Raw genomic sequence first — 144,179 nt, 5'->3', positions numbered from 1 at the left:
CAAATTTCATCTTCCATGTGAGGAGTACACTATTATGTTTGAGGATGTTTCTATAAATTTGGGGCTTCTAGTAGATGGGGATCTTATTTTTGGTGTGACGAATGATGATTGACATTCATTGTGTGAGGAGTATCTTGGAGGTATCCCGTCTAATTTCAACGGTGGTTGAATACAATTATCATGGTTGGCTACAAATTTCGACAGTTGAGCGAAGATTGTTATGAGGAACAGGCTAAACTATTTGCCTGGGCTTGCATATTACAACTCATAGGAGGGATCTTGATTCCTGATAAATCTTGCAACCAAGTTCATTGTATGTGGTTACGTCACCTCGCAGATTTTTGAGTTGTCGGCTCATTCAGTTGGGGCTCTACGGTTTTGGCATCTATATATAGAGAAATATGTCAAGCAACTAATTATCAAAAAAATACTATCGGCGGATGTCTTCATCTTCTGCAGTCCTCGGTGTGGTATCACATGCCTTTTTTATGTCCGGTCGTGAAAAACCAATTAGTTTTTCCATAACTGTTGAGGTAATTTTAATAATGAGTTCATATATAAATATTTTTTAAGTATATAATGAAAAAGAAAATTTTACACTGAATAGGTGGTCATGCATAAGGAGAAAATCATCGTGATATACCACACGAATTGGAAGAAATTCGACTACTCATTGATCAAAAGGCTGGTACATAGGTATGCATTTTAATTTTATTATTTATCTTTAATTATTGTTATATAATTAGAATTTTATTTTGATAAGAATTATATATATTTGTTTTAGTTTTAATGAGCTCCTTATTGTACTGAAGAAATAAGGCATTGTATCCCACCTCACTTGAGTGGCCTATTAGATGCATGGATGACGGCGACCCCTTTGATATGTTATGTTATTGTCGAGTGACATCCTACTAATCGCATGATCTATCAATTTGGTTTCACACAATCTATTCTTGAAGCACTTAAGAATCTCGAAAATATGCATAACGTCGATAGACGGGTCAAAAAAGATGTCAACTGCTTGATGAAGCACATCGAGTGGGTAATGATATGGGATAATCGACGTGGATGCATTCCCCATACGAAGCCAATTTATGTCGATTATTATTCGATTGTGGTTGACTATTATTAATGGTTCAACACCAACGCGAAGTTGTTCTTACTTTTTGAGGAAGTAGAAGGCGGGAGCATTCATCAACGTCTAGAAAAGTGTCTACCGTCACAGTATCATCACCCCCTAACTCATGAAAGGAGAGCAGGTGCTTTCGACTTGTCCTCAGCTGTAGCACCAGAATTATCACAGTAGTCATCGTCTATATCGATTTATATTCTGTAACCGTTTCAGATGCCACTGCAGCCATTTCAACTGGCACCACGACCATTTCTGATGTAACCATAACCATTCAGATGTCACTACCGCAGGGTTTTATGACACCTCCTGGAGGATATACTTCCATGCTTATAGATCCAACATGATATTCATATGCTGCTTATTTGGCGGGTGATGCTTCACCAGAGACACAGACACCTCTGGCTCAGCTTTCGTATTCATCGATATTGATGTTTTCACAGTTTTCTATGAACGGCGGGATAATTAGTCATATACCTCCAGGGTCATTCTTCTATGGAGGTACTTTATCATCATCCGTCCCTCCTCAACAAAATGTAGTTTCTACTGCTGTTGTTGTTGTTGCTACTGATGATGATGAGAGTGAGGAGGAAGAGCAACTTATGCGAAGAAATCCTCATCGAAATAGACAACCACATCCCTGTGGAACACATTCAAGACACAGTCATCGATAGACTTGTTTTAATTTATTTTGTTTCTTAATGTTTTATTTAATTATGGATTTTTTATTTATTTTGTTTCTTAATGTTTTTATTTAATTATGAACTTTTTATTTATTTTGTTTCTTAATGTTTTTATTATTTAATTATTTGAATTGTAACGTTTGTATTTAATGTTTGTATTTAATTATTTTTTATTATTTAGTTTGTATTGTTTTTATTTAATTTTCACTTGAGTAGATCATCACTTGAGTAGCACATTAATTTAAAGTAAATGCAAATGAAATAACACAAACTGAGGCTTCATAAACAACAATTACATCGTCACAACATCAACGATTACATGATGATAAAATATATGAACATTTTTTCGTTTGTGGCTGAGGTTTTTATGATGCCCACATCTTTTGTTTTCTTTGGATGTCTCTCTAATATCTATATCACAATGAATTTGAGTGGATTTTGGACGACCTGTCTCCCTTAATAAGGACGTATCTGGTACAATCAGAAGCCAATTTTGAACCTCATATGGGTCTTTCTCATTACCTATTAGGGGAACTCAAATTTATATACCTTAAATAATTTTGAAAGTCAGTATATGGGATCTAAAAACAATTATAGTCTTGACGGGTATAAGAGTAAGTTGCTATGACATGGGACCGTGGATACTTCAAAGCTTGAAAAAACCCACAGTCACACCACCTATCTTGCAGATTAACTCTGAACGAGTTAGCTTCAATCCCTTAAATAGGTTGTGACATTTCTGTGACATAAAATAATTCATGGGTTCAAGAAAAGCTTGTTATAGACATTCCATTTGACGTTACAATTCTTTTTTATAGATCTACAACTAATCTTGGGTGATAAGTATGATCATTTTGCATCCAAGTTAGAGATTGTTCCTTGAGCTTGAAAAAAGTGATCCCAAACAAAAATAAGTCATTTTAACCAAAACTGTTACTGGTAAATGACACTCCTTTTAAGATCGAATTGACAGCCTTGTATGTGAATTGTGACTACTAATTATGGTCACGAAAATATGTGCAAGTATACACAATCAAACAAGTAATATAGTGATGAGTGAGTATCGTATCCACAGGGATTGGAGGAAATTTATAAGCTCAATCACAGTAATTTACTAGTTTACCTAAGTATAGTTAGTATGGTATATACAAATGAGAATTCTGTGGCAAAATGAAATAGATGTTGGTGGGAATGGAATGACGATGTAATGGAATATGGTAGCAAATGGAAATGTCGTGGCAAAGTGAATGGAAATGTCTTGGCAAAATTAAATTGAGTGTAGTGGAATCAATTGAAAATGCAAACACTGGATTTGATTAAAATGATTTTAGACTCCTCACACAACAAGCTACTATGAGAATGAATGATAGGAGTTGCTTAGGAAACTTAAGTCTATCTTTTAAGGATGGTCTTACTTCTATGCCTTATTTGTTCGACAAAGTTTACTAAGGGTGCCCTACGCTATCTCTAGTCAAGAGACTCGACAGGTTCAGGATGCCATGGCAAACCCTATTGGCATTAGCAAATACAGGGATCCTATTGGTTCAGATAACAAAATATGTCACGACAATACCACTTAGCGGCATCACTATCATCTAACCTCTCAACGGAACACTACTTCTTTTAGTCGATTGAAATCCTAGCCTTATGTCTAAGGTTGAATTAGGCCTAGTTACTATCTAGAACCCCTTGATTATATGGATCCTCCCTAGTTTCTCTTGAACACTAAGTGTATGCTACTTAGTTATTCTTTTGAATACTAAGCAATCTCATAAGGAATGACTACTCTCAAGCTCCTACAACCTTAAGGCATTAAACATCATAAACAAAACAAATAATAGCATAAAAAAATAACCATCTATTAAAATAAAACTTAAATATCCATAAGGAACTCCCACTAATTAAGACTAGTTCATGGTGGGGTTCGAATATTCCAAGCAACAATGCATGAAATTAATTTGTTCCATACAACCCAAATAAGATAAAAGAGAGCAAACAATAAAGGGATGGAGGAAAGACCTTCGAGTGCACTGTCGAAGCTCCCCTAGGCCAACACAAACTGCCCCAGCTCGCTAGCTCATCTCGGACACCTAGCTCGCTACTCCCTTTAGCTTGTCAATGAAGGGATACCACGACAAAAATGATTGACGAAAAAATGAGAAACTTTTTTATCTCTGAAATTAAGCTTAAGTCGGCATGTGTAAAGTCTTATTCTTTTTTTGTGGCTTCATCTCCTATTTATAGGGGGAGAATAAACCTAGGAATTTGTGTTAAAATTCCTAGGATACCCCAATCGGGTTCCTTTCACGCGAGGGGGTGAGTAGCTGTGGCAGTGGTCCCTTCCAAGGTAGCTTGTAGCTGAGCGTGGTCTCGACAGAATCAGTCGACCCAGGTAGTAGATGTTCTCTCCTAGGTGACTAGAGGTTGAGGGTACATGAAGACAAGGACAACTGGTTCTTGAAAATATCATCTTTCATATTTTTCGCTTCCAAAATGCATTCCGATTTGGCATTTGCATTCTGCTTAGCAGTCTCATCATGTCACAACAATTCCCTTTTCTTATCCTTGCTCCCAAATCCTGCACATTATAAAACAAAACACCTTCCCCATAATGTAACACCATTTACAAAATAAAATGCCGCGATAAATTATATTTCCACCACATGCAACTATATGCTCCTAAATGCATCTATATGATCCTATATGAGCTCTTAGAAAGTCAATAACTTAAGTGAAAATGCCCTAAATATGACCTTTTCGCGAAGTTATCAAGGCTCGACCAAGTTGGTCGTCATGTGTCCATATCGATATCCATCATCGCATGCATTTGTCTACATATCATTGTTGATGAGGCTGATGTAATTGTACCTTGCTTTTTTTCCTCGTAAATCTTAAAGTATGGACTCAAATGTTTGAATTAATAGTTCGTAACCTGAGTGTCAAATGTAGTACTTATTGTTAAGTTCTCATAAAAACTGAAAATGATTAAGAAATGAAATTAGACATTGTGACATACCCATGCACACAAGTAATTGGTGCTCATAATTCTTCTTCAACTTTCCATGATAGTTTGAAGCAATATGTCGAATACAATACTAAATTTGGACATAGGGTGGCTGCCACATTGGACCCAAAGACTCCATTGCTGCTTTGATCCTAGCTATATGATATGAAATAATACAAAATTTTCCCTTGTGACAATATGTAAGCATAAGTTTTTGAGGAAAAAAGTCCAAGACTGGAAGAATATTACGATTATCATATTGGACAACTGTCAATAACAAAACTTGCTTGTATTTTCCATACAAGAATGTCTCATCAATTTGAATCACGGGCTTGCAGTATCTCACAACATTAATGCATTGTGGGGAAGTTCAAAAAGTCAGTAAAATTGGCATCGATCACGAAGAACTCGATCATTGTGGTATGCATTACAAGTTTCAAAGTAAAATATTATCCTAGGATTCAGTCTGTGCACTACCCTAAACCAACTTAGTAGTTCGTTGTAAAAGGAATCTCACTTGCCATGAAGTTTTTAATGGCATTTTGCTTTATTGTAGGAGACGATGTACCCATATTGAGACTGTATAGCTAAAATCAGTATCACAATAGCTATATGGGAGCTTGCTTTGACCATGGGCATGATGGTCCTGGTTGATCCCTCTAGCATAGCATGTATGAGAACCTTTGTATACTGTTAGTTCCTATATATTTTTTCATCTTCTTATTCGATACGCAAACCATTCAGTTACATCCGTTATCATGTTAGACATAATAGCAGACATACTTTTTAGTGGTGTATTGGTCGACTCTAGAGTGAACATAATTACGAATGTTGTAATTCTTAATTGCAATCATCTCTTTTTCTTTGGATGAAAACTCCATTCCGATATATAACTCACCATCATTAACTGATGATTTAAATCAATAGTCACCAACATTAGGCATGTCAGCAAATTTTGGCACTTACATTGCACCATATTCATCTTCATACATGTGTGAAGGTTCCATGTATACCATATTTTTTGGAACTTCATCTACATCATCATCAGAGTCCATGTTGAGCTGCGATGATTCTAGCTCAATAAATTGTCCAGTATTAGCATCATCCACGCTTAGCTCACGAAGAGGTTCTTCTGGTGGAGATGAGGGTTCCTATGTGAAGCTGATATTTAGGTCAAACAAGCTGGTAGTTGAATTCCTTTCCCTTAAACTTGAAGGCATCATGTCATATGGGTTTTGAACTGAGTGTTGTGTCGCAAGCATCTTCATATTGAGGTCGAAGAAGCTCGTAGTGAATGTCTCCCCAGACACTTAACGGCATCGTGTTAAATGGGTACTGAACAAATTACTGTGTCAAGGGAATCTCCATATTTAGGTCAAAGAAATTGGAAGATAAATACCTTCCCCTTGAACTAGAATCAATACTTCCATACGAATTATAAGTAGAGCCACCTCGGTAGAGATAATAACAAGTTGTTGATGAATGTTTCTCCATAATGATAACATAATGGCATACCATGAACCGTAAATACTTCAACAAATGTGACATAGATTTGTGTATCAATGTCTGAATTTTGATTCTGAGCATCAACCATCATAGCAACATCGTCATCGTTAGAGAGTTCGAACGGTGTATAAGTTAACGGAAATAACGCTGTTGGAAATCTGTACTGAAGTGAGGACCGCCTTTTAGTATTTCTAACATGAACCTTCCTTGCAATTTTAGTGACCAGCTCCTCAAGAGTGATGTTTCTCTTGAAGGATATTTTGACAAAATGATCTGATGCAAAGACAACGCTGGTTTCATCTTCCCGAATTTCTCCATCATAGTAAATAATAGTTGAACTACGCCTGATTTTGAGAGTTTGAAAGATTGAGAGTCCTATATATGCAAAAACAATAGTTGAAATACACCTAAAATAAATAATATATGAATTAAAATATAAATTAATGCTAAAAAAAAAAAATCACAATAATTTAAATAACACAATTTAATATTGCTACCGTATCGATAAAATGTCTTGAGATATGATTCAACCTTCCATTTTACAACCACAAAAAAATAATAAAAAAAAATTAGTACAATAAAATTTTGTCCAATAATTAAATATAAAATAAATATAATATAATACAAAATAATTTTACCTTTTAAAAAGTATAACAAAATGTACTTAACTTGATAGAAGAAATTGATAGAATGAAGAATGTAAAAGTAATTTTGGTGTGGTTTGATGCTTGCATTTGGGGGTATTTATAGGGGAGAGAGATGGGTGAATAGCCAAGATTTAAGGCTTGGATAATAATGGAGTGCGCAATAATTCAAGGTGAATAATGGAAAGCTCGCCTCATGATTCACACCTTCATGTATGTGTCAGATTTCCTCATGAAGTTGTGTTTAATGATTCAAACCTTCCAACTTGGCGCTAGCTTAGACAGAACCCCATGAAGGCAAACCTCATGATCCATGCCTTTTCACCGTGGCGCCAGCTCGGATAGAACCTTACGAAGGCACACCTTATGATCCACACATTTCCATTGTGGCCCTCTGATAAAACCCCATGAAGGCACGCTTCATGATCCTTTGCCAGAAAAGGTATTAATTTGATAATATTTGGAGAAAGAGTGCATGACAGGTAATATTTCGTTGTCAGGGTGACCTTTTGGGTAAAAACGTCTGAAAAGAATTACTTAAATGTTAAAACAATATAAATTATAAATATAAATATGTTTTTTATTTTGGTAATATTATATTAAAAACCCCCCATTAATTATTTTTTTGAACAATAACCATCTTAGCAGATTTGTCCAACGCTAGAACCTGTCTCTTATTTTATAGGATGTGAGATACTGTGCACTTTTCAAATCACCCAATTTAATATGATTTTTTAGTACCTCACGTTTCCCAGAATGTGAGGTCTCCGAGTTATTGAACAGTCTTGAGAAATTTATCGCAAGAAGTATTCAACATACCTTACGTTTTCCAAAAAATGAGGTATTTTTTTCTACCAAACCACAAGTGCTTATAGGCATGTTCCAGTATTTAATCTCAATTTTTTTTTCATTTATAAGATTCTACTCATAGTATTAGAATTTATCTTTCATTTGAGGCTAATATAAAGATATATGAGATATCACAAGCGGGTTAAAAATCGGGTTGAAAATGGTTCCAAAGTTATTTTGTGCATGAAGGAACTGTTAAAATGATTAGGTAGGCATATTCAAGGGATTTTTTATGGTAGTTAATCTGACTAATTACATAATTTATAAGAGTACATGTGTGGTAATGTAACTTATTTTTCAATTGAGAATAATATCGGCACATACGAGACATTTTAAGTGGTGTAATAATCGTGTTAAAAATTCTTTGAAACAAAAGTATGCAATGAAAAAAAAAATAAGGTTGAGGGAACGAGCGAGGTGTGCCATATGTGGGTTTGATGCCTCAAGTAGAGGATGCCACCGGAAGAGGATGTTTTCTGAGAAACATCGTGAGCTTTTTAGAGAATGGATCGGGTCGGGCATAAAAATGGAATTCATAAGGCATGCCCACTACTTTCAGATCCACATCATGAGCGATAAGATGATAGAGGCACCTGAAGAGATTGCCTTCTTAGAAATGATTAGTTTCCCAAATGATATGACGAGTGGAGGTGTGCCATTTTTCAAAATAGTGTCTCGAGGGGAAAATCATAGAGGATGCTATTAGAAGAGGATGCCTTCGTAGAGTTTCCCAAGAAGGTTGGGTTACTTATGTTTAATCAGCTTTACAAATAGATCGTATAAAATACAAGTAGCAGTGGAAGCCGCCCGAAGAGAATGTCTTTTATAAATATTGTTGTTTTGATAAAGAAGTCAAAATTTATGAAACAAGAATTTTGTCGATAAGCCCATTTCTTTTATAAAAGACATTCTCTTTGGGTGTCATAACTTATAGAACTAATATTGACATAAGTTTAGTTCCAAGTTGTGCCACTAGAAGAAAAACCTCTTATAAGCATAGACCGTGTTAAAATTTACAATATTAGTGCAATGGGGGATATTTACTTATAGTAGGGTAATCTCGCGTTGTGAAAAACATGAGTTTTGCAGAGATTCTTGACGTGGTAGAGATTCCTGATGTGGAAGAAACATTTGATTTGGCATGACAAGTCTCGCATTAAAAGGAGAAAGAAAGTATGTCTATAAAAACAAAATTGATGTCCATTTTGGATGAAATACCTTCGTAAAAAATATTAATGAGGATATTTTATGCAACTGTGTTCCATTCCGGAACTTATTTTTACACTTCATTCAATGCCAAGAATGAAAAAGATGAGTTGTACTATTTGATTTCAACAGAGCTTAAAAAAACTACAACACGACAAATGTGTTCGTTGCAAGCTAAAGTTCCCGTGGGAAATACCAGTACTGAAGCACATTACATGTTGACCTTATCGAATACAAGCGACCTTTTGAAGATGTTTAAGGCTTACATACGTGTTGGTGCTAGGAACATCGAGTTGACTGTAACATTTTAAGAAGAACCATTTTCAACAAGCAATGAAGGAGTAACTCAGTTATCATAAGACTACAAGGATAAAGAACCAGTTCTGCTACGTATTGCCCACGAACGTCGGGAGAGAGAGCTTTAAACAAATTGTATAGTTTATTTTTATTATGTTTTTAAATTAGTATTAAATAAATTTTGTGTGAGTATGATGATTCCCAAGTTGTTTATGCATAAAGTTGAACAACTAATTATCATATTGTTCAAGGATAACTTAAACAAATTAATAATTTAAAGTTGATTAGTAATTTTAACAAATTTTAAAAGAAAACTAGAACATTATATTATATTCGAATACTTTTTTAAGCACAAAAGAAAACGGAGTTTGATTAACTAAAAAGAAATACAATTCAAATAACTAAAAAAATTACAAATTTAAACAACTAATGATGCCAATGTCCACCCGTACTGCACTGTGATGGACGACAAGTCCAATAAGGATTTATACGAATCAATCTATATTCAGAGGCAACACCATCACTTTGATCACCACCACCACCACCACCACCACCACATCACCCTAATCTACTTGGCTAGTACCACCACTACCACTGGGACCAAGACCGGTGTAGAACATGCTCTACAACGGCGTATGCTCAACACTGCCGGATCCGAAGTCTGTTGCCAATGGTCGAACAGATTCACACAGAGGTGATGGATAATATGGTTCAGCTGGTGTAAAAGGGCAATGCGAATGGACAACGACCGTCAGATAAAAATGAAATGTGTCAGCAAAAAAATCTTCTTTCGATGGAGCCATATGCTGAAATGATGACAGAGTCACCATATGATAAAATGACAACTCAGTCGAGTAGGTGAATGTAGGTACTGTCAGCGATGTCTAGTGGTCTGTATATAGCTCTTGTGTCGTTCCCGATGATGAGGGTTAAGCGTGTTTTCGTCTACTCCTACTTGCACCATGTTACATTGAGGGACGTTGCGTGGGTAGACAGTTTTTGGGATGCCTATAAATTTCTCACGCTCACTCCTCCTCGGTTAGTATATGTGGCATCCCATTTTGCTCGTACCATGGCATGTAATCATATGAAATACCGTAGGCCAAGATGGGTTCAGAAACGGCTTCCTAACGATCCTTGTAACATCCCAAACTATGGGTTAGTGACCAAATTGTAAAGTTTCAGAATTTGGTGACTAAAGTAGAAGAATGAATTAGTTTAATGATTTACTTGGAAGTATTTCCTAAAAGTTGTTAGTAATTATTAAAGGAACTAAAGGGTAAAATGGTCATTTGATCATGTAAGGAATTAAAAAAAAATGTGTGATAGTGGGAATATATATATTTTACACGTGGGAATTGGGGGAAACAATGTTTCCAGAATTCTCTTCTCCTCCTTTCTTCTTTGTGCGTGAAGCTCCAGCTCAAAGGTGAGTTTCTTAATTAGTTGGTTATTTGTTGAATTAAAAGTTGGGTTATGATGCTTAGGTGATACTTAAGCTTAAGGAAAGCTTAAGTTATCTTAAAATCAAAAGATAAATGAGTTAGGGAAGATTAAAGATTTGGAGTTCTTAAGTGAATTTCCAGAATGGAGTTGATAAGTTGAACTTGAAGCTAAATTTGACTTGTCATCAGCTTAATTAAGAAGTATTAAGTTAGAATTGGATTTGAAACATGTGGAAAAAGTATGATTCTTGAAATTCCTAAAGAGGAGAGGATATTAAGGTTAAAGATGAGATAAATGAATATTAATGAGTTTAAGTATGTATATGAAAGTTAGGAATATGAAAGGGGTTGAAATATGAAGGATTTAATCCAAAAAGAATGAATTTTCAGGTTCAAAAAGAGGTTCTGGGCAGAGTGCATCGATGCACATTTATAGTGCACCGATGCATCAATGTTAAAACCCAGAAATTTGTTTTGTGTATCGATGCATTGGTAGTGCATCGATGCACTCTTTTAAAATAAATCGAATGCAATTCGTGCATCGATGCATAAGTAGTGCATCGATGCATCCCATTAATAAGGAAACACGAATGCAATTAGTGCATCGATGCATAAGGCATGCATCGATGCATCCCAGTAATAAACAAACATCGAATGTATTTTATGCACCGATGCATCAGTAGTGCATCGATGCATACCTTCATTAAAATATGAAATTGCCTTTTCTCTTAGTCTAAAGAGTGAACCATTAGAGTATATTAGTTATAATACTAATATAGATCTATGTATGATGTAGATATAGAACGTGATCCCGTTCCGGATCAATTGAAGGATTATAATCAAATCAAAGCAAAGCTAAGGTGAGGGCACCTTCTCTAGTATATGAGGTTCAAGGGAAAATAAGACTTGTGATAAGTCTATTTCCAATAGTGAAAAACATGAATTCATAGAAGTATGTATTTGTTATGATTTATATGTGTGCATGAGTATATGTGTTATTGATATGAATATGGTAAGTAAAAGGGATTAATGGTGATGATAAGAATAATAATAAAGATAATGAAATGATAGGTATATGTGAATATAGGTATTGATGTGTTTTGTATGTATTGTAAGATGATGTTTATGTGATAACATGATAAGATGACAATGATTTACATGTCATATAAAACATGAGAAATGTTATGAGCCATATGAAAGAGAAAGTATATGTGATACATGAGGGTGAATCCTGTGTTTATATGAATATGAACTCATATGAGAATTGACATGAACTACGTGATTACATGCATATGTGAATGAAACCATGAGCTTATATGAATATATGACATGGTTACATGAATATGTAAAAGGATATAAAAGATAATGCCCATGTTATGTGTCATGAGAGCTAGGGGTATAGTTGGCATGCCAAGAGTTGAGGGTTTACCTATGTCTTTCGAGACATATGGACAGTTTACCTAGGTTCTTCGAGACCTATGGATAGTTACCGAGGATCTTTATGACCTCTGGACAGTTACCGAGGATCTTTATGACCTCTGGATAGTTATCGGGGTCTTTGTGACCTCTGGATAGGTCCTTCGGGACATTTATATGAGCTGTGGTGACAGCATAGTGGTGCACAACCTCAATAGACTCACATATCTAGTTCTCACAGGTGCACATGGGCTAATAAGAGATAACATGGAATGTACTGTATATGATATATGTGTGTTAGTGATTATTGTATATGCTATAAGATATATGATGAGCTTAATTGATCATATAAACAAGAATAGAATATAAAGGTGATAATATGATAATGATAGGAAAGAAGATAATTATGTATGTGGATATATATATATATGAAAGGTGCATAGTAGATTACATGTATATGGGGTATGATGCTTGTATGTGATATGTTAGTAGAAATTGTTCAAGCATGATTACGAGTTAGAGTTTTATTATATGTTTTATGCCTCACTAAGTCAACGACTTAGCGTGTGATTGTTTCACACGTAGGTTACAGAAGTGAGAAGTGTAAAGAGCTAAGAGGAGCAAGACAGGTCAGTATTTTCCTTATAAAGTTTCAGATCAGAAAATAGATGATTTAAATGTGTATAGTTAATCTGAATATAGTTGGCATGTACTAATTGATTGAGTTGAATATGCTCTGATCGATTTTGGTCAATTTATGTAAATACACAGTTTTTATTTTAATGAAAGTTTTAAATTTTTCTTTGAATTTTTGTCAAGAGTCAAAGTTTGAAAAGTCAATGTGACACCTCAAACTCGTATTCGGGTCGGATATGGGTTGAGCGTGTTACAATCCTCGCCATCCACTGCACCACCCAATCCACATGATACACCTCCCAATTAACATATGTCTTCCCCTATCGCGTTAGGCGATGTAAGGCATTGTCCAAGGTTATTGGTGGTGGCAGAATTGTTTGGACACGACCAAATTACAACAATACACGATTAGTAGGATACCACTCAACGATCTCATGGATTATCAACGGGACCACCGACATCCAAACGTGCGAATTGTGACGTATCTCATCCGGAGTTCACGCTGTAATAGTTTCGTCACTGTATGACGTTCACACAAATTATACAAATATTTTTTAAACAATGTTAGAAAAACTTGAATAAAAAATTATTATTTAATTTACAAATTAAAATTATATAATCAATTACCTCGTCAGTCATCTTATCGATCGACAATCTAAAATCACGCAGACTTTTTGGTAGGTGGGAGTGACTAAGTGCGACGATCCACCTATCATTCATATAATAAAATATAATTATTTGTAAAACTCAAAAAACATGTAGTAATAAATATATAAACGAAGGTTATTTGTAATTACCTCCGAAGTAATGAAAATTGTAATAGGGTCGGTTGTAAAGGAATTGGCACTAAAAAGTGCATTCGAAACCAAATACACGATTGTAAAAACATCAATTAGCCTCCAAGTGCTTGTTTGTTCGGATTAACACCTTTACATAGCTCCCAGTACTAAAGGCCAATACCGTCGATCTCCAACTCTTATTTTTAGAGGCCCGTAAATCACATAAATGATACAACCACATCAGGTGCATTTTGTTTCGAGATTTATCATGCATCAAGACCCCAAATAACTTGTAAAAATTTGAGCACGAGAAAATTGATGTAAAATAAAAATGGTGTGAATACATTAAAAAATTATAATAAAAAATTACAATAACATAAACTAAAACAAAATTTAAATATTATAAATAAATAAATAATAATAAATAAACATAGATTTAAAAAATTACCTGTTTAATTTTTGGAGTAGCATCGACAGAGAGCTGATTAAAATTTTTGTCCAAAAATTTAATGTAGATCTTCCCTCCATCCAAATCGTCCTTTATTAGAGTAACTCCGAGCAGTTCCTCACACTACTTTTCCCAGTCCCCGTGAGACTTATTGATAATAGGATTTCCATCAACATGTAGCCCAAGATGGTATGCGACATCTTCAAGGGTAATACTCGCCTCCCCACAAGAAAATGAAATATGTGCGTCTCCGGTCTCTACTGTTCAATTAACGCATTTATCAATAGAGGGTGTAACTTCGTACCACCAGTTACGGTGCCAGTGTAACCAAAACTGGTTTCGTGCAAGTATGGAATAATATTGTCATTAGGAGACGGGAAACAGTTGAAACTCATCAACGAACGTTCATATCCCTTCAAATATATAAATAAATAACTAAATAAATAAATTCAAATTAAATAAATAAATTCGAGTTGAATAAATAAATAAACAAATAAATTAGAAATAAATAAAAATTACTACCATTTTTCCGCCATTAGGTGCATACATGCGGAAGATCAACACTCAATAGTCCCGCCATAATAATATGAGAGAGAATATATGAGAGATTTTTTTGAATGAAGGTGTGAGGAATTTGGATATAGTGGCCCTCACACAACCATCACTCACCATCGAACCTTACCCACCTCCCCCGCTGTTTCATTCAAGCCATCATTGAAACCTAAACATATAAACTGTGGGGGACATGTATCATTATATTGTTGATGAGAATTACATTACAATGAAAAGTTTTCAGTTTCATGACCAAAGTGAAGACACTCTAAAATTTCAACGACTGTTAATGTAGTTTATCCTGAATACTAATTCATAGTAATCTAAATCAGTTGAACTAAATTACAATTTTTAAAATCATCATACGAACTAATGGTTGTTGTTCGTTACAGTAAGAAATTGGAGCTCAACCAGTGGCTTGTAGCCTTATCCAAATACAGAAACAGAAGGGTTTCATAAAGTACCAAGTCCTTCGAAATTCGTTTTCCATCAATTTCGCCGACAGCCTAGGCCTTGTTTTTCATCTTCTTTCACTTAAAACACATACTAGATTAATTTAGGTTTAAAATTTTACTGGATTTGAATTAAACTGCCACTGCATGGAATATATATGCATACCTAGTAATTATTTAGTAAATAGTCCAGTTATTAACATATAAAAATAGGCTAAAATGTATATTTCAAGAAGAAAATTCAATTTTTTAGTGATGAGAGGACTAAAACCTCATTATTTCTCTTAAATCTATATACTGAAAGCACCTGACCAACCTCTTTACATTGACAAATCCAAGAGCTCAGAAATGAGCATTATGTTCATTTATTATGGCCATATACCATAAATGCATAATTTTTATTTCCTTGTTTTGACTTGCTTGTCGCCATGCACTTGTCTTTACCCTGAAGATGGATATGCAGAGAGATGGTGAAATGATGAAAACCAAACAAATTTCAAAAACTCTCCGGACAAAACCTCAAGAAAAGTGGACATTAATTAAGGCGGTCGTTAGGTCAATTTATGTCCCGAGAAAGTTAATGGGTTTGACCCCACTGTTGTGATTCATTTTCATGACGAAGAAAGATATACGTGCCAATATCATCACAAAGTTTGGATCTTGAGAATCGATGCGAGTGTTTTAAGCTTTTGTTTTTTAAGATCACCTTGAAGATTCGACTCTCATAGTGTTTTTCAGGTCTATTTTTTGGTATGATTTTTTCACTGTGGTTTTTGTTTTCTACGACATTCAAAGCTGGACAAGCCAGAATCGTACAATGATGAATGGGTTATGGCCATACGTACAGTATTTTTTTCCTTTCCCAATTAGAGCATTGGGGGTTTTTTATTTAGCACATTAGATCACCTGGGTTTTTATTTTGGATTCTATGAGTTTTTTACAGTGTTTATGGAACTCGTCATGTCAAAAGCGAGTTTAATAAAAATATTTTTTATTTAAACTCGTTACCTTGAGGTGACGAGTTTCAATAAAATATAATTTCTTTTATTAAAATTTATCACATCGAGAAAAAAGAATAAAAAATATTTTTATTAAAACACATCACCTTGATATGAAAATTTTCATATACTGTAGAAATACTGTATATTCCAAAATAAAAGTATTTGTGCCCTATTTTACAATTTTTTGGGCTGCCTTATTAGGCCATAAAAATCTACGTACAATGGTGAATTGGGTTGGACCCAAATTTAAAGTGGACAGGGCAAAGCCAGCCGAGCAGGTTGAACCCAATGAAGCCTCTGTCCTTCATTTAGAGCCCTTGAGCTAATCAGTCCCTTTAAAGATCCGTCCATTTTTCGTTTGAATTTCAGATCACGATATCAATGAAAATTTTTAAGGGTAAAATATACAAATGATGCCTCGTTATAGAACGTTGTATTGCTGATCTCTCAACTCTTAAAAATTATAAAATGGTCCTTTGATTATCGGAAGTTATTTTGTTGGTTTTCTAACTATTAAAAGTTACAAAATAATCATTCAACTATTCATATGTTCAAACTCATCTTTCTATTAAGATTAACGGTTGCTTGAGCTGACGTTAACATGCTGATTAGAGTATGATAAAATCATATTTAATCATGTCTACTAGCACTGTCGCTGCTTTCAAACACTAGCTGGACAATATAATGTTTTAAGCACTGACTCGAGGGCGTGATGCAAGTGAAGAGTTTAATACACAAAATACAACTCACGATTTTGGGATTATATTTTATCATATCCAAGTTAACAGCTTAACGTCTAATTTAGACGACATCTAATTTTTTAACGAAAAAAGACAAATTTGAAACATATGAATAACTAAGTGGTCATATTATAATTTTTAATAGTCAACGACTCAACAAATAACTTTCTATAATCGAATGATCATTTTATAACTTTTAATAATCGATCAACTCTTAAAAATAGAAAAGGCTGTGGAGTATATATATGGGAGCGATTGTAAATTGGTGGATAATCCTAAATGCTTGGATATGAACCTTCGTTCACCTCCTTCTTATTCCATATCCACCTTCAGCTTCCTTCTGTTTCTTGTTGATTTCCGAGACGATGAGAAATGTAGACGGTGACAGTACCTCCGGTGTCACCTTCCACTCGTGAAGATGCCATGCAAATCTTCCGGGCCTTCAAAGGTAACCTTTTCTTCTTCACTTCTCCATGTTCTTTTCTTCAGGTTAGAATTTCAGCTAGTTGATCCGTGGGATCTAAATGCTTTCTCCGTTCCATTTTAAGGAATAGGATGTGATGCGGGAGCGATCGTGGATATTCTAGGTCACAGAGATGCCACACAACGCCCCTCATCGAACAAGAATACGAATCCAATATGCCAGGAACTTTGAAAACGAATCCATCGTGGATATTCATACAGGTCTTCAGTGAAAGAAGTAGGGCACACCTTTGCGCTGTTATTGACGTCTACAAAAGCCTGTTCAAGAAAACATTGGAGAAGACCATAAGAGATGAAACTCACAGGAACTTTGAATATGCCCTTAAAACAATTTTAAGATGTGCCGAAAGTCAACCAAGGTTCTATGCCAAGGTGAGGCCAAAAACTCCAATTCTTCTATTAGATTCCAATATGTTTAATTATAATATTGTAGATGGAACAAGATGTTTATAATATTGTCGAAGAGAGAGAAATAGAGAGAAAGGGTTCAAAGGGTTCTACATCTCTATTCTACCTCCTCATGAAAGTAAAAGACCAACCAATGATCATTTGACCATTGGTTGTCTAAATTAAAAGGGATAAAACACCTATTATCACCATCATAACCATGTTGTTAAACCAACTAGTATAAAACGAATAATTTATTTTAAAAAAACATTTGTTCTGACAACAGGCGTTGCGGAAGGCAATGAAAGGTCTTGGAACTGATGACACTGCACTAGGAAGGATTGTGGTTACCAGAGCTGGGATTGACATGCAACACATAAAGCTCGAGTATCGTAGGAAGTATGGCAAGACCTTGAATGATGCCGCCCATTACGACACATTAGGACACTACAGAGCTTTCTTGGTAGCCCTTTTAGGTCCCAATAATTAGGTCTATCCTACTACTAGCCGGGATACATATAATGGGTAGGGACTCAAGCTTTAAACGCTGCATTAATTTAGAGTTTGGAGATTGAATATTCATAACTTGTACATTGTTGATAATGCTCATTAAATATTAGAAATATGCTAGTTAGGTTTTCACTAGTATATACTTAAATTAGGTATTTCCATTAGTATTGAAAATGACTATTTTGCCCTCACTATTTAGCCTATAAATAGTGAGCAATTTCATTCATTTCATACATCCAAGCAAACATTTGTTTTGAAATACTCCTATCTTAAGAGTGTTGTTTGAGTTGAGAGAAGAGCAATACCATGTTAACTCCAATTTTCGGGTGTACGAATTCTTGGAGAGCCGTGTTAACCTCGGGGGAACGGTCCGCCTACTGTAGCGATTACATACATCGGGGCAAATTCGTTTCTAAGACAGTGATTTTTACCACGACACGGTTATCATTCTGATTGATTATTTTATTTAATATTTTTCAGTCAGTGCTAACGCCTCGTTTTGCAGCAGTCTATTTTTCCAACAGTTTAGAAACGAATTATACTGCTGTTGAAAGAATATTTGTCATGTTTGATCATTGATACAAGGAGTTCAGTTTGATCTATCTTGTTACTGGAAGTTAAATTGTTTATATGTTTTAATGGCTACAAAATTGCGTAATTGGTATTGCTTGACTAATTTTGAATGATCGCATGTTTAATAAAAAAACGGTTTTTCCTCTAAACCATTTCAACTAAAAGCTTTAAATCTTTGCAAATAAGCTTTTGTTAAGTTATTTAATAGCTATACAAGTTTTTGGGTAATAAAACGTTTACTGTAAAGTAATGTACGTATGGGTAAGAATAACGTTCGAATCCTTGATAGTAGGAGGAAGCATAAAAAATGTTTATTTGTTCAAAGGAAAAATATTTTATCATTAAATTTTATAATAGAACCGTTTTTATTTATTGCTTTTAATGATTTTAATAATGACCATGAAAACATTGGTTTTAATATGGTTATTGAATTGAAGAACAATTTTAATGGTTAGATTAATCAAAGATTAATAACCATTTTTTAATTGTAAAAGGCCAAATGGTTATGGAAAATATTTATTAAAAGCTCATAAATATTTTGGTATATGTTATTCAAAACACTGGAACGATCGAATGACAAAAAGTTTTAATTTGTATGTATGATAGTTGTTATGTGGAGAAGAGTAACTATTTATTTTCATATGGGGTAAGATTATTCAGTTTTGAATATTAAGTTGAAAATAATATCAACTATTTTATCATACTAATAATTTCCTTTGAGAAATTTATAAAGACAACAGGATGGTTGCAATTTTAGAGAATCATGAAGATGATGATGTTGAACGAGAAGATTCTTCAAACCGAATAGTTGTTAAATTCGGGTTTGATTTTCACAATCTACTGAAGATAAGAAACCAAAATCCTAAAGATAAGGATCTTGTCACAATCAAATTATTGTTAGTAAATTAATTTCGTGACTAACCATGTATATTCTTCATTTGACTTCAGAAGATTTAAAAGAGATGATGGTTCAGATAAAGAGATTGTCATGTTAGATTTTGGGATCATGCTATTAAAAATGATGATGCAAAGGCTGAAGTAGCATGCATGGTAAGGATGAATAAGTTTATTTGGAAATTATGACTCTACATGCGAGGTCAGATTATTTAGACTTGTTATCTGTTAATTCATGTTTTTTTAAATACATGAATTAGATTGCATGAGCCTTTAAGATAGTCTTTAAAACTTAGTGGATACTATGAAATGAGATAAAACCACTAGTAAAGACAAAGGCAGTACTACTAAGGATAAGGGAGTAGTGTGTGTAACACCCCAACCCGTACCCGACCCCGATACGAGTCCGAGGTGTCACATTGACTTTTCAAAACGTTTACTTGTATAAAATAGTGAGTAATTTAAAAATTTTATACATGTAACTTATTCAAAAGATTTCCAAAACTATTCAGAGCTTAAATGTTTTTGCAAAACCAATCAGAGTATATACAATTCAAAACATTAATTACATGCCAACTATTTTCAATATACAAAATACATCTAAGTCAAGACATCTTTTCTGATCTGATCTTCGGTAAGAAGTAACTGACCGGTCTTGCTCCTCTTCACTTTTCTTCTAGCTTTCCGAAACCTATGTGTGAAACACTCACACGTTAAGTCGATGACTTAGTGAGGCATAAAGAAAACACATCTAATGGAATTCATACCCACTAATCATGCATGATTGTTTTATGCTATCAAATTATACAACTCATTTACATATACATCAACATATATTCATGTATATTATGTAACAGATACCATAACCCTTATCACACATATATCATATCGTGCAATTCATATCATACATCATATACATAGATCACATATATTGTTCTCATATCACCAACCTGTTTATCCTTACTAATTCCCTTGTCATTACTTCAATTCCGTCATGTGAGCATATAATGAATATAAACATATTATATATATTTTAATATGCCACAATACGTTACTAATTCTATAATCATATAATACATAAACGCATAGCATCTCATATCACCATGACATATATGCATTTCCATGTCAAGAGAAATACACATATCATTATACAAATTATGTTCTCTTTTCAAAGCCCATGTACACATGTGAGAACTATAGATATGTGAGTCTATAGAGGTTGTGCACTATGCTGTCACCACAGCTCGTATAATTGCACCGCTACGTAGAATTGCACCGGAGTGCCACGTAGAATTGCACCATCGTGCTATATAATAATGTCCATAAGGACCACATATCATTCCTTAAGAATCATATACATATACTAGGGATCAAGTATGTGTCCTCACCAGACTTCACACAGTTCCAAAGAATACATATATGTCCCGAAGGACCACATATCATTCCTTAAGAATCATATACATATGCCAAGGATCAAGTATGTGTCACACCAGACTTCACACATGTTCCAAAGAATACATATATGTTCCGAAGGACTGCATATCATTCCTTAAGAATCATATACATATGCCAAGGATCAAGTATGTGTCTCACCAGACTTCACACATGTTCCAAAGAATACATATATGTCCCGAAGGACCGCGTAGACCCTCGAGTCTTGGTATGTCAACTATACCCCTAGCTCTCAAGACACATAACATGGCATTTTCTTTATACTTATCATTTCACATAACACATAGTTCAATTACTCATAGAACATTTCATATGAGTCACATTTACATCACATAGCTTATATACTTTCTCACGTAGTTACATAGATCCATATCATATAACATATATCCCAAAGTGCATATAATCACATATATCATATCATATAGCTTAGATTTCTCAGATATTCATAAAAACATACATATCATATCTTGTTCACATATGATCATATATGCTTCATATAACACATAGAAACACCTAGAACACTTTCTCATAGCTTATATCAATTTTCAGAGTCCTTTCATATTACCTGATGACATATATCATATAGATATATAATAACTGATATCATATTATCTACCTTATGCTCCATTTCTTTGTATTTCCTTAGATTATAAATTATGTCGTATTTCTAAACATATATTTAATAGTATTTTTATTTAGGTACTAATTTAATCTCTTACTTAATTCAATTTCATATATTCATTATAATCTTTTCATATAGCTCCATTATACTAATTCTCATAATAAATCATACCACTATGTACTTGTCCAACTCATGTTTCCATTATGCATATACTGTTACCCATGTTTACCTAGTTCATATCACTTCTCATAAACTCACTTTCATCATATTTTCCTATTATTACATATTTTATCTCATAACCATGTATTCAAATTGTCCTATATTTCATTATCATATTACTTATATTTGTTCTCCTATGACTCTTTATAAACATCTATTTCTATTTCCCTACATCTATTTCTATTTCCCTACATCTCTCGACTTATCTTCTATTCCTATAATTCATAACTTATTTTATATTCTCTCAATAACACTTAATCGTGTTTTTACATAAACCACATCTCACATACAAAACATATCAATTCAGATAATCAAACATACATACACTCATATTCAACTCATGCCTTTAATCATGAATTCATACGTAACACTTCAGGAAATAGACTCATCGCAAGTCTTATTCCCATCACACACCATATACTATTGAATATGCACTCACCTGGTCTCATTAGTCAATCTCAATCTCTAATCTTTCCCCTAATCGATCTTACTCACCAAATGTTCCAGAATTGACTTATGCTCAGATCTACATAAATGTACATTTTAGGCAATTATTAGATACCTACACCTTGTATTGGATACTAGCAACTTAAATGAACTTATTAAACCCATATTCACAATTTTCCTTTAGGGGGAATCGGTTCCCTCCTGTGGGGGAATCGGTTCCCCTATGAGATTCTGGAATTTCTGGTTCGTTTGAGGGGGGTATCGATTCCCCATTGAATGGGTACCGATTCCCTTGAATGGGTACCGATTCCCCTTGCCCAGAAATCAGATTTTCAGCATGAAATTTACTTCATTTCATTAAACACTTCATATTTCAACCTCTTCTATATACTAACTCAACACACATACTTAAGCCATTTGTACTCATTTATCCATCTTAATTCTCAAAATCCTCTTCTCTTAATGAAATTCAAGAATTATACTCAAATTTCAACATGTTCTAAATTCCTTCTATCACTCCAATCTCTTAATTCAACTATTAACAGTCAAATTCAACTTAAAATTCAACTTATCAACTTTATTTCAGATTTCATTCAAAAACTCAAATCTTTAATCTGCTAATTCCACCATCCTTTGTTTTTAAGATGATTTAAGCTTTCCTTAAGCTTAATTATCATCCAATAATCATAACCAAACCTTTAGTTGAACAAATAATCAACTAATGAAGAAACTTACCTTTGTTTATGGCTTCACGGTGGAAAAGAAGAGAATGAAGAAGAGAAGTCTGGAACTCTCTCATATTTCCCACGTTTATAATACTCAAAAAGGGAAGATAAAAATCTTTCCCATGAAAAGACCATTTTGCCCCTTCAGTTCATCCATCTTTGCTATTTAATCCAATATTAAAATTCTATACTTAAATCCCAAGACTTTTAAATTTCATTTCTAAATTGAACACAAAACTTTCAAAATTTGCAATTTAGTCACTGACCATGATTTGGGATGTTACAGTGCGAGCCCAAAAATATATATGCTTAATAAGATACTATTGTGAGTAAAAGTATCAAGCATAATTATTTAAAGAGATCTTATTTAAAGAAAGAGAAAAAATCACAAATAATTTATTGAAAAGTAGTGTGATGAGTATGAAAGTGCATGTCTAGGATTGGTTCTATGAAGACTTGGTACCTAAGCGTGCCTAGTGCATTACCTCTCTTTCATAGAAACCTACCTGGTGCATTGTACATTACTATGCTAACTATTCCAATTTATAAAATACTATGACAAGATAAAAACTCTTAAAACTTAATGCAGAAGTTAAAAGAGTAGAGATTAATTTGGTTTAGTGGAATACCAAATTTAGTCATAGTAAATAAAATATATGATGATCTCTTTAAGGCTAATATGTTCAATATCATGAATAAGAATATGATAGACTCTATAGCTACTAAGAGTGTGTTGTAGCTATTAAATCTCTAAGTGATTTTCCTAAGTAGAGGAAAGAAAAGAGATTATCTATTTCATAATGGTTTATGCATTTTAATCTTAATGGCAACTTCTCAAAACTTTGAGAATATAATTATGTGTAAACAAAACTTGAGTTTGTTAAAATATAGTTTTATGGCTAAAACGCATAACAAACTTTACTCTAGTATGATGGAGTATTTGTTTACACGTTTTACAAGACACTTATGGATATCCTAAAATGTTAAAAATGTGGGGGTGCCTTAAAATGTAGATTAAATGCATAAACTTAAATAGAAAATATTCTATCAACTTATTCTAGTATTTCTGCTAGGTCTTCTCAAGAAATTGATTTCGAGACTAGAAGAAGTAAAGGCTATTTGGACCAAATTTTATCACTTCCTTTATTTCTGAGATAAATGATTTAGACTCTCTTTCTGATCATATAGCTTAAATATGAGGATCCTAAAAAGGCTATAAGATCTATCGATACTAGTTATAGAAAAGCGCTATTAATGATGAACTAGAATCGATAATGTCTAATCATACTTGGGATTAGTTGACTTGCCTAGAGGATTTAAATCAATATGTAGAAAATAAATCTTCCGGAAGAAAATGAGACCAGATGGTTTGATCCAGTGGTACAAGGCAAAGCTAGTTGTCAAAGGGTTCACTCAAAGGTTTGTTTTAGACTACTTTGATTCTTACTCTCCCGTTATAAACATCTCAACGATCCGTGCATTATTTTCACTAGCCTCCATTCATAAGTTGCGAGTACATCAAATGGATGTTAAGAATGCATTTCTAAATGGATCTAGATGAGGAGATCTATATGGAAACAATGGTACAATAAATTTCATAAAACTATACTTAGTTTTGGTTTTGTTGTGAATGGTTCGAATGCTTGCGTATATTCGATGATGTTTGTACTGATTGCATCATCATAAGTTTTGTATGTTGATGACATTTTGATTTTCAGTTCTAACATTGAGTCCATTAACAAAACAAACAGTTTCTTGTCCATTACCAAAATTGAAAAGGGATTTTCTTTAGATCAAACACACTATCTTGAGAAAGTGTTAAAGAAACTTGACAGTTTTTATGTCGTCTCTGTTCGAACCCTTATGACCCTAGCATATATCTCTTTAAGAATAAATGAAGTAGCGTTTCCCAAATATAATATGCTAAATTAATTGGAAGCTTAATGTTCTTAATGAACTATACTCGGCCTGATATTACTTATGTTGTGAGTAGACTAAGTAGATATACTCATAATCCGAGTAGTTAACATTGGATTGCTCTTAGACGCTTACTGAAGTATCTTAAGGGTACGTTGGATTGGAAACTTGAATTTGTTGACTATCATGTAGTACTGGAAGAATATTGTGATACCAATTGGGTTTCTGATAATGATGAGGTAAGCTCTACGAGCGGGTATGTTTTTACTTTAGGTGGAGCAACAATCTCATGGAAATCATCAAAGCATACTTGTATTGCTCTGGAGTCAGAGTTTACAGCTATTGACATAGTTGGGCAAGAAGTCGAGTGGCATAGAAGCTTGTTAGCAGATATTCCGTTGTGGGGAAGATCGACTCCTCCGATTTCTTTGTTGTGTGATTCATAAGCTACGATATGTGTGGCTAAGAATCAAGCTTACAATGGTAAGAAGAGACACATTCGCATAAGACATGAATCAGTGCTCTCTTTAGAGTATGTGAAGTCGAAAAGGAACCTAGCAGATCCTTGGTCCTAGATTCATCGAGGGGGATGGGTCTAAAGCCCATTGGTTGAGGAATTCATGGTGGATACCCAACTTAGTTATCTAAGTTCCATGTGGTCAAACGAAACCATGGAAAGACTCATAGTGCACATTCCTACTACCTATCCCTATGATGAATAATGTGCATGTCCAGGATGAGCTTAATTGCTCTTAATAAACTCATAGCCCAAGATTTGGGTGTCTTAGTGAGAAAGACTTGATGAATTTATCGATTTTGGCTGAATATCTATTCTTAATAAGTTCATAACCCAGAGTTGAGTGGGTAGTTCTAATCGCGAAGGATTATATGAACTTACCACTTGAGAGGATGAGTTTTATTAAACTCTTAATGAATTCAAACCCAAGAGTTTTGGAGTTCCTAGTGAGAATGACATATTGAATGGGAGTTCCTAGTGAGAAGGACATATTGAATTCACCGAATTATGAGGTTGAATATTTATTCTTAATGACTTCTTATCCCAGAGTTTGGATGATTCATTTTTAATGAACTTGAAGAAAGTCACCATACCCTTTATGAGGTTGAGCTATTATAAAAGCTCTTAATTATTTCATAGCTCGGTTTGAGTGGTTTATGTTGAGATAAACTTGATGAAATAACCTATGTAAGTGAGAAGGATTAGCCACCTTCTATGAAAAATGTTGGGCCGTTTTTCTAGTACACTTATTAGAATCCTGAGGAAAGAGGGTTAAACATATATACGCTTTTGTATATATTCTTTGTAGACACATCGAGAACTTTGGTGGATGAAGGGGTTAGTTGTGTGTTATGAGTTTACCCCAATCTTAGAAAGTTCCAGACTAGTTTCATTTATCTAAGAGAAGGATTGCTCATCATCACTATGTACTAGTTTCAGATACGTTCACTAGTGCTTAAGCAACTAATCTCGCTATTGCTCTTCTCATGTTTTAACTTCATTGCTCTCATTTTTATGAAAAAATTCTTTCGCATTAGAGGGGAATGTTGATAATGCTCATTAAATATTAGAAATATGCTAGTTAGGTTTTTCCACTAGTATATGCTCAAATTAGGTATTTCCACTAGTATTGGAAATAACCATTTTGCCCTCCACTAGTATTGGAAATGACCATTTTTCCCTCACTATTTAGCCTATAAATAGTGAGCAATTTCATTCATTTCATACATCCCAAGCAAACATTTGTTTTGAAATACTCATATCTTAAGAGTGTTGTTTGAGTTGAGAGAAGAGCAATACCACCAAGTTCACTCCAGTTTTCGGGTGTACGAATTCTTGGAGAGCCGTGTTAACCTCGGGGAACGGTCCGCCTACTGTAGCGATTACACACATCGGGGCGAATTTGTTTCTAAGGCAGTGGTTTTTACCCACCACGGTTATCATTCTGATTGATTATTTTATTTAATATTTTCCAGTCAGTGCCAACGCCTCGTTTTGCAGCAGTCTATTTTTCCAACATACATGATGCATGGGAAGAATATATATATGCATGGGAAGTATGTTGTACATACTTGCCATTAGAAATGCAAATCCTGTTTGGGATTGAGTGGTGAAGATTTTCTTGAAAAAATTGATATATATCGAGTGAATCTGCTTATTATTAAGTAGACAACTTATATATGACCATGTTTTGAAAAAAGAAAAAAAATATGATTATATGTTACTATGTAGATGTATTTTCGTTAACAACCATAAATTATTTTTGGAAACAATTAAAGAAAAATGTAAAATATAAAATACAAAGTTAAAATACCAGAAAATATTTATGTCTCTAAATTATAATTTTATTTCAAATTAGTCTTTAAAATTTTTAATATTCTAATTTTATCTTTAAATTATGACTCACATTCTAAATTAGTCCATAAGCTTGTGAACATTTTAATCTCATCCCTAAACTATTTCCCTCTTTCTAAATTATTTCCAAACCTTTTGCACATTCCAATTTCATCCCAAAATTCATCCAAATATGTAATTAGTTTCAACCATGGTTTAACCTAAATTTTGTTTGCCTAAATATTTATTAACAAGGGATGTGACTAATATATACGTATAGTTTGGGATGAAATTAGGATGTTTAAAAAGTTTGGGGACAACTTTCTAACTTATTCTCCCAACTATTTCTCATTGGACGCTAGATTACAAGTATTATGGAAAAAATAAGTACAAAATAAGATAGCCTTCACTTTGAATTTCAAGCTATAACTATCTTCAACGATAATGTTATAAATTCAAAAAAGCTTCTCACTACTTAATTTTCATTTTTAGCAAATGGATGAATTGGAGAGATTTAATCTAGTCGGACTGCTTCAGATATATATGTTGAGGAATTCCTAGGTGAAACTCTTGTTTGATAAGATGACAATTAGGGATGTAAAAAAGACGAGACGTATTTCGTCAACACTTGAATTGAATGGACTCGACTCGAGTTCGAGTTCTTAATGAATCGAAACGAGTTCTTAATGAATCGAAACGAGCTACTTGATACCAAACTCAAAAAAAACTAACGAGCAACTCTAAAAATTAATATATTAAATTTCTAGTTTTTAAATTAATTATCGATAATATTAACATTTATTTGTTTTTTAAATGCAATATAGGTTTTCAAGGTTCAAGTTTGAGCTTGAGTTCGAGCTTCGATCAAGTTAAGTCCAAGAATGTTTCGAGTTTAAGGTTTTTTGTCGATTTTAGTTTCAATCTTTGATTTCGAGTTCGTTTCGAGCTTACCGGTTTTAAGCTAGGGATCTTTTGAGTCGAGTCAAGCTTAGTTTTGAACTTTTCAAATGGAATCAAACTCAGTAATATTCGAGCTTCATTTACGGCCCTAAAGATAATTTTTAAAGGACTAGCATTAGATGGAAATTTGATCTCAGCCGGAACTCGTGAGTTGAAAAAGATGGGTAATTTCGGCAAACAATAAAAGTATTAGTTAGACTGGTTTATGAATTGATAAGAAGAAAAATATGATTCAAAATGAATCCTTATATAGATGTTGAAATTTCGTCAACTTTAGCAGCTAAGGGTTAATATTTCTACAATCTTCTTCGTGTAAGTTTATCTTAACTTTTAAGTTTTACTTTGAACAATAGTATTAGGTATGTGGATAATTTGGCTTCACTCATAATCGCTAGTGGAATAATAATATAAAGTGCTGGAGAGATTATCTCGATTCATTCATGACAGTTAATCTAAATAATTTATCTCGGGGGGTTCGAGGTCGCGTTTTCGGAGGACACCGTTATCGTTATATCGCGAGCATAACGAATATTATTGCGGTGATTGCAGGTGTTGCTGTCAAATAATAATGTTTTCGGAGGACACCGCTACCGCTATATCGCGAAACACTATTTAAATCTCTGCCTGATCCTCCACAACTTTGTGAGAGGAGAAAACGGCTAGCTAGAGCCAGTTACAATCTCAGCATATAAATGGCATCAACTCAACCGATTTCTCCATCGCAGTTTTAGCTCTCTTTTTTTTAATAAAATAAATAAATTATTTATCCCAATAATTTGCAAATTCTTTCCTTTTGAAATCCTTTCCGAACAGCCGTGGTGTTAGCAACGGCGGCGGCCGGTTTCCCAACCAAAGCAATGCTCGACCTTTCCCGTTGTTTAACGGTGGCGTTTTGAGCGTTCTTGGTCCCAAGCTTACGACGATCGAACACCCCGTCAAAACGGATGGGTCGCTTAGCTTCCTGGTTGTTGGAGACTGGGGAAGAAGAGGATTTTGCAATCAATCTGAAGTCGCTTGTCAGGTCTAATTTTCGTTTCTTTAAAGAAAATCGATCGATGAGATGGTTTAGAAATTCTCATGAGGAATTCATTCGATTGAACTGAACAGATGGGAAGGATTGGAGAGAAACTAGATATAGATTTCGACATCTCAACGGGTGATAATTTCTACGTACGATAATGGCTTAACAAACGTGTATGATCCAGCATTTATAGAATCCTTCACTAATATTTACAGCGCCCAGAGATTGCAGAAGCAGTGTTATAGCGGTAAGTCTTTAAATTCAAAATTCAAAATTCCTTCTATTTCCCTCTAATCTAGGGTTTCAAATGTGCAGTTTTAGGAAATCATGATTATAGAGGCAATGTCGAGGCACAACTCGGCCTTGTTCTACCCAGTGTCGACAAACGATGGCTTTGCCTGAGATCATTTGTTGTCGAGACAGGTAAGCCAGTTAGTACAACTGATTGAATAATCAACAATATTAAAAGGTAGTAAACAAGAGGAGACAAATAGTAAATTATTCGAGTTCGATTTGATCAAAATACAATCAACACTCTCGATTTGATCAAAATCAAATACAATAATGCGAGTGGATTACACTTTTTTTTTGTAAAAGGGGTACTTTGTATTAAAATCAATGCAAAGTACACCATCTCATGGATCTCATTAACAAACCTCCCTAATCGTAACTGGAGAAAAAAGAGTGTATCAAGAGGTGGAAAAGAATAAAATCAAGGATACCACAGAGCAACAGACAATTCGCAACCCAAACCACACCAAAACTCACACAAACGCCCATACTTATAGAACGTTACATAAGACCTTGACATTCATCGACACTCAAACCAACACACAAAAAACAACCAAAACATCCCAAAAAACCCCGATGGAAGAATAATCAGCGGGTAATCTAAAAGAACACGACCCTGGACTTCACACAATCCCAGACAATCAAGCACCAACCTCAAAAACAAATCTCGAGCAACCCCAAATTGATCGTGTCACTCCTTTTTAACTAACGCAACCCACCTTTTCATCAAATCAGAATCAGATAGCGAACTATAAGATAATTCAGAGGAATTTAGATCAGATTTCAGAAATTTTAATATTTTCAACGTTTGATCTCTTTTATTTTTCTCAGCTTTCGAAAGAACTTTGTCTTGAATATCCAATAGCGAGCCAAATTTCTTCTGTTTCCTATTCAATCCGTTGGTTAACACATGCTCGGAACTCGATCTCTGAAGTAGCCTTAGATTATCGGAATTAGACTTGGGCTGCCAAGGATCTGCATCTGAATTTGGGACCGAGCACAAAAATATTAGCCAAGGCCCTGCTCGGCAGCCCATCGAAAGGCTCACTTGGCAAAACCACCGCCTTGCCTCCTAAAGCAACACTCGAATTCTTGCCTTTCACATGCGCCATATTAAATTTTTCCAAAGCATTGTTATAGCAGCTCCACTGATACAAAAAAAGTGTGTCCTAGCCTCATACCGTATTATCTTGGATTTGGAATTAAAAACACCTATGCTATTATTAAAACCCTTTTCACTAACCCATCAAAAGGAACAAACGGACAAACTTGCGCGTTATCTTCTATGGCAGAAGACAACTCCACCTCAGCGCCCACGAGGCCACTACAAACTGCCTCCAAAGCATTAGAAGCATCACATCTCTGACACCGTAAAACATACTTATCAACCCCATAACGCACTGCCTGGGGTTCTGAATCTTGAGCCCATAACTCTTCACAACGAGGACCAACACCAGCTTCCTCCGTAATTGGACACCTCGAACCACCACCAACGGTCGAGCCATCGAGAAAATCTCGAAAATCTTCATGACCAGTATCCATATGCGTGTTAGCACGAAAAGATTGAGTAGTCATACCAGCACAAACCTCCAACTAGGGAGACTTTTCTGATGAGACCTCAATAATCTCCTCCACCATGGAAGCCGGAGAGGCAACATCCCAAGCCATCGAAGACGAATCTTCCCAAACAGAATCTAGGCTAAAATAAGGTTCAAACCAGAAACAAATACTTACACAATCATTTCCCCAACTACCAAATCAATTGATTCTTCCACTCGAGCTTTGCAGTTCGTTGTGATCTAAAACAGAGCCCTATCAAATGATCTGGGATTAAAGGTCCCTTCCTTAATGGAGATGAGTTATCCCCATTTCTTTGCAATGTTTCTGAAAGTGGAATGACTTCACACAAACGGAGGTATCCCCCTGCAAGATAGTCATGCTCGACGGCTGCAACACTGAAAATTCTCCGACCACACTTCCACTTTGTCAAAGCAATTTTTCAACGCTTCAGACTAGTTAAGTAGAATATGATCCCTACTCTCTTCATCTTCAAAAATGATTAAAATTGCTAAACCGCTTAACCTCATAATTTTCGGGCCTAATATTCTTTCCCTATGCATAATAGCGGCCAACTCTTTCATTTTCATAAATTTTCTACACCACCCTGCCAGACTATCTCTAAGAGTAACTAGCTTATCCTCATCAACAACATCGACAATGGGAGCCTGAGAAAAACTATCCACCACCATTCTATTCTTAACCTTAGCCGATTTTGGACCCGAAGACTTCTTTCTCCAGAAAGCTTCTCGAGGTTGAAATATCGCCATGAAAACTTGAACTTTATTACCTTGAATTGTTGATCTATCGACACAATTGATGGCCTTCCTCGCATCATCCAATCTGGTAAAACGAACAAAACCAAACCTACTACCTCCCTTACTTCTTTTGTTAGGGATGAAAGAATCGACCACCTCGCCATATTTATCGAATATTATCCAAAGACCTTGATGATGAATAAACTCTGGAATATTAAAGATGATCACCGTAACACAATTTCTAACAAACGAACTTCTCACCTTACACGCCATAAAGAATATTATTATAAAAACGCCTTAAAATTTTTTAAAACGCCTGAGTGGATTACGACTTTTAATGGACAGGTGATATGAAAATAATGTTTGCAGAAATAGTGGATATATTCTTCGTGGACACCACTCCATTCGTGGACAAGTACTTCATGGAGCCGGAAGAGCATACGTATGATTGGGAAGGTGAAGAACCTAGCAAGACATGCCTGGCCACTCTCCTTAATGATTTGAAAGTGGAAATGAGGAACTTAACAGCAAAATGGAAGTTTGTTGTTGGCCACCATGGCGACACTACCGAGCTCATCAAGTTCCTACTTCCACTACTCAATGTAATTTTTTTAGATAAACTATTTTATTTATCCAAGATATAGAACAAAACTACTACAAAACAATCAAAACCATAACAGTACATCTAAGAGGGATAAATCCCTCAAGCTATACAAAGATTACGATTAATCACATCATTCCTAACATTCTTCCTAGCTACCTTAACCATAACTATCCCTTTAATACAATCAATAATATCAGCAATGCCTCTGTATACATTTCAAAATTGCCTAAAATTACTCTCTTCCCATATACAATATATGTAAGCATTCCAAGTTAATCTAAGGATATAAAAAAACCAAAGATTTACCTTTGACGCAAGCAACAACCCAATCCAGTTCTTTAACCCAGCATCCCACATTTCTCTCAATCTCACATAAGCTGAGAATGTCCTTCCACACCACACTCGAGACAGAGCACTCAAAAATCAAAGACTCCTTGTTTCAGGAAACATACCACAGTACCTATAACTCCTCTCAACTATCATCTCCATTCGAAGCAGCCTATCAGCAGCAGACAACCTATCTAAAATTGTCATCCAGGCTATCATAGAGTGTTTAGGAACATTCATAGGGAACTATACAAGCCTTTGCCAACTAACGTTCTCAAAAGAAGCCTTTATCTCACTCCAAATCCACCTAGCAGTGACTTTAACCCAATTAGAAATCCCCATTAGCAAGCTATAATATTCATCCCTTAGCTTTATCAACTTTCTCAAACTCCAACTAAAGTAAGGCTTACTAACCACAGACCAAAATTCCATACTTTTAAAAACATACATCCTAATCCAAGCCACCCATATGGATCCCTCACCAGCAAGTATCCTCTTCACCAACAACAACGCACAAGTTTTATTCCAATACTTCATGTTTCTAATGATCAATCCCCCCTCAAACTTAAGGGCACATATCATCTGCCAGCTCACTCTTGCACCCTTAACAGGGGTATCACTTCCCTTCCAAATAAATTTAGGACACAACTGCTCCACTCTTCTTATTACTACAGCAGTCAAAATCAATTGCCTAGACCAGAAATTTGAAATGCTAAATAAAACAGCCTTAACCAGTTGCACACGACTTGCACAACTCAACCACTTATTCGACCAAAGCCCTAACATATCTTTAATATTGTCCACCAAACTGGTACATTCCTTTTCTGTCAACATCCTAGGGACAAGAGGCACCCCAATATATCTTTCAGGGAGTATTCATACCTTAAAACCAAAATTTTCCTACACCAAAGCCACTGATTAGCCTCATACCAGAAGTGAAGATTTCTGACTTAGAAGCATAAAGCCTTAAGCCAGAAATCTCATAGAATTTCTCCAACACACACATCACTCCCATAACATATTCCATTGAGCCTTTATAGAAAATCAAAAGTTCATCTGCAAAACATATGTGTATGAGCCCCAATTTCCTGCACTTTGGATGATACTGAAATATTTTATCCTTAGCTGAAATATCCAACAACCTTGACAGAACAGACATTACCAGGATAAAAAGGTAAGGGGAGAGGGGATCCCTGTAATACCCCAAACATCGGGTCAGTGACTATAGAGAAATGATTTAAAATTTGGTGGGTTAATTTAAATAAATTGAAAAGTACATGGATTTATTTAGGAAATTATGTTTAAGACTTATTAGTAAGAATGGAGGGTCATTATGGTCTTTTAGAACAAAATGAATTTAATATTACTTTTATTTGGGATATTTATTAAGGGTTGAAAAGGGGAATTATGATAAGTTGAAAATTTGGTTCTCTTCTTCTCCTTCTCATCCCCGTGCCTTCCATAACAAAGGTAAGATTTCTTCAAGTTGGTTTTTCCTTTCGTTAATGGGTTGGTTTTGAAGCCTTAAGTGATATAGAGGCATAAAGAAAGTTCAAGGATGATTAAACTAAGAGATTAGTTATTTATTAGTGGTTTAATAAAATGAGTTTTTAAGTAATTTGATAAAATATAGTCAGTTACTGGAGTTTAAAGGCATATTTAACTTGTCAAAGAAGTAAATAAGAGATTTGGAGCCTTAGAAGTGTTTAATAACATGTTTGAAAATTTGGTGTGATTCTTAATTTTGAGTGTTCTTTGGAGATTTTGGATGTTATAAGGAGATTTATGGATGTAAGTTAGTTTAGATAAGTGATAATGAGTTTAATAGTATGGTTGGAGATAATAGTAAGAGATTTGGGTGAAATTTTTGTAAATTTCGAAGTAAAAGAGGTAAAATATGGGCAAGACTATCGGTACTGGAAGAACAATACTGATACTATAGGGTTAAATTAGAGGATCAGATGAATAGTATCGATACCGATTTAAATAAGTATCGATACTGAGGAGTAAGTATCGATACCGTAATCAAAAATGAAATTCCATAATGCTAGAATAGTATCGATACCGAAGTGGGTATCGGTACCATAGAAGAGAAGTATCGATACTGTAGGATGGGTACCGATATTATTCAGTCTGAAATGTTAAGTTAGGATGAATTTTATTAGAATTTGAAAATAATAGTACTTTTGAGTATTATTACTTTGGATAAATGTTAGAAAGTATACTAGTATTTGTATTATATGTGTGATTATGGATGCTTGTGTAGATCGTAATCAAACTCCTAAGTCAAGCAAACATAAAGGCAAGGATAAAGCCGCAGAATAGTCGAACTACATTAAGGCATAATAGTGAGGCAAACCAGGTGAGTGCGTTTATTATGTAGTTATATGTTGTGAGGATGACTTGCGAATGAGGCAACCTTGAATGTTTTTTTATAAAAGCATGTTTTATCGTATTTTGACATATTTTCATAATGAGTTTGTGAATTACCGTATCGTTACTATGTGTGTAACCCACAGAATTCATAATGAGTTTGTGAATTACCGTATCGATACTATGTGTACAACCCACATAATTCATAATGAGTTTATGAATTACCGTATCGGCACTATGTGTGCAACCTACGGAATTCATTGCAATTCATAATGAGTTTGTGAATTTCCATTTCGGTACTTAAGTGCAATTCATGTACCATGCATTCTCATTCAACATACATTGGGAAAATAAAAGAATAATTTAGAGAAAAAAATATATGTTGATAAGTATGTTGGGCATACTAAATATTGTTTCGTATTGTTTCATATTGTTGGGCATACTAAAATGGTCTTCGTTTTACCAAAGATTCGTTTTTAAGAGTTCGGGAGTCGGTTACGTGTGGGGAAGGGTGAGCACCCCTACAATGCCCAAATTTTGGTACCTGAATGATTATACAATGTTTAAATATTAGGAATTACAACCTTCGAAATGTATTTAAATTATGATCCTTTTATTCATTTGAATTTATTCAAAAAAAAATGTGAACAATCTTTGAAAACGTATTTCTTTTATAGTTAGGAGACTTTTTTCATAGATTCCCCTCAAAAAAACGTTATTTCACAATTTTTACAAAAGAAAATAAAATAAAACAAAATAAAATGAAATAAAATAAAATAAAAGTGAAAAGAGTTGAAAAATAATCAAAATAAATAAACGTGGAACAAAGAGACTTATCGAATACAAACATACATTTATGAGAAAAATCCTCGAAAAGATACCTTCCCTTTAGTTGGGAGATGTCTTCATAGATTTCCCTCACAATAAACATTTTCCCATTTATATTTAGAAGACAATGATGATTTATAAAAGAGGGTGTTAATAATTATTTAAATATGCACATAAATAAGGGATCAACATGCAAGCTTTCTAATCTATCCATCGAGATTAAAAATATCATACCAACCAGTGTAAATAAATAAGACTGAAACAAAAATGTAAATATACCACAAGCAAGATCTATGACTAAAATAAAATGAAATAATAAGTTAAGATGCCAAAATGTAAATACTGAAAACTTAATGCTGGAAATAAAAGAGGACTGAAATAAAATGCTGGAAAGTTAAAAGACAGAAAAGTAAAATACTGAAACTAGGGTGCTGAAAAATAAATAATAAACAAAAAATTGCATAAATCTAAAAGTTAGGGGTTAGTTTGAATGAAGTAAATGTTAGAGTATTAACAAATCATTGGCTAAAATAAAAATAACAAAAATTAATGTACCCACATCATAAATAAATAAAACATAAAATATGGAATATTAATGACTAAATTATGAATAACGAAACTTAAGTGTTAAAAATGAAATATATCAAACATAGAGCTTTAGGGACTAGAACAAAAATCACGACAACATCAGAGGTTTTTAAACGCAATTTTACGTATAAATTTGGTGGCCATTTCGTAAAATACGCTAAACATCAAAGGGTGTAATCGTGATTAATCCAACACTTGAAGCGTCCAATGTAAAATATGACAAGAGAAGGAAGGACCCTAGGTGAAATTAACCAGGAAACAAAAGCCAAACTACTGACCACTCAAGCTCAACCCCGGCGAAAGACAACCTCCTTCTCGGTGACCTTGTTACTCCGACGAGCACACTGGCAACCAGGTAAACCGAACTCCCTATTCTAATTTATTATTTCAAAACTAAACATGCATGTAAAAAATGAAAATACCTTTGAAAAAAATTACCTATGAATCTGAAATTGTTTCCTGTGTATTGATTTTTTTCAATGGTTACAAGCTTTTATCTCCCCTTTTACGCCGTCTTGATGGGGTTTTATACCCGGTTTTGGGTTTACAGGAAAGAGGAAAAAAAACTCCTTTCCTCTTCTTTTTGTTGCATGGACGAGAGAGAAAAGGGGGATTTGATTTCGACGAAAATCACGCTAGCAGTCGGTGCATGTGGGAGTGACCGGCGCGAATCTCGCTGGTGACGACGTCAGGCAAGCGTGGAAGTTGAAGTGGTTCCCTTGTTTGTCCCTGGACAAAATTAGGATATTACAGTTGCCCCTCCTTGCTTGTCTTTTGTGTAATCAATGACAAAGCAAAGATAAATAATGGCCTAATTTTGTCTACCTATGATGTTCTCTCTGCATCTGGAGCTCCAATTCTTTGTATGAAAATAGAGGATTTAAAGACTACGATGTTCCTTCATGTTGAGGACTTCGAGTAAATATGGATATAATTTGGCGTTAAAGACGACACTGCTCATCCATGTTGAAGAGGTCTGGCCTTTTGAAGATGACGTTGTTCCTTCTTGTTGAGGGAATCGAGTCAATCTGGAGATAATTTGGTGTTAAAGATGACTCTGCTCATCCGTGTTGAAGAGATCTAGTCACTTTCAAATAAATTATTTGTTGAAGATGATGTTGTTCCTTCTCGTTAAGGAAGTCAGGTCAATCTGGAGATAATTTGGAGACAACACGGTTCCTTCGCGTTGCGGAAGTCTGATTGTTTGAGAATGACACTACTCATTCACGTTGAGGAGATCGGGTCAATCTAGAGATAATTTGATGTTGAAGACGACACTGCTCATCCGTGTTGAAGAGATCTGGTCATTTTTAGGTAAATTATTTATTGAAGATGACGTTGTTCCTTCGCGTTAAGGAAATAAGGTCAATCTGGAGAAAATTTGGAGGCAATACGGTTCCTTCGTGTTGAGGAAGTCTTATTGTCTTAGGATGATGATGCTCATTCGTGTTGAGGAGATCGGGTCAATCTGGAGATAATTTGATGTTGAAGACGACGTTATTCATCCGTGTTGAAGAGATCTGTTCATTTTTAGGTAAATTATTTGTTGAAGATGACGTTGTTCCTTCGCGTTGAGGAAATCAGGTCAATCAGGATATAATTTGGAGACAACACGGTTCCTTCGCGTTGAGGAGATCTGATTGTCTGAGGATGACACTTCTCATTCGCTTTGAGGAGATCGGGTCAACCTGAAGATAATTTGATGTTGAAGATGACGCTGCTCATCCGTGTTGAAGAGATATGGTCGTTTTCAGGTAAATTATTTGTTGTTGGGGATGACACTGCTCATAAGTGATGAAGAGTTCTGGTCGCCGAAGGGTGACATAGCTCCTACGTTATGAGGAGATATGGTCAGGAGATGACATAACTCATACGCGTACGCGATGAAGAGTTATGGCCATCTTTAGGAAGGGTGATAACACGGTTCCTACACGATGAGGATGACTGTTTATCTAGGGGTGACACGGTTCAAACGTGATGAAGATGTATGGTCGGGAGATGACACAATTCCTATGTGATGAGGATGACATACCATCTTTAGGGATAATAACATTGTTTCTTCGTGATGAGGACAACTGGTTATCTAGGGGTGACACGGATCCTACTTGATAAGGAGGTTTGGTCGGGGGATGACACAGTTCCTACGTGATGAGGATGACATGTCATCTTTAGGGACGATAACACGGTTCCTACGTGATGAGGATGGCTGGTTATCTAGGGGTGATACGGATCCTACGTGATGAGGAGGTTTGGTCGGGGGATGACACGGTTCCTACGTGATGAGGATGACAAACCATCTTTAAGGATAATGGTTTCAAGGAAATTAACTCAAAGATGATGTTTCCAAGAGATACAAAATTCATTTTAAATGAAACATACTCATAGATTTGTGTTTCAAAAGACATTGTCTCAAGAGAGACAAAAACTTTGTTTTGAGTAAAAATTGTCTCAATCGTGACAAATTTTGCTTTTAAGAAAACTTGTCTAAAGCGAAATGACACTTTATTTTTATTTAGAAGAAAATCTCAAAGGCTCATAGTCTGTTTATCAGTTTCTGCATGTTGAGGATACATCTTCAGAATATCTAATCGTTGACTCCATTAAGTCAAATATATGGATGACATTTGGTCATCTTCGAACTTTGATTTCCTTAAAGACCAAAATGATGCATTTATGACTGAATATCTTGAATGTTATGATGGATGCCAAGATGAAATTTATTTGATGTGTGTCCGCTGTTTGTGAGTACTAAAATATGATGCGGATATGTGTGCAAGTATACATAATCGAACAAGTAATAAAGTGATAAGTAGAGTATCGTCTCCACAGGGAATTGGGGAAATCAAATAGGTTTGTCAAGGCACTTTACTTTGTCACCTAAGTAAAGTTAGTTATGGTATATACAGATGAGAATGCAGTGGCAAAATGGAATGGACGTAGTGGAAATGGAGTGGTGATAGTGTGGTAGCAGATGGATATATCGTGGCAAATTAAATTGTGATACGTGAAAACAAATGGAAATGTCAAGGCAAAATAAAAATGCAAATACTAGATTTAATATATGTAGGACTTTAGCTTTCTCACAAGACAAGCAGCAATGGAAATGAGTGATGGGAGACACAAGGAAAACTTAAGTTTATTTCTCTGAATGGTGCTTCTTCTATGCTTACCCTGCCCGACAGAGTCTACTGATGTGCCCTATGCTATCTCTAGTAAGGGACTCGACAGACTAAATATGCCCTGGCAAAACCGATTGGCGTAAGCCCAAGCAGTGATCCTATTGACTCAGCTAATAGAATATGTCTCGGCAATACCTTTGTGCGGCAGCATTAACATCTAACCTATCGTTTATACCCAACTCCTTTTAGTCGAATGAAATCCTAGCATTATCTCTAAGGTGGATTAGTCCTAGTTACTACCTAGAACCCGTTGTTTATGTAGTTCCTCCCTAGCTTCTCTCGAAGTCTAAAGATAAATTGCCAAGGCATTCTCTCAAACCTCATGAACCCTCCTAAGGAAAGGCTACTCTCGTAGCTCCTACAACCTTAAGGCTTTAAGTCTCACAAACAAAACAGAATAAAACATGAAATAACAACCATTCATTAAAACAAAAACTTAAACATCCATGCGAACCCCACCAAATATGATTAGTTCATGGTGGGGTTCGAATTCAACAAGCACAAAGCAAGATTCATTCGTTCCTTACAACCCAATCAATGAAATATGAAAACAAGTACTAAGGGGATGAGAAAAAGCCTTCGACGTGCACTGCCTAATGCTTCCCTCTACCACCACGAGCTGCTCTTAGCGGACTGGCTCCTCTCAGATGCTCAGAACGCCACTCCCTTCAACTTGTCAAGGATAAATGCCACGGCAATTGGGATTGACGAGAAAGATGAGACTTTCTCTCTCTAACTTTTTAAGATCAAATGTAGCTGGAACTAAAGTCCTCTTCAATGTGGCTTCATCCTATATTTATAAGGGAGAAGAAATCCTAAGGTTTGGTGTTAACCATCCTAGGAAACCCCAAACCATGTTGAGTTGCTTGGGATCGAGCATACTGGCATAATCCCGCTACAGGCGCCCTAGGACGACAGGATCTGCAGGGTCAGACTAGGCACGTCATCAACAGAACCGGTGGTTGAAGCGCCATGCTGCGGTGGTATCTCGGGCAGGTGCGTAAAATCCGGGATAGTGGCTAGAAATATCTTCTCTCTCCTTGTACGCTCCTGAAATGCCATTTGAACTTGGCATTTTTATTTAGCTCAGCAATATCCTTATGTCACGGCATTTTAAATCCTCTTCTCCTTGCTTTCAACACCTGCACATCATCAGACAAGTACCTTTCCCATAAAGCAGCACCGCTGTAAAAATAAAATGCCACGGCAAACTGAACTCCACCACATGCAACTATATGCTCCTAAATGCATCTAAATGGTTCTAAATGGTCTTTTAGACATTCAATAACTTAAGTAAAAAGGTATAAAAATGTGACCTTTTACGGAGTTATCACACCCCCAAACTTAAGCTATTGCTTATCCTCAAGCAATGGATAGTATTAAGCAAAACAAACATACCATGGCAAGTTCAGAAGTAGAATAGTTTTATGGGATAAAATTTCAGCCCTCAACACATATGACTTCAACATGCTAGACTAGGTTTGAGAGTTCAAGTACTGCCCCTTGAACAGATTCTTTGTGTGGGTGTGCGTTTGTATCCAGTTCATGCTTAACAAACCTAAAAATTTTCTATGCAAACTTTCTTAACTTACCATGACATTTTCATATTACTATTCCCCTTTGTTTTCTGTTATTTACTTCTGCCACGAGGAGAGTCAGCCCATCATTCTACCATTCCATACTCTAGGTGAAAGGGAGTATACCTTTCACCCCCGAGCTAGTCAGGTAGAGTCATCCTGTGACTACTTTCATTCACTCATATGCCAAGACATTTATTTATAATTTATATTTTTTTTCATTATGCGGGGTTTTCATCATTCACAGTTTTAAGCCACGACATTTAAGAATTCTCTTATAAAAAATTTCTAAGTTTCTCAAGCATGGAAAACATACACTCGTGTTCAAGGGTTTCAAAGAAGCAAGTCCTAGAGTTGGTTCTATCATCCTCAACCATCATGTACATTCTATCCTACCAAGAATTCTTCATCATCGGGCATCCTCAATTAATTCCAGAAAATAATTCTATATTTACTAATGTCATGGCATATTCATTTACTAATACTATCATACAATGATGCGAGAACCCTACTTCCCCTAAACTTAAGAGAAGTATTGTCCCCAATGCTTACTAAATCTAAGAAAATTGAAAACTACATGCTATGAATGCAATGCAATGCAAGGTACCTTGGCTTCATGGTGGTGGTGCAGCAGTCGCACGGCGAGTGCGCTTGCGGAGCTTAGCGGGGCTGGAATGCTCGGAGTCAGAAGCTGGTGCAGCTGGAGGAGTGCTAGGGCCTTCTTGAACAGGTGGGCGGGGGCTCCTGATGTTGAGATGCCTTTCGTAGGCGACGTCTGCTCCTACGCAAAGGAGCTTGCCGTGGCATCTCCGATTATGACTCCTCGACCGACTCAATAGGTTGTGATACTTCGGGGTTGTCTGTTTCCATCAGTACAGCAGGTGGTGGCATTGCTGGATGTTCTTCTGCGAATGGGTCAACAAATTGGGCATGCTCTGGGAAATTAGCGAGTTGGAGGTTGGCTTCTCTGTCTACATCAGGCGAGACTGCGTGGATCGGATCAGGGTCCACTGGCTCCTCTGCTTCAGCTCGCTGGGAACTGTCTTTACTCGATGAATATTGAGTAGCAGCTGGGGCGGGTGGAGGTACTTCTGCAGATGCCTCGGCATCTCCATGCGATGGGATGAGCTCATCAGGAAAAGGGGGAATGGTAAAGTTAGTGTGCGGGAGGAACTCCATCAGTGCGCTGGTGAGAAAGGCATCACGTCGTTTGGCATAAGCAAAATAGACCATTAGTTTGTTGGACAGCTGCCTAACATGCTGGTGAGTGCGCTGGACGGCTTGCTCTAGGGCGTTTGAGGATGCCCTGACATGGTGATTATGCAACGTGAGATGTGGTTGCCTCGTGTTCCTTTCTTTTGGCTTCTTTGTAGCCCAGAAACATAGGTATTTTCGCTTTGTTGAGTCCAGCAATGCCCGGTAAAATCTCATCAACCATTTCTTCTCGAACTTTCTTTTTTCGACATAAAGCAGTGATGAGATTTGGGAATACCAAGGCACTTGCTTGTCGCTTTAAGCATAGATGAGCCTGTTCCACGATAATCTTCCCTATATCGATGGTTCGTCCGCGATGATAGAGTGCAGCAGAAGCATCCGCTGGCATGATACAGTTGTATTGTGGAGGTTGGCATAAGCTTGTGCTTCATGAAATGGTTCCACAGTTTACATGGGGGAGCTCGATCCCTATCCACAGTCTTCCGTTTCAGTTGCTGACCATCCACTGAGTACCGGGAAGACACAGTCTTCCAGGATGCCTTGGTAAGTTTCATGGTCGGCCTCTTGGGCAAAGCTCGCATGGTGGTCATCAGCAACCTGTAATTTAAAATAATGGTTAATAGCGGTAGGAGTAAAACGAATAGAAATGCCGTGAACCATCACGACATGTGATTTGGCTCGGTAATGTTAGAATAAAACTCCTTCACTAATGTGGCGTTGACAGGGGCAGGATGTTTGGCAAACTTCTGCCACTTATGCTTAGTGACCACGTCCAGCACCTCGCTGCCCAAATCGATGTTCTCCTCATCGGAGAAGACAAAGCCCAACTCGAAAAAGACTCGCCGGTTCTTTATGGTTTGATAGCATTCCTTGGTAGCCTCGTCAACAAAGCATGGTGGTGAGGGTGGTGGGGCTGGTCGTGAGCGAACCATTATGATAATAAACTAAAAGCACACGGCCGAACCTTGCAACAATGGTGGTAATGGCGGTTTTGTCAAAGTGGTGGGAGAAAAAGATGAAAAGAGGTGAAAGTGAAAAATGGAAAGAGAATAAAAACAAAATGAGGAGTTTTAGTGGGAAAAGTTATAAATAGGTGGGGTCAAGGCGGGAAAGAAACAAAATGAAAGTGAAAAAAAATTTATCTTCTAATTTAAAAGTCAAAAGGTAAAAAATTTCCCTCCTTTTTCATTTTCGTTTGCCGCCCAAACTTTGCACAATCATCTTCCATACTCCTCACGTGTTTGTGCGTGGAAATACGATCACAAAAATAAAATTAATTAGTTAAAGATAGATATTAATAGGCAAATATAAAAAATTTATATACAGAAGCAAATTACCACGACATCTTTAAGACCGACCGGTGTCGACGTCATGCAGAGCAACGCCGACTTGTCACGCTTAGGTGGGATTCCTTGATAAACCTTCAGGCGCTGGCCATTGACTTTAAAGATGGATCCGTCGTCCATGTTCTTAATATCAACAGCGCCATACGGGTAAACATGATAGAATTCGAATGGTCCCGACTAGCGTGACTTTAATTTTCCTGGGAAGAGTTTGAGCCTAGAATTGAACAATAATACTTTCTGACCCACATGAAAATGTCGTGGCAAAAGCATTCTGTCGACCCACTTTTTTGTTTTTTCCTTGTATATCTTGGCATTTTCATATGCTTTCACTCGAAACTCTTCCATCTCATTTAAATCAAGCAATTGTTTCTCCCCAGCTAATTGCTCATCGAAGTTTAGCTTTTTGATTGCCCAGTATGCCTTGTGCTCTAGTTCAACAGGGAGGTGGCAGGCTTTTCCATATACCATCTTAAAGGGCGACATTCCTAAAGGTGTTTTGAATGCTGTCCTATATGCCCACAATGCTTCGTCAAGCTTTGGGGACTAGTCTTTCCTTCGGGGGTTAACCACCTTCTCAAGGATTTGCTTGACTTCTCGATTGGATACTTCATCCTGTCCATTCGTCTGCGGGTGATATGCCTTAGCAATCTTATGTCGCACTCCATATTTTTGTAATGCCTTGGCAATCAGCCTGTTGTCAAAGTGAGTGCCCTCATCGCTGATACTATAGCTCTTGGGACTCCAAAACGAGTGAAGATGTTCTTATGAAGGAACTTGAGCACAGTCTTTGAGTCGTTTCTCGGCGTAGCAATTGCTTCAACCCACTTTGAAACATAATCCACCGCTAGCAAGATGTATAAATCTCCAAAGGAAGATGGAAATGGTCCCATGAAATCAATGCCCCAAACATCGAAGAGCTCAATCTCCAGAATATTTTGCAGCGGTATTTCGTGTCGCCTGGAAATATTTCCAGTGCGCTAGCATCTGTCACTTGCCTTGCAAAATGCGTGGGCATCTTTAAATAACGATGGCCAATAAAAACCTGACTGGAGGACATTTACAGCAGTTCTCGAACCTCCAAAATGTCCTCCATAAGTTGATGTGTGGCAATGGTGTAAGATATCACTTTGTTCTTCTTCGGGGACACACCGTCGAATCATTTGATCAGCACATTGCTTGAATAAGTACGGCTCGTCCCAAAAGTAGAACTTGGCATCATGAAGAAACCTCTTTTTGCCCTGGCTGTTCAGTTCATAAGGAAAAACACCACTAACAAGAAAGTTAACCAGGTCAGCGTACCACGGAATTGCCGTGGCATATAAATTTTCTCGTCAGGAATTCTTCTTTAATAAAAAATGTCATGGCATTCTGAAATATTTCTAGCCTAGATAAGTGATCTGCAACCTGATTCTCAGTACCTTTCCTATCAATTACCTCTAAGTCTTAGAAGTAATATCCACCTGATCAGTCTAGGCTTGGCATCTTTCTTGTTCACTAAATATTTTATAGCTGAATGATCAGTGTGAACTATAACCTTGGTGCCTATCAAGTATGGCCTAAATTTGTCAAATGCAAATACCACGGCATGTAATTCTTTCTCAGTGGTTGTGTAATATAATTGTGCATCATTTAAGGTACGGCTAGCATAATATATGACATGAAAGATTTTACCTTTACGCTGCCCAAGCACAGCTCCCACGGCAAAATCACTTGCATCACACATTAGTTCGAATGGGGCCGTCCAATCTGGGGGACTACAATTGGTGCAGAGATAAGTTTCTGCTTCAGCTCTTTGAATGCGCCATGGCATTTTTGATCGAACACAAAGGGTTGATTCTGTTGCAGCAAGGTGCACAAAGGCTTGGATAGTGTGGAAAAATCCTTGATGAATCGTCTGTAAAAACCAGCGTGGCCAAGGAAACTCCGAATGCCCTTGACAGAATTTAGTGGGGGAAGTTTCTCGATCACCTCGATCTTAGCCTTGTCGACCTCAATGCCCTTTTCAGAAATTTTATGTCCTAGAACAATGCCTTCAGTCACCATGAAGTGGCATTTTTCTCAGTTTAGTACGAGATCAGCCTCCTCGCATCGCTTCAGTACCTTTGCCAAATTGCCGAGGCATTTTTGAAAATCATCTCCGGAAACAGAAAAATCGTCCATAAAAATTTCCAAAAAATCCTCCACCATGTCAGAAAAGATGGCTTGCAAACAACGCTGAAAGGTTGTCGGGGCATTACAGAGTCCAAAAGGCATTCTTCGAAAAGCGTATATGCCATATGGGCACGTGAATGTCAACTTCTCTTGGTCCTCTGGTGCGATGGCAATCTGGTTATAACCCGAGTAACCGTCCAAGAAACAATAATATGCCTTGCCAGCAAGTCGATCCAGCATTTGATCGATGAACGGCAATGGGAAGTGATCCTTCTTGGTGGCCTTGTTAAGCTTGCGGTAGTCCATGCAGATTCGCCACCCAGTGACCGTGCGAGTAGGTATCAACTCGTTGTCTTCACTCGTCACCACAGTCATGCCTCCTTTCTTTGGCACGCATTGAACGGGACTTACCCACGAACTATCCGAAATAGGGTATATTACTCTAGCGTCAAGCCATTTGAGAATCTCTTTCATCACAACTTGTTTCATGATTGGGTTTAATCTTCGTTGTGGCTCTATGGACTTGCCGTGGCATTCTTCCAGCAAAATTTTGTGCATGCAGATTGTTGGACTTATTCCCTTAAGATCTGGGCTAGCTTTGAGGAAGCTAGCCTGCTGTTCCTCGGATGAAAAGTCATTCGGCTCTTCAAGGAGCCTCTCATCAATATCCAGCTGAATGAAATTGTCGTGGCAAAATTTATCTGCCTCTTTTTTAATTTCAGTGTCTACCTCAAAAATGCTCTGACATTCTTCATAATCATCCATGTGTTTAAGAGATCGGAAAACATTAACAGTGATCTGTTAATCAGCCACTCGCATGGTTAGCTCACCCTTCTCGCAATCGATGAGAATACGACCTGTGGTTAGGAAGGGTCTCCCCAATATAATGGGCGCTGTGGCGTCAACCTCACAGTCCAGAATCAGAAAATTGATAGGGAAAATGAACTTGTCAACCCTCACGATGACATCTTCAATTCGCCCTTCTGGACGCACATGTGAACGATCGGTAAGTTGCAAGATGACTGAAGTAGGTCTCGCATTTCCTATCCCCAGTTTTACGAAAATTGACTTAGGCATCAAGTTTACACTTGAGCCAAGGTCACACAGTGCTTTTCCAACAAATTTGTTTCCAATCGAACATGGAATGATAAAGCTGCCCGGATCACGTCTTTTTGGTGGTAGCTTGCTTAAGGAAGAGCAAAATTCTTTTACCGTGGCAATTGTTTCGTACTGCTCAACCTTTCTCTTCTTGGTGACGATTTCTTTTAGAAATTTAGCATATGTGGGCATTTGTTCCATTGCTTCAAGAAAAGGAACATTGATCTGCAGTTGACCCAAAATGTCAACAAATTTTTTAAACTGAATGTCCTCGTTATGTTTCTTCAGTCTTTGCGGAAAAGGAGGCGGGGGTCTGGCTTCTTGTAATGATGGGGTGCGAACAGAAGTTGTCGTGGCATTTCTATTTGCCCCCTCATCTTTGTTACTTAATGAACCCTCAGATTTATCTTCTTTCTTCGGTGCTTCCTCCTGTAGTTCTTTATCTGCTTGACTGGTTGTGGGGGGTGAATCTTCCTTCGGTTTCCCCCCAGACTTATTTTCTATATTAATTTGTGTACCGCTTCAGAGAGTTAGCACATTGCATTGTTCTTTGCTATGAGGTTTGGTGACTTCAGTGTCACTTGGAAAATGTCCGGGTTTGCATTCTTGTAATGTCGCGGCAATCTGACCTACTTGACTCTCTAGTGCCCTTAACGATGCACTATGGCTCTGGAGTAGAGCTCCTTGATTTTTTATAGAGGTCGAGTGGTCTTGCAGCATTGTTTTTGTTGTTGCAATGAATTCTTGCATTGTGGCCTCCAAAGAACTAGTATTTGATGAAGATGGCCCTCCCTTGTTTTGATTATGCCATGGCATATTCGATTGATAGCCCTGGGAATCATTAAAATTCTGCTGTTGAGCAGTGCTATTTCCTTGATTTCCCCAAGAAAAATTTGGATGCTGACGCCATCCAGGATTATAGGTGTTTGAATAGGGGTTGTTATTGCCTCGATTAAAATTGCTAACAAAGTTGATGGATTCTTGATTGGTTGGGCAATTACTTTCATTGTGATTGCCTTGGCATAATAAACAAACTGAACAAGCTGTCTTTGCTTCCCTTACCTCACTTGGCCTTTGTAAATTCTTTAGCATGTTGGTAATGGTAGCAAGTTGGGCTGACACGGCATCATTAGAATCTAGCTCGAGAGCTCCATGTGTCTTACGCCCAAACCCATGCTTAGTTGAGGGAAACTGATAATCATTGGTAGCAATCCTATCCAAGATGTCAAATGCCTCTGCTGGTGATTTATCCAGTAACGTCCCATTTGCCGAGGCATCATCTCTCGTGGGTGTGTTTACTCCATTATAGAACATCACTACTTGTGTCCAATCTTGAAAACCATGGTTTGAACACTTGCAAAGCAATGCTTTGTATATATCCCAGCACTCATGCATCGACTCGTCATCAGCTTGACGGAATGAAGCAATGTCGTTCCTAAGTTGGGTTCATGTTCGGAGGATTATACCGCAGCAAAAATATTTGCACAGATCTGTCCACGACTCCATAGAACCCGCTGGAACTCCACTCAACCATGCCCTTGCTCTGTCTCGTAGGGAATATGGGAATAGCTTTTTCAGAACATCTTCGTGCACCTCTTTTGGCGAAAAGAATCGCACATTTCCAAGAAGTTACGAATATGCTGCCTGGCATCTTCATTTGGCATGCCCCCAAACTGCCCTATAGAGTTTAACATGTTGAACATGACAGGTTTCAGCTCGAAATGGGCTGCCTGAATATCGGGTGCCACAATTCCATGGTTGAGATCCTCTAATTGGATTTAAATGATCACGAATAGCCCGAGGCCTAGCTGCATTCCCAGCATTTGGATTTGCCTCGGCATGTTGATCACCCTCATGGCCAATGCCCTGATTTCCGAGTTGGTACATATTGCACGTTGTGCTCGTCTTCTTTGTCTAAAGAGCCTTTCAATTTCAGGATCAATAGGTTCCAATGGCTCTTCAAGGTTGCTTCTGGTCATAAACTCGAAAAAAAATCTGAAAAATTAAAGAAAATCTAAAATAAAGATAACTAAAAGAGAAAAATTTACACAAGTAATATAAAAATGCTATGACAAATCAATTAACTTCCAGTTGCAAGTTCCCCGGCAACGGTGCCAAAATTTGTCGCTGTTGTGAGTACTAAAAATGATCGGATATGTGCAAGTATACACAATCAAACAAGTAATAAAGTGATAAGTAGAGTATCGTCTCCACAGGGAATTGGGGAAATCAATAGGTTTGTCAAGGCACTTTACTTTGCACCTAAGTAAAGTTAGTTATGGTATATACAGATGAGAATGCAGTGGCAAAATGGAATGGACGTAGTGGAAATGGAGTGGTGATAGTGTGGTAGCAGATGGATATGTCGTGGCAAAGTAAATTGTGATACGTGAAAACAAATGGAAATGTCAAGGCAAAATAAAAATGCAAATACTAGATTTAATATATATAGGACTTTAGCTTTCTCACAAGACAAGCAGCAATGGAAATGAGTGATGGGAGACACAAGGAAAACTTAAGTTTATTTCTCTGAATGGTGCTTCTTCTATGCTTACCCTGCCCGACAGAGTCTACTGATGTGCCCTATGCTATCTATAGTAAGGGACTCGACAGACTAAATATGCCCTGGCAAAACCGATTGGCGTAAGCCCAAGCAGTGATCCTATTGACTCAGCTAATAGAATATGTCTCGGCAATACCTTTGTGCGGCAGCATTAACATCTAACCTATCGTTTATACCCAACTCCTTTTAGTCGAATGAAATCCTAGCCTTATCTCTAAGGTGGATTAGGCCTAGTTACTACCTAGAACCCGTTGTTTATGTAGTTCCTCCCTAGCTTCTCTCGAAGTCTAAAGATAAAAAATTGCCAAGGCATTCTCTCAAACCTCATGAACCCTCCTAAGGAAAGGCTACTCTCGTAGCTCCTACAACCTTAAGGCTTTAAGTCTCACAAACAAAACTGAATAAAGCATGAAATAACAGCCATTCATTAAAACAAAAACTTAAACATCCATGCGAACCCCACCAAATATGATTAGTTCATGGTGGGGTTCGAATTCAATAAGCACAAAGCAAGATTCATTCGTTCCTTACAACCCAATCAACGAAATATGAAAACAAGTACTAAGGGGAGGAGAAAAAGCCTTCGACGTGCACTGCCTAATGCTTCCCTCTACCACCACGAGCTGCTCATAGCAGACTGGCTCCTCTCGGATGCTCAGAACGCCACTCCCTTCAACTTGTCAAGGAGAAATGCCACGGCAATTGGGATTGACGGAGAAAGTTCTCTCTCTAACTTTTTAAGATCAAATGTAGCTGGAACTAAAGTCCTCTTCAATGTGGCTTCATCCTATATTTATAAGGGAGAAGAAATCCTAAGGTTTGGTGTTAACCATCCTAGGAAACCCCAAAACCATGGTTGAGATGCTTGGGAGTCGAGCAGACTGGCATAATCCCGCTACAGGCGCCCTAGGACTGACAGGATCTACAGGGTCAGACTAGGCAACGTCATCAACAGAACCGGTGGTTGAAGCACCATGCTGCGGTGGGTATCTCGGGCAGGGCATGCGTAAAATCCGGGACAGCTGGCTAGAAAATATCTTCTCTCTCCTTGTACGCTCCTGAAATGCCATTTGAACTTGGCATTTTTATTTAGCTCAGCAATATCCTTATGCCACGGCATTTTAAATCCTCTTCTCCTTGCTTTCAACACATGCACATCATCAGACAAGTACATTTCCCATAAAGCAGCACCGCTGTAAAAATAAAATGCCACGGCAAACTGAACTCCACCACATGCAACTATATGCTCTCCTAAATGCATCTAAATGGTTCTAAATGGTCTTTTAGACATTCAATAACTTAAGTAAAAAGGTACAAAAATGTGACCTTTTACGGAGTTATCAATGTGTTTATTGAGTTTGTCCTCAAGAGAGGAGAAAAATATATTTGATGCACATGATAATGAATGTTTGATGCAAAGATGCACATTTCATGTATCCTGTATGTATGTGTTGATGTATGTTTTCTCGATTTGGAAGGAGAATGGTTGCGAGAGCAGTCTTCACTCTATCCTTGATTTTGTTTGTCTTCATTTCTTGCAAACCTCGACCTGAGACAATATTTTTCCCTGCCACATCAAATTTTGCCCCAAAAATTTATCTTCTCTTTTTCCCTAGCTTCGATCTTGAGTTTCAGAGAGATATTTGTTGAATTCCAAGATATGCTTCCAGAGAACTTATCTTGTTTGAAAATGCTTTTCTTCCTTTGAATTTTCAAAATTTGAAAAATATCAAAAGGAATTTTGAAAATATTGTCTCATCCTAAGTTTCACAATTGAAGCAAATCATAAAACAGGAGTTCTACTCTTTTAATCTTTGATAGCTGCGAATCTTTGACAAATATCAAGATCGAAAAGTTGGTTTAGATGTTGGCTACCTAAATCCTAAGGTTTGTTTCCCTAATTTGGTCATCGTGAAGATCATGGCTTGCCCCTCTTTCTTGGCTTGACATTTAATCGGAATGAACAAAATGACACAACTAGCATAATCAATAGCTAGACCTTTTAGAACACTTCTATTTCAGTTCTCTGAAATCTTACATTTGTTCAAGTTTTGTAGACTCACCTAGTCAAGGTAGTGCAGAAATATCGGTCTAAAAATGAGATTTTGAGTGCTCGTGTGAGTTCGATTATAACAGGTGTTCCTCAACTCCTTTAGTCCATATTCACCGAAACTCCTTATTTAGTACACTTGATTTAATTTGTCATTGTTTGGATAGCTGAATTCAGCTTTGATTGTACATATCTTATAATTGTCTTAGTTCAGCTAGCTGAAGGATTCATGTCATCAAAAAGTCTTTGACTTGACAACCACAGTAGAGCAAACACCAAATTGCCAAGTACCCGATCTATGTCATGGTTTGAATGTAACCTATTCATAAAGTCAGGGCTTTCGAGTTTTCTCTATAACCAATTGCTTTAGCGGAATAGCTCAGCTTTATTGTATACATATATATTATCTATTTTTTTGTTAGGTAAACGAATTCTATTTCTTAAGCTCATTGAGGAGAACTTGTTATAGCCCAGGTGTTTGTTGAAGGTCTGAAAATCTCATCGTTAGAGTTCAATTCCCAAGCAACTAACCTAAACTAGATTCACCTACTCGACCATTCCATCTGAGAAGATCATGATCATCATTGAACGTCATCAACAAAAGTAGAAACCAATTAGTTTTGCAATCTCATGTGCTAGTTGCCCCATTTTGTCTGCTCCTAACACATACCTGAATGCCAAATCCTTGATGGACTCTTCATGAGAAGAGAAAACTAGCTAGGTCCCTACATAAGAATGATATGTAATCTGGTGTATATTTAGATTAGGATAAGGGGTCTTTGTTTTGTAGGGGTGGCAATCTTGTCATTTGTCAAAGATTTACAACCTCAATTATTAAAAGCTTTTAATTAAAATGATATTCAAAAAATTTCAAGATTGAAATTTGCTCATTGTTCATTTCCTAAGAAGGAAACATTTTATTTAAAATGTTCGAATGTCAAATGACTTATAAACATTTAAGCATAAGAAGAAAAACAAGTTCAAACAAGATGACATGCATGAGAATGCAACAAAAACCCCTGATGGATGCCCCAGTAGACTCCCGATCAAAATACCCTATCACATATTGAATGTCAATGTCCCATAATCAATCAGATCTTAGACCTTGCGATTCAATGTCCAACAATTCTCAATGGTATGCCCCGAGCTCCCAATATGATAGTTGTATATGGCGTTAACATCGTGGTCTTCAGGATATGAGGCCTCTCTTGGTTTGGATTGAACCGGAGTCACAAGATTCATCTCAATTAGTATTAGGAACAACTCCTCATATGTCATTGGGATTGGATCAATGTGATTCTTTTCACGGAAGACATTATGAGGTCTAGTACCCAGGTTAGTTAGGTATGATCCCACCATGTTAAACTCAGCTCATTCCTCAATGTCAATACTACTAGTTCTTCTTATCTGGCCATTCGTGACAGCTCTTTCAATCATTTCTCCACACATGACGATGTCAGAGAAACTCTTGGTGACAACTCCTATCATGTAGTTGATATATGGAGACTTCAATGTGTCAATGAATAGAGTGATGAACTCTCTTTCAGTCATTGGTGGATGTACTTGAGATGCGACATCCCTCCATCGTTGAGCATGCTGTTGGAAGCTCTCATCACTCTTCATCTCTATATTTTGAAGTGTTGTTCGATCCGGGGCCATATCAGTCATGTGCTGATATTGACTTAGAAAGACACTAGCTAAATCCTTCCAGGGGCGGATTTGAGTACGAATCAGTTGATTGTACCACCTTAAAGCAGGTCCAATCAGACTGTCTTGAAAACAGTGGATCAACATCTGATCATTATTGGTGTATCCAGTCATCATTCGGATAAACTTTGTGAGATGTTCATTGGGGAAACTGGTTCCATTATATTTCTCAAAGTCGGGCATCTTGAATTTGAGTGGGAGTACCAAGTCAGGAACTAAGACTAGTTCTCTTGCATCAATCTCATTGTGAGAGCTTTGTCCTCTCATTCTCTGGAATATCTCTCTGCACCATTATTTCAAATTCTCCAGGATCTCATTGTTGAATCCTTTCATCTTATCGGGATTTAACATGTTGTGATCAGTAGAATGATCCTGAGGATATAACATAGTTGCTCAATTTTTAGTGGCAGAGAAGCTTGTTGGGTGGTTAGGAAGCTTGCAGGGCGAAATGAGTATTGGTGGATTAGCGTGTACCATCACACATTCAGAGGCTTCTTTGGTCGAAGAAATCTTCTCTTTGCATCTCTCTTGGTTAAGCCCATTCAGTTTGGCTACAAGTTGATCAACCAAGTCATTTTGATTTTGCAAGATATGATCTATAGTGGCTTTTACGCCTGCTCCATTTTAGCTTCCCACTATGCTTGCATCTTTTGCAAACTCTCTTCCAGTTCTTTCTTCAGTTTCTCAAATTTTGTTTCCATTCTCAATATTGTGTGAACGAAATTTCATAGTTAGAAGCACTTCCTCATAATCGTCCACGAGATAAACCTATAATTCCATGATTAATGCATGTACAATGCTTAAAAGAGCCATGCAGAATGCAATGATGCGAATGCATATGAAAAAATGTTGATGAAATACAATGCAAATAAAGACGAAAAATGACACAAATAAAAGAAAAGAAATAAGTTAGTACGGTTAAGACAATCAATAAAATTAAAAGATGATATATAAATACAACACCTACTCAATCACGGTATCTACCCAAACATGCTTTATACCCAAATGATTTATTTCAAGAAAATGATCCTAACCGCATGGTATCTAATTCACATGCTTTTATTCAACAAAATTTAAAGCAAAATGAAAAGGTTCAGAAATGCTTCTCCTTTGTGTACACTTATTTTGGATACCTAACAACGGATAGAGGTTCGGTATAACTATACCTAGAGTGACCGTTCTACGGTTCACTACATGCATGGTTTTGGCTTTATGAGGAAAAGGGTACTCGAATTATCCTTGATGTTGGTGCCTCCTTAGGCTGTCAAACCCTCAATCATGGCCCATTACAGCCTCGTGCGATCGAGTTCAATTCGCGAGGATACATTTTCTTATGTCCATACGGAGAAACAATTTATCTCATATAGACATAAAGTATATGAACCCCAAAAGTTACTTACTAAAACCCATGCGGAGAAACAAATTATCTCACGTAGGCTAAGCTTTCACCTCAACTTAAAAGGGACAAAGCTCGTAAGTGAGCTTATTGTATGTAAATGCACGTGTTATGTGTGCGGAGAAACTCACAAACCTTTAAAAACATGACTAAATATGAAACTTTCACAAGCTCTAAAAATCTGTTCAAATCTCTGAAGATCACTAAAAATAAAAATCAATTAGTTAAAAATAAAATAATGTATGATATATTGAAACTCAAAATAAACAAAAGGATCATAAATCAAATATAATTTAAGTTTGTAGTTTCCAACTACAAAACAACGTATAATCGTTTATGGCCTGACTCTCGAAGTCCCCAACGGAGTCGCCAAGTTGTTATAACGTCTCCCTCGGGGATCTGTTAGACTTGAAAAAATTAAATTCAGGGAAGGTGATGAAATGTGATTTGAAAAATAATTTGATCTTGGAGTCGCCACCAACCTTTATGTCTTCGTTTTACCAAAGATTCGTTTTAAGAGTTCGGGAGTTGGTTACGTGTGGGGAAGGGTGAGCACCCCCACAACGCCCAAATTTTGGTACCTGAACGATTATACAATGTTTAAATATTGGGAATTACAAACTTTGAAATGTATTTAAATTATGACCCTTTTATTCATTCGAATTTATTCAAAAAAAGTGAACGATCTTTGAAAACGTATTTGTTTTATAGTTAGGAGACTTTTTTCATAGATTCCCCTCACAAAAACGTTATTTTTCAATTTTTGCAAAAGAAAACAAAACAAAACAAAATGAAATAAAATAAAAGTGAAAAGAGTTGAAAAATAATCAAAATAAATAAACATGGAACAAAGAGACTTATCGAATACAAACATACATTTATGAGAAAAATCCTCGAAAAGATATATTCCTTTTAGTTGGAAGATGTCTTCATAGATTTCCCTCACAATAAACATTTTCTCATTTACATATTTAGAAGACAATGATGATTTATAAAAGAGGGTGTTAATAATTATTTAAATATGCACATAAATAAGGGATCAACATGCAAGCTTTCTAAACTATCCATCGAGATTAAAAATATCATACCAACCAATGTAAATAAATAAGACCGAAACAAAAATGTAAATATACCACAAGCAAGATCTATGACTAAAATAAAATGAAATAATAAATTAAAATGCCAAAATGTAAATACTGAAAACTTAATGCTGGAAATAAAAGAGGACTGAAATAAAATGCTGGAAAGTTAAAAGACAGAAAAGTAAAATACTGAAATTAGGGTGCTGAAAAATAAATAAATAAACAAAAATAAATTGCATAAATCTAAAAGTTAGGGGTTAGTTTGAATGAAGTAAATGTTAGAGTATTAACAAATCATTGGCTAAAATAAAAATAAAAAAAATTAATGTACCCACATCATAAATAAATAAAATGGAAAATATGGAATATTAGTGACTAAATTATGAATAACGAAACTTAAGTGTTAAAAATGAAATATATCAAACATAGAGCTTTAGGGACTGGAATAAAAAAAAACCGGCAACATTAGAGGTTTTTAAACGCAATTTTACATATAAATTTGGTGGCCATTTCGTAAAAATACGCTAAACATCGGAGGGTGTAATCATGATTAATCCAACACTTGAAGCGTCCAATGTAAAATATGACAAGAGAAGAAAGGACTATAGGTGAAATTAACCCAAAAATGATTTTAAAGCAATCTGTTTGTTATTTTGAGTGAAAACCCAAACAGTTTGGCCCCTCCCTCCTCTTCTTCACGCAACATTAACCAGGAAACAAAAGCCAAACTACCGACCACTCAAGCTCAACCCCGGCAAAAGATGACCTCCTTCTCGGCGACCTTGTTACTCCGACGAGCAAATCGACAACCAGGTAAATTGAACTCCTTATTCTAATTTATTATTTCAAAACTAAACATGCATGTAAAAAGTGAAAATACCTTTGAAAAAAAATTGACTATGAATCTGAAAATTTTTCCTGTGTATTGATTTTTTTCAATGGTTACAAGCTTTTTTCTCCCCTTTTACACTGTCTTGATGGGGTTTTATATCCGGTTTTGGGTTTACAGGAAAGAGGAAAAAACAAAACCCCTTTCTTCTACTTTTTATTGCATGGACGAGAGAGAAAAGGGGGATTTGATTTCGACGAAAATCACGCTAGCAGTCGGTGCATGTGGGAGTGACCGGCGCGAATCTCGTTGGTGACGACGTTAGGCGAGCGTGGAAGTTGAAGTGGTCCCTTGTTTGTCCCTGGACAAAATTAGGGTATTACACTTATGTTTTGATTTCACCTCATTATTATTATCCCTCACTAAATTAATACTTAGCATGTGTTGATTTCACGCGTAGGTGTTAGTACAAATGGAGTAAGGAGTGCAGCTGACATCGTCAGTCAAAAGTTAACTTATCAGTAACAGTATGACAACTATGTCTACTTTTGATATACTTAGATGGCATGTAATAGACTTATGATAAATGCTCTGTAAATTATTTGACTTATGATGATTGTAATATTTAATATGTTAGAATTTTAAGACTATTTTACATACTATAAGTTAATGAACGTTTTATTATTATTACATTAAAATGTTTTATATATAGAAACAAAATTTTTACTGGTTTTCAAAAGCGAAAATGTTTTAAAAGTCATGTGACATCTGTGACTTGTGTACGAAACGTATACGGGAAATGGGTGTTACAATCCCCTTGCCTAATGCCTCTTTCTCCTTTAAAATAGCCTACCAAACTTTCATTAAAAGCAATAGAGAATCTAGAGTGTACAACACAAGCTTCAATCAACTTTATAAATTGGACAGGCAATCCCAAGCCCTCCAAAATAGCTAACAAAAAGCTCCAACTCAAGGAATCAAAGGCTTTTTGAAGATCAATTTTTATAGCACACCTAGGAGAAAGTGTACACCTTCCATATCCCTTAACTAATTCTTCGGCAAAAAGTGTATTATCCTCTATACACCTTCTTTTCACAAATACATATTGGTTAAGAGGAACCATCCCAAGAAAGTACCCAGCCAATCTAGCCACCAGGATCTTAGTGATGCACTTGTAAATAATAATACAACATGATATAGGCCTAAATTCTTTGGCTATCATTAAATTAGGAGACTTGGGAAAAGAGTTGCCTTTATTTCCTCTTTAGTACATCACTAATCAAGCCATCTCTTTCTTCAGCAGGAAAATAATACCCTAGAAGACTCCTAACAAAAGCAGCAACAAATCCTTTCACATTACTATCAATAGTATCAAATTGCTTAGTGAAGAACCTGATCATTTCAGAAGACATAAAATCAAAAGTATCTAATTTATTCCCTTCCTCATCCATGATAGCCCTAATTGTGTTCTTTTTCCTCTTAACAACAACTTGTGAGTGAGAAAATTAGTACAATGATCCCCTTCCAAAAGTCAATTCTCCTTAGCTTTTTATTGATAAAACAATCTTTCTGTCTTCTCTAATTCTACCAATTCATAATGTAGTTATTTTTCAACAGCCAGATTATCCATCTCAGGCCTAGCCAAGTTAGCAACCTGATGACTCTCTAAATGCTCTCTTTTCTCAGCAACCCTCCCAGAAATATTAGAGTAATACTCTTTATTTAAGGCTCTCAATTATTTAAGGCTCTCAACACATTCTTAAGCCTTTTCAATTTTCAAAATAGAGCTTTCATTGGATCCCCTTGCACAGGAGCCGCCCAAGATCTCTCAACTACATTCTTGAATTAAGGATGGCTAGCCCAAAAATTGAAATATTTGAAAGGCTTTGGCTTGGAAGCAACATTATCACTAGAAGGCCATAAAACAGCCAAACAGTGATCTCAGTCCCTAGGGGTCTGAAATTCCACATGAGATTCAGCAAAAGGCTCACACCATCTGTCATTAACCAGGAACAATAGTCCTGCTATCGAGAGAGAAAACAATTATTTTCTATGTTATTTTCTAGCCCAAATTTACTAAAATAAAAATTAATCCTGGCAAAAGGGTAACTTTTGTCTCTGTAGTAGACTCAATTTATCATTTTCGCCTCTATCGTATTTTTGCATCAATTTAGCCTTCGAAATTGCTCTACATCATTCTATACCCTACCCAAACTTAAAACCTTAAAATATAAACCCTAAACCCTAACCCAATTACCCTTAAGATGTAAACCCTAAATACTTAGGATTTATAATTTAGTGTTTTAAGTCAAGGCCGAAAAGGGTATAGAATGATACAATTGAATAACTTTGAGGGCTAAATTGATGCGAAAGTACGATAGGGGTGAAAATGATAAATTGAGTCTACTACATGGATAAAGGTAACCCTTAAGCCTTTACTCCTAAACCTAAAATCAACTCGTTTGGATCGATTTAAATTCACCTAAATGTTTCAGGAAAACAATGTTGATGTCTACATGAACGGGCATGACCACTGTTTGGAGCACATCGCGAGCATTGATGGGTAAAGCTTTCCTAATTAATTCCAGATTGATTTGTTCGGAAATCTGAACGAATGAAGTGTTTGGGAACGCAGTTCCATCCAATACTTAACGAGCGGTGGAGGGTCCAAAGCATGGAGCGGTGACCTTAAACCCGAAGACGATGTTGAACGCACCGCCAAGTTCCTGTACGACGGGCAAGGCTTCATGTCAGTGGAGATGAATGAGAATGACGTCATGATTGTGTTCTATGATGTTGATGGCAAGGTTTTGCACCATTGGAACATCTCTAAATTTCTCTGCTCTGCCGTTTAGAAAAAACTTGCATCAATCAGGACCAAAATGAATAAAACAAAAACCAAAACATATATATATATATATATATATATTTGCAGAGTATGTAAATAATGTTATCTTGGAGATTTCATTAGATTTGCCAATTTTTATTTCCAAGTATTTAATTACTATACAAATGAATGTTCATGTATTTGTCAACATGAATTTTTTTTTTGGCAAAGAAGTGGATTTTTTTTTCATTTGTTTTTATGTTTATGTGGGATTTTTTTATTTTAATTGGCATACTTTCAGAAAATCTAAAATTAAATTTTATTTCAGAAATATTTAAAGACATTATTCTTTTGTAAAGTTAAATTAAGTTAAAATATATATAATCCTCTAAATATATTAAAAATAAGTCTCCAAAAATCTTCGTATCCAGTACTTGCATTGTAGGCAACATAAGTTCAAATTAGTTTTCAGGACTCAAATCGTATCCAATACTTACATTGTAGGCAATACAAGTTCAAACTAATTTTGATGGGCACTTACATCTTTCCAACACTCTAAATTTCTTACTTTAAAAATTTAAATTTAAAAATAAATATAAATTAAATAAAAAATAATTAAAAGAATATAATATTAATTAAATATTTAATTAATAATAATTTAATTTTATGATGAATTTTAAATTTAATATTAATTTTATCGGAAGGGGAAAGAAAGGGAATGCTCCCAATGGATCTAGAATAAAAAAATTAGCTGACTCTTATTCCCATATGTAATGGGGTAAGAGGGAGGTAAGATAGTAGGCTGCCCAACGTCAGGTTGAGAGCAGCTTCCGTGGGAGACCTCCATATTATGAAATGTCCTCCGTGGGACTCGATCTCATAACCTCAAGATTAAGAATCTTGTGCTCTACCAACTGAGCTGGATGGTCATTTCAAAAATTAGTTGACCCTTATTCCCATATGTAATGGGATAAGAGGGAGGTAGGATAGTAGGCTGCCCCCAACGCCAGGTTGAGAGCAGTTTCTGTGGGAGACCTCCAAATTTCTTAAAAAATATGAAAGAACAAAAATAAATAACTTGATTAACTAAGCAAATATACGTATCTAACAATTTCGAAATTCTTAAATTTGATGAACTCATATTTTTGTACTTTTCAACTACATTTTCTCATTAACTATACATTATAAATGTACTATTTTCTATTATCATTTCTATAATAAAGGATAAAGTATATCAAATATCAATGAAGCTTAGTACCGTATTGATTTTTTATTAAGTTTTCAATTATTTTAATTATAAGATTATATTTTAATTTTAAATTTAACTATATACCATGGAGTTTATTATCTAACAGTATGATAATAGGGTCAAAATGTCATCATTTTGATGTGGTTATTAATGGCTAAAACGACGTTTTAGAAACTAAATTTTAAAGGTGTATTAATTTTGTCACTAAACTTTCAAACAATTAATTTTTTTACACTGCGCTTTTTCAATTGCTGTGGATCGACAATGAATCGTAGTACATCATTAGTTAGTCTTCACTCATCTATCTTCTTCTAGATTTGACTTTTCACGAAACCCATCTAAAATTAACGAAATTGTACAAAACCAAAAACAAAAAAACCCGTCAATTTAGGGGATTGAGTGTTTTATCATATTTGAGGGATTTGAGGTGTTTGTTTAAAATATTTGAACTGTGAGAATCAGTATTTTGAAAAGACGAACAACATACTTCAAATTAGTTTGATCAGGCAATCCTTAGAGGAGTACAAAGTATTAACACATCAAACATTTAGATGAATTTTTCATCGATTTAATATAAATTTTGTGAAAAACCAATTCAATGAGAAAATCGATACATTTAAGAGTAAATTGTTTAAAAGTTTAATATCAAAAAATGAATTGTTTAAAAGTTTAGTATTAAAAATTTAAGTGTATCGATTCACAAATCAGAGGAGAACAAGGTATTAACGCGTCAAATGTTTAGTGTCAAAAAATGATTTGTTTATAAGTTTAATGACAAAACCAATACACTTAAAATTTAGTGCATAAAACGACATCGTTTTAGATATCAACAACTGTATTGAAATAATATTGTTTCATCCATATCACCACAATAGCAAAAAGATTTGTCCACGTCTAGAGATGGCAATGGGTCGGGTTGAGTCGGATTTTTTGTCAACACAACCCGACCCAATATATATATATATATATATACATTCTAATCAACCCAAAAATATATATATCTTTTACTTGAATCTGACCCAACCCAATTTTTTGTAGTATAAATTCGATCTGACCCGACATAAATTAATGACCTAATTAAAAAAAAACCTATAGAGAGGGGGTATTATAGCAATTATTCATAAATTTATATGAAAATTATTCTATTACCCTCAGGTCGATTCGAAGGTTTTTCACCCTCCACCCGAACCCGACTCGACCTAATCTTGTATAAAACCCGACCCAGACCCAGCCTAATTTTTTTTAAAAAAAAATCAACCCTATCAAGTTGGGATCATGATAGAATGGGGTTAAATTGTAATCCCTATCCACACCATCTTACAATTAAAATTTAGCGAACCAATTATATAATTGATTATAATTGAAGATAAGGCTAAAATTTAATACTATAATCAGCGCAAATGGAAGCCAAAACAATATATATTAGGTGCATAACGTTGAGTGATAATGTAGTTTAAGTATTATATGTGAAATCCAAAATCAAACGGAACACAAATCTGGATAAGAAAAATTGTAAAGCAGAGACCGATTAAGCACATGGCATCTACTTCACGTTATGAGATGACAAAAGGAAACCTCTAAAAGTAACATTAAGGATTACAGAGACTTCCCACCCCTGCTGCTGATATGAAACGTCCAAAAATAGTTTGCCGATCTTTACATTTGCTTTAAAACTCATTGCAGTTTTCAGCCTACCACTTTTCGTTCAATAAATCCGGTCTCGATCTCTCTCGACACTGTTGTCATTACATTGGTGTTCTTCCTTCATCACAGCCCTTCCATTGCTGGTTTCATCTAAGCTTCCATTGCAGCCTTGATTTGGAGATTTTCAATCACCCTTTTCCCTAGGAGAAGTTGCATGATTAATGGGTTTCCCTGAACCATTATCATTTCCCAGAGAGAAAGTTGTCTCCACTGGAACGTTAGCAATAGTTAACTGTTGAGGCCGTGAATTGGAGCCGGGTGGAGGTAGGAAAACTCCGGTTCCAGGAATGGGTAGATGAGGCGCAAAATGCCTTTGAGCTGCAGCAGCTGACCACCCAGTCGAACCAGGCGAAATGGGAACTGGAGAAGGAAATTGAATAGCAGGGGCAACAGGTGCAGGCACAAATAATGGTTGAACAACATTTGGCGGCGGAATTTGTGGCCGAACTCCTGCGGCTGGCAGTACACCAGTTGTTGGTATTGCTGCATAATGCTTGGGGCCAGCGGAATGGTGAAAATGGGTGGGCAATCGACTAGATGGTGGACCCCATTGTGAAGACTGACAAACTGAAGGAGATAGAGGTCTCTGGTTGTCAGCCATGGATTTCTTCGGTTGATACTTGGTAAATGTAACAAGCACACGCTGCTTTCGGACAGAAGGAAGTGCATGTTTGGCGAAATCAAGCGATTTTCCTTCCATCATGAGGAGCGATCTGCACCCAAGTTATGAAATTCACAAGAAGGAATATGAAACAAGAGAAGACAACCCAATTGAACTCAACAAAGAAGTGCTACAAAAGAAGGCAATCCTATGATACTCGGGACTTGAGTGCGTGTGTGAGATATAGGTACTTTTCTAACGCAAATATGTTCAATTCTTAAAAGCTTTTCAATGTATTTGAAGGATCTTTAGAGGATCTTATGCCCATACTCACGTCTGAATGTGTGTCCAGAACAGATACTTATGAAGAGTTGAACAACTCAACTTCTATTACTTAGAAGCATTATTACCATTTTTAGGACTAACTTAATAGTTAAATTTTTAACGCAAAAAAGAATCAAATATAGACATCATTCAATTCTAAACAATCACAGTAAAACATTTACCCAGGGGCAAGAGAAAGCTTTAGAGAGGCTTTGAAGTCCCCCGGATGGTTGATTCCAATAACCCTTCCAAAAGTGATGTCGCACTCGGTCAAGAACAATATGAAAGTAGGGTTTCCGACCCAAGGTGGCCACGTTCGAGGTGATGAATGATCCCCCTGGAAGAACAAGACCGTAACATTAGGCTCAAAGATTAGCTCATTGTATACAAAACCATCACCAGCACCATCTTTTATCAACCTAACTATAGACATCAATGATGCAAGAGTCCGGCTTTGCAGTAATAACTTGCAAGTCAACCAAAAGTTCAATAGCATCTTGCAGCAAGGAAGGAATGGCTTCAATTCTCCGATCTATTAAATCAAAATCAACGTAGAAAGAGATTAAAATATTTTCCTTGAAAAATTAAAAATAAAACTGCATTTATGAGTTGGGTGGGTAGGGGAAGGAATCAAAGAGAAGGCTTGAAACATGCCTTTGCAAGTCCAGGCAGCCATTTCATCATCTAGAGGTGCATCAGCAATTGGAAGGCCCAATTGAACCATCTCTCTGCCACGTCCCTTCATGGGTTTTCTAGAAGCCACATATGACTGGCCAGCTTCTCGTAAATTATCAGGTAATCGATTCAGGTATTACTGATATTTGAATGCAAGGATACTATTCTTATATAAACATCCCAGAAAATACACTACCAGACTTTTTAAGCATGAGCAAAAACATCCATTCCTCGTAATACAGAAATCAGCTAAAGAAGAATAACAAAATCTGAGAATTTACAATAAAATTTAACAATAATTGTTAATTGTTATAAAAGAAACAGTAACACTGTCAACCATCCCTAGGACGATCTGCAGATTCATTATAGGTAGCAGCTTGACCCGAAAGAGAAATGATAGAGAAAACTATAAACAATAGTTATAATACCTAACGACTGGGTTCAACATTGATACGATTCAGCTGAAAGCAAATAAAAGCAGAGGGCAAATGATGTGTATAGAAGAGGACCAGAATATGATTACAGGACCTTACCAGCAACCCAATAATGAAATTTTAGGTGTTAAAATGACCCAAAAAGAGAACGTGTAAGAGAACTTGCCTTGAAATTGTCCTCTCTTACCGGCGGCCCTCAAATCATTTACCAAATAGACAAGGTTTGAAGTTTCCTTCCCATCAAACAGTGTCTCATACAATTTTAACCCATCCACCACGTTAACCTTAAAATAAACAATAGGATCCTACGTATAAATAGAATGGGGGAGAAAGATGCAACAATCTATCAGATTATCCGGAGTTTCACGAAACGTCATCATAAAAATTACAAAGAATTACTGTCTTTCCATCAAACATCTCGTTACCAACAAAAGTTTTTGGATGCAAGACCAGATTCTGCTTTTCATTCTGATTTTGAACAGGATGCGAATCATGCTCTGAAAGATCATAAATATAAATACATAGCTTGCACTTTCATAACCTCCTAGGAGCTAAAAGCTCTTTTACATGGGCTCGGCATTGTAGAGGATAGAAACCGGGCTGAAACGACAGGGATTCAGATGCAAAATCTGGGTCTGGAACAACATTGGTAATTCAGACTCGGCAACAAAGAAAGCGAGCCAAAACAAACACCAAATGAACAAACTGAATAGCATAGAGAGCAATTGATGATTGCTAGGTTGTGTACGACCAAACTGAAACAATAGAATACACAAACTGGCCCAAAAGTTGACAGAAGGAATATAAGCCTCTTTCACTAGCGTTTCTTTTAGTAAAACAAAGACATAAATCACGTGTAAATATAAACCAATTCAATTATAAAACAAAACTAATACATAAGCCTCGTTATCTTTAATGTGTCCAAAAACTCAACTAGATTGTAAAACCAAAATTTAATTATAAAATTACATTAGAAAATAATTCCAAAAGGAGGAAAGCATTTTTGTGAGCCATTAGACTATCCATAAGGTTTTTAGGGACGCTTATTAGCCGAATTCATGGCTGCAAAATTACGGATGAAGGGAGAGTCCGGCATTCAAATAAATGCCCCTAAATCCTAATAGATAATTGTAAACGAAACTAAGACATAAGCCTCATTATCTTTAATGTGTCAAAAAAAGTCGAGAGTATAAAAACCAAAATTTAGTTATAAAATTACATTAGACAATAATTACAAAAAAGAAGAAAGCATTTCTGTGAGCCATTAGACTATCAATATGGTTTATAGGGGCCCTTATTAGCTGACTTCATGACCGCAAAACTTCAGATGAAAGGAGAGTCAGGCATTCAGATACATACACCTAATAGATACTTGTAGCCAAGTCCATGTAACATAAGTTAAAAGCAACCCATCAACAAAGTAAAAGGATGTACCTTTGAAGTTTCGCGTGCATCCATCGTTTACATCCTCACTTCCAGGTTCTGTATTTCCAGGCGTTGCTTATTTTGAACTCTCTGACCTTTTTAAGCTGCTATCAGCATATCATCCAGAACCAGTATCTGGGTTCAAAGCCCAAAAAAGAAATACAAATGTAAGGCCCAAAAGGCAGACCATCGAGTACAACACATTTTTACTATTAATAATGGGTATAGTTAACTTGTTTAAAAACATTAAGAAATTGTCATCCAAAATGGTACGGCTAACAAAAACATCAAGTGCGAAAGCATAATCCCTGGGAGTTATCGGTAAAACCAGGACGGTTGCCTTATGCAATGATACGAATTTCAGTCATCCCAACACAACAAATAATCTATCTTAACTAGCTGAAGAATAGAATGAATCATTCACTCACGTATTATCTGTTTACTGCAATGTATAAGTCATCAATATCAACACCCCAAATCATTTAGAAGTACAAAAACCAATCATCCCCTCACAGTGAATAGCCAAATATAACAAGCTACAAATAGAAGCTAACAATCACTAACGAATTAAGCGTTCACCGGAATGTAAGTAAAAGTCACCAACCCAAAATCATTTAGAAGTACAAGTTTCAATCATCCGATCACAACAAACAAACAAACCTAACACCTATAGAATAAAAGGTATCATTCACTATCGAGGTCAATGTTCACTGGAATGAAAGTGAAAGATATGAAATCAATAAACATGAAACAATCTGTAACCTTTTCTATCCTCTGTCACAGTTGAACCTTCATCCTCATCCTTCCCGAGCTCAAAACATGAATTAAATTCCTCCTCTTGTTTCTCACTCACTTTCTCATTTCTCTCGGAAACTGCAGTAACAGTCGAATTCCCATCACAATCCACCCCAGAGTTCTGCACTTCTTTGAAAACATAGATCATATGTCCCTTAAAGCCAAAGCTAGGCCTTCTAAATTCCTTTCCCCCAACTTTCGTGTGATCGTAGTGCCTTTGCCAACGTCTCCAGGCCACCTGTTGAAGAGCATAGGAAACCTCAGCAATCGAAAAGAACTGCTGCATATGAAGCACGGGGCTCCAATGGCATCTCCGTTGTTGAATGCAGGCTATGAGGGATTCTTACTCCCCAGCTTCCCCAACCTCAAGAAAATGATTACAAAGGGCGTCAATCATAGCATTGGCTGCCGCGAATTCACCACGCAACCAACAGATAAAGCCATCACGCTCATCGGGGAACCAATTCTGGTAATGTTTCTGGTTGAACTCTCCTTCTCCTGCATCACCATCGCCGCCGCCGCATGCTCCTACGACTGAAGGAGCAGGAAACGGCATTTCATCTGATAAAATTACATTTCCCGATGGCACTGCCATTGAGGACAAAAAAAAACACTCAAACTATTAAAACAACATACATAAATAAAAATACCCAAAAACATATCTAATTAGCTTAAATCTCGCATAATCCAGTGTGATCACGTAAAATCAGAAACAAAAATATTCTTAAACTCAAAATAATCCAACTTCAGAACTATGTATAATTCATATAAAAAGATTAAAAACTGGGTCTTTCTCTTTATATATATGGAGTTTAGCCGATCTGACAAAAGATTTGCACTGAAAAAAGGAAGCTGAAGAACAAAAGAAAAACTGGGAAGTGGCGTTGGTTTGGTTTAATCAGTTCTGGAAAAAAAAACGGGGTCCTTGCTTTGCTTTAGTCGTGTTGTAGATGACGTGAAGATTGGGATAATTAAAAACCAAAATCAAAGCGATCAAGGGTTTGGGTTTCTGGTTTTTGGAGTGAAAGAACGGAATGTGTATTACTCATGGATACTAAAATCCAAGCAAACGAATTTCTTCTGGATATCATCAATTCCTTTGATGTTTTCATACTCGAATGTGGACAAGTTTATTTTTGGGTTTTTTATTTTGTATATTTGGGCTCAACTTCTCTGTGTATTGCCGGAAAGTTATACATTGTTGGAGTCTTAATATACAGTTAAGAAAAATGTTATTAATATTGTTATTATTATTTTTAATAAAATTGGTAAAAAAAATTACTTAAAATATTATTATTTTTACTTAAAATATTAATTTTTTTAATATTTTCGGTAAAGTGTCCAATGATAATAAAATCGGTAAAAAATAATATTTTAGGTAGCGTTTTACCGGATATGTTAACAAAACCGGTAAAGCGCCTAATAATAACAAAACCGGTAGAAATAACAATGTTTCAATAATTTTTTACCAGTTTTATTAAAAAATAATAATAAAATCAGTAGCGTTCTCCTTAGTCATATATTAAGACTGACACACGTGAGACTTTTTCGTATTTGAGGTTAACCATGTAGATTAGTTTTATCAAAAATCAAAATTTATTTTTAAATTATTAAATAATTTTAGTAATTAAAGAAAATGTCGATATTAAATTTAAATAATTACATCTTTAACGTGTGTGAGATATTAATGGCTAAAAAATTGTAAACAAACTATTTAAAAAATATATATTTTTAATTTTTTAATTTTGAATTATATAAATAAGATTATATATTTTTACTAAATTTTAATTAATTATCAATCAATTTAATATATAAAATATTAATTTTTCTAGACAAAGTTAAAATTTAAAATTTGAAGCTGCTAATGAAATCAAAAAATTAAAAACAAATCTTTATAATATTTAATAAGAAATTATGGATTAATATTATTATTTTCAAGATTAAACTATACTCATAATTACTCAATTATCAATTAATGGGTAAAGTAGACAAATGATTCATAGATTATAGGGTGTTATTTTGTTGAGTTCTTGACTATTAAAAGTTAAAAAAATGACCTTCTGATATAGAACATTGCTTAGTTAAATCCTTCAATCACTAAAAGTTACAAAATAATCACTCGTTTATTCATATGTTCCTAAACACGTTCTTTTCCGTTAAAAATTGAAGATCGTCTAAGCTAAACTTTAACATGATGATTGAGATATAATAGTCTTTGAGATTCTAAGATCATATTTTATCGCATCATAGTCAACAGGTTAACATTCAACTCAGACTGAAGTTAATTTTTTAAAGAAAAATGATGAGTTTAGAACATATAAAATGTTGAGTAATTATTTTTTAATTTTTAATGGTCGGTACTCAACAAAGCAATGTTTTGGAACTATTTGTAACTTTAATAGTCGAAGAACTTAACAAAATAACATTATATAGTCGGAGATTATTTGTGGACTTTACCCTTAATTAAATAGGTAAGTTTATTCATTGAATTTTGCTCTTTCTTATTTCACTCATTATACTTTCAATTTTTTTAATTTATTCACTGAATATTATAAATTAAAAAAAGTGTCACTTCACCGTTAAATAATTAACAACTTATGACATGTAACCTACACCAAAACGATGTTGTTTTAATTCTTACATAAAATTAAATTTAATTCAAAATGATGTCATTTTGATTCCGAATAAAAATTTATTTATTTTCTCATTCTTCTTCTTCCTTTAGTCTTTTTCTCTTATATAAACTCTTCTAAAATACATCCATTTCAGGTGAAATAAAATACAAAAAGACACATTTTTTCTAAACCCATGTCTATCTAAATCTATTGCTAATAGTTTTTTCCCATTAGGCTAAGCAGAAAAATTAATTGACACAATAGGCTAATTTATAATTTATTTTCTAATTTACAAAAAATGTTACAATATAAGATAAATTCGCCATATCAAGGTGATGAGTTCTAATAAAATATAATTTTTAATATAATTTATTACATCAGGATGAAAAAATTGAATAAAAAATATATTTTATTAAAACTCATCACGTCAACGTGACGAGTTCTAAGTCACTCTAATAAATATTGTAGATCCTAAATAATTTACTTTATGTTATATTTGTTAGTAATGCTCAATCCCACATAGAGTGGGAAATATATTGGGATTAGGTATTTAAGGTTTTTATTTTCCACTCCCTTATTGAGTGATGGAGAATAAGGGGTTTTCTCGCGTATAGCCATTTGTCGTCGTTCGGCTCGGCTCATCCTGTGACAATACGTGTCTTTGACACGTCCACGCGGTTTCTATCTTTTTAGAAAAAAATCGTAAGGAATTTTTTTCTGAAAGAATAAATGAAAAAATGTAAAAGAATTTGTCTGGTATGTACGAATTATTATATTTGCAGAGAGTAACAATTGTTTAATTAGTTGTATTGATTTTTGAAATTTAAGGTATTACAATTCTCCCCTTAAGAAAATTCGTCCTCGAATTTTCACTACACGAAGAGATAAGGAAATTGTCTTCTCATGTCCTTTTCACGCTCTCATGTCGTGTCTTCCACTTTGTGATTTCTCCAAAAAACTTTAACTAACGGAATCATCTTGTTCCTTAGTTGTTCGACTTCATGTGCTAAAATCTGCAATGGTTCTTCCTCATAGGTCATGTCAAATTGGACTTCTATCTCTTCCGGTTCTATGATGCGAGAATGATCTAATCGATATCTTCTTAGCATCAAAACATGAAAAACATTGTGGATTTTCTCCATTTTTGGTGGCAATGCTAACTGATATGCCACTGGTCCCACTCTCTTTATAATCTCATACAGGCCAATGAATCTAGGACTGAGTTTTCCCTTTCAACCAAAATAAAGCACTTTCTTCCAATGAGAGACTTTCAAAAACATTTATCTCCTACTTGATACTCAATCTTCTTTCTTTTCAAATCCATGTAGGACTTTTTTCTGTCTGCTACCACTTTAAGGTTATGTTGGATCACCTGAACCTTTTCTTCTACTTTTTTAATCAAATCAAGACCAAGAACGTCTCGATCTTTTAATTCGTATCAATTAAGCGGTGTTCTGCATTTTCTTCCAAACAACACCTCATACGGTGTTCTGCATATACTTCTCCCAAGATCCATTGAAAGCAATTACATACGCCCTTAGCATATCTTCCAAAACCTAGATAGTCCGCTCAGATTGACCATTGTCTGATGGTGAAAGGATGTGTTATATAAAGTTCAATCGAGTACCTAAGGCTTCATGTAAAGACTTCCAAAACCTTGACGTGAACCTTGGATCTCTGTCAGATGCTATTGAACTCGGATCTCCATGAAGTCAAATAATCTCCTTGGTATATAATTCATCATATTTTCATCGAATAATTAGTTTGAACAGGAATAAAATGTGTTGTCTTCGTCAATCTATCAATATCGCCCAAATAGAATCCTTTTTTCAGTGTTAATAGTAACCCTGTTTTGAAATCCATCGTAACTTTCTCCCATATCAATTGAGTAATTGAGATCGGTTGTAAAAGTCTTGAAGGTACCTGATACTCAGCTTTTACTTGTTGACAAGTTAAGCACTTTGCAACAAACTCTGTGATAGCTTTTTTCATACATGGCCACCAGAATCGGCCTTTTAAATCTTGATACATCTTGTTTCATCCTGGATTCATAGTCAACGGACTACAATGTGCTTCAAAAAGTACATTTTTCTTCAACTCTTCATCACTTGGAACACAAACTCGGTCTATGTAGTATAAACATCTATCATATTTTACTTCAAAGTCTTTGATTTCATATTTTTTCACTTGTTCCATTATTGCTAAACACTTTTCATCTCTCCTTTACAACTCCTTTATTCGCTCTATTAATAAAGGATTTAGCTTTAATTCAACCACCAAAGCACTAATGTCCTTTAAAAATAATCGGGCATCTAACATGTGTAAAGCTGAAAAAGTCTTTCGGCTAAGTGCATCAGCTACAACATTAGCCTTCCGTGGGTAATAGTCTAAGATTGCATCATAATCTTTATGTAACTCGATCCATCTCTTTTGTCTCAAGTTTAGCTCCTTTTGAGTCAGCAAATACTTTAAGTTTTTGTGATCAGTGTAAATATAACATCGCTCACCATATAAATAGTGGTGTCATATCTTCAGTGCAAACACCACCGCTGCTAACTCAAGATCATGTGTCGAATAATTCTTTTCATATGGCTTAAGTTGTCTCAAAGAATAGGCTACCACCTTTCCATCTTGCATCAAAACACATCCCAAAACATTATGAGAAGCGTCACTATAAATTGTATAGTCCTTGCCCGATTCTGGTTGTACTAGCACTAGAGCCTCCTTCAAAACCTTCTCTAAGGATTCAAAACTCTCTTGGAATTTATCCATCCAAATGAGTGGAACATCTTTCCTCAACAACTTTGTCAATGGGGAGGCAATAATTGAAAAGTCCCTTACAAACCTTTGATAATATCCAGTTAATCCCAAGAAACTCCGCACTTCAGAAACATTTCTTGGAACTTCCCAATCTATAATAACTTTAATCTTCTGAAGATCCACTCGAATCCCCTCTGCAGATACTACATGTCCAAGAAATGCAACTTCAGGTAACCAAAACTCACACTTAGACAACTTAGCATAAAACTTTTTATCTCGAAGTGTCTGAAGAATCACTCGAAGATGGACGTCATGTTCTTTATTCGTCTTTGAATAAACCAAAATATCATCAATGAAGACGACAGTGAACTGATTGAGGTACGGTTGGAATACCCTATTCATAAGATCCATAAACATTATCGGTGCATTAATTAATCCAAACGACATTACCACAAACTCATAATGTCCATTCGGGTCCTAAAAGTTGTTTTTGGAATATCCTCTTCTTGTATCTTCAGCTGGTGATAGTCAGAGCGCAAATCAATTTTGGAGAACACTAAAGCTCCCTTGAGTTGATCAAATAAATAGTCGATTCTAAGAAGGGGATACTTATTCTTTATTGTCACCTTGTTGAGCTACCGATAATCAATACATAGACGCATCGAACCATATTTCTTTTTTTACAAATAACACTGGAACCCCAAGGTGATACACTAGGTTTGATGAATCTTTTATCTAATAACTCTTGCAATTGAGCCTTTAACTCTCTCAGTTCCTTCGGGGCCATTCTATAAGGAGCCATCAAAATTGGAGTCGTTTCAGGCATTAGCTCAATTTGAAATTCAATTTCTCTAACTGGAGGTAATTCTGATACACATCTGGAAATTCTCTGACCGTCAGAATGTCCTCTAATCTCATCTTCGGGGCTCGAGTAGCAATCACATTGGCGATAAAAGTTTGACATCCTTGCAATATTAGCTTTTTCTTCAACATTACCATTATCACATTAGATAATGGATTAATTCTCTCGCTGACCACAATTATCTCTGATCCATCATAACTTTTCAAAATTACTCGCTTCAATCGACAGTCAACATTATCATGGTAACGATACAACCAATCCATTCCCAATATAACCTCGAACTCGTCAAAGGGTAATTCTATCATATTAATAGGGAATTCAATTCCTTGAATCCTTATAGGACACTCTCGACAAATCTGGTTCACCCGAGCACTATTCCCTAGCAGGTTAGTCACAATCACATCAGTACTTGTAGCTTCTAACTGGATTCTCAAATCTCTCATCAGTTTACTACTGATATAGGAATAAGTTGATCTCGGGTCAATCAATATCAAAACATGTTTATCAATTAAATGGAAAATACCTGTGATGATCTCCAGATCATCACGATCTTCATCAGTCTTAATGTTATATACCCGAACAGTCGCACACATTTCAGGTTGAGTGGTCGATTCAGACTGATTCATTCCTCTGCCTCATCCTCTACCTCTATGAGATAAAGTAGTGAATCTCTCTGATTATGCAGGCTCTCCGGTCATTAATGGACAATCCCGGATAGAATGCCCAGTGTCCTCACATTTAAAACATGCTCCGAAGACCACTCGATAAACAGCACTATGATTTTTTCCACAACGATGACATTGACTTAGCCTTTTAGCTTCTGATTCAGTTGATTGAGTCTGCCTAGCTTTTACCAGATTTGATCTTCTGCCTGATGATGCAGCTGACTCAGATATAGTTTGAGGTCAAAAACTCAAACCTGGAATTCTCTTCGATTGTGTTGCACTCAACGAGACACCCATTTTCTTGGTCAACTGGGTCTTTTGCTCCCCGAATCTTTTATTCTGTGTTTACTCTAAGGCTTAGATCGATTCACTACCTCTTGAAATATAGAAAGATGCAACGCTATTACCAGCTCCTTCAATCTGGGTCGCAAACCCTCCACGAACTAATCACATGAATTTTTCTCAGTCGAGACCAATTAAGCTGCAAATCTGCTCAATTTATTAAACTCACACTCATACTCATACTCATACTCATTCAAAGTGTGACTCATGCTTCAAATTCATGAACTTCAACTTCATTTTTTTAATGAACTGATCACCAATATATTTGTTCTTGAACTCTTCCAGAAAGAATGACCACGTCACTTGATCACTAGGTACTCTCATCGTCACATTAGTCCACCATACATGTTCTTGACCTTGTAGTAGTGAGACTACTCCATTCAGCTTCTCCATTTCAGAACAATGGAGACCATCAAGCATAATTTTCATATCATTTAACCAAAGATTCATAGAAATGGGAACTTCCTCAGCTTCTCGCTTAAACTCGGGTTCTCCTAAACTTTTTAACTCCTCAACAATATTCATTCTAGGAGCCAGGGGAGTAGATGATTGGAAATGCATCAGAATCGCGTCTAACGTCCAAAAAAAATGATCCCTGATCTTGCACAGGCACTCCCTAAGGCGTTTGTTCTTTACCTTGCCTAGCTGGGGTAGGTGAATTAATACTACCCCTCATTATCTCCATATCCCGCTTTACTTCGGGATCCCTCGTAATTTGACATCTATTAAAATATAATCATTTAACTATATTAGCAAAGACAACATACTCATTGCATTATCAGATCAGAGATTGTTTATATTTCATTGGCATGTACACCTTTTTAAAACATAAATTACTTCGGTTTGAGCCTAAAATCGGTTAAATCGTAGCTCTAATACTAACAAAAGACCTGTATCCGATCCGTATTCGACTCGTACATGAATCTAAGGTGTCACACTGACTATTTAACGCTTTGACTCTTTGAAAATCCTACTAAAATTTGATTTTTTACCTTTATTTTAGTGGCGAAGCCCTCATTAACACGATTTAATATCGAAATTAATATTAGACGGTGAAAACAAATATTTAATATACTTACGTAACTCTAATTAGTATAGTTACAAAACAGATCAGAGCATTTGCGATTTAAACATTTGTAGTGCATGCCGACAAAATTTCAAAATAACAAAATCACATACTGCTCAAATCGGTCTGATCTGATATTCTTCAAAGGATATGTTGTCCTGACCTAGCTTCACTCTGCTTACTTCGTTGAACCTATATGTGAAAACACTCACACGCTAAGTCTTTGACTTAGTGAAACATAAATAAGCATAATAAAACATTTAAACATTTACTTAAATATTTCAGGAGAAACAATGAATACGAAAAACAATATACATTTCATAAAAAATAACATAAACTATTATGCATTGTTCAATTCATATTAATTTGTTTAAATAGTCCAACGTATATCACTGAGAACTCAAGGTATGTGAGTACTTTGAGGTTGTGCATTGTAATTACAGTCAAAATTACCGCGTAGAATTTACACTGAAGTGCCACGTAGATTATGCACCGAAGTGCCACATAGATTTGTCCCAAATGACCACATAGAATTATCTTGAAGGACCACATATAATTTTTCCGAAGGACCACATAAAATTGTCTTGAAGGACCACATAAAATTGCCCTGAATGACTACATAGAATCTCTCAACTCTTTGCATACCAATTATACCTCTAATTCTCATAGCACATACTTTGGGCTTTAACCATATAAGTATTTCACATAGAATTACTCAAATTATCATTTATTCACATAGAACATATACTCATAGTAATGAAATCAAAATAGTGTTTTTGAAATACGATTTAGGTAAAACCATAAAAATTAATATAAAAAACTATTCAAAATTTAATTTTAGTTAAAAATCATTTGAAGTCGACTCATCACAAGTCTTCTTCCCTTGTATTAATACATTAAAGTAGTATGCACTTACCTTTGCCTCACTTAAGCCCTAAGTAAAAATTCTTTTCGCTTTCGCTCAATCTCTTTATTACGTCAATTCGTTCGGTACTTGCTTTCGATCGAAATCTACACGTTAACACGACCAAGATGAATATCGGAGCTCAATTAATTGTTAACCAATCAGTATTTACATAAACTAAATGAAACACCTAATTCACAATTTCAGGTTGAACAATATATGTACTCTACACCAAGTATCGATATTTTCCTTCTATGATACCAATACCTACCTCAGTATCAATACCCAAATTTATTTTTGGAATTTACTCTTCAATTATAGTATTGATACCTTACTATTTGTATCGATACCCTAGTATCGATACTACCCCTTTAGTATCAATATTGTTCTTCCGATTCACACAATTTCCCTTCATTTAACCTCATAGTATCAATATTGTTCTTCCAATACTGATGCACTTGCCCAAAATTCACTTATTTCATTTCAAATTTGACCCAAACCTAAATCTCATACTTCTAACTCCATTCATGCCTTTAAACTCAAAAACACTTATCACAATCAACTTACATCAATTAAATTCCCGTTAACATCCAAAATTTTCACTATAACACTTAAAACAATATGTTCTTCAAACATGTTCTCAATCTTTTCTAATACCTCAAATACCTTATTCAGACATTTGACAAGTCAAATATATCTTTAAAAATCTAAATACTAATCAATTTTCGTCAACGCCCTTAAAAACTATTTTTACCAAATCACCATTTACTCATCAATCCCATAGCTTCTAATTATCTTTAAGCTTTCTTAAGCTTCTATACCACCCAAAAGATCAAAACCAATTAAAAATGCAAGAAACAACCAACTTCAAGATTACTCACCTTAGCAATGATGTTCATGGTGGAAATGAAGAGAGAAGATGAAGAGAGTTATAGGCTTTTCTTTTCCTTTTCTTATTTTCCTCACATGTTATAATAACATTAAAATAAATTTTAAATTCATTTCATGCCAAAAAGTCATTTTGCCCTTCCATCCTTCAATCTTTGATAATATATCCTAAACAAAATTCCAAATTAATCATTGAACATTTCAATTTATCAAAATCTAACCGCTATATTTTGAATTCTTACACTTTAGTCATTGACCTGATATTAAGGTATTACAGATACATTTTTAAATGTTATATAATTTTTTTACTACAGAAAAATAAGTTGGATAATGTCCATCACAGTTGAAAAGTTCATAGGTAAAATTAAATAAAAAATTCTCCTAGAACCAAAGCGATAATGACTTTAGAGTCTAAAATATAATTTAACCATTTAAAAATAAATATAATTTAACCCTTTAAAATTTCTCCTAGAACCAAAGTGATAAGTATTTGTTCTAAATACTCTCTATCATTTGACAATGAACTCTTAATCACCATACTGCAGTCGTTGGTGCTCAAATCTGTGACCTCTAAGAATATTATTTAACAACGATTCCTTTAACCACTGAGGTAAGTTGGTTAGTGCAATACAAAATAAGTACTAATGGAAGAACATCATTTTAAATCATAAACAAATAGAAGAAAATTGTAGCATCCCTAATTTCAATATATGAAATTGATGATAGAAGAATTCGTTAAGCGGATTTAATAGTAGAATAAAGTATTGTTCTCTTTAGAGTAGGGATGGATCGAGAGAGTGTTGGAGGTGCGGCTGTATTCCCTGAACATTTTAAATTCCCGTATATTCTAGATATTTTCTTTATATTTTATATGAATTATTTAATTTCTTATCCCTGATATTTTACAATCTAGCACCCGATAAAGTTTTAATATAATTTTTTTATATTTACACCCATTGACACAAATTCATGCTTCCGTCCCTGCTTTAGAGATTTTAAGTTTCGAGCGGCTACATTTGTAGGATGTATTTTCGTTATAAATAGTTAAGATATATTCTAAAAAGATATTATATTGTAATTGTGTAGATTATTAAAAAAGAGAGATCAATATTAAAAAAAATCACAAAATCAATTATTTCATTTATAAAATTTTAAATTCCATATTCTGTTAAATTTTATCTATATTAACAGATGTAAACACATAAAAATTTTAGAATAGATACAATTATTTAAAAATATAACCAGCTAAAAATTTAGAGTTTAGGATGATATTTGCCCACCTTCCTGCACCTGACTTATTATAGACACGCCAATAAATAATTTGAAATAAAAAATATTTTTTGGTAAACACAGCAAGAAGGCAAATAGCTAACTCCCCAGCCAAATCCTTCTACAAGATAGCTTCCAATTCAACAGGCGGGTTTGCCATTTCAAGTGCACCTGGGGGGCGACCACAGGTCCAACCAGCCAGAGCATCCGCGACTGCATTCTGATCCCGATGAACATGCCGCGTCTCTACAACCCAATCCGACATCTAAGCTCATGAAGAGCACTCACTAGAGCATTTTCAGACAGGGCCTTTGATTGTGTAGACACCCGTTTTATCCAGGATTTTTATTGTTATTATTTTTATTTTTATAATTATTAAATATTAATTTATTATTTTGTTATTTTGTAGGCTATTACAAATTGGACCCAAGCTATGTTACAAGACCTATTATTCCCTGACCCAAATCAGTTGGGGGCCCATCTCAAGCCCAATGGTCATCAGTAGTTGTATGCAAAAAAGAAGAAAAATCGAGGTTGGTTTTAGCAGTTAAACAACCAGATAGTGGAGGGTTAACAAGCGTGAAAGGAGGGGGAGAAAAAACTTCATCAACACACAAGAAACGAAAAAAGAACGAGGGGAGAGATATCAGCAATTCACCAGAAGAACGAGGGACTGGAGACCGTTTTTTTAAAAGCAAGGAAAACACGAAAAACCGACTCTATTCGTCTATTTTGTTTTGACACAATAGAGCAATAAAAAAAAGAACAGTGTGTGTGTAACGATATTATTCCTTCCCTCCATATTCAAAGATCAAACGGTGTAACAAAGGGATTCAATCTTCTTTTCCGAAAAATAGTAGAAGCAATACAAGAGGTTTTTTCTCATTTCTTTTCGACTCACATTTTATTGTTATTTCCAGTATTAATTTCTTTTTCTCTGTTGATATGTTGTTTATAAAAGAATAATGAAATGAGAAGTGAAAAAGTAAGGGTTTTAGAGATATTACCCTGTGTTTTAAAAGGCGCAAGGCGCTCCAAGGTGATTAGCTACCCGAGAGCCTCAATTTTTTGAGGTACTTTGAGGCGAGGGATTCACGTACGCGAGGCGCTTAATTTTACAAAACATTTGTAAATATTTTATAACCATACCTCAATCACAAAATAACTTAATAAACAAAAACACCAAGTAGCATATGTCATATTGTATCTCAAAAAGACAAATTAAAAACATCATCAATAATCAAAATGCCTAAAACTCATCTTCATCATCATCAACATCAATCCCAAACACCTCCTCTTCCCCATCATCTTCGGAAAGTCTATTATCCTATTCTATCTCTTTATCAATCAAATTTAGTATATTTTTAAAATTTAATTAGATTTAATTCAAAACGGAATAAAACAAGTGAGTTTAGTATCCATATTCTAAAAAAGCCCATAAAACTAAAAAGAGACCCATTAAAAAAGAGTTCAAAATTTTGGCCCCAAAATTTTGAACTTCCCATGACTGTCAATGTTAATCAGGCTGTTCACGTGTGAAATAAAGAATCGTGGCCTTCAAGGTCACACTATAAATAGTCAACTTATATTGAAACCCTAGGGTTTTTCTCAATCGGCAATATCGTTCAAAGAGTGCCTCCTCTTCTTCTCTCCTCTTCTTCTCTTTCTCATACAGCTTTTCATTATTCTATTCTCGTCGTTTCTGTTAAGGTTTCTCCTACATCTAATCAGGGATAGGGCTGTTGATCTTTCTTTTACAGTGGCATGTTTACTAAGCAAATAATTGTATGTGAAATGGGTCATTGTACGTGAATCGCTAAAAGCATCGCCTCGTCGCCTCATCGCCTCTCACCGCCTTCAACGACTGAATCGTCGCCTCATGTACTCGCCGCCGCCATGGTGGTCGGAGGCTTTCTTCTAAATGCCTCGCCTAGCGCATCAAAGCGTCTCAGGCGCGCTTTTTAAAACACTGATATTAACTTAGTCATTTAAGGTTATTCGATGGTAGTAGAGAAGGAGCAGGGGTCTCCGATCCTGTTAGGAAAGTGATCTATCAGCAAAAATTGTTGAGAGGATTCGATGAAAAGATAAGGGGAAAAAACCCAAAGCAATCTATCAGCAAAAATTGTTGAGAGGATTCGATGAAAAGATAAGGGAAAAAAAACCCAAACAGACTTCAAAACACCCCACCAACAATGCATTGTTTTATTAAGCCCACAAGAATTCACCACTTCGATTACACAAAAGGCCCTAAACAAATTTTTCGAATTCCCTATACACATGTATCATTTACCCTAAACACATTACCAATCGAAACCCATCGTCATTAGCAACCATTCGGGTACCCAAAATCAGAAGTGGAAAAAAATAGAAATAAGAGGAGTGTCTTGATAGTTTACCTTGCAGTGTTTGGGGCTTCACTGGAGAGAGGAAGCGTCGTCGGAGTAGAGTAATCACGGTGGCTGGCGTGTGAGCGGGTTTGAGTGACCCTTGGTTTCGATCGAGGAATTAGAAAAGAAGGGGAACTTGTTCAATCCACTTCGGATCTTTTGGGGCTTTCTCGGTCTTAGTTAGGTTCGGTAGGAAAGAGAAGGCCACCGATGGTTGGTGGCCGAGACGTCAATGGCCTTAGGTTTCTTTGGGTATGGCGGTCACACGTTGGTAGAGAGGGAAGAGTACTGTTTTTGGTTGATTAAACTTTCCCGTGGCCTTCATCGGCCGTCTTGGTACCGGTTGAGATGGGAACATCGCCGTTAGGCGGTGGCCGAACTCTATTTGGGTTAGAGACGCCGTCGATCGTGTATCTGGGAAGAAAGGGAGAGATAGGAGAGGGAAATACGAGGTGCGGATGAGTGATTTTTTAGTTTAGGTTTGTTTTTAATTAGGTTATATATAAAAATATTGGGTTAATTATTGTTTAGCCACCAAAACTTAGAGGTAAAAATAGGTTTTGGTTCTTCCACTTTTAGCATTTATTTCAATTTAGTCACTAATAAGGACTGTTTTTGAATTTATACCTTTGGATTTGTCCTTATTTTGTCATTTTCCAGATTTAGGTTTCAGTCATATTTTTTGGCTTATTTAGTAAAGGGTTATTCGATTTTTCTGCTTTAATTCATTTTAGTCCACAATTTGAGATTTTCATGTTTTTAATTTCATCTTCATATTTATGTGTTTTTTTATTTTAATCCTTGTTTTAACTCTTGATTTATATATTTAATTTTCATTTTATTTTAATTTAGTCCATTGTTAGATTTGTTTTCTTAAATTAATTTTTTATATTTATTTCGCATAGTGATATGTTTACATATGTATGGATATGTGAATAATTCATTAGTAAATTGCATGACATCTTTTTTGTATGATTTGCATGATATCCTCACGTGCATAACTCGATATCATTACATAATTGGATTAAATGTAATACCATTTTAATTTAAAATTATTTTGAGTGGATTGTCTTAACTAATTAGAGATCCACTTTTGACGATTTTAAATTAAAAATGTATATCATCAGTGTCACTTTAAAAAATGATTCGTCACTTTAAAATTTGGGAACGAAAGAAAAAGAAATGTTCGATTATTTAAATTTTTCGAGAAAAGATTGTTAGAATTTATCTAAGATATGGTTTCGATATTTTTAAATAATCGAATATTCTTTATCTTTCTAAAAGGCTCGGTAATTTTATTTTAATCTATTTTTGGTGCATTTGAATATAATAATGAAATTATAATATTTCTTTATTTCGATTGAAGTAAGAATCAATTACCTCAAGTTATGAGGTATTTGTTTCTTCTTGATAGGAAATAATTTATTATTATATTCATTATAAAATTCACATTTTTGTTGTTTTATTGGATCATGAACTAAATTAAATTCAAATTTATAGATTTCGTTGTAAATACATTAATTAATCGATTAGATACCGATTTAGGGCACTATGGGAGTACTAATCATTCTCCACGTATAACTGACTCCTGAACTCATTTTATGATAATGCATGCCTCAATTTGTTGTTTTAATTAAAATTATTTTTTATTTAAAATGAAAATATTTTTAGGTGTCTAATCACACCATAATTAAGGATTGGTAGCGACTCCTCGAACCGTATTTTTTATCGTAAATGAAATATTAAAATTTTCGAAATGAAAAGTTTTTTAAATCACACATCTTTTAATTAAAAGTAATCATAAAAAGAGATAATTGAAAATTGATATGAATTTTAAAATCACATTTTATGGAAAAAAATCGTTCGATAAATTGACAATGTCATATCTTCGTCACCTCCAAGTTATCCGTTTCCAGTTCAATACACCGAAAGCCAAGGTTCCACGCATACAATAAGATATCATGGGCTGCCCACAACTCCGCAACAAGGACGGAGCATCGACCTACACTCCGAGAAAACCCAGAAAGCCAGGTCCCCTCAGAATCTCGAATCACACCCCCCACAGCTGCCATCAAATCAGAGGTTCGGACTGTCCCGTCAGCATTTGCTTTGACCCATCCCATCTTGGGTTTAGTCCATGCCCACATTTGAGTCCCCGGTGAACATGGTGCATCGCTCAGCAGACGTAGCTGTTGAAAATTCAGCAGCCAACCGATTGCAGCGCGACAGAAGCTCCTCCCTTTGATAATAATTGGGATCAAGGATCAAACTGTAACGATGTTTCCACAGTTGCCAACAAATGACAGCAAATTTCATAGACCAGTTCTCCCCATCGATAGCAAGATTAGCATGCGAAAGAAGATTCTTCTCAAACCAATCAACATAGTTCATCTGAGAAGATCTCATTTAAATGGGAATGCTTTATTACCTTTGTCTAGATACTTCTCGCCGTAGTACAAAGCCGCAAAACATGGTCACTATCTTCATTATCACCACCACAAACGGCGCAGCCCCTCGAGCTCGACAAATGCCGGCGATTCCTTTCAACATTCGTTAGCAAGCAATCCTGGATTGCAAGCCAGATGAAAACTTTAATCCGTTTTGGCATCCTTAAACTCCAAACCTTTTCCAGTTAATGATCGACTCCACCCAGCTATTATTAGTTAGAAATTTGTTGGCCGATTTTGTGGAGAAACGGCGATCATTCTTCCACCTCCAACCAGGGACATCGTTACCAAGCCGAGCTTGGGGAGGTTGAATAGCCGCGATTCGTTCAACAATGAAAACTAATAATTTTTTAACTAATAATTTTTTAAACGATGACATTTACATGAAAACATTAAATAAGTTGGTTTAAATGTCTATTTATTTCACGTGAAACATTAAAAAAATATTTTTTTATCATTTTTCAATGTTTTGATTAACGAAAAATCTTGTTTGTCGATAGAATTCTCTTTGTATTTTGTGTAAAATGATTTATAGTCTGATTTTTTATAAATTATTTTTTAAACTTTTTATTTCAAACCATAAATACTCAAAATAATACTCCGTCCGTCCTATTTATATTTCTATTAATGAGTTTTTACGTAATTTTAGGAAAAAAATTTGTATAAGAAATGTGTTATGAAAAAGCTAAAATAATAATTTTATCATGAAAAAATTAAATTTTACTTTATTGGGAAACTAAAAAAAAGGTAGAAAGAGAAAAATGCATAGTAAAAATTGTAGATTTTATTAGATGAACAATTTAAATGAGATAATTTTAAAATATAAAAAAGGATAAATTTAATGGGACAAAATGAGTATTAATTTATGTATTTAATGCTAATATAATATCTTAATATCATTTTAATAAAATTATTAATTATTAAAATGATTAAAATATATTTACTAATATTTTTAATAATATAATATTATATTTTTAATATTATAACTATATTATAATAATATATGATATTTTATTTTTATTTTAATAATATATATAAAGTATAAACAAATTTATATTATTTATCAATTTCACAAAAAAATATTATTAAATTATTAATAATGAATAATATTATTTATCTATTTAATATTAATATAATATTTTAATAAAAATAATTCAAATATATTTATTAATACTTTTTAAAAAGTAATATAATATTTTTATTTTAATAAATAATTAATATAATATATAATATTTTTATTTTAATAGAATATACTAATTTTAATATTTTGATTTATTAATTTGTGGAAATATTTTTTAATAATAATTTTGACATAAATAATATTGAATAAATTATTCTAATATTTTAAAAATAATAATATTAATTTTTATATAATAAATAATATTTTTATTATATTTGATATTTGTAATAAATAATTTCTATGAAAATTATCAACTAGTGAAAAATGACTTAAACAATATATTCCAAATACCGTAAAATATTATTAAAAAAATGTAATTCATTTTACAGAAAATATTTTAAAAAAATATTTTTAATAAAAAATGAATCCTAAATAATATTTACCATTAATTAATAAAGTATAAAAAACATTAATCATACAGTCAATTATCCATTTAACATGAGACTCTCAAGCGACCTTAAAAGTTAAGAATATATTTTTTTTCTCTAAAATAAATATGAATTCAAATATCTACTGTTGCGTCTATAAAATATATGTATGCTATCGATGATTAAAATATTAAAAAAAAATCTATCTTATAATCAATTTAGACTAAATCAAACCTCATCTTCTTCATTAAACCTCGAAAAAAATGTACATATACCCATGTCATATGCTTTGTTCATAACCAAACCTGGCGTCCACCAGTCCTGATGATTTATAATATATTCAAAAATCTGTTTTACCCATCAAATGATCTATTTTATGATGTAAAAAATTATTTTATATTATTTAAAAAAATAAATTTATGTATTTTTATTGTTTAAATAATATTTCAAATTAAATTGAATCATCTATGAACAAATCTATACAATAATTAGAATTTATGCATGACCGAATATTTTTGTTGAATTAATTTATTTTTATTTATATTTTTTTATACTATCTCAATAACAAATACTAAAAAAATGTAAAAGAAAGTGGAATTATTGGTTAAAATTAGAAACACAAATTGATAAATTGTATCAAATTAGCCGAATAACAGTAAGAACAGACAAACAAATACTAAATCTTATCTGATAAGCTTGTAAAATAACAACTTAAACATCCATTAACATTTTCAATTAGTAATTCTCTACTATTTATATTCGGATTTTACAGAGTAAATTAAAATAAAAAAATAATTTTACTAATTTTTTGAGAAGGAAAACAAAAAAAACAGTGATTACCCAGTTTTTATTACAGGAAGTGAAAAAGGGTAGACTCAACGTGCTTCTAAGAATTCAGCCCGCGTATTTAAGCTGAATAAAGACGCTACTGCCCCATTAAAGCCCTTCATCTTCCTATCAAAATCCAGTCATTCCAGTATTCTTTGTAATCTTTGTATTGGGAATTCTTTATACAATCTTCAAATGTCGGTGAGTTCATTTCTTTTATTTTTTTTCATCTATTTATTGATGAATTTGACCCTTTGCTTAGTTAGATCCAGGATTCTGTGTTCCTTTAGAGAAAAGAAAAGGGTCAACTGAAAGAGAAATGTGGGTTTTGCTCTGTTTGTTTTATGTGAAAATGTAGGAAAAAGGACACCATAAAAGCTAGATTCCTGACTTGATCTCTACTAGACCGAAATGCCACTTTGGATTTCTAAAATTGATCTCACTGTAGTTCTTGGGTTCTGGAAACAACTTCAATCATAAGATTCAGTTGGGATACTTTATTTAGCGTTCTTGGAAACCAAAATGATTTTTAAGTGTTCTTCAAGTTTCATGGTTTGATGGTCAAGTTGTTGTTAATTGTGGCTCTGTCTTACGGTTCATGCTATTTCTAGTCTATGCATTTTATTTTGTGGTTCCTTTTTAATAGTCTTTGAAGTAGTATTTCTATAATCGTTAGTTTTAATTTGTAGGCTCTGATAGGATTGGTGTAAATTATTGGTGAAAGTGTTATATTGATCTTCAAAATAAGATAAAAGGGTGTTTTTCTTTTTTTCTTTTTTTTTTTTAAAAAAAAATTCATTTGGGTAGGAAGCATAAAATGGTTGTGTTTGTGTATAATGTCCTTTCGATACTTAGATAAACCATTTGATTGCAATTGAAGTTATGATTCCAAGCATTTTACATTTAAGCATATCACTGTGAATTTTCATAAAACAAATAAAGAAAAAAAAACCAAATGTGCCACTGATGATTACATGGTGTTTCTGTTTGTGGCAATGAGAATTTTCTTTGGTACTAGGAAAGAAATATTTTCTATTTTAGGCTTTTACTTTTTATGAATCCTGTGGCCTGAGAATGGGATGCATTCTTAGGTCACAATTGAACAGACTGCACGAGTTCAAATTGATGTAACATAAAACTATTAGTCCAAAAGTCTCACGGCAATGAAACAAATGTCCACAGACCATCAATCCGCGCCAATGAATAAAATCTCCTTACACTTTTGGACCCCATAGTAACAGTAAAGAATTGTGGTTTCAAGTTTATTTGTTGTCATGAATCCTGATTTTATTTACTTTCATCTCATTCATTTAGTATATCAGTGTCCTTCTTTCATCCAGTTATGCTTACATAACTTGCAGTTACTTTTCTTGCCTAGTAGAGCTTCTCTTTTTTATATATATATTTTACTCCTTTTTTGTCATTGCATATGCAGCTTTCACTGGACCATACAAATCTTAGTCTTGGAGCAGTACCTCAGACAAAAGCAACAACAAATTGGACGATCAGTGTCTCAACTGTGAGGGAAAAAGTTACTTTTGATGTTATTAACAATATATCTCTGCTGATTATCAGTATGTTTGATGAGTATCATATAAGTGTTATCTTGAAATGCTTGATGAGTATGTTTATTGTGAATATGTGATATCCAGTTGCATTAGAGTCCAAAGACTCCATAAACATCTTTGTATTTGTGCTATATGTTCATTTAATTAAAAACAATGAATCGAAGTTTTAAGTTGAATGCATGTGATTAGATGGACACATGGAAAATGTAAAAGCCTGCTTCTGGTGTTTTCTCAAACTCTACCACTAGTTTATAGGACAATAATCCTAAATACAAATATTTATCCACTCGTTTTCTGTGCACAGATAAAAACAGTTCAGGTCAGTAATATTTCTCTAGCTGCTTCCGAGAGGGATATCAAAGAATTCTTTTCTTTCTCTGGTGATATACAATACGTTGAAATGCGAAGGTGGGTGCTCTCTACCAATGTTGCTCTGGCTTTTCATTTTTCTTGAAATACCCTTGTCCTGACACATTTCCAGACATGGTAGATCCTCTGAGGACCCTTCAAATACATTGAATCTTTAAAGAAACTGAATATACTTGTGTTAGACACATACAAACATGCCCTTGTTCGGCATCCATACTTGAGTTCCAGTAGCATAGCTCTAGTTCAACTGATTTTTTTCGAAAACTCATCCTTATGATTTTTATGAATTTTGCAGGGAGACTGAAAATGCTCAGGTTGCTTACGTTACCTTCAAGGATACACAAGGAGCAGATACAGCAATACTATTGACTGTATGTTAGTGAGATTGTGTTATTTTTTTATGCTTATGTTTCCTTATCAAATTTTCATTTATCGATAGTATCACCGGGCAAAACTCTTATCAGCCTTACTGCTCCCTTAATTCAAAATCGACAGGCAACTTGAAAGTTGAAACTTTTGGAAAAATAATCATATTTTACATGTTATGCCTGTCAAACTTGATTAAAACTTTCCAGGTCTATTTTTAGTGACTTTACCATCATTCATCTCCGTTGCCTGTTTTCATTGGTGTGACTCAGAATTAACCCTCTCCTGTAGCCTTTTTTGACCATCAAAGCCTAACAATAACATCTAGTTATCGAGCTTCAATTACATGGCTTACTTACTTTCTGGCAACTTATTCAATTTGAATGCTCGTTTTGAATTATGTACTTTTTGATAAATTCAGGGAGCCAAAATAGTTGATCTTTCTGTCAATATCACACCTGTTGAGGATTATCAGCTACCCCCTGAAGCTCTCCTATCAAAAACGGTAAAATTCCTCCTTTAAACCATATCCTACAGCCTTTGTTGACATAAATATGATCAGTGGGATATGAAATAGGGTGAAGTAATAATATATCTATGTTGCTCTGGCTCTTCCTTTTTGCTTGAAATATCTATGTCCTAAGTGTACACATGGAGGTTGGTATATAACCTTACACGAATCCTCCAAATACATTAAAAAACTTGGTCATATATTGAATATACCGTGTCAAACACATACTCGTAGTAGTCGCTTACACCTGAGCCAGAGTAACAGAATAATAACATTAGAGTTAGTAGTATTTCAACCGGTTGTTGTCAGCTTATGTTTGTAATTTTCAGATCATACTTTTAGCATCGGAAGAAAAAGACAAGATTGTGTGATAGCTTAATGCTTATATAATTATATCAATATTCATGATTAATCGTTCTTCAAAAATACATGCTTTTATTCCTTCAAATCCTTGAATGCGTCTTTTGTGAAGCCTTTCAATGGAGGACAAGTAAACTGAAATCCAGGATGCAAGGTTTATAATTGTATACTGTTACCACCGAACTTAGAAATTGGTAACATTTATTGTCGGTAGCTTGTTTTCAATCCATTGTAAGAACTTAGAAACTGAATTAGCACCGATTCAGCATCTGGAAATTTTCTGATCTTTTGGGAGTCTTCTAGTGTAACCGTATATATCTATTGCCTGTTTTTCTCTTGGTCCGCAATAGGAAAAGGCATGTTTCTTCCTTATGTCACTCAGACTTGGGGCAAGTTCTGCATACGGATATGTGTCCAACATAATTATGTTCGATTTTTTAAAAGGTCTTTTTCATGCATTTGGAGAGTTTTTGGAGGGTTATATCTCCAAACTCATGTTTGGATATGCGTCTGACCATGGGTGTCAGTCACAATAACTCCAAGAAAAATGAAGAGTAGGAGTGCATTGTTTGTTCGTATGCATTCCTAAGAATATGATTGAAAGAAGTGAATTATTGCATATACACTGTCTTATGTTTTCGTCATCATTGTGTTATCTTCTATTTGAAGGAGAAAAATCCAGTTTTTATTGATTCTACTGTGAAAAAGGCTGAAGATATGGTAAGCACCATGCTTGCCAAGGGCTTTGTCTTGGGAAAGGATGCCATAGCCAAGGCAAAAGCTTTTGATGAACAGCATCAATTGACATTGAATGCCTCTGCTGCCGTAACTTCTTTTGATCAGAAAGTGGGTCTGAGCGAAAAGCTAAGCATCGGAACAACTGTGATAAACGAAAAGATGAGAGAGATGGACGAGCGATACCAAGTATCTGAAAAGACAAAGTTCGCTTTCTCTGTTGCCGAGCAGAAGGCAAGCATTGCAGGAACTGCAATCATGAGCAACCGCTACGTGTCTACAGGAGCTTCATGGCTTTCAAACGCGTTCAATGCAGTTGCGAAGGCAGCGGAGGACGTAGGTGTGTTGACGAAGGAGAAGGTCGAAAAAGCTGAGGAAGAAAAAACTGATTCCATTTACAAGGAGAGAACAAGGATCATCAATGACTTTGCACAGCTCCATCTTGATGAATCTTCCATGATGGAACCAGTTGATTCAACAACTGATAAGAAAGCCTAAAATGATATGAAATGATTGCTTTTGAACATTGATTGTCCTTCAATACCTTGATTGCTTTATTGTCGGACAATATATTGTTACATGGGATTGGAATTCATTGGACTTTCTGCAAAAATATATATGTACACACACTAAAAGAGTTTTACATTGTGTAATATGATTCAATTACTATATATATATATATATTGCTTTTTTCTAAAAAGGTAGATTTCATTCAAATATCCAAAGCATCGAGAATTACATTATCTTTGATACAATCTGTTTCATCGTAACAAAACCAGTATGGATTATTATTCGACAAAGCCCAATTAGTTAAGGAGTGAGCTACTCTATTTGCTTCTCTCTTGGTTTAGTTAACCTTGTAGTTCGGATGATGCGTTAGGATATCATGAGCTTTGTTGAGTAACAATCCGACAACGAAGATGTCTTCTTGCCAGTTAGTGAGGTGGTTGACAATAGAAATTGCGTCTCCTTCGAGAGTGACATGCTCCCAATCATTTTTACTAGCCAGTCGGAGGCCATGCACGAAAGCCATTGCTTCTGTTGTTTCCGGAGTGTGAGGGGACTCAAGCTTTTGTGCCATTCCCTGTACCACCATTCCATGGTGATCGCGGACGACTACACCAATAGCCGCATCCCCCGAGCTATGAATAAAAGCGCCATTGACGTTAATTTTAAAACTACTTGGTGGAGGTCGTTGCCATGAGGATCTTGGAGCAACAGTCGAAGAGAGCCAGAACTTGCCATGACTGGCAGATGCTTCTTTATCCGACGCAAAAAACCAAGCCGCATTTATCACCTACCGATCAGCTTGCAACAGTTTGTCTTGCACCCATTTATTCCTCCTATTCCAGATATTCCAAAGTAAGATCATCATTAAGGAGAAACCAACTGAGTCCAACAAGGAGGATGCTCGTTGTAGCCACTATTTGCACAATGGAGTAGCATTTGGAATGATGTTATTTTGCAGACCTAAAAGGGAAAGGATAGTTCGTGTCTTTGTGCAATCTTTAAGAGCATGCAACACTGTTTCCTTTTCTGTCATGCAAACCATCTTCCAAACTCGCAACAACAACCTTTTCACTAGTATTATTATGGACTAAAGCCAAAATAAACCCAAACAATGTATACAAGTGTAAAATAGATGCACCGAAATGATCAAAACCAATTGTAACAAAAAAAGATCAAAACCAATGAACAGTCAACTTCCTACCTTAATAGCTAATCATCTTAAATTAGGTTCAAGCTGGTATGAAGCAACGATTGACGAAAATAAAGAGGAATAATACTAATGATTACACACAAATCATTCAAGATTAACGGCTATATTAAATTAAATACCGATTTTCTTTAAAGAAGGTAAAGATATAAATGGTAGGACACACGCAATAATGAGGAAAAGGAATAGAATTAAATGTAATGGAGCTAAGTTAGATATAAAAAATAGGGAATGACTAGACTGAAAAAAAATAAAAATAAAGAGAAGAGCAAGATCGAAAATAAAACAAAACATCAAGGGCTCATATGAAAATTTGTTAAATAAATATTAAAGGTTTGAATAGGACTAAAATAAAATTACCAAAAAATGTAAACCAAAATTAAGAGGAAAAGTAAATGAAAGAATGACCCAGGTAAAATGGAAACAAAATAAGAAAGACTTCGGAACAGATTTACCCTTATCCATTAAAAAACACGGGCCCTTAATGGGCACTTTTTGGAAGATATAAAACTCATTTTAGAAACAAACATAGCATATTTTTTCATTTGAAAAAACTTTGGATCAAAACATGGATTTTAAAATCCTTTGAGAACCTTTATGGTGTTCTTCATTTTCCTGGCCGACCACCATAGGCGACGGTGCTAACCTCTGTTTCCGATCATGGAAATTAAGAAATGTTACTTTTTTATAATGCTCTTTGACCCCTCTATCTCGATCTTATTATGGTTTCATCAAAATCCCTCGAGAATGGAGTAGATCTAATATTTTACTTTCGAAATACCCCTTCTCCGATCATCGAGATTTCTATTCTGATTTACCCTCTATTTACCTTTTATTTTATGAAAAGATAACCAAATGGGAATTCTAACCCTAGAGGAGGCTTCAGATCTAAAGAGATCCACTGTAAAGCCTCCGTTTCTCGAGTTATAAAGGAAAACAGGACTCAGACGACGAGACGCTCACACAACCTAGGTAAACGACTTCTTTCTTTACTTTTACTATATTCAATTCCTTCAGAAATGCACATGCATACACACAAGAACTGAAAAAGAGAAACCATGTTAAAAAAACCTTAGAAATGCTCTTTTTTATTTCTCTTCGAATGGTGGAACTACACTGTTATTGTGTTTTCCCCTATTTTTTCTGTTCGAAACCCCTACACCGAATACTCCCCCTATTTTTCTTTCGAATCACCTCCGATTTTATTTTCATTGTCTTCACTTAATCCCATTTGTCCTTTTTCATGTTAATTTCCTTGCATTTGGTGAGATATTGATGTATTTAGGTGGGATTAGGTGAATTTGTTTTTGACTTGGAAATTTGCTTGAACTTTCGGTGGATGAATGATTCTTTGACTTTGATATGATATTTGGCTACTGTTGTAGGTTTCACGTGATATGCTGAAGATAGCATTTGAAATGGTCACGAGTCGGGTCTTTGCTGGACACAGGTCTGGATCGGGTCAAGCTTGAACAGGGTCTCGGGTTGAGCTTGTTGGGTTTTGCACTTGTATTTGTTTTGGGCCTGGGATTTGTAATCTGCAAAAAAATGTAAATAAAAGTATGTAATAATAATAATAATAATATATTATATATTATTATTATTATTATTATTATTATATTTTTATCCCGGTTAAAAAATGGGTGTCTACAACTGTCCCTCTTTGCACATTCTTGTGTTAACAACAATAGGGCAAAGATGAAAAAGACAACCAGTTTTTGTCCAATCTTTTTTTTTTTGTTTTGAGACTTGATATATCGAGGAACAAATGTAATTGGGCTTCCTGGAATTGGGGCTTTGTCTTCTTAAAGATTTAGGCTTACAAATTCTTCCGGAAAGTAATTCGTTGCTTGAACTATGTTGTACTAAGTTGAAAGGCAACCCCCTATTGTTACAGACGACTCATTTGTTGTGAAACTAAGTCAATCCACTCGAACACGATATCCTTCGTCGTGAAGTTGAAATCGTGGATGACTCATTTTCTATGAAGTTGAGCTTTGAATTGGATATCCTTCATTGTGAAGTTGAAATCCAATTTTGTGTAAGTGACGTTATTTCGAGTCCAATATCCTTCACTGTGAAGTTGAAATTGACTCTGAATGACGCTGGTTTTTCATTGTTGTATCACATATGACTCTTACATCGTGAAGTTGGGTCAATATTTTAGGTACGATATCCTTCGTTATAAAGTTGAAATTGTAGTATGGCTCATTCAATGTGAAGTTGAGCTTTAAATTGGATATTCTTCATTGTGAAGTTGAAATCCAATCTTGTATAAGTTGCGTTTTTTGAGTCTAATATCCTTCGTTGTGAAGTTGAAATTGACTCTGAATGAAACTGAAATGTTGTTTGTTGATAGACATTCCTTCTTTAAATTGGATATCCTTCACTGTGAAGTTGAAATCCAATATAGAGAGGGATGCTTCTTATGGCACGATATCCTTCACTGTGAAGTTGAAATCGTGATGGCCCTTCGTTGTGAAGTTGAGCCTTGAATTGGAAATCCTTCGTCGTGAAGTTGAAATCCAAGTATTGTATGTTTCTTGTAGGCACGGTATCATTCGTCGTGAAGTTAAAATCGTGGATGGCCCCTTCATTATGAATTTGAGTTATGAATTGGATATTCTTCGTCGTGAAGTTGAAATCCAATCTAAAGATAAATGTTGCTGGTGAGAACGATATCCTTCGTCGCGAAGTTGAAATCGTGGATGACCCCTTCGTTGTGAAGTTGAGCCTTGAATTTGATATCCTTTTTCGTGAAGTTGAAATCCAATATAAAGATGAATGTGGGCACGATATCCTTCGTCGTGAAGTTGAAATCGTAGATGACCCCTTCGTTGTGAAGTTGAGCATTGAATTGGATATCCTTCGTCGTGAAGTTGAAATCCATTCTTGATTAAATGGTGTCGCTTCGAGTCCAATATCCTTCGCTGCGAAGTTGAAATTGACTCTAGCATGAACATGCAAGATTATGCACATATGCGATGATATGGATGCAATGCTCTTATGTATGCCTAAAATGTATATGTGAGATATGTTATTTTAGGACTTAGAGAGAAATCTCAATCTCTGGATTCTTCAATTCCTATTCTTGATCTTGGATTCTTCAACATGCTTAAATCCGATGTTGATGTTGATCTGTGAGGTGAATGGTTACGTGAACTCTTCATTCTATCCTTGTCTTAGTAGGTCTTCATTTCCACCATGGTGTACTTTTACAAACCTCAACCTGAGACAATTTGTTTTACTTGCTCCACCAAATTTTGCCCCAAAAATTTGGCTTCTCTTGCCCCAGCTTCAATATTGAGCTTCAGAGAGATATTCATTGATTTTCAAGATATGCTTCTAGAGAACTTATCTTGTTTGAAAATGTTTTCCTTCTTCTTATTTTCAAAATTTTGAAAATTATCGAAAGGAATTTTTGAAAATGTTACCTCCTTCTAGGTTTCACAATTGAAGCAAATCATAAAATAGGAGTTCATTGGATATCAAAAGAATCAAATGCTCTTTTAATCTTTGATAGTTGCAAATCTTTGACAAATATCAAGATTGAAAAGTTGTTTTAGAGGTGGGCTACCTAAATCCTAAGGTTTGTTTCTTCAATTCGGTCTTGGCTTTCCCCTCTTTCTTGTTTTGGTATTTTAATCGAAGGCGAACAAAATGACACAACTAGCATAATCAATGGCTAAACCTTTCAGAACACTTCTGTTTCAGTTCTCTGAAATCTTTCATTTGTTCAAGCTTTTTAGACTCACCTAATCAAGGTAGTGCAGAAACATTGGTTTAAAAATACGATTTCTGAGTGCTTGTGTGAGTTTGACTATAACAAGTGTTCCTTAACTCTCTTACTCCATATTCACCGAAACTCCTTATTTAGTAAATCTGATTTAATTTGCCATTTTCTGGCTAGCTGAATCTTATCCACAAAGCCGAGGCGTTTTACCAATTGCTCTAGAAGGATAACTCAAGCTTTATTGTATATATATTAAAATCACCTTTATCAGGCTAGTTGAGGGATTCATATCGTCACAAAGTCTTTGACTTGATAATCACAGTGGAACATACACCAAATTGCCAGGTACCCGATCAATGTCATGGTTTGAATTTAATCTATTCATAAATCCAGGGCTTTTGAGTTTTCTTTAGCGGAATAGCTCAGCTTTATTGTATATATATATATATATATTATATTTTTTGTTGGGTAACCAGATTCTATTTCTTAAGCTCGCCGAGGAGAACCTGTTATAGTCTAGGTGTTTGTCGAAGGTCAGAAAATCTCATCGTTAGATTTCAATTCCCAAGCAACTAACCTAAACTAAATTTATCCACTTGGCCATTCCATCTGAAAAGATCATGATCATCATTGAACGTAATAAACAGAGGTAGAAACCAATTAATTTTGAAATCTCATATGCTAGTTGTCCTATTTTGTTCGCTCTTAACATATACCTGAATACCAAACCTTTGATTGGTTGTACATGCGAGGAGAGAGCTAGATTGGTTCTTGTAAGAGAAGGGTATGTATTCCAGTGTATGTTCTGGATCAAATGGGTCCTTGTTTTGCAGGGATTCCATCTAGTCATTTGTCAAAGATTTACAACCTCAATTATTAAAAGCTTTTAATTAAGGTGATATTCAAAGAATTCAAGATTAGAATTTGCTCATTATCCATTTCCTCAGAAGAAAGCATTTTATTTAAAATGTTTGAACGTCAAATGTCTTACAAAAATTCTCACATAAGAAGTAAGAAAGAAAAACAAGTTCAAACAAGATGACATGCATGAAAATGCAAAAAAAAAAAAAAAAACTCCTGATGGATGCCCCAATCAACTCCTGACCAGAATACCCTATTACACGTTGAAAGTCAATGCCCCTGAATCGATCAGATCTTGATTCTTGAGTTTCAGTGCCTTAAAGTTCTCAGAGGAATATTTGGAGCCTCCTATGTGGTAACTGCACACAACTTCAACATCGTAGTCCTTATGATATGGGGACTCTTTTCTTGGATCATCCTGGCAGGCTTAGTCCTATAATCAACTAATCAGGCTTCCACTGTACTGATTTCAAAATTTTTAATTGTTAAAATCTTGCTTCCATGTGGTGTCATGTGATTAAGAATACTGCATCGAATCCTCCATGAAAAATTTCATGTTTATAAAAATGCTTTAAAAATGAAATGTAGATGCAAAATGCAAAAATGCATGAAATGTTCGAGGCATTGATCCAAAAACATATATGTTATTATAAATAATCTTTATTGGGACAAAAGTGTTATTTTTTAAGAGACAAAAATATCCTGACATCTTCTGACAGGTTGACTAGTCTTTTGCCTTTTTCTGTCACCGGTTGAATACCCCGTTGAACCATTCCAGCCTCTCCGAGCTGATTTTTGTACTTGTCCCAAGAAGTCTTGAATGGTTGTATCTCTGGTTTTCATCATCTGTTGAGTCTGTTCCCTAACAGAAACGCCACTGGAGCCCTCTATCGATGGGAACTATTTGAAATTCATTTTTTTGTCTCTTGAATCCGTCCACAATGGCCTCTAACTCAGCTAGGGTTTTGACATCTTGTTCTTGTTGTCTTTGAAAGGACTCTCCAGGTCAGTAACCTTTCTCTTGTCTACCCATGCAACCTTAACAGGTCAAAAAGTTGACCTTTGGTGTGCTCGGTGTAAATCTTGGTCCATTCTGAGTCTTTTCACCTCTTGTATTATAACCCCTTTGTCCATCAATGCAAATTATTTATGTTTAACGAACACATTTTTGTGGATCAACACCTCTCTTGAATTATGTAATGCAATGCAAATAAATATGAAAAATGACATAAACAAAAGAAATAAGTTAGTGTACTCAAATAAAAAAAATATCAATTTTACAGGTAATACAATTGATATAAATAAAAATGTCATTAAAAGTTGAATATAATACCTACCAGACATGATATCTACCCGAACATGCTTTAATTAAATAACATTCCTACCCGGATATACTATCTACCCAAAATGATTTTTCAAGAAATTAATCCTAATCGCATGGTATCTAGTTCGCATGTTGTCATTCAACAAAATTTAAAACAACAGGAAATGTTCAGAAATGCTCCTCCTTTGTGTACACTTAATTTGGCTACCTATTTAAGGACAGAGGTTCCGTATGACTACCCATGGTGACCGATCTACGGTTCACTATATGTATGGTTTCGGCTCTTTGAGAAAAAAGGTACTCGAATTGTCCATGATGTCGACGCCCCCTTGGGCTGCCAAACTTTCGATCCTCATTCATTATAGGCTTAAACGGATCGAGTTCAATTCGAGGGGATACATTCCCTTATGCCCATACGGAGAATAAATTCACATGAAGAGATAAGGTATATGAATCCCGAAGGTTACTTGCTAGGCCCGTACGGAGAATAAATTCTCACGAAGGCGTCGTTTTCCCCCCACTTAAAAAGGGTTCAGAGCTCGGGCATAGAGCTTATGTTATGCAAATGCTCGTGACATGTGTGAGGAGGAACATTCAACCCTTTGAATCAAAAAGGAAAACGAAACAACTCGACAAAAACTTGGACAGATCTGAGAGCAAAAATCAAAATGTTAGTATAACAAAAAATGAAGCAATTACAAACTTCAATAAATGAATCATAAATTAACTAAAAACTCAAACTCATAATTTCCATCACAACGACAATGTGTAAACGACTTACAGTTTGACTCTCTAAAAAGTGCCCAGCAAAGTCGTCAAGCTGTCATAACCATTTTTATGTGGAACAATTATTTATTGTTTTTTTAAAAAACGGTCACGACTTTTAATTTGAAAAAAATTGGTAATTTTGGATTAATTTGAATAGAGTCGCCATCGACCTTTAAGTTAGGGAGGTCGAATACCAAAATATGTCCTTTTAAATAATTTTAAAAAAATCGTTTTTAAAGACAAAAAGCCGATCTGCGTTTATCAAAGATTTGATTAAAATGGGTTCAGGAATCGGTTACGCGTGGGGAAGGATTAGCACCCCCACAACGCCCAAAATCGGTACTGTGTCGCTTACATGTTTTCGTAATGGTGGAAATCTTGAATCAAATATAAAGTTAAAATATGATCCAATTATTGAACATTAATTTACTTCGAATTAATTAATTTAAAGGAGAAAATTCAAAGGACTGAAATGAAAACAAATAAATATTACAAACCTAAATACAAATAATAAAAAATTAGTATTTAAATTTATAAAGACTAAAACAGATAAAAACAAAAACCTTAAGGATCAAAATAGCAAAAATAGCAAGTTAAAGAACTAAAATGGAACAAACAGAAATTTTAAGTTCTAAAACAGTAATTACAGAAATTTTAAAGACCAAATAACACAAACTGAAATTTAATGGACTAAAATACAAATTACAGATACTTAAGTGACTAAAATAAAATAATAGAAAGTAAAGTGCCAAAACTAAAATAAAACTATTACTATTATTATGGACTAAAGCCAAAATAAACCCAAACATTGTATACAAGTGTAAAATAGATGCACCGAAATGATCAAAACCAATTGTAACCAAAAAAAGATCAAAACCAATTGTAACAAAAAAAGATCAAAACCAATGAACAGTAACCTTCCCACCTTAATAACTAATTATCTTAAATTAGGTTCAACCTGGTATGTAGCAATGATTGACGAAAATAAAGAGGAGAAAATGAATAGAAATAAATGTAATGGAGCTAAGTTAGATATAAAAAATAGGAAATGACTATACCGAAAAAAAAGAGCAAGATCGAAACCAAAACAAAACATCAAGGGCTCATATGAAAATTTGTTAAATAAATATTAAAGGTTTGAATAGGACTAAATTAAAATTACCAAAAAATGTAAACCAAAATTAAGAGGAAAAGTAAATGAAAGCATGACCCATGTAAAATGGAAACAAAATAAGAAGGACTTCGGAACAGATTTACCCATGTCCATTAAAAAACACGGGCCCTTAATGGGCACTTTTTGGAAGATATAAAACTCATTTTAGAAACAAACAGAACATATTTTTTCATTTGAAAAAACTTTGGATCAAAACATAGATTTTAAAATCCTTTGAGAACCTTTATGGTGTTATTCATTTTCCTGGCCGGCCACCATAGGCGACGACGCCGACCACCATAGGCGATGGCGCCGACCACCATTTTTTATCATGAAAATTAATAAAGGTTACTTTTTTACGATGCTCTTTGATCCCTCTATCCCGATCTTATTCTATTTTCATCAAAATCCCTCGAGAATGGAGTAGATCTAATATTTTACTTTCGAACTACCCCTTCTCCGATCATCGGGATTTCTCTTCTGATTTGCCCTCTCTTTACCTTTTATTTTATGAAAAGACCACCAAATGAGAATTCTAACCCTATAAGAGGCTTCAGATCTAAAGAGATCCACTGTAAAGCCTCTGTTTCTCGAGTTATAAAGGAAAACAGGACTCAGACAACCCTCCGACGACGAGACGCTAGCACAACCTAGGTAAATGACTTCTTTCTTTACTTTTAATATATTCAATTCCTTCATAACCACATGCATACACACAGAGAATTGAAAAAGAGAAATCATGTTAAAAAAAACCTTAGAAATGCTTTTTTTATTTCTCTTTGAACGGTGGAACTACACTGTTATTGTGTTTTTACCCCTATTTTTTTCTGTTCGAAACCTCTACACTGAATACTCCCCCCTTTTTTTCTTTCGAATCGTCTCCGATTTTATTTCTATTGTGTTCACCGAATCCCACTTGTCCTTTTTCATGTTAATTTCCTTGCATTTGGTGAGATATTGATGTATTTAGGTAGGATTAGGTGAATTTATTTTTGACTTGGAAATTTGCTTGAACTTTCGGTGGATGAATGATTCTTTGACTTTGGAGATGATATTTGGCTATTGTTGCAGGTTTCACGTGATATGCTGAAGATAGCATTTGAAATGGTCACGGGTCGGGTCTTTGCTAGACACAGGTCTGGATCGGGTTAAGCTTCAGGGTCTTGGGTTGAGCTTGTTGGGTTTTACACTTGTATTTTTTTGGGCCTGGGATTTGTAATTTGCAAAAAAAATGTAATTAAAATAAGTATGTAATAATAATAATTATTATTATTATAATATTTTTATCCCGGTCAAAAAACGACTGTCTACATACATATAAATTATTTCTTTTATGTTCTGAACTTCGTAAGGGAGATGTTGATCTGTCTTGCTCCCCTTTGCTTCTCTTTTCGTTTTCCAGAACCTACGTGTGAAACACTCACACGCTAAGTTAATGACTTATTGAGGCATAAATAAACTTACTATAACATATCATTACTAATTCCTACTATGTACACTTCATGTAATCATAATAAACTATAGAATGCATTAAGCATCGAAACATAAATACATACATATACATATCATTTCATTATTCTTATTATTGTTCTTAGCATTATCATTAATCTATTTATCATATGACCCTTTACTTACCCTGTATAGACATTAACATCATATAACACAAATATCATTGCACAAAGAAACAAACATATCATCATATCAGATTTCTTTATGTTATTTCTTTGTTTAGCACATGTAAATTTCTGAGAACTTAAGGTATGTGAGTACATAGAGGTTGTGCACATATGCTGTCACCACAGCTCGTATAATTCCCACTAGGGGCGCGTAGAATTTGTCCCGAAGGACCACTATATCCCGAAGGACCACATATCACATATATCCCGAAGGACCACTCCTTAAGAACCATATACATATTCCAATGGACCAAATAAGTATACCAAAGTACTGCATATATGTTCCAAAGGATTACATATATGTTCCGAAGGACCACGTAGAACCCTCGACTCTTGGCATGCTAACTATACCCCTAGCTCTCATAACACATAACATGAGCATTATTATTCATGTTATCACACATTCACATAGGCATATAATCTCATAGCTCATTATCATATTTTTATATGATCACATAGTCACGTAGACACATAGATCACTTACACATAGAATATTTTCATATAATTCACATAGATACTCATAACATAGCTCATACCACCTTTTCACATATTTCATTAATTTAGTATCACATAACTTATTTCATATTATTACGAGTCACATATATCACTTAACACATATCTCGTGGTCACATAGCATGTATCATATAAACATGTATTTTCATGGCTAATAATCGCATACTTAACATATAAACATATGCATGTATTCATGTCCACAAGAAATCATATTAATACTACACTTGCATTCATGGATTCATACAATCTATTAGTGGAAATAGACTCATTGCAAGTTTTATTTTCATAAAACCCTATACATAAATAACATGTACTCACTCGGCTTCACTAGTCAATACCGATCTCTTATCCTCTTTCTCGATGACATTACTTGTCGACTTGTCCGGACATTGCTCTCAATCGATATCTACACAATCATGCATATTATATTCATATCAACATTCCAAATATTATAATTCAATCCTTAATAATTCAAACTAATCAAAATGTTTAATACAATTTCCATTTTGAGTAGTATCGGTACCCCCACAGATGGTACTGATACTTCCTTAGCTATGGTATCGATACCAAGCTTAGGTATCAGTACCCTTTTTACATTCGAAATCCTTATTTCAAAAATGGGTACCGATACTGACCTTATGGTATCGGTACTCTTGGTATCGATACTACCTTTAAATAATTCATAATTGTCTGCCTTAGGGTATCAATACTCATTCAACCAGTATCGATACCTATACCTTATAAATCACTTATTTTCTCTTTGAAGTATCAGTATTGAAAGAACAGTACCGCTAACCTAGCCTAGAATACACTTCTTTAGCCTGAAAATCTTACCAAACTCACTTAATTCTTCTTCCATAACCTCCTTTTAACCATTGCGACTTAACTATACTTATTCAAATCTTCTTATATCCATATAACACATTATCATCTTCAATAACTCATCATAATTCTTGAAACTAAAAATCTTACCAAATTTCCAATATGTTCTTAATTAACTTTTATCACTTCTAATTTCTTAATTAGACCATTGACAAGTCAAATTCAACTTCAAAATCTATTTAATCCTTCTATTTCAATAATTCACTCAAAAACGCATTTTACTAAATCTCTTATAACTTGTTCATCCTTGAGTTTTAAGACATTTTAAATCTTCCCTTAAGCTTTCTTATCACTCAAGAATCAAAACCAGCTTAAACATGAAAGAAAATCTTAACTTGAGACCAACTTACCTTTGGAGAAGAAGCTCACGGCAGAGGAAGAAGACAAGCAAGGTTCTAGACTTCTCTTTTCTTTTTCTCCTAATTCCCACGTGGTTTATACCCATAAAGGAAAGAAGAAAAATATTTCTTGCAAATGACCATTTTACCCTTTATTTGATTTAATATCTACTAAACAATTCCTCACAAAATATTCCCAACTAAGTCCCTAATCTTTTAACTTAATTCAAAATTAAGCACAAAACTTTCAAAATTTATATTTTAGTCACTAGTCATGTTTTGGGATGTTACAAGTCTCCCCTCCTTTTAAGAAAATTCGTCCTCGAATTTTCACTGCACACATTGATAAGAACATATTTTCTAATGTTATCATGTTGCTTCCTTTAATTAATCTTTCCTGTTTACCACTAATAGACTTACCTTTTTACTGCACTTAATTCTTTATATACACTCTACCTTTATAAATCCATATAATGTCCCTTATTATATAAACCATAACTCCAATCCTTATTACTCAATATATTAATCAATTGATCTCTTTCATCATTCTTTAATTGTTTTGCACATAAACCAAACCTTTACTCAGTCCTTAATCCATGTTTGTATTACGATACACACAATCTTTTCATATAATCTTACGTATTTGTCCAAAGAATAAGCACCCCTTTCAATAATAACACCCCTTTCAATAATAACAGGTGCTAACTTACTCTATTTCCTTATACAAATCCTTTAAATATTGTCTTCCATTTCCTGATCTATTTATTACTTCATAAATCAATATATTCTTGTAACATAGATCATATCATTTTCTTCATGCTTCCATACTCTTTTCATATCACTTATACTTATCCTTGATTATCAACCTTTATCACATTTTCATAACTATGATAGTTAACACTACTTGCACAAATCTTACTCTTTGTAAAATCCTTGTTCGAATTACAATACACATATCCCTTTTTATCATCTTAAACTTTCCTACTACATCCTTAGCTTCACTCAACATCTGACTCATCTTTTAATCCTTTAACTATAACACACTTACTATCACATAATTTTTCTAATCTGCACTAACTCTTCTAATATAAGATGCAAGTCCTCATCAAACCAATCATATACATTCTTTTTAATCGGAATAATTCATCAGTCATTTACTCAACATTCCAACTTCTTTTGTCTTACAAACTGATCACTGATGTACCTATTCTTAAACTTTTCTACATCATCTTCATTCAAATTAGCTTAACTACAATTCACTCAACTTATCAAACTGCACTCTTATCCATACACATTACGATTCTCATGTTTCAAACTCATAAACTATGTCTTCATATTTCTGATGAACTTATCACCGAGATACTTATTATCGAACTTTTCCAAACAAATAACAACATCACTTAATCTTCTATCATTTTCATGATAACATCTGTTCACGATGCATCAACTTATCCGCATAATAACTAAACTACTTTATCTAACTTCTCCACTTTAGAACAGTGGAGACCCCTTTAACAATGCACTTCTTGAGGTGTCCGCTCTTCATCGTGCCTGGCCAGGACAGGTGAATTGCAACCACCATCAGGTTCACCTCTCACTTTTCTTCGGAAATTCTCATAATAAGATTTATACTATATCATACTAATCTCATTCTATTAGCAAGACAACATACTCCTTACACTATTAGATCAGAATTTTTTTCACCTTATGTTGGCATATACACATTTTGAAATTTATTTAACTCTGGTTTAAGCCTAGAATCGGCTAAACCTCCTTTGATACCATTAAATGTAACACCCTCAAATCGTATCCGACCCGGATTCGAGTCTTAGGTGTCACATTGACTTTTCAAAATGTTTTCCTTTACAAATTGGCAAAAATTTAAATTCACAATTTAAGAAAAATGAATACTTTACATTAATTAAAAATCAATTGGTTCTACAAAACATATCAGAGCATATTCAACTCAATTCTATTAGTAAATGCCTACTATATTCAAACTAACAAAATACATATAAATCATTTCTTTTCTGATCTAAACTTTATAAGGGAGATGCTAACCTGTCTTGCTCCCCTTCGTTTCTCTTTTCGCTTTCCAGAACCTGCATGTGAAACACTCACACACTAAGTCGATGACTTAGTGAGGCATAAATAAACTTACTATAACATATCATTACTAATTCCTACTATACACACTTTATGTAATCATAATAAACTATAGAATGCATTATGCATCGAAACATAAATACATACATATACATATCATTCCATTATTCTTATTATGGTTCTTAGCATAATTAATCTATTTTATCATATGACCCTTTACTTACCATGTATACACATTAACATCATATAACACAAATATCACTACACAAAGAAACAAACATATCATCATACCGGATTTCTTTATGTTATTTCTTTGTTTAGCCCATGTACATTTATGAGAACTTAAGGTATGTGAGTACATAGAGGTTGTGCACATATGCTGTCACCACAACTCGTATAATTCCCACTAGGGGCGCATAGAATTTGTCCCGAATGACCACTTTGTCCCAAATGACCACTATATCCCGAAGGACCACATATCACATATATCCCGAAGGACCACTCCTTAAGAACCATATACATATTCCAATAGACCAAATAAGTGTACCGAAGTACTGCATATATGTTCCAAAGGATTACATATATGTCCCAAAGGACCACGTAGAACCCTCGACTCTTGGTATGCCCACTATACCCCTAGCTCTCATAACACATAACATTGGCATTATTATTAATGTTATTACATATTCACATATGCACATAATCTTATAATTCTTTCACATAGCTATTTATCACATTTTCATATGATCACATAGTCACGTAGACACATAGATCACTTACACGTAGAATATTTTCATATAATTCACATAGATGCTCATCACATAACTCATACCACTTTTTCACATATTTCGTTAATTTAGTATCACATAACTTATTTCATATTATTATGGGTCACATATATAACCTAACACATATCTCATGGTCACACAGCATGTATAATATAAACATGTATTCTCATGGCTAATAATCACATACTTAACATATAAACATATGCATGTATTCATGTCCATAAGAAATCATATCAATACTACACTTGCATTCATGGATTCATACAATCTATTAGTGGAAATAGACTCATTGTAAATCTTATTTTCATAAAACACCCTATACATAAATAACATGCACTCACCGGGCCTCACTAGTCAATACCGATCTCTTATCCTCTTTCTCGATGACTATCACTTGTCGACTTGTTCGGACGTTGCTCTCGATCGATATCTACACAATCATGCATATTATATTCATATCAGCATTCCAAATATCATAATTTGATCCTCAATAATTCAAACTAATCGAAATGCTTAATACAATTTTCACTTTGAGTAGTATCGGTACCCCCATACATGGTACCGATACTTCCCTAGCTATGGTATCGATACCAAGCTTATGTACCGGTACCATTTTTACATTCAAAATCTTTATTTTAAAAATGGGTACCGATATTGACCTTATTGTACCGGGACTCTTTGTATCGATACTAATTTCCCAGGTATCAATACCCTATGAACAATTCATAATTTTCTGCCTTAGGGTATCGATACTCATTCAACCAGTATCGATACTCATACCTTATAAATCACTTATTTTCTCTTCGAAGTATCGGTATTGAATGAAAAGTAACGATACCCCTAGCCCAGAATACACTTCTTTAGCCCAAAAATCTTACCAAACTCACTTAATTCTTCTTTCATAACCTCCTTTTAACCCTTGAGACTTAACTATACTTATTCAAATCTTCTTATCTCTATATAACACATTATCATCTTCAATAACTCATCATAATTCTTAAAACTAAAATCTTACCAAATTTCCAATATGTTCTTAATTAACTTTTATCACTTCTAATTTCTTAATTAGACCATTGATAAGTCAAATTCAACTTTAAAATCCATTTACTCCTTCTATTTCAATAATTCATTGAAAAACTCATTTTACTAAATCTCTTATAACTTGTTCATCCTTGAGTTTTAAGACATTTTAAATATTCCCTTAAGCTTTCTTATCACTCAAGAATCAAAACTAGATTAAACATGAAAGGAAACCTTAACATGAGACCAACTTACCTTTGGAGAAGAAGGTCACGGCAAAGGAAGAAGGCAAGCAAGGTTCCAGACTTCTCTTTTCTTTTTCTCCTAATTCCCACGTGGTTTATAGCACATAAAGGAAAGAAGAAAAATATTTCTTGTAAAATGACCATTTTACCCTTCATTTGATTTAATATCTACTAAACAATTCCTTATAAAATATTCCCAACTAAGTCCCTGATCTTTTAACTTAATTCAAAATTGAGCACAAAACTTTCAAAATTTACATTTTAGTCACTAGCCCTGTTTTGGGATGTTACATCTGCTGATGCTACTCTTTGTATGTCATCCCCCGCTTTCAAATATTCCATTCATCGTCTGGCTGGCATTGGATCAACGAAACATGTACGTTATCCAGACGCAACATATATTCTCGGGTTGTCATTTTTCGCGATTTTCAAAGAAAGTAGGATTTTTTTTTGCTATTTTTTCAGATTTACTGTTTGGTGAAAAATCAAAACCCCAAGCTCCTATTTATAGCCTTAACTTCAACGACTAGAAATTTCAAAATTTTGGCCGAACTCATAATCTCGAGGTGACAAGTTCCAAGTGACTGTTGCTGATCGTTGCCCGTCTACCCGTTGACCATCGGCTACAAAATTGCTAGTTTTTTTGAATTTAAAGGAACTCGTCACCTCATCTTTTTTTTTTTATAAATTTTAGTTCTATTTTGTAATTTAAAAAGGTATTTTTTAATAGACTCGTCACCTCTGCGTGACGAGTCATATTAATGACAATAAAATAATGGCCTACATAGGGCCCACTACTCGGGGACCATTTAAAAATAATATCCGAATACTTGTCACCTCGACGTGACGAGTCCTAGTGCACCGTAGCAATTGTTGTTTAGAAGATTTTCAGCTTTCGTTCTTACGAGAGAGAAAAGAAATATCAATTGATATTTTATTTCTAATGTATGGAAGTTGCTCAAGTAAAGTAATGTCAATTGATATTTTCTATTCTATTAAAAAGTAGTTGGATTAGTCTCATTCAGTATTTGTTTAAACCGACTTATCCTAACTAGCAGAAAACGATTCATCTATTATTAATTTAATACTGCTTTATTTGAAATTAATATATGTTTTCTTATGTTCTCCTTTTCAAATGATAACAATGTTTGAACAACAGAATAGCTCTGTAAAACAGTTCAATCGACTCCCATGTGTTCAGTACTTTGGTAAGTCAAAATGTGCAATTTGTTGTGTCGGAAGTTCTGTGTGATTTCTCCATGGATCCATTTATCAGTGGGTCAATCCGCAGGTTTTGTGTTTTCTCCATTTTTTTTAGGGTTAACTACACGGATGATCATCTATGTTTGAGTTTTGTCCATTTTTTATCACCGGTTTCAAAATACATAAGATATGATCACCTTCGTTTTTTTTGGATAATTCAATTAATTTTATTACCCAACGAATCAAGAACTGCTACAAAAAATAACCAATCACAAAATCGTATGTACACAATACTTACAAGACAAAAGATCGGTTAATCAATACCCCAAGAATTACTTAGGAAAGTATTGATACTATCAGACATATTAATATTTACCCCTCTCAGTTTGATAGAAACAGAATTTTTGATGCAAGCAAAAAGTTCTTCGGCAGTCCTTGTACTTCTTCAAAAAAATCGTCTATTTCGTTTCTCCCATATCACATAGATTTTGGCACACCAAGCAATCTCATAAATTAGCGGCCATTGGACATTCAAAGAATAGGTGAGACCGAGTTTCCATCATTCCATTGGAAAGTATACAATCCCCCGAGGTGATAATTCCCATTCGCAGAAGTCGATCGCGAGTAGGGAGACGATCAATGATAGCCATCCATGCTATGATACTGTGTTTCGGAATATGGTAAGGGTACCAAATCAAGGATTGCCATTTTACTTTATCTCCATTCATTCTAATTTCCACCTAAATATGTTTGATGGTGAGATTGTGATTCATGATAACAGGGAAAGCTTCAGACCGAAGCTTGAGAATTTTATTGAAACTCCAACTGAAATTACGACTTCCTTCAATGTGCCAGAAGTTCTTCTCCTTTAATACGTTAGTGTTGATCCAGGGCAACCCATAACGATCCCTCACCTGCAAGGATGTTTTTGATAAGTTTGATTATGCAAGCTTTATTCCAAGATTTCAAGTTCTTCAATCCTAGACCTCCCTCGGATTTAAGTTGACAAATCTTCTCCCAACTAACTCGCGCGCCTGTAGCAGCCTTGTCGCTTCCTTTCCAGAAAAATCGGGAGCAGAGTTGGTCGATTTTATTGATAACAGCTTGAGGGAGCAAGAGCTGTTTGCACCAAATATTGGAAACGCTGAATAGGACTGCTCGAATTAGTTCCAGACGACCAACAAAGCTTAGCATTTTCCCATACCACAAATTCAGTTTGGATTTAATATTATCAATCAGCTGGTCACAATCTTTTATGGGCAGTTTTCTAGTAATTAGAGGTATACCAAGGTAGCGAACTGGCAAGCATCCAATACTGAAACCAGAAAACTGCTTTATCTTCTCAACAGTTCGGTTCTCAACACCAGCAGTAAAGAAAACGCATTTTGCAGCGTTTAGATGTGCTCACTTTTGTTTTTGTTTATTTAAGATGTGGTCACCACGGGTTAATTGTCGTTAACAGTTAACAAAATAAGTGATGTGATATTTGCATAATCACACATTTGGTCACTGTTATTTACATATTCTCTCAATTTAATCATACATTTAATAAATTAAAATAAATTTAATCCTCCAATCGAATGTTGTCATGTGTCGTGCCGCGTCTCCCCATTCGGTTAAAGGACTAACTTTATTTTAATTTATTTAATTTAATATATTTATTTTCTAACAATTTACTTTGCTTTGTTAAATAAAAATAAATAAAGTTAGTCTTCCAACCGAATGGTGGCACGTGATACCAATGACAGTGGCATCATTCGATTGGAGGATTAAATTTATTTTAATTTATTAAAAGTGTTACTATATTGAGTGAATATGTAAATAACATAGACCAAATGTGTGATTATATTAAAAATTTAACGGTAGTTAACTCCTGATGACAACATCTTAATTAAATACGAACGAAGATGATCATATCTTATGTATTTTATAATCAATGACCAAAAGTGAAAAAAACACAAACATAAGTGATCATCCGTTAAACCAATAGCAAAAGTGAAATACATTTATATACATATTGAAAACTGCAGTAAATCCGTATATACATTTATTATATACGTAACGAATTCCCATAAGAAAGAATGAAATGCAATGAAACAATGCAAGAAAACTGCATATTAATTGAAAACCGCAGGAATCTTCATATGCATATTGAAAACTACAGTAAATCTTGAGTTTATGTAAGTTATAAGTGTCGGAAAAAATTCGATAATTTTAGAGGTTTGAATGAGAAATTTATCCAAACATTGTTGAGAAAAACATGGAATTAGTGACGGATCCAGAATTTTTTTTCAGGATGAGCACATATATATTAATAATATAAAATTTTCGTATAAACAGGTACAAATAAAATTTCAAGTTGTTTACATACAGTAAATGAGCAACTAATATAAAGAAATTTGGATTTCAGTTTGGGTTAGTGCCCTCTCTGGAACTCATTTGCATCCGCTACTACGTGGAATCAATTGTTTGTTTTGTAAATGTACAGACGTGCGTGATGTGGGTAACGCAAATATCCGAATCGATCACATTTACAAACCAACAATTGATTTCACATCTTCTTCAATAAAGTTGAGATCAATTTCTCATTCAATACTTCAAAATTATCCATTTTTTCCGACAATAAGAACTATAAATGCATATAGGGTACCAACAAAAAAGTATAAAGATACATATTGTAAATGTTTCGGATCAAGGCCTGAAACATCTCATGCTTTTCGAAGTTATGCTTAGGATTAAATCAATAACGTAAGAGGTCATGGTCAGATTTATTTATGCCTAGGATTAAAGTTAAACATAAGAAGTTTGAAAAAAAAAACTGAAATTGTTGCTCGACTAGAGTGGGAGGGACGGATGTAAGATTTTATGTTAGGTGGGCTAACTTAAACTTGGGGGTGAAATAAAAGTTGTATCTGTGACAATAATTTGATGTTGGTGATTCATGGATTTTTCTTGTTCCAAATCCTTGAATTCTATCATTTTCTAGGTCCAATTGCAAATTTGAAATTGAACATGAAAATACTTATTTTTAATTAATAAAGCTAGCAACATATAGAATTTCATTTGGGACAAACAATTTTGGTTTGAAAGTATATCAAATTGTTTAAAGATCTTTGAATATTATATTAGCATTAATGGAAGTTTAAGGATTAAGATAGTGATGATCAACAATTTAAGGGTTCAATGAAGAGCAACCCAATCAAAACTGCTTATGCCAACCTCTTGCAAATAGCGGCGTTTGTGCTAAAAATGTCACTACAAATCATAATATATAGCGGCGTTTGTATAAATAACGCCACTAAAAACAATAGCATTAGCGGCGTTTGTGGAAAAAACCACTACATACAATAGAATTAGCGCCGTTTGTGGCAAAAATGTCACTAAATATATGAAATTAGCAGCGTTTGTGAACAAAAATGCCACTATAAATCACAACATAAAGCGGCGTTTGAAAGAACAAACGCCACTATATAACTCGATCTTTTGCGGCATTTAGGTTCACAAACACTGCTACCTTTTGTGGCATTCGTTTTAGCGGTGCTTATTGCGGCACTCTTATTTATTTCATTTTATTTTATTATATGATCTTAATTATGGTGAAGTGGGTTAATATTTAATTAATTACTTACGTCACGTCTATATATGAGATATTATTTATTTATAATATATTTTAGTTATTGATAATATATACACTCTATAGATGTAACTGTTCAAATTCGAATTCTCTAAAAAAAATAACATATTTTTTATCATTCAAACATATAGATATAACTCAAATTTATTTTAGTAAATTAATTATTGAATTGAGTGTAATAATTGATGACAAAAATCAACTTTAATATATATATATATATATATATATAATGGAAACGAATATTTTTCATGAAAACTCTTATGAAATTAGCCATTTTATTTAGCACCCTTTGGTTTTATTTATAGATAAGAACTTAAAAAGTTAAAATCATTATTGGGTTTGCAAATACGTGATTGAGTAATGAGTAACCACAACTTTGTATTTTTTTTACTTGACTTATGAAAGAGTTGGAAAAATATTAATTAATATGACCTTGGGTTGACATATATTAATTATTTAATTAATTAGAAAAAAAACTAAGGGCAAAATATACCAATGGTCTCCGACTATAGGATATTATTTTGTTTCCTCGAACAGTCAAAAGTTACAAAATAATTTTTCACCTATAAGTTATTACTTTTTTTGTACTATAACTATTAAAATTTATAAAATAATCTCATGACTATTTATATGTTTCAAACTTGTCATTTTCCATTAAAAATTTGACGGTCATCTGAGTTGGATATTAGTTTGTTAAATGTGATATGATAAAATCTGATCCCAAAACCTTTTGAGATGTACTATGTGTATCGACTCCTTGTTTACATTTTGCTGTTGAGTCAGTGCTTGAAACATTATATCATCAAGCTAGTGCTTGAAAGCAACCGTAGTGCTAGTATACATTATTAAAATACAATTTTATTATATTTCAGTTAGCATGTTAACTTCAAACTCATATTATTTTTAAAAAATAAAATTTTGACGATAAATTATTGATGAGAATACGAAGGATTTAAAGAATTAATGAGAATAAAGAATTTATTAAGAGTTGTAGTTAAATGATCAAATTGAATAAGTTATAATAAATTACAAAATTAAAAGATTAAATTATAAAAAAAATTATATTTAAAAGAGGAATAAAATTACATAGTTATTCTATGATAATGATTTATTGTTTATACACTCTTTTTAGAATAATAATTTATTTATATTGAAAATTTAGATCTATCATGTGTAATTTGTCATTTGAAGTTATAACTGATAATACACAATAATGGAATATCTAAATTACATTTTGAATTAATTAATTTATGATAATTATAATTATTTTGATTAAACTATTTTATTTATATTATTTAAAAAATTAAAAAAATTGAATTGGAAGAGTCACTCTTGTTTCTGCAATACTTGATCTAAATTAACTGATTAATAGATCAAATATCAATAGTTATAAAGAAATTAAAAAATATTTGATGTTAGAAAGAAACACATCAGGAGTCAAAGAAAAAAAGGTGTTAACAAATAGGTCAGTAGGCATAATAGGACAATATTACTCGAAAATTATTCAAAAAGATAATTATTTACAAAAATAATAGTAATTTGTTGTTATTTATTGATCTAGTACTATTTTTGTCACATAAACTAAAACACATTATGTAAAAGGTGCGCTATATAAGAAGTGCCTTCTACTAATGTGACAGAAGGCACGTTTTACAATAAGTATTTTGTACTGATATAATTAGATTGAATTGAAATGAAATAAAATAAAAGAAAAAGGTCAAAATTATGAAAGAAAATTGTATGGATTTTATCTAAAATAAATAAATGTGTGGGTGTGCATGTGAAAGGCACGTTACACAAACATAAACACAAATCGGATCAGATTAGATCGAGTGACGACAATAATATTCGTACATTAATCTATATTACTTAAATAAGTAAGTTTTCAAATAAAAAAGACATAATAATAAAACTATTCTAACATTTATAGATGTTTAACAATAATTTTATTATTGTTATTTAATGAAATTATATTTTTTTGTTACCATTTAGTTCTAAGGTTTCGTCTTGACTAATCTGAACCGATCCAGATCGTATACCTAACTTTGATAGGTGAGTCTCACAATGAGAATTTTTTACATACACAAAAACTCGAACTTAAAACTTTGTTTAAGCAATATCATTGTTATTTAACAAAGTTATTAACATCCGAACATTCTCATTTTTTTAATAAAAAAAAGGTTTGGTTCAAGCCTAATGAAATCGGGTTATGATGTGGATAGTTAAGCATTAGCCTAAGTAGGAACAAGTCGTGGGTTCGGGTCAAAATAGGTTCAAGTCTCTCCAACTTTCTCGCCCCTCACTTCCTTCCTCGTTTTGCTTATCTTCAGTAAGCAGTTACCGTTAAAAGTTCAATTCCCTTTTCTTCCTAAAAATCTAGAAACCCTAATTTATAATGATTATCTCTTTATCCATATCCGAGTAATTTAGGGTTCTGAGTGGCTACTGTTCGGCGCGATTTGGTGAATTGAAGGCATGGGTCGATCGAGGGCAGTCTCTCGTCCCACTGAAGAGGATCTCAATCAAAGGTCTTACCCTTTTTTGTGTTTTTTTTATTTCATTTGTTTTATGAATTATTCCCTTCAAGGATCATTTTTCTAGTTGAATTGCCCTTCTTTCTTTTATAGATCCAAAAGGAAAAAGACCGGGTCTGGTGTTGTCGACGATGTAGAGCTTGCATCTATTGGTATGAAATTGTTTGGTTCACGGAATATAAGATTATCAGACGAAATATAAGATTACTAGTGGGAATAGGATTACCGGAATGTAATATTACCTAACATATTACTAACATATTACTGGGAATATTATATTACTGTGTTTGATTTGTTTGGCAGTAATGTAAGATTACAGTGTTTGGTTGAAGGAATAAAAGATTACTAGAATGTATATTTTACTAAATTGACACTGTTCTATATTTTTTAACAAGTGAAATTTTAATTATTTAAATAAAAATTATTTATATAAAAATTCATCGATAATATATATTTTTATTATTTAAATATATCATATATTATTTTAATTTTAATTAATATAAAATTTTACATAATTTATTTTAAAAATATATTAAAATTTTATTTCAACATAATTTATATAAAAATATATCATGTTCAATATTAGAGATTTTTAACTTTCACTATAATATAGAATCAATCATAACGATGATTGTGTTAGTAATATTTTCCACACAAAATAGTTGGAGTATCGGTACCTCTAAAGGAATATATATATATATATATATTCATGCTGCAGATGATTTAAGCTAAACCATAACACACCCTTTAACTGAAGAGCCTAAAGCTAATTGTCGTGTCAAAGTAGATTATATTCATTAGATATCTTACTGTTCTAATTTGCAAACAACAATTGCATACCATTATAGAGGTGCAAGTGTTTGTTACAGCAAGTCTACCTGTAACAATGATTGCATTATAGAGGTGCAAATGTTTATTACAGCTACAGAAGCACGCAATCCGAACATCCTTGCTGGGTGAGAGGATAATTCGTCTTACTGAAGGCAGTTATATCAGTTGCGAAGCATTGCTTGTTTGTTGTGAATGCTCTGCCAACTATTCCTTGGCCTCGAAACAGGTGATGCTCGGAGCACGCTTCTAGGAAGCCCGAAAGACCTTCATCAGCCACGAAGCAAGCGGAATCCAAGGTGGAAACGCAACGATAAAAGTTCTCGTCAGAATGTCCGCATCCACTTTTACCTTGATTGAGGCACGGTGCCCATGTTAAAGCCAATGGCAGCTTATATCTCTTGCAGATGGATCTTAGAACCTCTACTATGTCAGGCAATGCAGCTTGATACAACTCGTTACAAGTCTGTGAAACCAGAGAAGTTGCTTTGTCTCAGAAAAGAACGACAAAAATTTTAAACAGTTGGAACTATAGGTTTAAGATGCAATTTATTTAAACCAGAACATGATGATAGAAGAGGGCCTTATAGGTGACAAGTGAGTAACATTAATAAACAAATACATGACCATTGGCTCTAATGAAAGGTTTTTTCTATGTATTTAATTTAATTTTCTAAAAAATTAAAAGTCAATTACTATATATGGCATGCAACAAAGTTGTTATTATGAAAATGAAGAAAAATGAGAAAAACCAGGGACAATTGGTGCATTAAAATACTAAAAATCCATAATGGAAGACTATGAAGTATGACAGCGGCACAACACATCACATACAGCAAGCAATCATAGAATCAGAAAGATGCATAAGCAGACGTAATCTGAATTTAGCAGCTACAAAGATGTCTACGATGCTAAAACGACTCATGAGGTATATTCGAAACTCTCGACCAACAAACTCTCCTGAGTTGTTTAACGGTTAAAGGATCAGAATATCAGATGATAAACGAAGAACATGAAGATTATGAAGGAAAAAGAGGAGACCTCAAGAGCTTTGCAGACGCATTCAAGTTTCGGGTGATAATTGATCTTTTGAGTAGTTGTGACGACCTCAACAACACCCCAACAAGTTCCGTCCCCCCCCCCCGGCTCAAAAACAGAAAGAGCAAGAGATCCACCAACATTGTATTTTTGTACAAAACTAATACGTGGATATTCATCGCTTCTGAAGAAACGAACATCAGGTGTCAACTCAGGTAACTTCCCTAAAAAGACAAAGCCAGATAACTCAACAGATTACTTTGAATCCTGCTCGGCTGAGAAGTTGTAGGATTCGGAGGCATCTCTAAAGATTTCGAGACTCTTGCAATTCGTATTGAGCGAGTAAGGCTGACCTTCGGTCGTAAGTACATGTTTCCCTCATCTTTTTACAGGCACCCAGATTTGTATGAGGACATCCGTATCTTTTGTAGATTCCTTCAAATATCCAATAGCCTGCATTAGTCTCTCTTTCATAGATAACAAAGAATCGGATTCCGCCCTCGGTCCTATCCACCATCTATTCCCCAATTCGGTGCCTTGGACTACAAAACTTCCAGAATGGTCCGGAACCATTGTTTCCACCTCTCCTTGATGCAAACTCTGAGAAGGGTCATTCGGATCCGGACCACTAGATATTGAAGGACCAGGCTGCATAAAGTTGAACCCATCGCTAGTCTCTAACCAGCATCCTTCAAACAAGAGTTCATCCATAAAATCGAAATCCATGGCAGCAGCAGCAGCATCGAAGAAGTTTCCGAATGTAGAATTCGGTGCGAATCCGCCATCGCCTTCCATGTCAAGAAAATGATTTCGGAATTTGCTTCTAAAGCAGAACCTATTATTAGCCTATATTACATTCCAATTGCAAACACTATCATGAACCGAAACAAAGAAGCAGAGTGATGATGAAAAACAAAAAGAGGAATTTCCAGTAAAGATTTATTTTCCCCGTATCCAAACACCCAATCTGCCCCAAACGCAGAAACATCATCAACCAAACCTAAAACAAATTATCCAACATCAGCTTCCACATGCAATAATCACAGGCTTTGAACAAACACTAGATTAAAGAGCAAAACCCCATTACTTAAACACTCTTTACTGCTTACAAATTCCAGATTTTACTATTAATAGAAAAGGAAAACAGACAAATAAAGAAGTAAAAACAAAGAAGGAGATGATAACAACTCACTTTACAAAGAATGTTTGAGGAAAAAACCCAGTTTTGGTTCTATGGTTGTGCACTGTTTGAGTGAAAGTTGCCTTTGTTTTACACCGAAAACAACAAAACACACAGAGAAGCAATTTCAATCACAGTGATTTTATCATCAGTTCTTGATGGTACCTTGGGTTGTGCTTTTTATATAAACTCACATCCTTGCTTGATCGCTTTCATCTTTTTAGGGGGAGCGGCGACGAAGGCGGACGAAAAATCAATCATGGCGGAAATTTCAGAGGATTAATCAGAACGAAGGGAGAAGGCTATTTTAGACAAGGAGGAACAGGAATAAAGAAATACCTGAGAGAATTATTGGGCTCTAAGCTTCTTCTCGTCATCAGCACGGGAAGAAATTCTCGTCTTTAGAAGGGCTCCAAGCAAAAATCATAATACGTCATAAGCAGAAATAAACGTCAAATTAAAGAAGAAGAAGATTTTGTTTCAGCAGGTGGGAGAAGGATATTTTAGGAAGCGGGGAGACAGGAATAAGAAAATACCGAAAGTGACGTTTGATTCGCTGGAATATTTACGAGGAAATTAGAATCTATGAAAGAATTAAAATCTGTCAGGAATTGAAATCCAATTCCATATTATGTAATTATTTTTAAATATATAAAGTAAAATTATATATATTTTTGGGTTGGGTATTTTTCACCTTAAACTCGAACTCAACCCGACCTAAATATCACACTTAAAAAAATCGATCCGACCCGATCAAAATAAAGTTTCACTTGACCCGACTCGAATATATGAATTAGAAACTCGACCCGACCTGAAATAATAAAAAAATATTTTTATTCAATATATAAATAAATTATCAAAAGATTAATGAGGGTAGTATTGTCAAATTTCAATTCCCTCCAACAAGGGAATTAGATTCTATCCATTATTGGATGGAATTCACTTCCGCTCATTTAATAGAAAGTTGAAGTCATGAGATATTCCAATTCCCTTGAAAAACTTGAACTAAACATGAGAAAGTGGTGGAATTGGATTTCAATTCCCCCAATTCCAATGAATTTCAATTCCCCAAATTTCAATTGATTTCATCCAATCAGACGTTACCTAAGGGAAAATGAAAGACTAACATTCTTGGAGAAACAGGAAAAAAAAACACTGTTAGAATTAATTTTTAACTGGTATTTAAGAATGCAGAGAAACAAAATGTGGGTATCTTCAACCGAAAAAAAAAACATTCCCCTATGAATGAAATATTCCGTAAACCAACCTTATTATTTAATATTTCTAAAGCTTGTTTAGTTGCGAGAATAACAGTACAATTTTAAGAATAAAATATTAAAATGTATGGTTTTACTTTGATTATAAAATGCAAAATTTTACTTTTATTATATAGAATGATTAGATTTCCAGCTAGACTATTATATTAACTTATAGCTCCTATTTTTATCAGAAGTAGGTTTACTTTTACTTGATTAGAAAGTTGACTTTATTTGGAAATAAAGGCAATTACAATAAAGGCAATTACAAGAAACCAAGTAGTGGAAGTATGAATTGAACTGAACCCTTAATGGCTGAAAAGTATTATGAAAAAGAAATGCTACAAGTTTAGCAATTCCTTCAAATTCTGAAGTCTTGCGTCCTTTTTTTTAAAGTGATGATGTTTATCGTTTAATTTTGTTCTTCTCCATTGATTCCATTTCTTTCAATAAGGCGTTGGGCAAGTACCAAGTCAAGCAAAAGGGCCAGCTTTATATCACTGTAATTATTGCAACAAGGATCTTTCTGGAATGGTTCGGATTAAGTGTGCAGTTTGTCCAGATTTTGATCTTTGTATTGAATGCTTTTCCGTTGGAGCTGAAATTTCTCCTCACAAGGGCAATCATCCATACAGGGTTATGGTTAGTCACCTTCTTTCCAATTACTTTTTCCTTTAGCAGTTCAAGGTTATATCAAGTAAAATATACTAGAACAGTAGAACTTTTGATAAATGTCAATGAAACACGGTTACTTAAGTTTTAGGCGGGTTAATAACAGGTTTGTTTCCTGTTAAATACCGATGCCATTTTTTGCTGAAGTTCTTACCATAGGTTTCATAATTTTCATTACAACTGCATCCAACACACGCTCTTCTTTCTTCTCAATGCTTGGAAACCTTGTTCACCTATCCTGGAACTTCTCTTTGGCGGGACACAACTTAGTGATTACCATATGTGAATTTGTGTACTAACTGGCATCAAAAGATGTCATTCTTTTCACCATCAACTCTATTTCCTCCATTTATTCTTATGATAGATGACTTCAAACATGGTTTTGCCCCTTTTACTATTGGTTGGAGCATGTATGTTAATCTTGAGGTCGTGGGATCGAGTACCATGGAGCGGAGCGGAGCGTATTTCATAATTTGGAGGTCTCCTACGAAGCTGCTCCTAGAGTTGGGGCAGTCTACTATCTTACCTCTCCTTATCTCATTACATATGGGAACAAGGGACAACCATTTAGAATGCACATGAGGAGATTTTGCTTCTTGAGGTAGGCTTATATGCTAGCTTGTACTTTTAGGGGGTATATTTTGGTTTTTGATTGATTAACAAATCTGGCAACTGCTGCTCATATTCTTCTGTATTCCGTTGGGTTTGATGGTTAAACGATGGATGTCTTATTTTCAGGGGATTGAAATGTATGGATTTGGGAATTGGGCTGAAGTTGCAGAACATGTTGGAACCAAGAGCAAATCACAATGTATCGATCACTATAATTCTATATACATGAACTCTCCTTGTTTTCCTCTACCTGTAAGACTCGTGTTATAATCTTGGCTTTAAAGACACTACCCACATAAGCATGTGCAAATGCAAAAACACGTAAATAAACATAAAATTACGATTTTCTAGTAATAATGATTACATTGCATGGTTATTTTCTTAGGTCTTGTCTCATGTTATGGGAAAGAGCATAGAGGAGCTCCTTGCCATGGCCAAAGGGAATGGTCAAATCAAAAAAGGTTAGGCTAAACTTTTTCAAGTAATTCCTTGTTGCTAAATTGTTGATAGCAAGATGTTTTTTCTGGCTGTTTTCCTTTCCACGTTTATTTTTGTCTAATTGGATCACTTTCTTTTTCTTGGGAATAATAGTAATATGCAAATTGTCAATATTCTTGTCTCTGTCTTACTCGATTTCTGAGGGTCCTAGATTTTGCATGTGCTTTCGTGAAATGAAGTTGCTAGACTAAATGTTTATTTATGTAGAATTCACCACACATGGTGAGCTTTCCCTGAAACAAGAGTCTCCATCCGGTGCAAAAGTCAACTAGTTGTTTTCCCCTTCATATCTTTTTTTTTTTTTGGTCTTGTTTTAGTTTTGGTGATTCCTTTGTAAATCTCCCATAATTATCAGATACGAGGCACCAAGAAAAGAACACCCATATCATTAATCCTCATCTAGCTTAACTGGAGGTATGACATCAGCATATTGGAGACATTTTTTTTATTGAAAGTGGGGCGGCCCCTTTGGTTTTTTGAAAGGCATGATTGTGTGGAAACATTTTCTTATATGAACACAAAATATTCTCTTTTCTACAGTATATATTATATAAACATAACGCATTGTCTTTGGCATCAGAAATAGGGTCCCATATTGATTCAAGCAGTGGTAGCAACACATTCCCTGGTGCTGGCAAAAAGACCAACATGGTCCAAAATAAAGAAGGCATTAAAGTAGAAGGTATGTTCTCTCATATTGCTGTTTATCATGTGCTTGTGACTTCACATTCTTCATGAAATCATTGACTGCCAACACGGAAATGTCAATCAAACAAGTGACAGTAGGCAGTCTGTAAGTATTGTGAAATGATTTATTTTGAAAGAAATGATTTTGACTATAAGCTTCCTAACCATAATTTGTGAAGTAAATAATAATAAATTAATTTTCTCTCTCTAAATTTTGTTTGTGAGTTGAGCTGCCCCTTCTTTTAATTTTGGTGATTAATATGATGTATGTTGTTGGTCATGTTCCAACGATTTGTTAGGCAAGTACATAATACCTTCTTCCTTAAACCCTTGTCCTCAGAACCTCAATCAGACAGGAGCATTGGCGAGAAAAAACATAGGGTTTCCACCGAGGAGGAACCTTCTCTGACTGAGCTGAGTGTCTATAATTCCAAGAGGCAGGAATTTGAGATTGAATATGATAATGACGCGGAGCAGTTATTGGAAGACATGGAATTTAAGGATACCGACACTAAGGCTGAGCGTGAACTGGAGTTGTGTGTACTACATATATACTCAAACAGGCATTTGTCTATGTACAATGAGTATGCAAGTCCCAAAATCTTCTCTCTTGACATGGAAAAGGTCTTATAGGATACTGGCCATCATCATTTTGCAATAAAAGATCTTATAGGAAATATAGTAAGTGGTAGTTCTGAAAGAAAAGATTACATACGCTCTCAAATTCTCAATATGTGAAATGAAGCAACTTCTCTAAATACCTAATCTTGAGTTCGAAAACTACTTGAAGCTCCTCTAAGGTGTTAAGAATAAGACCCAAAGTCCAGAGCATGCCCCTATCAAATATCAGGACAGAACTTTTCATAATATCATGATAATTTGGACTTGATTGCAGAATCTGTCTCCACATTAAATCTTGAGTGCGAACTGTTTGGAGATTTTTAGTGCATTCAAGCTGAATGATTTCTGCTTGCATTCTTTCATTTATACAGTTCTATGTTTTGAGCTGTGTGTCTTGCGTGGTTGCTTTTGTATTGTCATTTCACTTTACTAGTAGTTTTATCTTTGGTTATAACTGGTGGGAAAGATGAAATTGGCATGTAGCATACTGTTGGCTAGCATATCATGCCGCATATTGCAAATTATGTTGGATTTTGTATTGTTAGTTTTGTATCAGATTTGAGTGTTTAGATTTATGGTACAGTGATTTATTGACAGGCTTGATGAGAGGAAGCGCAGGAAGGATTTTATCCTGGAAAGAAATTTACTTTACCCCGATCCGTTCGAGAGAAACCTCGCACCCGAGGAGAGGGAAATATATCAGCGTTACAAGGTGTTTATGCGCTTCCACTCAAAAGAAGAGCATCAAGAGTTGCTTAAGAATGTCATAGAGGAACATCGGAATGTCAAAAGAATACAAGAACTTCAGGTTAAATGCATGCTTTGTGCTGACTTTGTATACTTTCATGCACTCTATGAACTAGTATAGATTCCCACAAAGTTAAAATCACGTTTCCGTTGAGATTGAAGTTTGATTACATTTTTAACTGCATTCAGAAGTGCTGGAGCCTGATATTAGAAATTAGAAACTATATGCTTTAGACTTGGTTCAGGCTTTCATCTTTTAATCAAATTGTTGTCTTTCTTCATTTCCCAATGGTTCAAAATTCCACCTTGATTACTATTCCTTGGGACTGAACCTCCAAATACATCTATTTAAACATTAACTTTTTTTTAAAACCATTCACGTAAATCTTATGTGCAGGAAGCTCGAGCTGCTGGTTGCCGAACCACTGCTGAAGCCAATAAATTTATTGAACAGAAGAGAAAAAAGGAAAATGAAAAAAATGCCCAGATTCTCAAGGAAAGTGTACAAGCTGGTCCTAGTGGCAAAGTGTTACTGCATGGAAGTCCAAGAGGTATCGTGAGGGTATCCACTGGTTTACAACCTTTCGGTAACGAACCATCAACTGTCATGGGACAAACTACATTAAGCACTCTGGATGATTGGGATATCACCGGATTCGTAGGAGACGATTTGTTGTTGGATACTGTAAGGATGCCCTACCTACCTTCTTCTACAATGCATAGACATACCGTTATAAAGTTTAAGTAATTAACGGCCAACTTTATGGATACATGTGAAACATAAAGTAGCATCAAGTTTATCTGGAAACTATTTGTGTGTAGACCATCTCGAATATCATTTTGGATTTGAGTCTCTTATCATGCTATCATGTGCAGGAGAAACAGCTGTGCAGTGAGATCAGAATACTGCCTTTGCATTATCTGTCAATGTTGCAGACCTTATCAATGGAGATTATGAAGGGAAATATTAGCAAGAAATCTGATGCTCACAGCCTGTTCAAAGTTGAAGCAAGCAAGGTGAAAAGAGTGTATGATATGTTGGTGAAAAAGGGGATTGTTCAAAATGCAGCACCTCCAGTTTTGTAGATTGAAATTGTATATATCTATTCAGATAGGTAAAAAAGATGAGTTATTTTGTTCATTCATAATACAATTTATCATTAGCAACAAAACTCGCAGAATTCTCTCTAACTCTTCTGTATGAAAAAGAAAAAAAAATGTTATCCCTTGTTTTACCTGTAAAATTATAAATCCTTGTCAGTTTTCCTTACCCGAAAAGGGATAAAAAGTGGGTTTCCACTCCGATTTGATTGTCAAAGATAGATTTGTGACTTGCATGTTCATTCATTTTTTTATTCATATATTTAGGTTAGACATTATTTCAAACTTAGATTCAAAAATTCCATTTGATTAATTTAAAATGTTAGGAACTTAATTGCGTTCAACCTGAATTTGAACATGATTCCATGAAATTAAAATAATTCAAACTCAACATTCGAAATGACTTGACATAGACAAATGGACGTCCTAGCATTTTTTTTTCATTAATCTAATGTAAGTATAAGGTAGTATCTGTTCAATGATAATTCTCAACCTTTTGACTACTATGACCACTTATCTGTAGACGGATTTTCTTTTGATCGTTGATCTTTTAATTTTGTCAATCAGACCACTTTATTGACAATATTTAAACAGTTAAGTGGTCAAATTGACAAAATTGAAAGATTGGTGATCAAAATAAAATATACCCATAGCTTAGTGGTCATGGGTATGATTGACCCTAAAGGGTAATCAAATTGAGACAACTAACTTTAAAGCTCATACCCAATACATCTTGTCCTTTCTAAGAATATCACTAATCCTCCTTAAGTCAGCTTTTGGTAAAAAGAAATGCACAATATATGATAATCAAAATCCATAAGATGAAAACATAAAAAGTTTATATTTATGATCAAATTGAATCTGAATAGATCAACTTTGGGTTCATTTTCAAGTCCGTTACTTGTATGTGTGACTGTTTCCATATAATGTTAGTTTGATCTTCTTATCCGAGTCTACTGTCTGGGTTTGTTTGATTTCGTTAAATGCATAAATAATCACAAAGAATGCCTAGTTGAAGCCAGGAACGGTGTCTGTCCAGTAGTTTAGGTTCCTAATCTTAAGCCACTTCATGTCATGGTTTTATTATTCTCTGTCAAAATTGCATATACTTACATTACAGAAACATTGAGAAGCTAGATTTCCATGGAAATATCCACTCTCTTTGCGATCCTTGTTTCATCAAATCTATTATCGGAACGTCAAATGAAGATGGTGCCATTTCAGGCAGTAATTGAGGATCATTTCTCACTCTCGCTTGGAACTGCCAGAGATTTACCCCCCAATCCCTTCTTTTATGTTTCCCATTTCATCTTTTCCTCCAATTCGCTTCCTCCCTTTCAGGGGGTTACTTCAATAGAAAGTGCCTGGAGTATCTTGTGCTTAATTTATATGGTTGGTTTAGAAAGTGCTTAAAGAGTTTATACAGTGGATTGAAATCAGTATCTGCATTCCTTTCTCAAACTTTAAATCGTGTTTTTTATGGATAAATACAAAGAAGAAATTGATCATGCTTCTCGTCTGATTTTTACAAGGACTTGTACCTCTATTTTACGCATTTTATAAGAGACGTGTTGGAACTATCATACTTATTTGTTAGAATTTTTGCAAGAAAGTTTTGATTTTAAATATGAGAAAGGTATTTGTAGTGTTTCAAAATTTCAAAACAGCTCCCATCCATCAACAGACAATGCCTGTCTGTAAAAATGGTGTCCATCACTTTATTTGTGGTATGGTAAGAAATCTTGAAAATGGTTGGAGGCTTCATCTACAGCTTAATCAAGTTTCTGATATCACAAGGAAGTAAGCCACCATTGTTGAAGTAGGCCAATTCAACCTGCAATTTTAAAACACACTCACTTCTGGTATTAGAAGCATATAAAACTCGAAAGTATCCACACATTTATATTCAAAACTCGCCCCTAAATCCGAATAACATAAATCAACACATTTAAACTAAGATTTCTGTGATAACCATATCGGGTAAGTTGCATGTTTCAGACAAGATGTACTTCTCTTCATTAAAAAGCAATGACCATGTATAATAATCACATGATAGCAGATGATAAAGCACAATGCATGCTGCGTTACTTTGCACATTAAAAAAAAAAAAGAGTATTCGAAATCATTTGGTACCTCAGGGTCGAAGCGGACAGTGCAGGTGAAAGGCTTCCCATTGTCCGTCGTAACAGTCACATCTTGGCCAGGTCTTATATCGATTATTTTGCTTGGGAGATCTATGGTATAACGTTCACGACCAGATAAGCCTAGTGTGTCTGCGTCCTCACCAGACTTGAAACAAAGTGGAATGATGCCCATTCCTACCAAATTTCTTCGGTGGATTCTCTCAAAACTTTTGGCAATTATTGCTTTTACTCCCTGTTATGCAACACAACAAAGCTACTTGGAAAACATAGTTTAATATATACATAGCATATATAATATATAGTTATACGATAATGGGGAAAGAGAAGCAGTTGTAGTTACTTATTTTCGTCCGGGATTTTATTTAATATATACATAGCATATATAATATATAGTTTGGAAAAACATGTTTGAAAATATATATAATATATAGTTTTAAAAACATTTTTGAAAATATATATAATATATAGTTTGGAAAACATGTTTGAAAATATATATAATATATAATTTTAAAAACATATTTGAAAACATATATAATATATAGTTTGGAAAACATGTTTGAAATTTTATATAATATATAGTTTTGAAAACATTTTTGAATATATATATATATATAATATAGTTTTGAAAATATTTTTCGAAAATATATAATATATAGTTTTAAAACGTTTTTGAAAAATATATATAATATATAGTTTTGAAAAAATAATTAAAATATATATAATATATAGATTTTGAAAACGTTTTTCGAAATATATATAATATATTTTATAATATACTTATTATTTATTTATTTGTTTGTTTATTTTTATTTTTATGTTGGTTTAGGTCCAAGTCCAAGTCCAACAAAGAGTCCATTTGCGTCCAAAATGAGGCCCAATCGGGTAATATCAGCCTGACCCAGCAAGCAAACTTAGAAGCCCAAGTCAACAAGCAAATCCAATGGGTTAGGGTTTTACACTTAACAAAGGGCGCCACATGGTTCATAGCTGTTAGATCAAGGATAGATCAACGGCCCAAATTTAAGATAGTTAGAGTTTCAACCCTAGTTGGATTTGGTCAAAATGATCCAACGACAGATCGAGAAACTCGAAAGAAACCCACCGGCTAAACAACGACCACATACCAACGAAACGACCGAATATGAGAAAAGCGCCGAAAATCGGCCATGCAAAGGAGCCCCAACTAAATCGAGATTGCACCTGAAGATACTTTTTTTTCATTTAAATATTATTTATATTATTATTATTATTAATATTATTATTTATTATTAATATTATTATTATTACAAGCCCAAATCCCAGGCCCAACCAGAACCGGCCCAGACCCAAAAGAAAACCCTAAACATTTAGGGTTTTAGCTAGGGTTTTTAAACCCTAGCTCTAGCCGTCGCCTCAATCTCAGCCGTGGGATCTGAGAGATCCAACGGCCCACATTTATCCCGAACAAACCCTAGTGTAATGATAACCTAGGGACCACGCAGCCGCCGCAGCAACTCCCACCATCTCCACCGCTGCCACGTCTCGTCGAAGGCTTCCAAAAGAGCCACTCCAGCCGCACACATATCGCCCCAACGGTGAGTCACCATTGGAAGTCCGGTGACTCACCAGACTCCCCTCTTTTACCCAGTCCGAGACAAGCGCCGGTGATGGCTATAAAGCCATCACCGAACCTGCAAAGAAGACAACGGCAACCAACAGAGAAAAAAAAAAGAAAAAAAATAACAAGGAAAGAAAAGAGCGAGCAAACCAGCAACCACAAACATCAAAATAAGCAAGGAGAAGACGGAGAGATACTTACTGAGGAAGCTGCAACATCACCGGAGCCTTCACACGTCGTCGGAAACCTTCGAAAACCGAAGGTATTTTCGTAGATTTGCTCCGATCGGGAATGTTTTAAGGGAAACGGTCATCGGAACCATCAATAGGATGGTCCGATCTACATTTAAGTGTAAAAAAAAATTTTCCGGCCACCGAATGCGGTGGCCGGCGATGGGGTTAACGCCGGCGAACGGCTACCGGCCGGTGCTTCTCTCTGTTTTAGAGAGAAGCGAGAGAGCTTTTAAGACTCTCTCAAAGAAGAGAGAGAGAGCGAAGAGGAGAAATGAGAGCTGGCCCTTCGGGCCAGCCGATTATGGGACTTAAATAGCCCTCCCCAAACGACGCCGTTTTGGGGAGGGGTCTGTCTGTAATTAACTAAAAGTTAAACCCTTTCCGCAGCCCTCCTAATTTGTAATCCTTACATTTTAGTCACTAAATCAATTTATAATCCTTTTAATTCGGTTCTTTAATTTTAATTTTATTTATTTTAGTCCTTTATATTAAAATAATATATTTAGGATAAATATCATATTTAGTCCTTTAATTTTAATAATTAATATTTTAATCCCAAAGTATATATTTTTAATTTGATATTCGAATTTTATATAATTTTATTTTAGTCACCAAATTAATAAATAAGAAAAATAGCATGTTTAATCCCTGTATTTTTTAATTAATTACGAATTAGGTATTTAATTTTATTAGATTATAATTTAGTCACTATTTTTAAATATTTTCATTTATTATAAAGTTTTACTGCTTTTAAATATATAGTTCTAATTTTATTTTTATTATTGTTTATTTATGTTTTAATTTTACTTGTTTATATTTAAATATTTTTTATTATTATATAGTCATATAAATATATATAATAAATTATATTAAATCTTAATTTGATTTTACATAAATTATGTTTTTATCATATTTTAATATTTATTTTTCAATATCAAAGAAAAGAGCAGTCTTAATACAACTGGATGTCCTATTCTGGTATTTTAAAATTAAATATTATGATAAAAAAATTATAATTTAATTTTATTATTATAATATTTATTAATATCGAAGAAAAGAGCTGTCTTAAGGCACCTAGAAGTCATTTTATGATATTTCTAAATAAGTAAATATCTTGTTTATGTTTGATATATTTTAAAAAATATTTGAATTAAATAGGATTATAAATTAAATATATTTTGAATTTTTAATAATAGAGACAATTTATAATTAAAAAGTACCAATTTTGGGCGTTGTAGGGGTGCTAATCCTTCCCTAAACGTAACCGACCACGAATCCCTTTTTATCATTAAAAAGAATGAATTTTTGGTTAAAACGCAGATCAGTTTATCTTTTAACTGATGTTTTCTTAAATACTCTTTTAAAAGATATTTTTTTTTGTATTCGACCTACCTGACCCAAAAGGCCGATGGCGACTCCCAAATTATTTTAAAAAACCATTTATTCACATCACTTTTCCCGCCAAATAAATATTTCGTGCCCGGACGAAAACCGGTTACGACAGCATGGCGACTCCGCTGGGGAAGGTCAAACTTTAAAATCAATTGTAAATTGTCTCTATAAGTTGGAAATTAAAAATTCATATATTTAATTTTTAATTCTTTTCTTTCAAATTTTTTATATTATTAATATTTTTTTATTTTTTATTTTATTCAGGTATTAATTATTTTATTTGTCTGTTAGAGGTTTGAAATTATAAGTTTGAAGTGTAATTCATTTTGATCATCTGTTGTAATTTTGCCCCTAAATTTCAAATTGTTTCGATTTAATCCCTGTTTAATGTTTTTATATTTTACAAATTAACCCCTCCTAACTTTATATTATTTCTTACAACTTTCAAATAATATCAATTTGGTCTTGAATTTTAAATTCTTTGCAGTAAAATCCTTTTAATTTGAATGTTATCTTATTTCTTTTAATTTAACTTTTATTTAATTTAATTTAATTTAATTTTTATTTTTTTTTTATTCTAACCCTCATGTTACCTTTTTTAGTAACTTCAGTTTTGACACTTTTTTATAGAGTCATTTTTTATCGACCAGAGGTAAGTAATTCGAACCAAATCTTAAAATCTAATTTAAATTTTCGTAATTACGACAACTGATAAATTAAAATGGTACCGAAATGGCAGTTTAAGGGTGCTAATCATTCCTTAACTGTAACCGACTCCCGAATCCGACATATTTATGGTAAGACACGGATTAGGTAAGAGAAATAAACCGAGGAATCCGGTCAACCTAATTTTTTAATTTTTAAAAAAATAATGATCGGTGGCGGCTCTAACATGTTTATTTAAGTCGAAGCCTAATTCTGGGCCCACTCAAAGGACGGTTGTGACACCTCCATTAATGGTTATTAACGGAGAGTGACCAATTTATTATAAATAGATAATGCTAGTGACTGATTTGTTACTTTTAAAACTTCAGTAGTAAAAACGAAAACTCTCAAACTTCGGTGTGGCTTACCCTATTATTTATTGTTAAAATTATAATTTTGAATAATAAAATTATAATTTTATATTCTTCATTAGACCTTAAAACAGTAAATAATATGCTCATGATAAATAAATAATGAATAAGAAATTGATGCTTATAATAAGATGCATGTAAATGGTGTTGAGAAAAAAAATTATATCTTAAAGGTTAAATTACATATTTAGTATTTAAATTATCAGTTTTGATCTATTTTAGTATCAAAACTTTTAATTTTTTTTGAAACTATAACTAAAATTTAGTTTTTGTTTCATTTTAATACTTATTTAAAATTTAATGTTAAATTTTGAATTTTTTTTAAGCTTAGGTACTAAAACGAATTAAAACTGATAATTTAAGTACTAAATACATTAAGTTTTAAACTGTGAGAGCACTAAAATAAAATAAAACTAAAATTAAAAATTAAAAAAAAATTAAATACTAAAAGAGTTTAAATTGGTGTAGTTTACCCTATCTTAAAATACGTTCATCCCACGTGAAAAACGAATAGGTTTAAAAAGTCTTGGTAAGATAAAACTAATTTAGTAATAAATTAATATGAAAGTCACAAGTCTTCCTTTTGCGCGTAGGCACGAGATTGTAGGATTCAACAGGATCTCTCATATTGTAGGATTCTTGACACGTGTTGAGAAAGTTGCACCTATGAATTCCATTCCCGTTGTTTTATATTTCTATCAATCTGACATCATATATCTCTTCTTTTTTTGACTCAAAAAGCTTCTGGTAGGCTCAAGAGCCATAAGATTGCTTTAGCCATTGCCTGCTTGGTCTTGGCTTTGGTGGAGACAAAGACAACCAGAAATGGAGCTCTTTTATGCATTCAATATCAGTGTTGGTCCCTGCAGTGGAGCTCTCTGGACCAAGATGACATCACACGAACCTCTAGAACAAACTGTAAACAAGTCACCATGACAGGAATATAGGTGTTGTATAATACTGGAAAACTGTGGATTACTATAAATCTCTCTCGTTTCTCATTTTACATTTTTGGATTCCAACATAAAAAAATGATAAATTTAGGTCAAGTGTTGTTACATTTCATGTTTCTGGTGAGTGAAGAATTTTTATGGAGATGTTTGTACTTTTCTGTTATTAGTAGTAAAGATCCTATTCAAATGTATTTGATTGTTGACGCAAATTTAAAGCTATTATGTTCAGGATTCATGCAAGTTATTAATATGCTCATTTTAAAAAAAATAATTTTCGAAAGATTTATCATGTACTTTTATCAGAATTGAGAGGGACAACGTTAATCATTTTCGAAATTTAGAGGGGCTTATGGTGTTTTTTCACCAATTATGCTTCTTTCCCGAAGAGTTATAATAAAGCTAGTGATGAAATTTGTAATTTACCCCAACATTTTATGCTCAATTGAAATAAACCTCACGGGTCATCCATGAACACACCCACATCACCTGCACTGCTGCTCTCGCCGGGAACAAATCAACCAACCAAGAAAACACCATTTTTTTCCTTCCCACTTTCTCTCCAATTCCTTCCTTTATCCATCAAGCTTCATTCTTTTTCAAGCTCCACATTTCGGGGTTTTTTTTCATAGTAATCTTTGTTTGTTTTCGATATCTGAAGAAGTAACACATATGAGAACAGGGAAGGGAAGTCAAGAGGAAGAACAGTACGAGGAAGAAGAGTTTGGTTCCAGAAAACAAGAGACATCTTCTAATCAAACGATGTCTTTAAACGCCATTAACAACAGCACCAACAGCGGTATATTCGATTGGATCCACTCTCTACCCCTCCAGATCCCCTCTTTCCCTTTCTTCTTTATTTTATCACTTTATTTCTAGATGATTGATGCTTGTTTCTCAATGGGGTTTTTTTTCTCCCGTATTTTGTTGAATTTGGAACTCTGGGTATTCCCCCTTGATTTACTGCCTTGGGTTTGCTTTATATACACATTTTTTTATCTGAAAACAGATGGGAAGAACAGGGATAAGGCTAACGCTATACGGTCGAAACACTCGGTTACGGAGCAGAGGAGGAGGAGTAAGATTAATGAAAGGTGTATTATTTTCCATTTCTTCCAGTTTCAACGTCTTGGATTGGGATAGTCTGAGTCTTCCAGAGTTTTGAGCTTTTATCCATGGATGGACAGATGGTCGCCCTTAAAAAATTTTAAATTCTCGTATAATCGTCTTTAAAATTTTATAAGTTCGCACTCTAGCATGGTAAATTTTATAAATTTACTATCTGTATAAATCATCTGAAACCGCAAAATACGGATAGTATATTAGCCGATATTTGAATCTGCACTATCCATTGCCATCCTACCATTTTCGAAACCTGTTCGATTGTGTTAAGAAGCGGTTTACAAGAATGGTTTATTTTGGTTTATATAATGTTTTGACTTGAAACGACACCAGAAGTTAAGATGCTAATGGTTATGTGATGGTGAGATATGATGGTGGAAGAGCGTTTGCTTATTCCTTTGCTAGCTTTGAATTAAGTGCTTGTTGTATGTGAACTGAATAATAATACTGATAAAAAAATTTATGCTTTTAGGTTTCAATTATTGAGAAATCTAATTCCGAACCCCGATCAAAAGAGAGATACAGCTTCTTTCCTTCTAGAGGTAGGTTATGAATCGGCAAATTGAAAACTTTCATATACATCAATTCTGCTTTACCTACTTATTTAAGAAATTTCTGCTTGAAAATTTTGTTAATATGGGATCAATGTTCTTTTGCAGGTGATTGAGTATGTCCAAGATTTACAGGACAAGGTTAAAAAGTACGAGGGTTCATACCAAGAATGGAATTCTGAGCCGATAAAATTGGTGCCATGGGTATGTTCCTGTATTCTTTCCCACCATGGGGTTTAGCTTATTACTGGATTTTTTTTGTATCCATATGATCTTGGGAATAGGATTCTACTTGCTTTCAAGGTGTTAACTGTTAAGTCGTGTTCTTAAGTTACTCGGCATTAAAGATTTTCTGTATTTCATTGTAGAGAAATAGCCACTGGCACGTTCAGAGCTTTGTTGGCCAACAACAAGCTATTAAAAATGGTTCTGGACCGGGGTCAGCATTTGCTGGAAAGTTTGATGAGATTAACAGCAATATGAACCCTACAATAACCACAAGTGAGCAAAATCCACTAGAATCTGATCCTGTTAGAGACACTACGTCCAAAGCTATGGATCAGCAACCTGAGTTTGCAAGCAGGGGAATGCCTCTGCCCGTCCAAGGTAATAACATGCCTGTGCATCCCCTCCAGAGACCAGTCTCTGAGGCTCAACCGACCGAGTGTTTTATTAGCAATGATACTGTGAATCAGCATGAAGATCTAACTATTGAAGGAGGAACAATTAGCATCTCAAGTGTCTATTCTGAAGGGTGGGCTTATCTTCTTTCCTTTTTTATCCTCAATATATATGCACATCAATTACTAGCAAACTTTTACATCAGTTACCAGTTCATTGACCGGATAAAATACTTTCCGGCTAATACGAAACCCCTTCGGGTTTAGGATGCTCTGAAGTCTGAGCTATAGTTTGATAATGTGTTTATGGATTCTGTTCTGATGTTGAGCAGGTTATTGAACTCTCTGACGCAAGCACTGCAGAGTGCGGGTTTGGATCTGTCAGAGGCCAACATCTCAGTGCAGATCGATCTCAGAAAGCATGCTAATAGAGAACTAGCGTCAGGAACTTCTGCTAAGGTATGGCTGAGACAAAGAAAGATATTGATCACCTCTTCTTGGTTGATCTTATTACGGGGTTTATTGTTCCATGTTCTTCTGACTATGTTAACGAAATCAAGTCAAAATACGCAACAACTCTCGTTTTCGATATTTTGACAGGATCCACAGAATCACCCCATTCAAGCAATGACCCATCTTAGAGATGCGATCAACGGAGCGGAACCCGATCATGTTCAAAAGCGGATGAAGAAATAAGATAGGCAAGCTGAGAAATATTGTTGTTTTGGTTTGAGCTTCATTTGGTCATTGTATATGCATGTGTTTGTGATATGAAGAGCGATTGTGTGCTTATATGGAGTGGCTCCTCGCATTTCTGTTTAAGGGATGACCTCTATTATCATGGATGTATCATTCTCATCGTCTTAAATATAATCATGTTTGTTATACACGTAGGATTTTCTTGTTGCTTTCCGGCATTTGACACATGATTCATGCTCTCTAATCATATATTCAAATAAGAAATGACCTCTTATTATATTTTCTTCGATGGAATTCATATTTGTTGAGACTTGATTTCAACTTTCAACTATTTGAATTTAGAACTGATCCAAATTTGAAACTGACATGAACTCGAAAATGTCTTGAATTTCAAACAAATAAATAATTCAAATTTAAAACCATCAGAGTCTAAATTATGTTTGAGATCTGAAAATTTTGAGTCTCAACGTTAAATTGTTAAATCCAAAACATTATAAAACTAAAATAAATAATATAAATCTGAGATATGAAATGATAAAAAAATAAACTAATTTAAAGATTTTTAAATCTCAACTCAAAACCAGTACAACTGTCCAATTCGAGGGAGGAGCTGTGGGGAGGGGCCATGGCCCACTAAATGGTATATTTCTAACTTTAAGCCCTTGATAATCTTAAGTTCAAAAGTTAATGTAATGATAAAATTGTATTTTAGCCTCTTATATCTATAAAGTTAGTGATATATAACAACAACAACAACAACCCTATCCTCATATGCAATGGGGTAAGGGGGAGGGAGGGTAGTAGGTTGCCCCCAACGCCAGGTTGAGAGCAACTTCCGTAGAAGACCTCTGGCAGTCAAAATTGAAAATAAAGATAAAATGCAATGCATGTATAAATAAATACATAGTTGAACAATCTTCATATGCAGCATTCATATGCGCGTCTGTAATGGATAGTAATCCCTGCAAATAAATCCCTGTGAAAAATCTCTACATATAGACAGAAACGTAAGACCCGAATAAATAAATAAATTACTACAGAGGCATTATGTTGAAAACATTTTGATGTTTCGATATAACAAATTAAGTATAAATGAATTTTAAGATTTTACAAATGATTTTCTAAGTATATTCGATTTAATTACTCGAATATCAAATTATTACTCCAAGTCTTCAAGATCAATTTCAAACCTTACTAAATGTGTAAAATTGTGTTTTATACTTAATATATTTTTGAAACAATTTTCATAAAGTATTTTGAACCATTTCAAGCCTAAAATTAATTTTTCAAAGTGATGCACCGATGCACCGATGCACCAATCCATGCATCGATGCACCATGGAATATTTTGAACACCGAATGCATTTCATGCATCGATACACTCAGAGTTTTATGAAAACATCGAATGCATTTGATGCATCGATGCACTCTGGCTATTTTGAAACATCGAATGCATTTCATGCATCGATGCACTCTTAGTGCACCGATGCACTAAGGGTCCAACGGTCAAAATATTTGAATTTTACACTTGATGCACTGATGCACCTTGGGTATGCATTGATGCACTGACACTCCCAACTGATTTTATTAATTGTTTTCACACTTAAACGGCTCTATTGACTCCACTAATCATCCCCAACGTTCAGAATCATTTGAAGGTGTATTTAAACAAGCTTAGAAGCCATTGATCAATAACAAGAAAACACAAGAAACAAGAATCAAGAGAGAATCAAAGAGAAAGCATCAAACCTCAAGTTTGAGCATTTCAAGCCTATTTTTCATTCAATATTCATTTTGCTTTCAAGAACACTACTTGTACTCAATTGTATTCATTTTTAGTGTTATTTTCTCTGTTCTATAATTGTGCAAACAATCTACCTTGTGAGGATTTCCTTGTAAGTTTAAAAATTTGTAATCTTCTCTTTGAGAAAGAGTGTTCTCAAGAATTAGGGTATATTCTTGAGGGTGTTGTAAGGTTATCTCTTTGGCCTCAAAAGAAAGAACAAATTAGTGAATTTGTTGGAAAATCCTTAGTGTGTATAGCTAAGGTAGTGGACGTAGACTTTGGTTGAGAAAGTCGAACCACTCTAAATCGTTGTGCAAATCTTTTCAATTTTCTGCAAAAGCTTCCACCAAAATTTTAATCGCCAATTCACCCCCTCTTGGTCAATTCCATCGATCGATTAACTCAACAATTAGTATCAGAGCCTCACTCATTTGAAGGTTTAATCGCCTATTGAATCGATTCGGGAAGAGCTACATCGATTATCAAGTCATCAATGGCCTCTACTTCAAATGTCGACTCCGGTCTCGATTCGATGCCCGTCAACAAGCCTCATTTCTTCAATGGAACTAACTATGCCTATTGGAAGAATAAGATGATGTATTTCATTCAAGCAAGTGACATGAGAGCATGGAATGTTGTAGAAGACGGATATATCAAGCCTCTCACCCATCCAAGATTGTGGAGTGTAAGAGAGACAAGAATATTCCAGTTCAACTCTAAAGCCATCCATATCATATTTTGTGCTCATGGACCAGATGAATATGGAAGAGTTTCATCTTATACAACCGCCAAAGAAATATGGGATAAACTACAAGTCACTCATGAAGGCACCGACGAGGTAAAATAATCTAAAATTAGTCTTCTAACACATAGCTATGAAAATTTCAGGATGAAACCAAATGAAGATATCAAAGCTATGACGGATAGATTCTCAACGATTGTCAATGGTCTCAAATCATATGGAGAAATCATTCCAAACGAAAAGTTTGTGAGGAAGTTAGTTTACTCACTTCCAAAATCGTGGCAATCCAAGAATACGACAATCATCGAGGTTAAGAACCTAAAATCCTTAATGAAGATACTCATTTTTTCATTTGAATATTATTTATATTATTATTATTATTATAATTATAATTATTATTATTTTATTATTAATAAATATTATTACAAGCCTAATCCAGACTGGACCGGCCCAGTTACAAAAGATCCAACTGGCCCAAACCTAACAGAAACCCTAAAACCCATTTATTATTTAATCTCAGCTTCAGCCGTCGCTCTCTTTGCCAGCCGTTGGATCTAGGTTAGATCCAACGACCCAGATGGTTCCAGATGCAAACCCTAGGGTATGATACCCTAGGACCACGCGGCGGTGCCTCTGCTTCCAGCCGCTCCACGTTGCCGATACTACTGCCACGATGTCCACTAAAGGCTTCCAGAAGAGCCCTTCCAACCGCACACGTCGCTCTACAGTGAGTCAGCACAGGAAGTCTGGTGACTCACTAAACAACCACCTTATTGACTGGTCCGAGAGCCACACCGTCGATGGCTATAAAAGCCATCGACCACCTGCAAACAAGGAGACATCCAACAGCCACAAAGAAGAAAAAAAAATAATCCAACAACCACAAATCACCAAAACAGCAAGGAAAAGAGAGAAGAGAAACTTACCGAGGGAACAACGGTCATCAGAGCCTCTTTGCGCTGTCAGAAAGCCAAAGGTCGAAGGTAAAAAATTTTAGATCTACACATTTCAGTAGTATTTTAGGCTAAAAAAACCTCCGGATTTAGCTTTAGGGGAAACCAAGCTTTAATTTGGGGTGGGTTTTGTAATTTCCGGCCACCGGATGTGGTGGCCGGCGGCGGGTTTGGCGGTGGCCGACCGGAGATCATTTCCCTCCGGTGAGGGAAATTAAGAGAGAATGGAGAGAGTTCTTCTTCTCTCATTTTTGAGAGAGAATAAGAAGAGAAGAAATGAGGATGCTGGCCCTTTGGGCTAGCCGTTTGGAGCTATATATATCCCTTCCCAAACGACGTCGTTTTGGGAAGGGGTATATGCGTAATTTACACGTATGGACAAACCCTTTCCGTAGCCATCTTAGTTTTGTAACATTCCATTTTAGTCACTGAAATCATTTCCTATATGTCGTGATTTAGTCCTTTAATTATATTTTCTTATAATTTAGTCCTGATCGAATATTTATAAATAATTAAGGTAAAATACGTATTTAGTCCTTACCCTTTCAATAATATTTATTTTAATCCTGACTAGTAATTTAGGTACATATTATAATTAATCCCTTAAACTTTATTAAAATTTATTTTAGTCCCGTATTAATTTTTTAGGATTAAATTACATTTTTAATGTATATACTACAAAATATTTATAACTATGGCCATTAATTGTTTATATTCTATAATTTAATAATTAAATTTTATATAATTTTGACCATAAGTTTTATATATCTTGCAATTTAATTCTATAATTGTAATTTCTTTTATATTTTAGTTATTTTAGTTATTTTTATTATTATTACTTAATCATATATATATATATATATATTATTTATTCAAAATCTTATTTATAAATTTAATATAGAATACTTTTTATTATAAGCATGTTTTAATTTAATATTAAAGAAAAGGACTGTCTTAAAGCACCTAAAAGTCCGTTTTCTGATTTTTTACCCTATAAAAAATATATTAATTTTTTATTAATATGTATTTAATATCGAAGAAAAGAGCTGTCTTAAGGCACCTAGAAGTCCTTTTATGATATTTCTTAATAAATATCTTATTTATAAATTAATAGATTTTATTAAAGATATTAATAAATTTGAAATAATAAGATTAAATATATTTTGAATTTTTAAATTTCTAATAATAGAGACAATTTATAATTAATAAAGTACCAATTTTGGGCGTTGTAGGGGTGCTAATCCTTTCCTAAACGTAACCGACCACGAATCCTTTTTTATTTATAAAAAGAATGAATTTTTGGTTAAACGCAAATCAATTTATCTTTTAATTGATGTTTTCTTAAAAACTCTTTTAAAAGATATTTTTTAGGTATTCGACCTACCTGACCTAAAAGGCCGATGGAGACTCCCAAATTATTTTCAAAACCATTTATTCACATTATTTTTCACGCCAAGTAAAAAATTCGTGCCCGGGCGAAAACCAGTTACGACAACTTGGCGACTCCGCTCGGGAACAGTCAAGCTTTTAAAAATCAATTATAAATTGTCTCTATTAATTATAAATTAAAAATTCATATATTTAATTTATAATTCTTTCTTTTCAAATTTTTTATATATACCTATTATTTTCATAGTATTTATATATATTATTAATATTTCATTTTACTTGCAAGTATTTTATTTCATTATTTATTTTTCTGTCAGTGGTTTGAACATTTCTCCTCACACACAACACTTGCATTGCATAACATAAAGCTCTATAATTGAGTTTTGTCCCTTTTAAGTGGGAGTGAAAACGACGTCTTCGTGAGAATTTATTCTCCATGTCAGACCTAGCAAATAACTTTCGGGGTTTATATGCTCTATGTCTTCGTGAGAATTTATTCTCTGTGTCAGGCATAGAGAATTGTATCCCCTCGAATTGAACTTGATCCATTTTAGTCTGTGATGGACTAGGATTGAGGGTTAACAACCCAAGGGGGCACTAACAAGGACAATTCGGGTACCTTTATTCTTAGATCTGAAACCCTGCATATAATAAACCCTAGAAACTCTTCCGATCAAAAACCATGCCGAAATTTTGTCCAAAATAGGTGTACACACAGGAGAAATGAATTCTAACTTTTCCTTTTAATTTATTTATTTTCTTACTGAATAAATTGCATGTGAATTTAAATTATTTAAAGTATGAAGAAAGCATGTTTAAATAAAGATATTTAGGTAGACATCATTATTAAATTAATTTTCCCTTTATTATGTAAACTAATTCATTTTTTGTTCTTTATTTCTTCTGTTTGCATAGCATCATACAGGATAAAAGGCATTGATCCTCGTGTTAATTGTCTCATTGGAAAATCTTCATCCATGGATAAAAAGTGTTCAAATCAAATAGTTCTAAACTCAGAAGTAAGAGAGTGGGCTGAGGACTTACAAAGACAAGGGGGAGATAATCTGCAGGATGACTATGTATCTGAGTTAGCCAGTTATGCTCCAGTTTCGCTAAAAAGGAATGATATGCAAGATTTGCGAGGCATTTGGGAGAGTTGGGACTCAAACAAAAAGTTGCAGTTTTATCAGACTTACGGAGACATCCCATATTTGCTCTATGTCGAAGTTGATGATGACTTACTTCGAGCCCTAATTCAATTCTGGAATTCAGGGTACAATTGCTTCACTCTCAATAAGGAGGACTTGGTTCATACTATTGAAGAGTACACAACTTTGCTACATATAGAAGGGGCTTTGGAGAATCGAATTTATTCAAGGTCAATTAAAACTCAACCTTTTCGAGTTAAATTAGCAAAGATTGCTGGAGTACGAGAGGAATGGGTGTTATCCCGTACAAAACAAAAGGGCGAAAGCGAAGGCATTGCTTGGACCAACATTAAAGAACTTATTCAGAGTCATCCAGACACTAAAGTACGATTCGATCTCTTTGCTCTGGGTATGTATGGTATGGTCATCTTCCCAAAAGTATTGGGATATATTGAAGTTGCAGTAGTAGATTTGTTTGAGTAGCTACCAAAAAGGATTAATCCTGCTTCTGCAATTCTAGCAGAGACTTTCAGATCGTTAAACGCTTGTAGAAAGCTAGGAGGTTGACGATTCTCAGGGTGTACCCAATTGTTATATGTCTGGATCCGTAGCCATTTCTGGAAGACAGAAAAGGTTTCATACCGGCGCTTTAATACTGACTACTCACCATTGAAAGAATTTCTGGAGCAAGAATGGCCGAAAGAAATTACGAAAGATATGTGGATTAATGCCTTTTGAAATCTGCAAAGCGATGACATTGTTTGGCGAGCCCCGTGGCAAATCCAAAGAGAATTCTTTTACAAATGTGGTGATTACAACTGGGTAATGCTGCTCGGATTGTGGGGAGGAATCGGATATGCACCACTTCTGGTCATAAGACAGTATGAAGGTCGTCAATTTGTACCTGTCACTACTGGATTACATTCGTCTGAGTTCGCATTCCACAGTAAAAATTATAAAATAAATATCATGGAGGCCTTTACAGCTTGGAAAACAACTTTTTGTATCTGAGCTAAAGCAACAAAAGAAATGTTAACTCCTGATTATGAGGAATGAAGATCTGTCAGGAAAAATGAAAATATACCTTTACCAGACCAAAATGAGGATATCTCTATAGAAGATCGCATTAAGGTGGTTCCATCAGAGATTGAAATCCTGAGAGCTGAGTTTGAAGCAGAAAGAGAAGGTTGGTCGAGAGAATTAGAGCAAATGAGACGAGATAAAGCTATGTTGGGTGTTGACATTGACTTTCATTCATCACAATGTGCAATGTTGAGAGAAAACAAAGAAAAAGTTGATGGTGAATTCAGAATGTTAAAGAAGAATTACCATGAGCTATATAAATCTCGGAAAGCATCAGGATCGAACCGATCAATAGTACAGATGACCAAAGAATTGAACATCGAGAAAAGTCGAGTTGAAAATTTGAAAGGAAAGAATAGTCGTCTACTCAAAAGCCTTGAGAAAGGAAAGCAAAAAATGAAAGATTTTGAGGTTGACAGAAGAGAGCGAATTATAAAATACAAAGCTGAACACCGCGAGATCATGAATGAAATGCAGAGAGAAAGGGATCGAGCCAAAGATTTAGAAGATATAAAGAACGACATGCTTGAGAAATTTGAAGATGAGAAAAATACCATGTTCAAGGGGTTTGAATATGAAATAAACCATCTGATTGCCGAACTTGAAGTTAGGGGCCAAAGGATTGAAGAGTTCAATGTTGAAAAAGAAAAATGGGAGCTGGAAAGGAAGAATTTCAACACCAATCTTGAGGTAGAGAAAGAAGTGGCTAGCAATTGGATGCAAAGATGCAGAAACAAGAATGTTCAAATCCAGAAGCTTAATAAAAGGACGCAAGAAGCACGAACAAAACTTGAAGAAGATCTGGATCAGTCTAGAAACAAAAACTCAGAGTTTAATGCTTATATTTTGCAACTTGAAGAGTCATTATTTCAAGAAAATGTTCGTCTAGGACCTAGTGATCTTAAAGAAAGTAATGAGGAGAGTGCTTCGCTGTGAAGACGCATTAGAGATCTTGAAAAAACTCTGCACAATTGTCAAGTCAGAATCACTGAGTTAGAGCAAACTCTCGAAAGAACTAATGAACAATGGCAAAAATCAACTGATTTCTATGTAGAAAGAAGTGAAGAAAGAAGCAATATGGTATTCGAGGCCATGGTACAAATGAGCGAAGTTGCTATATATGTTGGGGAGCTAGCTGTTGAAGCAAAAATAATTGAGCATCACGTTGATCCAGTTTCTAAGTTCGGAAAGAAGATGTCATGGCTAATGAAAGAAATTATAGAGCTTAATAGGAAAGCTACGCCTTATCTGTTGTTATGAACTATTATAAAGAAACTTTTGTATGCCGATGAAAGTTGTTCTATGACAGTTAACTTTTTGGGATCAATATCTTTTGCATACATGCATTTTGCATACATTCATTGCATTATTTTCTTTATGTATAATTTTTATTATTAAGATAACATTCATTAATTAAAATTTGAAAAAATAATATCAAAAGAATTTTCAATCGCAGTTATTCTGGCCAAAAGAGAAATACAACATCACTACGGTACTAGACAAGCTACTAAGAAAATTATGGAGGATAAAAGACAACGTATTGAGGAACAACATAATAAAGAACAAGCAGAGATGAGAATGAAGCTAGAGAAAATTGAAGCCAGTATTGCAAACTCACAAGACAGCATGATGCAGAAAATAGAAGACATGTTTAAAAAGCATGTTATCATTGGAAAAATACATGAAAATCCAGTATCTTTCGACCAAGAACCTATGTATCCTCTAGGTTTCCCACCAGAACCAATTTATCGCTCTGGTACTACACCTATACAAATCAATGCCCGCACATCAGCATTTCAAGAAGCCAAACCACATGAAAATCGACAAGTGGATCCTGCATCTTCAAGCAAAACTCCACTTATATCAGATGTGAAAATAGGGGATTTTAATGCTGAGCATCTAATCCCAGATTTGAATGAGCTGAATGAGAAAGAAAAAGTAAATGAAGAATTGACCAGACAGATCAGGAGCTTAGAAGAACGAATGAAATCCGTGGAAATAACTGAATCATTCTATGGGTTTGACGCTAGTGAGTTGAGTTTGGTTCCAGACCTAATCCTCCCCATCAAGTTCAAAGTTCCCGAATTTGATAGATATGACGGTACCACATGCCCTTCATCCCACATTACTATGTTTTATCGCAGAATGGCAGGGTATTTGAAAGACGAGAAATTGTTAATTCACTGCTTTCAAGATAGTTTGACAGGACCAACCTTAAAATGGTATACTCAATTGACCAAAGCCAACATTAGATCCTGGAAGGATCTGGCTAAGGAATTCCTAGAGCAGTACCGCCATGTAACAGACATGGTCCCTGATAGATGGACTCTCCAAAATTTAGAGAAAATGAATAACGAAACATTCAGACAGTATGCTCAGAGATGGCGTGACACAACAGCCCAAGTTCAGCCACCTCTATCAGAAAAAGAGGCCACAGTAATGTTTGTCCATACGTTAAAAGCTCCTTATTTAAATCATCTAATGGGGAATGCAACCAGAAATTTTGCAGATTTGGTCATTTCTGGAGAACTCATTGAAAATGTCTTGAAAAGTGGCAAAATTGAATCAAATGAGGGGTCTAGTTCCAAAAGACCTATGTACCGAAAAAATGAGAACGAAGTCAACAATGCAAACTCTTACAACAAGGATTCTTCGAAAAGTGTTACAATAATCCAGCCAAGGGTTAAGAAAGAAGAAACAAACACTAATCGAGTAGAGTCCAGAGGATCTCGAAAGAAAAATGAAAGGTTGTCTTTTACACCTTTACCAGTACCCTATGCTGAGATCTATGATTCACTTTTAAAAGCAGATGTCATACGGCCCTATCCTTTGATTCCCATGCAACCACCATTCTCTCCATGGTATGATGTAAAGGTGCACTGTGTTTACCATGAAGGAATTATGGGTCATTCTATTGAAAACTATTTGGCATTCAAAAAGGTGGTTCAAAATTTGATCAACACTGGAAAGTTGGAATTCAATTCACCATCTACATCAAATCATCCGCTGCCAAATCATGGAGATAAAAACGTGAATGCAATTCAGGAAGAGAACAGAAAGAAAGCAAAAACTAACGTTTCTGAAATTAAATCTCCTTTTGTTTGGATATTTCAACAACTCTCCTTATCCAGTATAATTCCACAAGAATTCAGGCCAAAGCATAATGAAGGCAAGAATTATTGTGAATATCATCAAGAGAATGGGCATGAAATTTAACTATGTCCTGAATTTAGGGATTTGGTGCAAAAATTGATGAATAACAGAGAGATAGAATTCTTTGAAGAAGAACCAAGGAAAAGAGAAGATGATGTTTGCTCATCAGAAGATTCTAAACCTAATTAGAGAACAAGTGATCCCGTGATTATTAATGTGAAATCATCAACAGTGATTCCTGCACCAACAAAGCCGAAAGTAGTTATCACAACTCTTTACCTTTTCCATATAAGGATACCCGCAGGGTACCTTGGAATTATATTACCAATGTTTCAATGGTATGAGGATCTGTTTCTTTGGAAAAAACAGAAGAGAAAATACAGAGTTTGGATTCGACGTCTGAAACAGTGAGTG

At 34.6% G+C, this 144,179-nt stretch overlaps 3 protein-coding genes and 3 pseudogenes across 3 annotated transcripts; 5 read left to right on the top strand and 1 right to left on the bottom strand.

Annotated features, from left to right (window-relative positions):
• Positions 1-17,084: 17,084 nt before the first annotated feature.
• LOC120140003 (annexin D5-like) lies at positions 17,085-18,197 on the top strand. Its single transcript, XM_039155079.1, has 3 exons — positions 17,085-17,235; positions 17,336-17,642; positions 17,944-18,197. Exons 2-3 carry the CDS (start codon positions 17,427-17,429, stop codon positions 18,145-18,147), a joined length of 420 nt encoding a protein of 139 aa, XP_039011010.1. The 5' UTR covers positions 17,085-17,235; positions 17,336-17,426; the 3' UTR covers positions 18,148-18,197.
• An 11,236-nt stretch (positions 18,198-29,433) lies between these two features.
• LOC120139066 lies at positions 29,434-59,721 on the top strand (annotated as a pseudogene).
• A 2,622-nt stretch (positions 59,722-62,343) lies between these two features.
• Positions 62,344-68,023, bottom strand: LOC120138652 (annotated as a pseudogene).
• A 17,613-nt stretch (positions 68,024-85,636) lies between these two features.
• Positions 85,637-107,047, top strand: LOC120138630 (binding partner of ACD11 1-like). Its single transcript, XM_039154064.1, has 8 exons — positions 85,637-85,685; positions 86,920-87,003; positions 87,357-87,460; positions 87,717-87,792; positions 88,209-88,292; positions 89,328-89,861; positions 106,783-106,786; positions 106,983-107,047. The coding sequence occupies exons 1-8, from the start codon at positions 85,680-85,682 to the stop codon at positions 107,045-107,047; spliced, it is 957 nt and encodes a 318-aa protein (XP_039009995.1). The 5' UTR covers positions 85,637-85,679.
• Positions 107,048-113,638: 6,591 nt separating this feature from the next.
• On the top strand, positions 113,639-123,245 carry LOC120138619 (annotated as a pseudogene).
• A 7,754-nt stretch (positions 123,246-130,999) lies between these two features.
• On the top strand, positions 131,000-133,631 carry LOC120141628 (transcription factor BIM2-like). The gene is made up of 7 exons (XM_039156446.1): positions 131,000-131,319; positions 131,530-131,614; positions 132,115-132,184; positions 132,302-132,397; positions 132,562-132,947; positions 133,146-133,272; positions 133,414-133,631. Exons 1-7 carry the CDS (start codon positions 131,193-131,195, stop codon positions 133,507-133,509), a joined length of 987 nt encoding a protein of 328 aa, XP_039012377.1. The 5' UTR covers positions 131,000-131,192; the 3' UTR covers positions 133,510-133,631.
• Positions 133,632-144,179: the final 10,548 nt, after the last annotated feature.

The sequence above is a fragment of the Hibiscus syriacus genome, unplaced genomic scaffold (genome assembly GCF_006381635.1).
Source record: "Hibiscus syriacus cultivar Baekdansim isolate YM2019G1 unplaced genomic scaffold, ASM638163v2 tig00002237_pilon, whole genome shotgun sequence".
In the NCBI taxonomy this organism is placed as follows: Eukaryota; Viridiplantae; Streptophyta; class Magnoliopsida; order Malvales; family Malvaceae; genus Hibiscus; species Hibiscus syriacus.
The sequence above is the reverse complement of the archived record's forward strand: the minus strand, read 5'-3'. Positions and strand labels throughout refer to the sequence as shown.

Bases quoted from the DNA above. Each gene is read 5' to 3' on its own strand.
- LOC120140003 (XM_039155079.1), top strand. From the start codon at position 17,427: ATGCCAGGAACTTTGAAAACGAATCCATCGTGGATATTCATACAGGTC. The intron at 17,643-17,943 runs GTGAGGCCAAAA...TTCTGACAACAG, and splicing joins AACCAAGGTTCTATGCCAAG to GCGTTGCGGAAGGCAATGAA.
- LOC120138630 (XM_039154064.1), top strand. The intron at 87,004-87,356 runs GTGAGGGAAAAA...TTCTGTGCACAG, and splicing joins GGACGATCAGTGTCTCAACT to ATAAAAACAGTTCAGGTCAG. The intron at 87,793-88,208 runs GTATGTTAGTGA...TGATAAATTCAG, and splicing joins ATACAGCAATACTATTGACT to GGAGCCAAAATAGTTGATCT.
- LOC120141628 (XM_039156446.1), top strand. From the start codon at position 131,193: ATGAGAACAGGGAAGGGAAGTCAAGAGGAAGAACAGTACGAGGAAGAA. The intron at 131,615-132,114 runs GTGTATTATTTT...TTATGCTTTTAG, and splicing joins AGGAGTAAGATTAATGAAAG to GTTTCAATTATTGAGAAATC. The intron at 132,948-133,145 runs GTGGGCTTATCT...GATGTTGAGCAG, and splicing joins TCAAGTGTCTATTCTGAAGG to GTTATTGAACTCTCTGACGC.